At 41.4% G+C, this 136,648-nt stretch overlaps 3 protein-coding genes across 3 annotated transcripts; all 3 read right to left on the bottom strand.

The window, feature by feature from the left end:
• Positions 1–1,745: 1,745 nt before the first annotated feature.
• MUSTN1 (musculoskeletal, embryonic nuclear protein 1) lies at positions 1,746–5,858 on the bottom strand. The gene is made up of 3 exons (XM_054387662.1): positions 5,785–5,858; positions 2,950–3,070; positions 1,746–2,175 (listed from the first exon to the last, which is right to left on the bottom strand). The coding sequence occupies exons 1-3, from the start codon at positions 5,791–5,793 to the stop codon at positions 2,069–2,071; spliced, it is 237 nt and encodes a 78-aa protein (XP_054243637.1). The 5' UTR covers positions 5,794–5,858; the 3' UTR covers positions 1,746–2,068.
• A 6,072-nt stretch (positions 5,859–11,930) lies between these two features.
• Positions 11,931–44,807, bottom strand: STIMATE (STIM activating enhancer). Its single transcript, XM_054387661.1, has 8 exons — positions 44,633–44,807; positions 27,581–27,629; positions 25,757–25,852; positions 21,749–21,870; positions 15,387–15,499; positions 14,382–14,459; positions 13,363–13,512; positions 11,931–12,479 (listed from the first exon to the last, which is right to left on the bottom strand). The coding sequence occupies exons 1-8, from the start codon at positions 44,805–44,807 to the stop codon at positions 12,363–12,365; spliced, it is 900 nt and encodes a 299-aa protein (XP_054243636.1). The 3' UTR covers positions 11,931–12,362.
• A 7,935-nt stretch (positions 44,808–52,742) lies between these two features.
• SFMBT1 (Scm like with four mbt domains 1) lies at positions 52,743–84,585 on the bottom strand. The gene is made up of 20 exons (XM_054387396.1): positions 84,558–84,585; positions 78,215–78,309; positions 72,395–72,635; positions 72,007–72,095; positions 70,863–71,109; positions 69,327–69,424; positions 68,112–68,213; positions 66,965–67,115; positions 65,927–66,009; positions 63,922–64,048; positions 63,125–63,238; positions 62,580–62,622; positions 61,011–61,075; positions 59,435–59,574; positions 57,551–57,660; positions 55,773–55,948; positions 54,854–55,032; positions 54,403–54,648; positions 53,756–53,884; positions 52,743–52,883 (listed from the first exon to the last, which is right to left on the bottom strand). The coding sequence occupies exons 1-20, from the start codon at positions 84,583–84,585 to the stop codon at positions 52,743–52,745; spliced, it is 2,604 nt and encodes an 867-aa protein (XP_054243371.1).
• Positions 84,586–136,648: the final 52,063 nt, after the last annotated feature.

A 136,648-nucleotide genomic window follows, 5' to 3' on the forward strand; every position in this document is an offset into this window, starting at 1 on the left:
TTAGGTTCTGTGGTCAGCTCTGCCCTGCTCCTGGGTGCACAGAGCCCACCAGCACCCAGGGAAGATGTGAAATCCCTCAGTGGGATGTCGGTGGGGGGGGAATTTCAGCTCACACTGACACAACATCCCTTTGTGCCTTGCTGAAGCAGCTACAGGAAAATCCTCATGCTCAGCCTTGTCCAGACTTGAGCACCCTGCCCTGTTTCTGTACAACCCACCACTGACAGTCATCCCCACTGGGCTGGTGGGCACCAATCCTGCACCACCCACGGCTTCTTACCTTGAGGAATGAACATTGCTTTGCAAGTCTGTGGGACACAGATGTTTCTACACTTTGCTAAATCAGCACCAACACCCCCAAATCTGGATCTAAAATAGAGCATCACTACCTGCCCTGCTACCCAGCCTGTCACATTTGCAATATTCAGCCCCTTGTATCACACAAAAGAAAGCAATAATGACATTTTTCCCCACTTGTCCCTCTCTGTTTTTCTAATTACTAAGCAATGTCCTACCAAATTCTCACCACAGATTAATTAAGGAGAGTTTATTGAACCTGATTTGAGGACAACTTCAGTGTTACCAGAGATGAAAACTTTTTTCCTCACTGTGTTTTGTTTTTAATCTTCAAAGTTCTGGATGGGGTCTTTCTCAGAGGAAAATGCTGAGCTGAGTTACCTGTGAGGAGCCTGGGCCTCATGGAGAAATAGTGTCCAGCAGTGAGGGAAGGCAGGGTCTTAGCTGCAAATAAGAATCTTTGAAAGCAAGAAAAACAGGACAGGGTAACACACCAGGGATATATCTTTAATTTTTTAAGGACACCACCACCCCCCCCCCCCCCGCCCCTTAAACACCAGGAGTTTGCAGCTGCTTATGCACACCCCACTCTGCAGCCTCTTTGGGAGCTTCAAGAGATTGGGACACAAAAGGCAAAGGTGATATTCTTCATGGTGCACAGAGACCTTCTATATCACTTTTACCTCTTAATCATGTCTAGCCTATGCAAAATTAAATGAATTATCTAAATAAAGGTGGCACCTACCTTGTCATCCCCGGACACGCTGTCAGAAACTCACGGCGGGAGGGAAGCATGGCAGCTGCCAACAAAGCTTGGGCACAGAGATCCAGCTGGGGGGAAATACTCTCATTTACAACCTCAGGGGAAAACAGGTTTGACATTTAACGAAGCAGAAGCAAGACCTGAGTTACACAAAACAGTTTCCACCCAGCGTGGGTCTGATGTACAGAGACCCTCTGTGGGTCGTTCGTCTCTTCAGTCAGGGGCAACATGGCATCCGTGCTGCCATCAGCCACCCCCTGCTCGCTGCACCCAGCAGAACCTCAAGGGCCTGAGAAAAAGCTGCTGTGGAATGGGCAAGAAAGCCCTCCCTTGGCACTGTGGCACACTGACAGCCTGGCACCCTGCCTCCCAGCTGAGCTGCTTGTGAGTAAACCACAGCCCTGCTGCTCTGAGGGGGCAGCGTGAGGGGGAGAGCTGTGGCAGGGGGAGGCCTGTAAGGGTGGTTAGGAGGGGAAGGCCATGAGGGGAGGGGGCCAGCACCCTGTGCCACTGCCCAGACCTGAGGGGCTTCACCTGTTGCAGCCAGCAATGGTTTGGGTGAAGTCTGCAGGTTTCTGTAGCAGCCTTTTGTCCAGCTTCTCCTCAGTTACCCCTTGGCAGCGTGAAAAGATTGCACTGACATTAAACCTGTGTCACTCAGATGTTTATTCTCGGTGTCTGAGAAACCAGATCACAGCATGTAATGCCCAAGTGTCCACAGGATTAATCTAAGCCTAAACTGAAATTAGTCACCATCATGTGCCAAGCTGTGTCCAACAAACTTTTTTTTTATTAAACCATTATAACAAACACCATTCCAGACTTAGAAAAAAAGCACATAGTAGAAATTAACACAGAAGTTGTACCCTTTGACATGAGTCTATTCCCCACTTAATGACTTACAGTGGAAATTAACTACTTAGGATCTACAGTGACTTTAGTGTAAGGTGCAGAAATTTGGGAAAATACTACAACCACCATCTGGGTGAGACACATCCAGCTGTGCTGTCAGCCAAAGACACTTTTGGCTGGTTCCTCTTTCGGCTTCTCAAAGACTGTTTCATCCCCGGTCCGAGCCCGGCTGAATATGGAGGGTGCTGCAGAGCCCATTTGTTCTTGGGAAAGAAAACCAGGAGAGGCAATCAGTGAAGCAGCATACCAAAGCTGGATTCTAACACTAGTACTGCTAAATATATATATAGACATTTGATAAATATTTCATCCCTCCATCAGCTTCCCAAAACTAAAGCGCAGAGCTCCCATCCCAAGCACGGGACACCCGTAGCTGGTTGCTGCCATTGGCTCTTCCCAAATCCCTCCAGGTGCTTTAGAAACTTGAAAATTACTGAGGTCCAGGACATTCTGCTGAACAGGAGTTAAAATGAATCATTTTTCCTTATACTCTCCCACAGGTGGTAGAAAACCATCACCAAAACAGAGTATCAGGGGTATTCACTTCAAGCAGTCACTCTATCTCACCTTATGCCCTTTAACCCCTCCCTCCCCCTGTCCCCCCAATTTCAGCCTCATCTCAAATGTGAAATTCATCTGAGAAACCAAAAATCCTCTAATCTATGATCAAGTCTCCAATCTTCAATTTGGGCACTAACAGTGGACATGGACTGTGGTCCCAGGGCTTGGATTGAACTCTGGTTCAAAAGGCAAAGTCAAGGCTCTCCCTCCTGCTTTGTCAAAAACAGGGAGAATGATGGCTCCAAGCAGAGTCCTCTTGGTGCTGTTAAAACGATGGATGCAAAGTCCCTGTACAGCCCGGCCGTGGTCAGTGAGCACACTGCTGGCTGCTGTTCCACCCTTTCACTTGAACAGAACCATGAAGTAGCTGTTTTACTTTGTAAGGCTGCTTATTTGTTTCCATCAAGGAGACTTACCACACTGCTTCATTACTTGGTAGGTTTTGGATTTAATTTCCTGGTTTTTGGAAAGGTTTCCTCTGGCTCCTTTGAGGTCTTCTTCCTTCACTGGAGGACGCTTCTTTTTCACAGGGGCTGGCTAAGAAACAGATGCATTGCCCACACATCAACATTTGGTGTTTAGAAGCACAGGGAACAAAGCTGCTTTAAACCAAACATACAGGGTTGCTAACATTCCACCAATTTCAATTTTGAGGCTATACACTAAGCTAAGCTCCAGATCTTTGCACAACCATGACTGCATTGCCCTTCCCAAATGCTGTTGCCACTGTTCCTGTTCTGAAAATGTCTTCTGCTTGCGTAGCTGTTGAAAGAGACAGTGGATTGGTTACTTTTTAAAACATTTATTTAAAAATTTTCTCTGTCCATCCCTGCCCAGTCATTCTGCAGGTACAGACTGGTAATTCAATAATCTGCACTATATGGGAAGGAAATCCACATTCCCTTCCTTCCTAAGTTGTGCTTGTGCCTCAGTTTTACTCAGTACTTCTTTGGGAAATTGGCCAGAGACATTCTGAAGTCTGTCTTGATTTAGTTGAAATAAACTTAACACTTGAGCCATTCTTGATATTAAATTTAGGGACAAAAGTATCTGAGCACTCAACAGGGTTATCCACACACATGAACACATCTGAAACACTGGTCTCAGGTCCCAAAGAAGAAGGAAATCTAATACACTGCAATGTCCAAGGGCTCATCTGTTTGCGGATTGTTTGCTAGAAGAAAATCAGGATAATGCTGGTTCATATCAGCAGTCAGCACCATTAACAGTCCCTTTTCAGCTTACTATTTCAAGGACAGATTGCCCAGGTCCCACCAGGCAGTATGCAGGGGCACAGGAGATACAACTAAAAAGAGTAAAATCCCCCCACACTCCATCTCTAACAGATTTGCACCAAACCATCAGTGAGAAACTTTTCTGATCATTTCTACATGCACAGGACTTCTACTATTTGTGTTATGGCAGCAGTGGAGCTAAAAGTTCTGAAAGCAAACAAATCCGTCAAGGGTTGCAAATGGCTGGAGGAGCAAGTTTGAGGGAGCCTACAGAGACAGAACATGCATGCCTGGCTCTGGTCAGGGGTGGGGTTGGCTGCACTGGAGCCTTCGGCATATTTCCTTCTGGCTGTAAATTCCTGGGAGTGCTCAGAATAGCTTGCTGTCAATCCCATTTGCATGTGTTGTGGGAAACAAAACATTCACTAGATCTCTGGGGAAAACATTCTCGAGTAGCCAAAGCAAGCAAGGGGAATGGCTGACAGCAAACCCTTCAAAATTCACAACAGCTCTTGGTCAGTTAGCTGCTTAACCAGCTGGGTAACCATCCCTACAGCCAGGGGTCATTTGTCTGTAAAGAAAACTGGCATGTGATGGGAAGAGGCCCTCATGCCTATGGCATGGTCCACAGGCAGTCAGTACAGACCCATGCTGGCTCCAGAACAGAAATTGGAAAAAAACCTTCTTGTTTTCTTAAGAGGAATACAAAATCTGCCAAAGTCTTTCACCCCGTGTTGGCAAAAGACAATATACTGCAAGGCTTCTTTCAGGAAGCCAAAAGACCCCTTGGAGAACAGACTAAAGAAAAGAGGTACTTGAGATGCACCGAGACGCAGCCAGGCTGAGCAGAAGTGTTGGGTATCACCCAGTTATTTTAAAATAAAACTTCTCATGCTTTGATTACAGGGGGATTTTCCATCAGGACAGCTGTTATGGATTAGTTGGCCCCCAGCTAAGAAGTGAAGCAGCTACACAGGAAGGTTATTGTGAGCCACAGAGGTGAGCCTTGGACCTGCCAGCACAGGCAGCTCTGCCAGCCTCGCAGCCGCTAATTGCTCCCAATTCAAGTGCATTTGTAAACCGGGTTTGCCAGGAGCCACTCCCCACTGGCACAGCAGTGCAGCCTGCGCTTCACCTCCTCCTGTCCCAGGTCAAAAGGTATTTGCTATCAAGACATGTGACTAGTTTTTAAGTTCCTTTCTTTGGAGTAAAGAAAATGAGCCAAACGGAGTTACTCTTTGTGGTCGAAGGGCGGTGCTCTTCTACCCTTCTCCTGTTCTTCCTCCTCATCGCGCACAGCCCAGAAAACTCACGGTGGGGGGAGGGAGGAGGTGTGTGCAGCCAGGCACGTGTAGCTTGTGTCGAAAACATTACACTCCTGTGACGATCTCAACGTTTCTGAGCTGATTTTAAGATCGCTCTGAAACACTGATTATTGGGGAGCACAGTAAAGGCAAACCATTAGTCACAAAATGAACACAGCAGTGTGCAAGACAAGATTCCAGTCTCAAATATCACATCTTAACAGTAATAATTCAGTCAATGCTCTCTCCTTTCCCGTGTGTTAATGCATTAAGCTTTACACAGCAGCACACTTCAGTATAGCCACAGCCTTTCCAAACGACTGCCAAAATTTCAAATCATTGTCTGAAAAAACAATTTGGGAAAGCAGAAATCACTCCTGTAAAACATCCCAAACCAGAAGACTGAAAATACCCTCTCCTACATAAATAAAAACATTTATGGTAAACCAGAACATTAAGAAAACAAATTAATTAAGCATATGGACAGCAGCTACTTTGCTGCTTCACCAGATAATCCCTCCTAACTTGTTAAAATCATAGAGACAGTGTTTAAATACTTCAGCATAATCAAACAAGAGCAGGAAAGCTGAATTTGCTGGTTAACCACGGTGACTTGCTGAGAAGCTGTTCCGAGCAAACCATCTAAACCAGTAACACATTTGCTGGGCGGCCTGCTCCAAGGGGAGCCAGCCTCGGCCAGCTCTCCCCATACCTGTGACATAACTGCGGTGCTCACTCGGCCAGAATCCCTTCCCGAGGTCGTTTCTCGGCTTTGATTGAACCCAGCCTACGAGCTCTGCGAACGCCTGTTTTTTTCCTCGGCTTATATAGAGCATCTAGCATGAAGTCACTCGCTGGGTCACTTTCCCAAAGCAGAGCCAGGCTGATTCAGGTTGAGAGAGGCTGCTGTTGTGGCATGGTTTATTCTTAGCGATGACTCGGATGTGCAGTATTCACCGCGCCCCGCGCCAGGGGATGGAGGGAGCCGGGGGCTGACAAGAGCAGACAGCTGTGGCAGCCGGGCCGCAGGGGGGAAGCCCGGACCGCTACCAGACAGCTTCCGGGGGGGTCCGATAGGGCTCCGTTTGTAACTTCAAAAGGCAAAACTTTGTTATGGACACAACACTGACTCCGAATGTTCTTGAGAGGCGGGGGGAGGGGGGGAAGCACGTGTGCTACTCAGTGTAGCAAAATACACATTCTCTCCCATTATGGCAACCTAACATCCAGTACAAAACCACCTGCCCCAAGTCTTTAAGAGAGGAGCATTGTGTGTGTCTTGGAGAGTTACTAAAACAGGGTATGGTTTCACCTTCACAGTTCTATGGCTTAAGTTCTCTGCTGCTGGCTCTTCTGCAATTAAGAGTGTAAAATCACTTTCTGCTCACAGCAGTATTAGTAAATAGTTTCACCTGTCAGCCATTTAGGAATGGATTACTCAGACAGGAATAAACTTACTGTTCCTCATTGCATATGCTGACAGGAGTAAACCCAACACAAAACCAAAACAAAATACCCCCCCCCCCCAAAAAAAAAAAAACCAAACCCAAAACTCAAACAAAAAAAATCCAACCTACAACATTCTAAGACTAAATTAAATTTTTAATTACCAGGAGTGGGTTGCATGGTGGTGTGTATATACACCACCACGGTGCGATGTATTTTAACATCAATTCTTTGCATTGTGCAAATAAATAAACTTCTGTGCCTGCACTCAACACTTACGAAGAACCAAGAGTCCGGCCAGGTATGCGAATATGGAAAGACAGAGGTGGCAGTCCTCCAAAAATCTTTTACTAGAAACATCAACCATTGTAGTGGCAGAAACCATCCCTAGTCTTTTCTCACACTCTGCCTGTGTTTTGCTTAGGCTACAGAGAGAAGCTCAGGAGGTCCAATAAAAATGGCATTTTTCATTACAAAACCGTTGCATCAATACCACAGCACCAGTGCCACATGATCAGGACTATGGGATTTGTCAGTTGTGAACTGTCCACAAGGCCCCCAGGTGCCCATTTTGCCTTTAAGCCTGCAAATGCACAGGTCGGACAAGGTGTCATACAGGTAGACCCAAACCATCCTTCTTTTTCTTAATGGGGTTTAAGTTGGTCAGTCTACACAGGTCTTCTTCAGTGTCTGATTCTTCCATCTCATCATCTGCTGAAATAAGGATCTAAAAAGTAATGATGGCTTCTGAGTAACATGAATCCAAGTCACACTCTTACTTTGTACAGTGGGAAAAAATCTGAGAATGAAGAAACTCCTCTCCTCCTCTGCCAAGATGTTTCTATGCCATCCCACAAGGGTCACTATTCTGACACAATTACAATAGCACAGTAACATCCTGCATGTTTAAAGCAAATATTCAGAATTCAAGATACTGAACTATTTTTTTCCTTTCAGCTTTCAAAATGGATTAATTTAATTGGTACTACACATTCCTCACTCAGAAGCAACAGTTATTCTTTAATGGCAATTTAATTTATACAAACAAAATCATCATACAAACAATTAAAACACTTTCAGCTTACATACCATTCAGGGGAGATGAGACATCTACAGGGGTAGGCAGCATATCCTGAAGTTTCTAAGACATCCCCCATAACCTGGACAATTCTGTTCCTTTTGATCATACATTTCCTACACCAATGCTGAAATCGCAGCACAACCATTTCCTCTTACAGATTATGGGCTACATTCCTTCAAAAAACAACCTAAATCTACAGCTACTTACATGTCAGAGTAGAAATCCTGTTCACCTGGGTGAGGTTCTGATCAGTTAAATGGAGCATGAATGACAATGAAACAAGATAGGCTCATTTATTCACTAGTGGCTATCAAAAACACAAGTTAGCCCTCTTTCATCTTTCACTGCAACATGAAGTGTGGAAAACTCCTTGGATGAGGAATGTTTGCAGCTAAAAAGTATGGCGATGACCATGGAGAATTGAGGGAGTGTACACACATCTGATCTCACAGTAGATGCAACTTCTCCTCCAGGAAACTGACAACAGCCCTCAGAAGGCTGACAGGCTTAATAGGTTGAAGGTTCTTCTCTGAATGCCCCTTAAGGATGCTGCAGGTATGGGGCTGTTTGTGGGTAGTAGGTGGGAAGTAGTGCAAGTAACAGGTAAACATGATGGAGGAGTCAGAGGTAGTGGTGGATCAACACTGCAGGTCGTGCCCAGCAGAACACACTGAGCTGCGAAACACTAAGGCATTTACCTTTTCAAACAGAACAAGCATAAAACAAGTGTACAAATCTGTAATAAGTCAAACTTTATTGTAAACCATTATACAAGGTAATTACATCAGATACCCTTATGAGTTTAAGGGAACGCCACTGATTAAACAAGACGGTCCAAACAGAGGGCAGCAGAATACAGCTGTTGGTTTTGCTCACATAGGCTATACTCTGAATTCACTTACAAACAAACCCAACATTCAGGTTGAGACAGATAGCACGCAAGACAAGAACACCTAGAAAAGAGTCCTTTTTTTAAAGATACTGCAGTTTTACTTTGTAAAACCATAGTAGTCATTTTCAGTAACTGAACTGGAAACTTCACCTAAAAAAGTTTGCACGCCTATGCTGTAGATGTAGTCTGACTCAATGTGGTTGTATTGATTCATTTTCATTACTGTTTTCTCCTGTAAAAAGCACAGCAAAGTTGCAAACGTGGGTTAGTCAAGCACAGTGGCAGAAATTCCTTGTGATGCTCAGCTCTCAGCAGAGTGAGAGCCCATACCTCCCTCCCCAGGCACAACTGGGAGTGGAGCAGACACCTGGGAGGGAGTCACTTTGCATTGCTCTAATTTGCAACTCAGTTTCTGAGTTTTCCCTGAAGAAAAGCTATAGTACATTTTAGTTAGCAACATTAACGGACAGCATTTACCTACTTAAAGTAAGAAGACATGGGGACCTGAAGAGATTAAAGCCAGAACTTGAAAACCACATATCAGACAACACCAGTGTTATAAATTTATGCAAATGTGTCACAGGTCAGACACTAGAAACTGCTAATACATTGACCACTTGTGGTACAGTCAATCCACATCCAGACTTTTTCTCTCTCCTGTAAGTTACAACCCTCTTACTCACAACCCTCTCTTACTTTGGCATACACTACATAGCTTACTTTCATCAAACAATCCCATTTTTTTAAAGCACAGCCTGAATCAAACCTTGCTACGAGTTGTCCTGAAGTACATAAATCTGGAGTGCCAATCTGAGGATAACACAAATGTTTTAATATTACCGGATCAACTCTTTATAAAAGGAATTTTCATGATTTCAGACTGTACTGCCAACACATTTCAATGAACAGTAAGACATAGTGAAGCACTAGGCACATACTTACTTCTCAGACCTATGAGTTCTTCACACAAGAGCACTTGTCCTACTTGTACCTACTGCAAGAATTCTAATTTTCATCTTGCAAAGAGGAAAACTGTCCATTTTATATTCCATCTCTTTCTCATAATAAAAATGTAGAGAAAGAAACCCCAGTTTTTGTTGTCTGGCTAAAGTCATGAACAGAATTTCTATCTTAGTAGAGAAAGAGCTGGTTTTCCCCTCTGAAGATAGGCTCCTCTGCCTACTGTGCTATTTAAAATACTCCTGTCTCTTTGGCTCATAGTGCTTTACTACATCACCTTGCTAGGCATTATGAAATCTCACACTAAGTGACATTTAAGCACTTAAGACAGGAAAAATTAGGCATTCATATCCCTTTGTTACAGCCACCTTCAAGAAACTGCTCCATAGTGCTTTGCGCTGTTTTGTACTTGGTCAGCAAGTTTGAGGTCTGCTCAAAAGAAATGTTTTACATGATTAAGGCCATAATTTTTTACTGACACTTCACAGACTGAACATGAGACTAGAACTAGAAATAATAATTTTGATAATTAACTGGAGAAAAGGAGGGAAAAGGAAGATAAAAACGAAAGCTCATTCAGTTCAATTTGTGTGCGCTGCTGGGTTACCTGTGATGGCTGAGGAGGACAGCAGTGGCTATGCAGTGGTATGAAGCACATTGACCAGCTTCACTATCTGAAATACAATAAATCCTACCCTAAAAAAAAAAAAATGCTGACATATGCAACCTGGTCTAGTTGAGTATACTCCTCCTGACTGCAGGAGGGGTTGGACTAGATGACTTTCGGAGGTCCCTTCCAACCAAGATCATTCTACGATTCTATAAGAGCCAGTCCTAGCTCTTAAATCCCTTTAGAAAAGTGGACTGTGAGACTACTTTGCCAATGAAAATGAATTCCTTGGAGTACTGTGCTTTAGGAGACATGCGCTCACCCAGTGGAAACAGTCCAGAGAAGATGCAAGTCACACAATCAATGAAAAAACTCCAGAAAACCCTAAAACAGAGGCAACACTGATTAGGGACATTTCCCCATCCTCCCACCCCCATTTCAGAATAACTCAATTAAGCTTCTGTTGTCGTTAGTTTCTAGATTTGGTCTAAAAGAAACACTAGTATTAAACTTATTGCAGTTATTACATTTCAGTGCACAGTAACAGAGGTCAGTGGCTCACCTAAACTTGCCAACATTAGGTTTGGTAAAATGTCCCTTCTAGCAGCTGGACACGCTGAGGTGTACCTGAAGTCTTAAGAACATTGTGTTCACCTCGGCGGCCAAGCGGTGAAAAAGGAATGCTCGGAACGGTGAAAACGAGGACGGGAGCGCACAGTTCAGTAGTTACTAAGGCCTAAGAACCCCTTTGCAGTGGCCTAGATAATAAATCACGGCAAGACCTAGTAAATCTATAAAAAATGTAAAAAATCTTACAAAGTTCTGAGCAGTTTTCCAACAAAACTGTTTGGTTTAAGGCTTAGGACATTTCTGATGTCCAGATACTACAACAGATCTGCGATTAAGGTATGTTGTCACCTCTTTGACACATGGCCTTGTCCTGCACTAGGTTTCACTACGCAGGGAAAGCTGTCAGAAACAATCACTTTGAAAACACACAGAGCCAAAGGATGTCACTGAAAAGATGTCTGCTGGGTTTCAGATCAGCACTTGTTGTCAATTATCAGAGGACAGACACTGAGAACCACAACAATTCTGTAGTAACTACTGGATTATACCTGTGGGGTTTTGGTGTTTCATTTTTTCAATGCTAAAGGATAAGCAAACTTCATGGAAATGAAACAGGAAATTAAAGCACATTAAATAGCAGATTGCTTTTCCAACAAAAACCAAGGGATAGCATGATTTGCAATTGCAGCACAACTGCTTCCATTGGATCATGGCCCCGTAGAAGGAAGACTATAAGAAATGTTCTCTCTTTTAGGTCATTTGAGAGGTATGCACAAGAGACTTGCAGAAACAGAAATAATTTGAGACATCCATAGATACTCATTTCACAAAGTAGCAACTTATCACAACAGATTTTTGTTATACGCTAAAGTGCATGTTTGTCAAATATGCGAACACAACCTCCTAATTAAAGAAAGGTATTTCCAAATTCTGGGGTCAAAAGCACACTTAGGACTGTATTTGGAGTGATATTTGGTGACTTGAGCAGTGACAGAGAGCTTTTCCCTTACAATCCCTTTGTCTCAAACCAGGGCACAAGATGAATAAGATTTTTCACTACAAATCTTTTGACCTGTTCTGCACAAAAAAAGGAACTTTCACCCTTTTCTCTGACAAAGAGAGTCTTTAAATACAACTGTATGAAAATATAACTTAAATATAAAATAGTCAAATAGATTTGAGGAGACTTGGGGAAAAAAAAAAGAAAGAAAAAAAATCTTTGTTCCACCTATTAATTCCATAGGTACCTGGTAGCAAGTAAACATTTGTACTTAAAAAAATAACATTAAGTTACAGCTTGTAACCATAAACTGTTCTGCTCTAGGAATTATGCTGCAAAAGCCAGTTTTAGTAAGAAAACACACTCCTTTAATTTAGCTGACTCTGGTGCCTTTGTGAGAACATCTTAATCTGCATCACCAGTAACCACAAGCGAAGGATTGCTGTGTCTGTTTCCTCGGATCTTCTCTGAAAGGTCAGATACAAATCCCCTCAGCACCCAGTCCTCAGCCAGGCTGTGGCCTTCCCAGGTGATGACAAGACATTCTTGCATAATTGGTCAGTGTGTCTGTAGTGCAACTGAACTGGAAGTCTTCCAACCCTTTGCATTCTGTTGGTAGACCTTGATTTTAAGTCAGTTTGTATGAAAAGGGAGATGCAATTGCAACATTAAAACCCACTGACTGAAGTTTTTTGCCATGAAACCTGCAAATGCACAGGTCAGGGAATGTGTCATACAGGCAGACCAAAGCGGTGCTTCTTTTTCTTAATGGGCTTTAAGTTGGTCAGTCTACGCAGGTCGTCTTCAGCATCTGATTCCTCCATCTCATCATCTGCTGAAATAAGGATCTAAAAAGAAATCACAGCTTCTGAGTGACATGGATCAAAGTCACATCCTTTCTTCACTCTACTTCTAAGATTTTACTTTATTAATGTTTGCAAAGCACCTTATCATTTGCTCAAGGAAGAGCTTACAGAACTGAATTCAGATTTACTGCCAGTACCATCAAAAACCATTCCCTATCCTATATGGAACCCCCAGTAAACTGGGAAGCAGGATGCATGTGTATTAATCTCTACTGCAGCCCCTGACTCTAAACCCAAAGAGCTGATCCTAGCACCTCCAGAACTGTGGGAGCAGCCTGCTGTTAAAATTAAAAAGCACAAGGAAGCTGCCTACCACACTGGTAATATGGCAGCTGTTTTATTGCAGAATCCTCCACAGCAATAGTATTGACTAATGCAGAGCAGTTACATGGACCAACCAAAGCTAAACCACCTTACCTTCAAAGACATCACCCATGCTTCAGGTGAACTGATAACTGCCCACTTATATAATTTAGAATAAAATTATGCTGAGGCAAGGATGTAAATAATTCTTGAAAATCAGTTGCCTCCACCAGCTTCCTCTCACCTTAAGGTGTGTTAGCTTCACTTTCAATTAGAACTGGCTGTTAGTTTTGTATTGTGTGAGTTATTTTTTTCAGAAGCATTTGCAACAGCTCACCTGTGATATTTAAGTATATTATTATCTCTTCCTGCCCATCTGGATAGAAATCAACTACCATGAGTGGTGCAACAGTTTATCTTAACTGGTTTTCAGCTGCAAATGCTAGGAACTGCTGTTGGAGGTGTATGCAAAGAAAATCAACACTACGTTGACAGTATTACAATGAAGTCAATGGCACAAGGGATGTAGTGGATTGATGTTGCATTAATTAACTCTACATACTTCTGACTCTGACTCCTCATGCGATGCTGCTCTCCTGTATCGGACTTTGCTTCCGTTTCTTGAATCTTGGCCTGCTTCCTTTTCTTCAAGTTTAGCTTTTGTCTTCCCTTTCTTCATAAGAAAATTATCTACCACCCAGAACATCAATGCCTGTTAAAGAGAAGGGGAAAGTAACAGTTCAGTTTTCCTCAGAGTGGCATATCTTCGTTTGGTCATTTGATTCAGTCACTCTTTGGACAGAACTAGGAAAACTTGGCAGTAATTCTGATCTGGCCAAACAGCTAAATCCTGTATAGCCAAACAGTCATGTGGCTTATCACAGGACACAGCTACTTTAGTCCTTTGTAAAACAGAAGCAAATAAGAAAAGTAGCTGCTACTCAGTGTGATCATGTATTAAACTCTTCACACAGAAATGTGATTGGCTTAGGTAGACATCTTAGTGCAAAAGACTTTTAGTTCTCAAAGAATAAAATCCATGCTTCAACAAATTAAATAAAATAATAATAACAAAAAAAAAAAATCATCAGCAGTTATTAGATGCAAGGACATCCACCATCTCTGGCTCTAGTCCCTAAATGCCAGGTTACTGGAAGGAGTATACTTTGGGAAGGATGATTGCACACTTGCCCTTTTCCTCTGCTCCTTCATAGGCCAGCCACTATTAGCTATGGTCAGACACAGGATACTTCACAGACCAGCTATCCTTGGACCAACTGTTTCCTAAAGCAAATTTCATTGCATTTTACAGCCTCAGTTTCAGTATTACATTGAATCTACTGAAGTCATCAGCCCAAAGAAGTCTATGAGACATTTCTGCACCTCTCCTGAGCCTGGTTACTCGGCTCAACATGGATTTCAGCTTTGTGAAATCAACCTATTCAGACATTTTATCCGTTCCTCTTGAAAAAATTAACTTAAGCACTAAGGTACACTCTGCTTTAAGGACTAAGGTTAATTAATACATGGCAAAAAGATACCCAAGCAAACATCTCACAGAAGCTTGCAGGTTGTACTAACGTTAACAAAGAAGGGCACTATCAGCATGACGATAGCCAGCTCCAGCTGAGGGTTCTCTATAGGATTCAATAAAGCTACCTGTGAAAAGAAAAGGATGAAGGTCAGATGATGGCAGCTTGTGCACACAGCAGTACTGGTAAGTGCAATTGTTGGTGTACTAGCTAATGCTCCAGGAATTGTTTGTATGAACCAAAAAAGGACAGCTTTGTAGAAATGGAAAGTGCTTAGGACAGCTTACAAATTAGCACGGATAAGTAAGTGGGACTGACAGGGAACTTCTTTCTGACAGTTTTGTTTGCTGAAGTCTTGAGAGCTGTTTTAAAATCACCCCTAACATTTTAGAGCTGCGTGATCCCCAGGAACATGCTTTAAGTTCCATCTTTATGAAACTTAGAGCAGAGTTTCACAGACTACACTTGTAAGGAAAAGACCATTCTCAAAGTAGTCCACAGCATACAATAGGGACTAACTGGATTTAATAGGCTATAGTACATGCACCATCACTTTGAATACTATGGTGCAGAGTCTATCAAAATAATCATTTATCCAGTCAGTCATCAGCAATGGCCTCACTAATCCATTGCAGATTTCTAAAATTTTACAGTTTAGCTCTGGCAACAAGATGAAGCAAAGAAAATGCTTTAAAATACTACAAGAAATTACGGAATAGCTGTAAGCAAGGATGAAGGAATAAAGAAAAGGAAGAACCACTTATTAGACTCAAGAACATTCAGACAAGGAGACCATAAAATTTTATATATTGCAGCATCTAAAGGCCTTCAAAATATGATAGGCAAAATATGATATTCCTGGCAATGGATAGCAGAAAGCCTCATTAGCAGTACTCCAAGCAGGCTAGAACAACACACAGCTACCACAGAGCTAAAGAGCATTGACTGCAGACAGTTATGGTGCTTGAGCCATATTAGAGCTATTAGAAGTTTATTGCTTTCCAGCTTTGACCTGAAATTCACTTGCCTGTAAGATGCTAAAAAAAATACAAACCTCTTTCCACTGAGGTATAAGCAGCACTATAATGATGATGGTTTTCTCAAATGTCATGATCATTATGTACAGAGCACATTGGCCCACCCAAGCACTGCACTGCAGTGGGTCACCTGCAAGAAAAGGAAGGTTCAATGGATGCACAGGGTTGATTTGACTTCACAGCAAACGTCTTAAAGAAGCAGTATGAGAAAACGCAGGGCAGCTTGACCCTCTTAAAGTGCCTTCTCCAATTTCCTTAGCACTGCTCCTTCCCCTCCCTCAGCCTCACCCCAGCGTTCAAAAAGTAGCAGTTCGAAACAGTATTACAGGAGGTTTGCCTCATTCAGCAATACCTGGGTAAATGCTCAGTTCTACATAATATGATGAACATGAGACAGGTACTAGTTGCTTTACATTTGGTTTTCATTAAATTGTTTTGAACTTCTTTGAACTACCATGAAGCATTAAGATTCTTAAGCGAAACACAACTGGGAAAAACATACATCCCTTCAGTCTAAGGGATGATTTCTGCTATTCTCCTTGACTTCCTCAAACATGTTCTTCCTCTCTACAAAGTCAGTTACCATAACTAACTAACCAGAATTGAAGCAATAGGTCCAAAAGCTGCTATGAAGAAATTAATTGAACAAAACATTAAGATCAGTTTCAATCTGAACAGATTTAAAATTCTGATGCACCCCATTTGTGGCAGAGTGTAAACCTGGGTGCATTATGTTATTTGCCAGGACAGAATGAAGATCACAAATATGTGAACACAAAAACTTATGTAGACTATTATATGCTATTAACAGAAGTGGGGGGGGGGTGGGGGAGGGGGGGAAGGAATAAAAAGGAAAAAAGCTTTGCAGGTGATCTTAAAGCACCCCTTCACTGGAAAGCCAAAGGAAGCTTTGAAGGGGATGTTAGCTCTTTAGTCTTCACGATAGTCCTCTGCAACATCTTCAAAGGCAGCTTAGAACTTTTAGCCTGGGGATGAATAATGGGCAGTGGAAATCCAGATGCCTTTATGTATTTGTAATGCGTAATAGACAGTTGCTACTTCCTTTTCTGGAGCATTTCTGAAAGGCTTTCTGTATTAATACTTCATTATAGTCTTGAGACTTACTGTTGGCTGCTCAAATGCTACAAAGAGAAGCTGATAAATCAGACTGGAGTCCAAAAGAAAGAAAACTTCCTACTAAACAAGGTTCACAGAGAGAGCTAGTGATCACCACTCAATATGAGAGGAAAATGGTTAAAATGCTCAAGTTTTACAATTATGTACTGCAGTTTAGGGCTTCTGTTGGGAAAACAAAACCAGACCACAGCCACTTTGAAAGGGGAAACATGAATACTTCCAAGTTAAACTGTTCAACTGTGATTCTTCTGAAAGTTTAGAGTTAGATTTGAGAATTAAATTTTAGCAATTAATTTCTATACTCCACATTTTTATTAGCCTTCTCTACTCTTAACTAGCAAATATGGAAAAAAAGTAAATCTAGCCTTAGTTACAGACTTGCCATTGAAACTTTACCAGTTTATTCTAATCTCTCTTCTGATCTGTATTTAATTCCCAACAGCAAAGAGAGCTATAATAATTTTGCCTCTATTCCAGCTCTGTCACATGAGATTTTTGCTTCCAAAACCTGTGAAACTCTGCATTGAGTGCTGTGCACTATTACCAATGATTGTTTTATTCCATGATATTTTTGCAGGGAGGGGTGCTGATTTGGGAGGTTTTTTTTTTTGTTTGTTTGTTTGGGGTTTTTTTTGGTACAAAAGTGAAATTAGAAGTTGTGTATATTAAATTCTAGTTGAAGGTTTTTGTGTGCCTTACTGCATCTACAAAATTATCTCTCAGCTCAAATGATGAGCAAGTAGAACAGTGATGTTGTCCACTTCGAATTTACCATGTCTTTTGATAGTGTCCCAATAGAATTCTTCTAGGAAAGCTGGGGAGTTACAAACTGCATGGGTGGATGAGCAATTCTGACATACAGGAAAGAAGCTTTTACAATGAGTTTAAGTTTACAATGAGTTTAAGCACTGAAGTAGTTTGTTCAAAGGGATTCTTAAATCTCAAATTATGGATAAATTAGAAAGTGGACTGGACCATGACCTGACAACCTGCTTTAGCTTTGAAGTGAATCCTGCTTTCAGAAAAAGGCTAGATTATGAGACCTCTCAAGATCCTTTCCAATCAAATCATCTCCAATTTTAAAAACTATGCAATTCAAGGGGAAAAACAGAAGTTAATAACATCAGCACATCTGGTAAGTGTTCCCAAGAATATCTGGGACATTTGTGTGTACAAAGTTTCAGTATACAAACTCAAACTGGAATTTCCAATCTAGTATTGAAAGCCATAAAACTCTAATCTCATTGCTAAAGACTGTAATAGTCTCTCTTGAATTCTGATTTTACACCTGTCATGTATAAATTACATGTCTAGGATAAACTATCAAATCAGTAGAAATCTTGTTACTGCAAGCAAAGCACATTAAGGCTGGAACTGAAAAACTCTGAATGCTCAGCAGTGACAACTGCAGCAGCATTTTTTGAAAATGCTGGGCAATGAAAAGCTGTCCTGTCCTAGTGTATGCTACTGTTGTCAGCCACTGTGTGGAAGTACATCTATAGACAGCTCTTGAACAGGATACCTGTGATTCCTCTACTGTGTAACTTCTCTCTGTTCTTCAAATCCTGAGAAATTTTCTGAAAATGCCAACTCACAGAACCACTCCAAGGGAAATTTTAAAAGGTTTTAGAGTGCAATCCTACATGGGTATAAGCAAACTGCTCTGCAAGCCACAAATGAAGAGATAGAGGGAGAAGAGGCATCAAATACAATGTTTAAGCTTTGCCACGTGAGAAGCGAAGACAAGCAAAGAGACCACAGCAAGATTTAGCTTCCAACAGAGTTCATTGTCAGCCAGAGGGATTTAGTCACCTGTTTTCTACACACAGCAGTTAAAGTAGCCTCAGACAAGATGGGGAGGAGAACACAGGGAACATTCCCTTCAGTACCGATCATGACTCATTTTCTTCTCTTTATATACTCAAATACATTAACTGATTCTACACTTCTATTAAAATCCAGCTGCTGATATAATGAATCTGAAAATACAAAACTGAAAATATGAAGACATATCTAATGAACTTAAAAGTTCATACAGAAAAAAAAGCCCTTGAGGGAGCATTGTGCTGCTTTGGTTGTAAATCAGCATGCAGTGCTGTTTTGCTGTACAAACAGCAACCATTTACCAATGCTGACATTTTGGTATCCATTCTTTCCTTGAGGCATTTATTTTTAAAAACTACCCTCCATATAAAGAAGAGCCTTTTAAAACCAGCAGGACACTGCTATTTTTGTGACAGCTTCAAGTAATGAATCACCAGGGATCAAGTAATGGAGCTAAGAAGGGAAATGAGCTCACAGTGAGAATTAACTTGAGACAAATGATTATTTAGGCTCTAGAAACACAAACAACATCACTCAATCACAAGACGACGCTTGGGTTGTTTCTTTGGGGGTAGGGGGTGCTTGTTTGTTTACCCGCACTTGCAAACAAACTGAAATCACACTGATCTCCAAGCTGAAGGCTCTACTACTTCAGATAAAATGCCACAAATCTTCAATACCTTTCAAAGAGCAGATACCTCACCACTGATGTATGCTAAACATCCCTACTGAACTTCAAAATACTAACTTTGAACACCCTTGTACCCCACAAGAATGCATTTTAGCCTCCTCTTCCACTCAATTTAATTATTTTAAATAGTCTCATGAAAAATGATTTTTTTGGTGCCAAAGTTAGAAATTTTAAATCAAATGGTAATATGAGGGATTCACTTCAGAAAAAACAGCAGTGCTTAATAGAAGAGGGCAGCAAACAATCCAGTGCAGCTTGTCCTCTTCAGACAGATTTCTTACATAGGGGCCAACCCTACTGCATAGCCTTATTATTAAGAACTTCCCACCTGCTCTCTACTTCTCTCCCACACAGTTAACGGGAACAGAGATTTAGAATATGCTTTTCAATAGCCCTTACAATAGCTTGATTCAAAAACTCAACACAATAAACCCAGGAAAGCAGATTACTGAACATCTAGGAAACAAAGTCACTAACAAAATCCATAGATTCATAGAATGGTTTGGATTGGAAGGGACCTTAAAGACCATCTAGTTCCAATCCACCTGCTATGGGCAGGGACACCTTCCACTAGACCAGGCTGCTCAAGGCCTCATCCAGCCTGGCTGGTACTAAATTATTATGCAATTATCTGGTATTGAAAAGAACAATGATTTATATAATTGCATATGTTGCTTACACAAAAAGAATATATACTTGATACACAAGTTGAGACTTGGAGTCTTAACTCCAAATGACTAATGGATCAGCCACAGACCATCTCTGCAGCAGAACACAAATAACAAGTTCATTTGTTGATTTTTAAGAGCTTCAGTTACTGCAGCCACAGGTGCCTCATAACTGTTTAAAATAAAAACAGGTTCCTTTTGGAAGTTAGTAAGAGATAGAGACAAATTTCAGGAGAGAAAATATATTTCCCACATTGTCCCATCCTGCACAGACCATTTAATGTTAAAAAGACATTAAAATGGGAGAGGAGAACAGCTCACATAAAAAAATCCCCAGAATGCTATTAGGAAGAAATACACTCATGTCAAGTACTGGATTTTAAGTACTACCTATAACTGTAACAGATAAACCAACCAAGTGTTTTTACTCTGAGTGGAAAGGCTGAAAGCTGTTCAAACATCTTTAAATGGCTATAAGCCAAATCAGCCCTTGGAAAAGGGGACTTTGGGCAATGGGTCTCAAAGCTCAGTCAGAAGGTGTAGCCTGGCAATGTCTCAGCTCTTTCCTTGCCTTTTTTCCTTCTCTGGGCATTGGTGCTTACTTAATCCCTTAGAGTCCAAATTCTTGGGACTGATCTGGAGGAATTATTTACTTTTCTACATATAGTGAATTTTCTGGTGTTTGAGCACTCTGAATCAGTTCCCTGAAGAGTCAGATGTGCACCAGTCCAAGGAAAAGAATGGAAATACTGCACCATGGCATGTGAGAAAATCCCCAGATAAACAGAGTTGTGGCAATGCTGATTTATACAGCTTAAATGGTCATAAACTGTACCTTAGAAGATACATGTTAAACCTAATAAAAAATGCCCTAATGGTATAGGCAGTTATTTCTTCTAAGACAGATGCTTGTCATCATCTCTATTTTAAACCTCTGACATTAACACAAATAGCAATTAAAGCTAATTAATGGTAAACTTCCCAAGCTTTTAAAGTACTTCAACTTGGCACAGCCTTTATTTATTTATTCTTACTGTCAGCCACTTAGGAACATTAAAACCAAAGAAACCTATAACTCAAAACACCTACCAATGATAATTATGGAACTGCTATGAAAGCTTTTACTTTCTTAGGCAAACATTATTTTAATTTTGCTTTATTTTGTTGGTTTTTTAACTTGTCCCAAGCCATAGGACTTTTTTTGTGTCTCTGATGAAGAGCCACAGCTCTCTTACAAGGCAACCTTTCCTTTCCTTCCCTTCCCATTTTGAGGAGCTTCAGATTTTTTTTTTTTAAGCATCTATACAGAAAGATCTTCTGTTCTCAATCTCCAGACAAAACAATCTGAAAATAACAGGTTGAACAGAATGAAATGTTGAGTATCTCTGATATCCCACCACATCTGCAAATCCACAATTTCTGCAGATCAGTGCACTTCTGCGGCTAGTGTAATGGAAGTCAAACCCCACAACTTCATGTGAACATGATTTCACTGAGTCTGTGCCTTAGCCTGTACAAAGGGCATGTATTTTTCATCAGTGATACAAGCCCCAAGTACAGGAGTTAGAGTGACCATTACTTGAGGAGAAGCACAGCTCTTCTTGCCATTCCCTTCACTCAAGGCATGTGGTTGTTTACTTTAGAGGGCTGGCAGAACTCTTAACCCATATCTTCAGACAATGGCATGTGGTTCAGTGACAGCTTTAATAGGACATGACCTCCCAGCAATCATTTATTTTAGTGTTTCAAAGTAAAATTATCATGCTGTTATTTTTTCCACGAGATGAGCCAATAACATAATTTGTTCAATCACTCCTCAAGTCCAGATATTCAAGCAGTTGTTCCAAACTCACTAAATGCTTAGAGACTTTCTGAGCTTCCTAAGAGGAGGTGCATGCCAAGACACAGAACTTGAAAGAACCCTTATGACAAGTGAAATATTGAAGTCACCACTATAATCACTGTGCAAAGGTTTTAAAATCAGTTAGCTACTGGCTGAAGTAGTCTGAGACTCTACCCTGAAAAATCATTTCAGTGCAAACCCAGAAACATTTATTACCATATTCTCCAAAGCGAAGGGACTCCCACTGCTGCCATTCCACAATGCTGCTGACTGCGCGAATCCCAATATAGATTAACAGCATTCCTAGTGTGGCATCCAGCAAGAAGTTGATAAGATACCTGAAAGGAAAAACAGGAAAGAAAAGAAGGAGCAAGGGTCCATTTTCTAGAAGTTCAATGTATTTTAATACCATGATTGAGAAAAGATCAGTATGCATGTTGAGAAGCCAGAATCTTAAAAACAATCATTGACCTGCTTCTGTAATTGCATAATTAGTCTAAAATTTAAATAGTTTAGGAAAGTCTCAATATTTAATTTCTGTCCTTAAAGCTAAGCTCCACCCTGGTGTGTGTATATGCATATTCTATAGAGACTCTAATATCCATTCAACTCCTTTAAATTAAAACCCAGATTTCCTTTTTTCCATTGCTCAGTTCACTCAGCATGGAAAATCTGTATTTGAATAAAACCAAAGAAATAAAAAAGAAAAGTTAAGGACACCTCAGGGAACTGGAAAATGAAAAACCCAACCCAACCCACTCACATTCCAAGAAGCACAAACACCCCAACTAGACAGTTTTTCCTGCTAAGGGAGCCCCTCCTGGGCTCAACAAGGAGCAATAAGCAGTGGAATACTATGTCTGGACAGTCCAATCATGACCTAGGCTCAATTTTAGCTTACTTAGTGTTAGGAAGAAAAGTGGTTCCTTGCACTTCACTTCTTGTCCAATTTGAAGTAACCAGTAACAAGCCTTCCCAGAAAAAGCACCAAACCAAAACCAAACCATCCCTTGATGGATGCACAACTGCTGCATTACTAGTTTTATGGTTTCAAGAACTTCTTCTGGGATTTTACCTATGCTTCAAGAAACCAGAGATTACTGCAGGTTTCAAGTTAATTAAGTTTATTAAATGGTGCAGCTGAATTTCAGAGCATTTTGTAAGTCTGTTTATTTACTACCACTAATTTTAGCTGAACAAAACAGCTGCTGAGAAAGAACCAGCTGTAAAACACATAGCAAATCCCTGCTACTGAGATTTTTATTTGGCAATTCCAAATATGTAAGATGAACTCTAGACTCTATAGGAACTTATCTGCAGGGATCACAGGATGTCAGGGGTTGGAAGGGGCCTCTGGAGATCATCAAGTCCAAGCACCCTGCCAGAGCAGGGCCATAGAATCTAGCGCAGGTTGCACAGGCATGCATCCAGATGGGTCTCAAAGTCTCCAGACGAGAAGACTCCACAATATCTCTGGGCAGCCTGTCCCAGTGCTCTGTGACCCTCACAGTGAAGAAGTTCCTCTTCACGTTGAGGTGGAACCTCCTGCGCTGTACTTTACAACTGTTGCCCCTTCTCCTATCACAGGGTAGAACGGAGAAGAGCCTGTTCCCTCCCTCTTGAACCCCAGCCCTCAGATATTTATAAACATTTATTACATCCCCTCTCAGTCTTCTCTTCTCCAGACTAAAAAGCAGAGTGAAATCCACTAGGACGAAATAGTACCAGAAAGTGGAAAGCAAAGACAGAACACATGCATTCAAAACAGTAAAGGAGAAGCTGTTTTGATCCTGAAAAACCCATTCCAGAGCAGCTCAAAACCAAAAATGAAGCAGACAAACCTTGTTTCAGCCAAGACCTACCTATAAACTTTCTTTAAAAAAATCGTTATTTTCTAATAGTTTTGTGTCAAATCAGATTTTGAATGATCTTCATATTAAACAAAGATTAAAATCAAGGTTCGGTGTTTGGCAGTGGAAACAGCAATTCCAAGCCTACACAAGTCATTTGAAGGCCACAAGGGGCTGCTGTAAGCCTGCAGCAGGAAGGCAGCCATCGGAAGCAGGGAGAAGAGCTGTGCCAACACCTATTGCCATCGAATCGCGATTCACAGCGCAGGCCAAGCATGCCTGGCATTCCCATCAGGCTCACTACACGTGGGCAACAAGCTGGCTCGGTGCTGCATTAACCCTGTTCACACGTAACTGCTCCACCAGCACAAACACAAACAAGTTGCCGCCACTACCGGATAAACGCATCTGGCGGAGAGTTCAGCAAGCAAAAGGCTGGGGCTCATACAAACTACCCAGTGTATTGCACAGGGCCAGCTGAGCACCCTCCACTACAAGGGTACTGTTTGCTTTTATTCAAAATTCTTCAAACAACCACCAATCCGTTGAGGTGTTTTAACAGATGTTTTATCAGCTTTGATATGATCACACATCTGTCTGCATTACAGCACCACATTCCCAAGCTAACAAATGGCAACTTCCAATTGTAGTTCCTCCCACACTTCAAACCACAACACTTTCTGAAGCTCCATTTTCTGGCTTTGTTCTGAAAATCATGCACGAGCTATGAAAGAACAGAAAACTCTCCACGGTTGAACTTGCTGAGTAAAATTATTAAAATCACAGACAGAAATGTTGCTTTTAACTCACTAATTTAGACCCTTGCACATGTTTTCCCAGGAAAGGATAAGTGGCTTTGGCTAACACTCCCTGCTATTTCTGCTAACAAGGAGGATCCTTGTCTGAGAAACTATGCAGCTCCACGCTGTAATTTTTGTTATCCTGAGAACACTGAATAGCAGTTCTCTGCCTTGCCCTCTTGCCTTTTTTGTGTCATGCGACACATACCTGAAAGGTATTTGAAAATGAAGTTATGTGGACTACATTACAGCATGTAGAAAAGAGAGCATGCGTTAGTCTCTTGTTTTGAAAACTCAGCTCTCAGGACAAAGTTATTTCTGATTTTAAAATACTGTAATAAACTACTGAACTTTAGGTTTAAACACTAGCAAGTTTAGATATGCTTAGGTTTGCTTACATGAATATACACTTTACTAAATAAAAACAGAATGAAAGTAATTTGAACCTGCCAGTTTTAAAATCTATCAGAAAATTCTTAAATCAGTAAGCAAGGGAATTCCTACAGTGATGTCTGGTATTATTGAAGCTATTGTAATTACAACTTAAACTTTACAGTTAGTGTTAAAGGCATTTTCCCTATTAAAATGCTTCATATTTAGAACTTTTTGAAAAGCAGTGTTTTGCTTGCATATTTATAGCATGTAGGAGCACAAAAGAAATGGAGGGGCCAAGGAAAATAGACCGGGCTTGTGAAACAACACAAGCATATTCCTTGAGCTGTGTAGCTCATCTGTTTACCAAAGGATGACAGTGAGCAGATGCCATTGAAGGAACTGCATTGGTTTTAAAGGGGAAATTACCAGGCTTTTAAAAGTAATTTCACAGCTTCTATTACCAGAAATATGTATAAGCTTCTTTTAGAGTGAGCCCTATCAAGAACAAACCCAAACAATTACCATTTGCTTCAGGAGCTCCTGTAAAGAGCCTGATGGGGTCTTAGTCATAAAATCTTCAGGTTTAATATACTACAGTGACATGCTTATCTACTTAGTCACACTGCTCCAAGCGTGACATTGCAAAATTAATTTTTGTTCTAACTGCCTGGCTACTGAGCAAGATGTCCTGCTTTTAACAGAATGAAAATAATACTGCAGTAGCTAATGCAGTTTTTAGAAGAAAATACAAGCATGAATGATTTTTGTTAAATGTCACTGAAAGCAACCTGAGTTTATATAAAAGCCTTGCTGCAGTGAACAGAGCAACTGGAGGTTGGTGTACACAACTTCCTGTTCCTTTGGTTCCTAGTACCTCCTTCAGTAATGTTATGTTATACCATCCATCTTAAGTCCTTGTTCATTAATTGGAGAGGAAGAAGTAGTAAGAGTCTACCCTCAGTCTAAAATATCTACATACAGCCCAGGAAAAGCTTTCCCAGGTCCTGACAGCTGTGAACTGAAAGAACATTACTATGATCCTTGATTACCTCAGCTTAAACCACAGGTTTTCGGAAGTGATTGATTTTTACCATGAAAATTAGTTTCTTAGCTCTGTCTTGCATTATGATGCACATACACCATCAAACTCAACTCCAAAACTTCCATAAAGACTAATTATTCTGAAATTAGACACTCACAGTGAACAAGGGTCTTCTTCTGTAAGGTCTGATAAATAGACATTTGCAAAGTGGATGAACAACATTCCTATGGCTTGCTTGGAAGTATCTAAAAACCTGTACAGAGGAAAAAACAGTTTTTAAAACAGACAAATTCGTTTACACCACAGTCAGACACTGCAAATTTATTTGAATTAAAACTCCATCTCAATTATTCATTTTTTCTTCAAATGAGAACAGCAGAACGATAAAGGATCATGGTGTTTAGCTTATTGAACAACGCTCCATTTTAAATTCTGCTCCTTTTTTTCCCCCCTTGAATATTGATAACAATAAATCAAATTGTACTAACTTGAAACTACCACTGCAAATTTAAAGTGCAGGGATATCCTCTTGGTATCATATGCGTTATCCAAGAGCTAATCCTCACTAAACCTAGCTAAGTCTTTAACAACCTCCTGGAAACAACGAGTAGTAAACAATGAGTATCCCAGCCTCACCAGACATTTCTGTCCCTTTACCTTCATGCATTTTTAGCAAGTTTACAGCACAGACAAAAATCAAATCCTCCTCATGTGTTGGTTGGTGAACAATCTAATAGCTGCCTAATAAATCCTTTATTTATAGTATTTTGCTAAAAAGCCAACATATTTTTGACCTGAAAGTATGAAGTGGTCTCACTGAATTTTTCTGTAATGACAGCTTAGACCAAGCTGCAAAGGAATGACAACCTTGGAAGCATTATCTCCAAAGCAGGTGACAGAGCTGGAGAGAAAACAGTTTACTTGAGAGGAATATATTTAAAAAAAAAAAAATCACTTAGGCATTGATTCAGTATTGACTCCAGCCCTTGCACAAAATCGAAACTTCCAGTGCATGTACTATTAAATGTTAAATATAGGAATTGTGTCAAAATTAATCTCTAGGCAATTTTGCCTGTGGCTTCCATGTCTAAAAAGATCCAAACACCTCAACAGATCCAAACAACATTATATGCCTGAATTCACCTCCCTTCCCTGACAACTTTGTCTTAAACTTAATTCTCTTGCATTCCGTGCACGACAGAAAAAGAAAAGTGTGGGAGATGATGCAGGAAGCCAGTGAATTACCCATCTAATCTGTACACCACACTATAACAATAAGATCCTTTGCTTAAAAATTAAGGGCTATCACTACTACTTAGAATTTCAGGCTGAGGTAGTCTGTAGCACACAACACTTTGTATTTATTTTTTCAATAAAGGTCAGGATTAGCTTTGAAAAGCAGCATTGTATCAGATGATTTTAAACCACCAAAGTCTTCAACAACTGGAATGACACCTTAGTATCTACATCAGTCTTAAAACCAATACAGGTTATGTTGGCATTGCTGCAATCCAAAAACTTTTAAAAACAAATAACCTTTTATAACTTGTTATTTTTATGGCTATGTATTTGTATGCTTTACCATTCTCCTTTCCATCTTAAATGCAGTAGGATAACCAAAATTCCCTTTTCTGCAGCTATATCCATCTGAAAGCTTCTTGTAACCTTATATAGACTTCACATGTTCATCTGACAGCTGTATGTTTTCATCTTCAGGAGGAAACACAACTTGAAGCCTTGTGTCTAACTGCACATCTTTGTAAGGATTCCTGGAAGTATTTAGTAAGAAAACACTAGCAGAAAAATGCACAGAAAACCTTTTTGTTGACTCATGAATTTTGATAAATTTTTTTGTTCCTCACAATCAGTCACCAATTTCTTGCCATCATGTTTTTAATCATCATATGCAAACAATCATTCCTTCAATTTCTAAACCATGCAAGATAGAAGAAATTTAAGCCTAAAGCATGCAGAAACATACCATATCCTCCAGGGACGTCTTTCATGCTTTGGTTCTCTGAAGCGTTTTACTAAGAAGGAAAACAAAACAAAACAAATGTTGAAAACAATCAGCAACTTCCCAAAGCAAGGAAAATACAGAAAAGTGAAAGCTTGCAGAAACATTACATTTTTTGATAAATTAGTTCTCCCACAAATGCATTTCACTTTATCAATCTCTAAGGATACATTTTTAAAGAAACTGGCTCCATTCTGTCACCTTCAAGTTCCTACAGATCCATCGTCTGACTGCCAATGCACCTCACATGTAAAACTCATCTATTACCTCCCACCATCCCCTGGCCTTAGCTTTTATGACTGCCCATCCAGAAAATTTAATTTCCAATAGGAAAGTAAGTATTAGAGAAAGCTGTTTCCTTTGCTCACTGGAGACCAAAAGCCAAATTGGAATAGAGGGGCAATCTGCAATATTAGAAATAAATCAACTGAAGTAGTTTTTTGAAGCTGGAAGTTTCAAATAGGATGCTGTATGTAAGTTATGCTTACCTAGCTTACAAGCCTTTAAAACTCATATTGGTTTATGAGCCAATCATAACTTTTCCCACAAGTAAGGCAATTTCCCCCATACAATTTCCATTCGCATACAATGCAGCATTAAGAGGGTTATCTGAATGCCTTAAAAGAAATAAATGACAATTCACCTCCAAGGTGGAGGGGCAGCATATGCAGGGAGCACCAAGCAAACTACTTGACATGTAAATATCTGTCATTGCTATGTTTCATTCCCATATAAAAAAAAATTAGAAAGTGACAAGAGGAAAAGAATGCACATTTACACCAAAGATAAAGTGGTGGTAACAACACTGGCCAGCAGATTTCTCTGTGAACAGCATGCTATATATACAAAACTTTTGTTACAATCCAGTAACGGTTAACCAGTCAGCAGTTTATGACAACTCCTCCTCAATCACACTATGGACTACTTTAATTAGTGTTGCTTTTGCACAACTGAAGCTACAAAGCATAAAATAAATTGATTTCTCCTTAGTCAGCAGAAAAGCATCTCACAGAAACTCCACTATAAGTTGAAAATTAATCTGGTAAGGTCTGTGTGCTTCAGAGGAGGCAAAGTTCCAAGCTTAGGCTTTTCTTTATTATTACTATGAAGAAGATGTATAAACCTGCAGATTCATTTCTTTCTCTATTCACAAACAAATCCCAACAACAAAACAACCAACAAATGTTTTTTTGGAAAAGCATATTCAAACCAATTCAGCTAACAGCTGATTGTGTTATTTTGGAAGCGTGTTATTCTGTGAACACCATTTCAAATGTTATCCACACTGAGAACAAGACTTCAGAAGGTCTATGTTTCTCAGGCCAATTCTGAAAGGATTTTGTTGGAGAGAGAGAGTTAACTTTCAAAGCCTCTACAGATGTCTTCTGGGAATATATTAAATGTCTGATCACACCACAAACACCTACCCCCCAAATGAAATGAGACAATCTGTTTAAATGCTTCACGAGCTGCTATCCGTACACTTGAAAGCCCAGCAGACCCATACGAAACAAGGTTGTTTTCTCAGCCTAGCTTATTGCAGCTCCATGTCCGTGGACATCAGGTATTTCTGACATATGCAAATAGGGCCTAATGCAGCACCTAGGTTATGCTGCCTACCCAACACAATATCACATCAGGCTGGTTCAAGTTGGGGGGCAGTTTACCTCCTCCTCCAGCAAAGCAGCATATTTTCTGTGTAGCTGTAGACAGCCAGGGTTTCCCCAGTAAACTGAGTTAAAAACCAATAGGCCACACCAGTGCCATCAAGAGCGTTTGCAATTACATTAATGTTGTTGCCAGAAAACAGTATTTTTCAAATACTGATTCTGTACATTTTCAAAGCATCTATCCAACTGGAGAGGGGCAAGCAATTCTTTCACTTGCCCTCCCCCAAAACATGTCATGATTGTAGATGCTCTCAGCCCCACTCACAGTTTCTCTTGGCAGTCTGCATTGCCTGAGTGTAAACTCCGAGACGTGCACTGGTGTGTGTGTCAGCTGACAGATGGATCTCAATCTGCCAACTTCTCACTGCGAGGAGGTGGTACTGCTCCATATGCTTCCATTCCCAGCGTTATACTTGCACCAGCAAGAATTCACCATATTTAATATTAATTAACTAATAATGTTCAGAATTTCATGCTGAATTACAAATGAAGAAAAGTGCTGCTTGTTTATACAGTCACTGCCAGAATTTTTCAGGGAAGGAAATAAAAGCACTTCTGCCAACAAGCCTGTGAGCTGCCAGATGGACAGATAATAGATAAGCATATTAAGGCAGAGCATTGCTAACGCAAAATTCAAGTTCATTAAATTGTTTCCTGCTTCATTGAAATTCTAGGAATAATTAATGTCAGAATACTGTGGAAGGGTTGCTAAAAGTTACTTTAACGCAGGAGTTTTGCGATCAGTGTTTGAGAAAACGGAACCCATCAGGAAGAATAAAGACCATATATAAGAACAGAGACACGAAACAAAGTAAAACCTCTTCAAGCTGTCAATATGAAAAGCAACACTTGAACCTGCACTTGGAATTCAGTCTTTCCTCCTCTCCCTCCTTCACCTCCTCAGGAAGGCCCATTGGCAATATTTTGCTGATGTAAAGTGACTTCAGTATGGATGCAAGAACTCCCAAGTTTCTGGATAGCATTACAAAACTGGCCCGTCACAAACACCTGAAATGTTTCTACAGCTCATGTGTTACTGTATTTCTTAGACACACATTCTGGGAGCTCACAGTAAGAATCTGATTCCAGTAAAGACCTAAGATTTTTTTAGCTCATTAATTTGAAATAAAATTTAAAAAAAAGAAGGAAAATACGCTAAAGAATATTGAATGCGTTTGATGTCCTCTACAGTTCTACCACAATAACACTGCTCTTCCGAGGAGAGAACTGAGAATTTCACCTGTACTGTTGGTGCTGCTCAAAACTTTTTCAAACATTGGTCCAAGACAAAGCATGTGACTAAATGTTCTGTTTCATAAACCTCCTACACATCTCTGTCACCAGGCCTCAGCAAAGCAGAAGCTGAGTTAGACAAACAGAAGAGGAAAACCAAAAGGAGAGGAGGTTTGCCAGGATAAGATCACATTCGCACATGCACAGCTGCTCATGTGTGCATGCAGTTTCAGCAAGGACAGAACCCGATCCTTGCAGGTGCCCAGGCAGTGGGCACAGCCACAAGCTGCAGACAGGGAAACTCCAGCATGACAGAAGTAAAACATTTCCAATGAGAGCGATCAAACTCCGCAGCAAGTTTCCCAGCGAGGGTGCAGTGCCTCACAGCCCTCGAAAATTCACCTGAATAATATTTTGACCAAGGGGACACAGGCTCTATGCAGGAGCTGGAAGCAGGTGGCATTTAAGGCTCTTTTCGACAAAAATTGGTCCGCAAGTCTAAAAATTCTTTCTGTTGTATGATGCTTGAAAGCTCCAACATTTGAACCAATTACCAAAGGACCAAAATATGTCTAACTACCCCCCCACCACACACACATATATATGCATGCATAGAATTCAACAGTGAGAAATCTGCTAGAGTTTGAGCTTCCCTCCAGTGTCACATTGTGAGTGTGTTGAATCTCCTCCAGCAGGCTGGTTTTGCTGGGCTTCCTGAGAACTGCGCTGCAACCAGACAGACCCTCCAACATAGGTGTCATATACGAGCATGGTGTTAACTTCAGGATTGCTTTGATGTTACTTCACATCATGCCCCACATTCAAATATTGAAGTTTCCAGTAGAATCCTGTTTTGCTAACGATGTATGGAGTAACAGCTGAGGAGTTAAACAGAACATTAGCATTCCAAGTCAGCATAGGATGCAGGATCTCATATGGCTACTCTCAGACAACTGAACTATTTTCAGAACATTTGGTTATCAGGAGAACATATGCATCATAGGTTGGATCCTGTAATTTCTCACCCTGTTAAAAACTTGTGAAATCAACTACATATGCAGGACGGTTTCCAATTTTTTAGAATTCTGTTTAGGAAGAGTGTCAAAAACACTGGCCTGCCTGGTAGTAACAACATTTTTCCCATGACAGTGGGAACCGTGTCTGTTATGAATCAGTCCACGTGCACTAAATTCCTGAACATTCTCACCACTATGGAATGACAACTATTGGTGAATTTTACATTACCTGGGCTCTGTCATATGTTTGAACTTGTCTCCCTTTCCCACTACAACAAAGCTTGTCTTGCAGTTTCACTTTGTCCCCTCTCCCGTTATTTTCTTTGTGACAGCAAGGAGAGAAGAAATTAAAGCTTTCAAATTAACACTGCAAAGAAACAACATGCCTAATGAGAACAAGCTAAAACAATGCCTTAGAAAAATGCATACAAATGTGTAAACCACTGTATCACTTGACTGTCAAAAGCTTTTGTGACACTTTTGAGCTCAGCATCTCCCATGCATTCAGTTTTAAAAAAATATAGGAACATGTGTGTGTGTTTAAAGAGAGGTAATAAATGTGATTATTAAAAAAAGACCCTAAGAATCAGTATTTTTGGCTTGCTGCTCATTTCTCCAGACCAAAACCCCCACTATGTTCTTAGTAATTCAGGTTTTGCCCTACTGAAATTCTTCCTTTGCTTCCTACACCCCCCTAACCACAACAAAAATACTCAAATACAAGATACCCTGAAAGCCTGCTATTTATTGCCCTACATAAGAACCTCAAGATTCTTCATATTTTTGCTTAATGACTAACAGCCTTGGATACCAATTATATTAAAGCAGAAATTATACTAGACTAGAGCAATTGATTTCTGCTTACATCCCGTGATTATAGCTGTTCTGGAGACAGATACCAGGAAGCCATGGGTTCACGAAGAAGATGTTATGGAATAACTTAAAGGGAGATTTTGCTTTAGTGAGTGTTAAAGACTAGCACACTATGAAGTGCATGAGCTCACTGGCTTTGCTGCCCTGCAAAAAGGATTTCTAAAACTTCTGTAAGACAGAAAGAGTATTAGCCCTGTAAGTACCCAACCTCTTTTCTTAATGCCCCTGCGTCCTTGGCCTCACTAGTTCTGTAGAGATCCATGAGTAATTAAGGACTTGTCCATTAAAGACAGTCACCCAGGGAGAAACTTCATAGAAATGCTAGGCACAATAAAGTTTAATGACCCGGCTAGTTAGTTATTCAAGGGCATCATAAGATCAACGATGCAGTGTCTGGACAGCCATGCAGTGCCTGCAGATCTTAGCCCAGTCCCTTCATTCCAATGGCAGCAGTTACAAGAATGTTGCAACTACAGTTTTCAGGCAGCAAACACTTTGGGATAGTGAAAGGGGTACTGGCACTCATTAGAGCAGAGAACAAGGGACTTCATTGTACTGCATAGTTAAATACACAGCTTAGCAGATGCTCTGCACTATCTCATACCAGGACTCTTGCCTCAACACACATGACATATAATGAAAAATGATGTGCCAACACTGTATTTCACAGAATTTATTAAAATGGGCAGCAGTACTTACTGGATAAACATTGGAGAACTACAGTTACTGGAAGCTACTCTGTGAAAATGTTTCCCATCTGCTTCCACACCCAGCTAAAAAAAAAAAAAAAAAAAGAAAACAACAAACAAAACCCACTATCTGTAAATTGTGTCCCTACAAAGACTTTGGGATAGCTAAGGAAATGGTTATCACAAAGCGAAGCTCCCCAACAGAGTGCATGGGAAGAGAGGACAAGTGACTATCAGAAAAGAAAAAACCCACAAAACCAAACAAACCAAACAACAAAACCCCAAACCAAATAAAATACTGCTACTTGAGCTTTGTAACGAAATAATGTTGCTTCTTGAGGAAGGGCAGCCAAACATATTGCATGAGGCTGGTGAGCTTTTTATTCCTGCCATGTATATATTGCAAGCATTTGGAAAATATTTTTTGTTTTAGCTTACAGCTTGTACTGATTGGCTGGAAGAGACACAAGTAAGTCATATTACCTGTCACATGCAATTCAGCCTAAGACAATTTCACCAAGGCTGATCTCATGCATCCTGGTAGCACATGACAATGTGGTTCTGACAGAAGAATTAACTTTGCTGTCGATAGAGAAAAATGTGTTGTAGCAGAGCATGCAGCCCAGACATACCACATCAATAGCCACTGGAATTGAGCTTCCTCCCCTCCTTTTTATTTTTTTTTTAATTAAAGCTTGCATTTAAAGTATCAAAACTAGTGTAGCAGACAAAAAATTAGACACAAGTTCTCACTCTCAATTGCTATCCTACTTGCTGCCTCCCCAGAGAGAACAGCACTTTAGAAGTCAGGAAATGCGTGCAGTATGCACAGTGTAAATAAGTTATTCAGCCCTTTACTTCCTGAAAGACATGCCAGCTCTACAGCAATACTAAAACTAAAGGGTTGTAATTGTTTGCTTTAAGAACTCTAAACAGCATAGGTAGCTCAGGAAACATTTATCCAAATATCAAAGTTTTAAGACAAAAACCTGATCTTGGAGGACAGAAATTTATTATCTTTGCATTTAGCATACATAGCATGGTCAGGTCAAGTTGTGCTCTACGTGAAAGGTCGTAATAAATCACAGTTTCTCAGCACTTTCAGAGACAGAAGCATATGCCAATGTTTCTTCAACAGGTACAAGATAATTGAAACAAAGCACACCTAATCCTCTGGTGCTAAAAGTGCTGGGAAGTTTGGCTTTAGACGTTTAACGCAGAGCCCTCTTGCAAACACCTTTATACTCTGAGCCTGGTGTTAATAAACAGCTACCAAAAAAACCCCAAAAGGCAGGTTGCTAGAGAAACAAACAGCCCATTCCTACCATGCAATACATATACCTGCTGAGATCTGGAAAATACAGTCTGCTGTGTTCAAGTGGAATTTTTTCTTTCCATTAAAAGTAAGAACCATTTGGGACGCATGAATTATTTAGTACAAAATAAACAGAATCAATCCATATTAATGTGCACTAAGCAGCAATTTACGATTCACAACACCGTTTTCATGTACAGCATTCACAAGATCACTCAATAATACATGAAACTTTCCTAAGGTTATTAGTATGACAACAGATATCAATGAACCTTAAGTCATTCAAGCCAGTTGTTTTAAACCAGCTCCTGGGAGCTGACAGAACTGCCAAAGCACAGCCACAAACTCACTCACTCATTCATTAAAATATTAATTAAGCCAGTAACTGTAGCAGCTTTACAAACAGAAAGCCAACTCAAAATACAAGTTCAGATACACACAAAAAGAATGTAAAAGGAGAGCTGTGTTTTCATTTGTAGAAAAAGATAAGCAGCAAATATATTAAATCAAGGAGGTCAAAGGCAGATGTATGCTGTATGTTTAGAGCCTGTTTAAATTCTAAATAGCTTTGCTTACAAGATTCATTCTTCCTGGGCTGCTGAAACTATTGAAGCATTGAACTACAAGTAAGACACATTTCACATAACACCGTTTCACAACACCCAGAAGACACACAACCTCCTCTCATACACACACATACAACCTGCTCTCTTTACACACAATCAAATATCATGACAGGAGAGTTAGCAGTCAATTTCCCAGACTTCTTTGATATAACATACCTGACAACGAGGCATTCACTGCATACATTAAATTCCTGAAATCAAGATGAAAATATGTAATAGTTTCTATGTGCACGATCACTCTTTTAAATGATAAAACTTCATACTTGTTAACATTTCTGTCAGTTTCATAAAAGCTTCACAAGACCAACACCTAATGCCAGCAGTAAAAACATGCAGCTGTCAGAAACCTCAAGTTTTCAAGATCAGATGGAGAGTTAGATCTTCCCCTTCTTTAATTTTAAAGCTCTTTAGACATCTATTTAACCTTCTAATATTACCTTGCAAAGAAAGCACTAAAACCCTAGGCATACAAACTAGGATACACTGCTAGTCACACCATGAGCCTCAAAACAAAAAAGGCATGCTGGAAAATACCACATAGTAGCTTTCCCTGTGCATGTAAGAGCAGTTATTGTATACTAGAATCAAAATTTTAGAGTATAATAATCTGCAAAAATTATTAGAGCCAGAGGATATACATTGTTAGTTATGAAGAGTTGTCTGCGGCTTTAAAGTGAATTTTATTCCGTAGGGAAAAAAATTTAAAACTCTGTATTTTTGGCAAAAGGAAAAAAATGAGTGGAACAACTAAAAGCCAGGAGAAGGTTGTTTCTGTAAGTACTCATTTAAGATAACTTCCTTTCCTGTCCAAAATTGGTAAGATGAACCTTGTAAAACAGTATTTGGCCAAGTTTTGAGCATTCAAGCCCAGAACAATTATTTCTACCAAGTCCTATAAAACTTACTGCTACATCTGAAACTCTTAAACAAGAACTCCTTTCTCCAGTTCACCTCTCACCAACAATTTCTAGCTACTTCCACTTCTTTCAACAGTGTCAGTGAGCACAACAGTGGAGAGTCCTCTCAAACAGAAGTACACAAATTTCTTGTCACCAATCTCCCTGCCCTGAGCACCCCGCAGCTTATAGGCCAGCTGCTTCCCAAAGTCCTCCTGTGAGCTATCTTACACCTGAAGTGATGAATCTGAATCATGTACACGAGCTCTGAGGAATTTGAACTGTGAATCCATTTTAGCATGTTTGCAGCCTCAACATTCATTACATGACAGTATGTGTACAAGCTTGTGACAACAATGTATATGTATGTGTGATTCAGAGTCAGTGGTAGAAAACCAGCTCTTCAGTACCTCAAGCAACAGTGCAAACAAGTTTAATTACTCTTAATTAAATCCTAAAACCTCATCCCTATGCCACACCACCTCATGCAAAGAGGGATTTAACGTGCTCAGTTTTACATAGAATACGTTTTGCTGTGATCAAGAAACCTCTGAGAATGCAAAACATTTCACAGAATCTTAGAATTGTCAGGGTTGGAAGGGACATCAAGGATTATCTAGTTCCAACCCCCCTGCCATGGGCAGGGACACCTCACACTAGATAGGTTGCTCAGAGCCACATCCAGTCTGGCCTTAAAAATTTCCAGGGATGGCGCTTCTACCACCTCCCTGGGCAACCTGTTCCAGTGTCTCACCACCCTCATGGTAAAAAGCATCTTCCTGACATCCATCTTGAATCTACCACTTCTAGTTTTGCTCCATTCCCCCTAGTGCTATCACTACCTGACATACTAAAAAGTCCCTCACCAGCTTTCCTGTAGGCACCCTTCAGATACTGGAAGGCCACAATAAGGTCTCCTTGGAGCCTTCTCCTCTCCAGACTGAATAGCCCCAACTCTCTCAATAGCCCCATCTCTCTCAGCAGGCAGGAGAAAGCAGACCTGATTTTTCATTTCATCAACAAAATCCACACAGATAAGATCTTGTTAAATATGAGTTTAAGAATGCAAACTTCATTAACCATGAAATTAATATCACTGCAGAACACAAAGATGCACACTGTGTGTTTGAACAAATTGGCTCCTTACAAATTTAATTATAAAACACTAGTCAAGAACACATTCATTTTGCAGTTTACAGTTTAACGACAGTCTGACTAACAGTCCAGAAGTTACTTCTAATTAAACACAGCTTCAGAGTAATGGATAATTTATCATTTTAATAGTTTACAAATGTCAACATAACTTACCCTGTTTCCTAAACATTTCATAATGTGAATGACGTGCATAATTACACTTAGAACAATCTTATTATCTGGAGAACCATTACATCCAACAGTCAGCTGAGTAATAAGAAAATGTAATATGTTCTGAGCCAACAAGACAAAGAAGGGCATCAGACAACTATTAATGAAAAGTGCAACTAATTTGCAGATTATTTGTCTAAATTAGTATCCTTGTTGGGTTTTTTGCCTTAACTTTTACTAGCATGGCACATTGAGAGTAGTTGTTGCATTCAGCAACACTAACGTATTTGTGATCTAACACAACCAGGGCATTGAGATACCCAGTAACATGCTATTATAATCCATATACAACAAGGAATTAGACATCTTGCAAGCAGTTTTAATTAAAAAAAAAAAAAAGGAAGCATAGTTAAAGCAGAACTAAACATCATGAAAATGTTTGTCCTATTGTCAGTAAACGCAAAGATATATACCTAACTATGCTACAAAATAAGTTTGGCCTTTTGTTTTCAAAGTAGAATACAGTTCCAAAATTGTTAGTCCTAAATTAATCTCAGGTTATTTGCCTCACTTAAAGGATCAGCTGAGCAGTTCCAAACACTGTTACTACTTGCTGACAATTTTCATGTGGTACAAAAGCAAGATGTGTCTTTCTGGCGAGCTTGCAATGGCCAGAATTTATCCCAACTAGATATTTGATATATTAAAGAGTACTACAATATTAGCATGGTAAAAGAAAGCAATTTACTTTGCTACTTTATTCATGTGATTGTTTTTTTTTTTTCTCCTGTGGCTTGTAATGTATCTCTCATTTTTGTCTCAAGCACAGAGAAATATGTCACAGAGACACCAAAAGGACTGATGATTTATTTAAAGCAAACAAACTGCAGCAATGTAACATAGATACAAGTGATACCTCACCATCTGGGGATAACAAAACACTTGATCATTATAAAGCATAATTTACTTGGCCATGACCGAAGTGCCCTCTCAGGGCTTTTCCAAGTCCTGCACCCACAAGCAGACACTTAACCTGCAGAATAATGGCTGTTCTCTAGCATACTCCACTAAGATATTTGATCATTATCAATTACCATTGATTGGCCCCGAAGGAGCATGAGGACAAAACACCTTCTTTCTTTCTACTACCATCACTCCAGCCAGATGAGAGGGGATTGCATTACCCTATCCTGCCAGCCAAATCTACAGCCTGGCTGTCAAGTACCAATGTTATTTGCTGCACACATGCAGCGCTGACGTAAAGCTCAGTCCCGTACCCCGGGGCAGCTCCCCGAGTACGGGAGGCGGCGGAGGCCAGACTCCAGCTCCAGCCGCCCCTGGCTCCCGGCGGAGCTGTCCAGGGTGCTCCCCGGGGGCTCGGGCCGAAGCCCAGCCACTCGCCTGCCGATGAACAACTCCACGGTCCGGAGTGGTTTTTTCACCTCCTCCTTTTGTAGAACCCGAATTTTGCTTTCTAAGGAGTTCAACAGCATATCTTATTCGTCCTCCTTCACCCTGAGCGGGGTTCACCCCCACTGCTGTGATACCTGAAAGTGGTCCCTTTAAGTCCTTTACCTAGCCCAGTGCTAGGTATCCCCAAACACACACTGGAATCCAACTTCTACATGGAATGCAAGTTCTGCATCTATCTAGCAATTCGCCAGGAACCTGCACTTGAAGGGTTCTAGGAAACACAATAAAGCATGTTCCACTGTGCAAGTACAGCACTTTGTATTTTCATACTGCTGAAACGTGCTGTTCGATTTGACGCTTCAGTACCGAAGAGGCTTTGAAATCAGTCACACAAGGAGATGCTTCTGAGGTGGGTCTCTGCAATTCACATGACTGTGTGTCACTTGGGGTGAATACATTCAAGGATGGGCTATTATCAAGTTGGGATAACATCACCTCTTTTAAAATAATGTACTTATTAATAGACCACCACCTTGCCAGAAGGACACTGTCGTACACCTTAGGAAGCTGCTATGTAGAATAAACCTGTTATTGTTATTCAGAAGCCTGTATTTCACTGCTGGTATTATGGGCTATCAAAGTCAACTCCCTGCCATTTTCTCATCTTTTAAATCCACTCAAGCAGAAAGAAAATTGCTATGGAAAACAACTGAAAATCATATGCTTTAGTTCTTATGTATCTAACAGCTTTCCTTAAGCTTGCTTGATTTTTTTTTTGGGGTTGTGCTGGTTTTGTTTTTTTGACTTAATTTCTTCAAGTTCCTGCAGCGGAGAACATTATTCCCCATAATAAAGCTCCCTTACCTTGAAAAAATATGAAACTGTTCCTCTGAAAAGCATATTTTCCCCAAACCTTTGGTTTTCTATGAAACTTCCTGCTGTGATAGCTTATTATACAAAGAAACATTCATTTTCCTTGCATGGCTTATCAGGTGGGTACATCTTGCTATAAAATAAATTAAGTCTGCAGTTTTTAAGGTACTTCCTTTACAATACTGTTCACAGAGGACCTTAAAAACTAGAAAATTCTTATAAAAGATGCTGTATTTTTTTTTTTTAAGCAGTGACCCTCAGTGGCAAGCCTACCTACTCACCCACTGCACCTGCACCCAAGTAATTTCACTTTTGCTAGCAGAGAAGCTTTTGTCCTTCTCAGTGTGAGTACAGACCGCAATAACGCCATAAAAAAGTAACAGTCCCACATGTATACACACACACACACATACATATATATATATACACACACGTGTGTGTGTGTATTTTCCAGAGATGGGCATGAACCTTCTACCTGAAGGGGATCAAACAACTCTTCTATTTCAATAGATCATCAACACAACTCACATCTAACTTCTTAGCTGTTCCTCAGTATCCCAAACCAAACATGGCCATGCTCTGATAAGGTATCAGTCTTCTGACAAACAAGCTTAGTAAATAAACTCCATATTCAAGGTAAAGTACTTCTAGGAGTTTGTGTCAGACAGGATAAAGGGATTGGCAATTGGTTTTCCCCTCATTTTTCTGCAGGTTTGTCTAATACAAGTTGTATTATTTACAACTATGTCTGCATTGTACATGTGGGAATACCAGCTACCACCATTCTCTAACCATTCATTACCAATAACAGCCTAACCAGAAAATGCTCAGCAGGTGCTTGAGATGACTGACAAAACACATTACACTACACACACAAAAAATATTTCAGACCAGTATTGTGGAATCAGTAATAAAAAACATAACTACTGCATTGAAAAAAACCCCAGACATCTAAGAAGCAAACCCATCATTTTAAATCAAGATTCCCAGGAAATAAGATACAAGCATTAGAATGGGAACATTTGAGAAAACATATAGTCATGAGGTTTAGGGTGACAGGTTGGACTCAATGATCTTTGAGGTCTCTTCCAACCTTCTTGATTCTATGGTTCTATGATTACTTTTGGCTTCCTGACCTGCAGTGAAAACACACATGTTTTCCATGAAGGGGAAACCCACTAAGATTTCCTGTTATGAAGTGGCTTAGCTTAAATAAACTAGGGTGGAAAATAATGTGTACTTAAGCAGGGAGAACAAGAGCAAAATTAAGCAACAGACTTCAAGAAGATCAGGCTAACAGACTTTAGAATTAGCATTCAGAATCCAATGGGGCTGCCAGTCCAAGCAGACTTCCCCAAAAGAGGTAGACTATAATCAGTAATTCCCTTTGATAGTGAGTTAGAGCCTGTGGTTAGCAGAGAAACAACAGAAGTCATCTAGCCCACTGTCCTTAGGACTTCTGATGTACTTAAAATGTCTGTAGTGCCTGGGTGAAACTGTTTCAATGTGCCTCTGGGTAGTAGAGAGCTGAACTCAGAGCAGTAAAGACTAATTCACAGTGATTCAAGACAGCACACTGGTGGGCTCCAGTAGCACTAAGTATGTTCACTACTGATTCAGACAACAGAAGGGAACCTAACTGCTCTAACCTGTGGCAACACTTTACAGAGAGACCAGAAAGATAGCATCTGAGGAACCTTGAACAACTTATGGTAATAAAACGCAGTGCAAATGCAAATCTCTGCTCTTTGGTCAGGGAGTCTCTTGTATAAGCCCAGGATAGATGACAACTAGCAAAACTATCTTCTATGAGAAAAAGATTAGGGGTTTACAACAGGTTTTATATTTGAATCTGAAAATAATGAAAAAAAAAATCTAAAAAGCTACTGAGAGATAAGACAGGAAGTTAAACCAATCTTCATTCCCTGTGCAGCAGAATAAAGGGCTTGAGCTGCAAAGAAATAAAACTTCAGATTTAATTTCAAATGATCATTTGGTCAAAGTAAGAAATTCTCTGTCAGTTCTTGGTTGTGTAAATTTAGAGGGGCCACAAAAACTACACTGAAAATGTGCCTGGGGGGAAAAAAAAAAAACCTTTCTTTGAGGTACAGGAATATATTAGAAAATGTATGAAGTACTAGAAAATAGTTGCAGGAATCGGTGACTCTCTGTTGGAGAGTCACCACAACTTTGACAAATTACAAACCTGATATTTAATCACATTTTAGCACTTAAAAGATGAAGTTCAAGAGATGTCATTGGCAGGTCAGTTGATAATGTAACTTTACAGCAATTGGATAGCTGCACACACAAGGGCAGCAAACGGCAGTGTCAGGTCTTAAACTATTTTGCTTTAACAATACTCCTTCAGTCATTTGTAGATGAACATCTACTAATGAGGCACAGTAAGGTCTCCCTCTTCTTGCAGTTGGTTACTATGATCAGAAAAAAAGAAATTTCTTTGTTCCACTGAACACAAGCATGGTAAGATTTATCTAGAAAAGGGCAAGTCTGGGTCAGTCTTTGATTTAGCCACTTACCAAAAATTCTTATTCTTTACATGTCAAATCAAGTATTTTTCAAAGGAAAATAGCCTCTGTGCATAAAGACCAATTGTACAATCTACCTCTGTTGCTGTTACTTTCTTTCTCTACTGAAAAAGTGGTTCTACACCATTAAGCACAGCAACTCCTCCGAGGGTTTTAAGAAAAATACCAAAATAACCAAAAGACAAATGACTTGTCCTTTGTAAGTTAAATGTAAGTATCAGCCAGTCATGTGTCTTCAGTCCTTTGACTTTCAATGGAGGAGAGTTGGAGAAGTGGCCCAGTCCAGAGAGAATTAAGGCTGTTCAAAAGGGAGGCCCACATCTGACTTCACAGTGCCAGGTTCTCCCTCAGCACCATTCCCTGATGTGCCACACAGCTGCAGGACCAGAGAAAGGAAATACACCAGCTTCAAAATAACCTCATCTCTCTCTTTATTGTTCTGGCTGTACTGTCTCAGTGGTCCAACTCCAGAAGTTGTGCAGAGGTCATGCTATCCCTCTTGTTCTCAGCCACAAGTTCCTGCTTCTCTGTCATACCAGATCTGTCACATTGACTACAAAGTCCTACTTGTTGAAGCAACACACTAGATATTTTGCATATGATATCAAAAGGACAAAAACACACAGAAAAAGTAGCAGACAGAACCCTATCATCTCTTCTAGCATAAGGCAACATGAAGCAAGACAACTGCTCTTTAACCAGTATCACTGGTCCATAGAGTCTGGTCAGGTTCCCCTCCTGCTAATGGAGAGGCCCAAAATTAAGTGGAAGAGAATGTGGCTGTCAAAACTGGGACAAACATACCTACTCTTCTCTTTTTAAACCTAAGCACTAGCAAGCATAACAAGTCGCAACTTTTTTCCCCCCTCTATTGTCCTTTGGAAACAGATTCCTTTTCTCACCAGTACCACTGTGAGGACTGGCTGCCTTCCTTTCATTCCCTTCTTCTACAACTGAAAGCACTTCATTGATATTTTTCTTTTAACAGCTCATAGTTTAAAAATACCTAACCAGCCTGCAGTTTGGGACTGCAGCTAACAACCAGGCTTTCATTTGCCTAGTACATACTTTTTCTATTTGCCTTTTCTTAACTTCACTGAGCATTCCAGCATTACTATAAATGCATAAAGTGATATCATTCCCAGATAAAAGACACTATCCTGGCAAATGACACCTGCAGCTCTTTATCCTTTGATACACAATCCACAGGACTTATCTATTTTTATCTCTTAACGATGTGTACGCATTGTTGGCTTTGGAATTAAGAGTACTCTTGCTTGGCAAGTGCTAAAACTCCTAATTACAAGGATTCTCTGATTGACCAAATGTGACACAAGTGACTAGTGTTGTGATGCAGTACAATAATGATGACTGCTATGTGCATAGCTTTTGTAAGAGCAATGCAACTATTAACGTCACTGGAAGACTGAAGCATGCAAATACAGCGTTAGAAAATTTTTGACTTAACCACAGGTATGACACAAGCACAGTAGGTCACCAGTTCGATTCTAATGTAAACAGGATCTTGATATTTAGATCAAACTGCAAAAACACTTGTAGCTGATGTTCTCTCTTCACTCCCCTGCATTTTGTTAACAGCAACTTCATAGCCAGCCACTGGGCTTGTTTTTCACTCAGCTGAAATGCAGCTAACTACACTGTATTCGATAGAGGGGGAAAAAAAAAATCTGCAAGTACTGTTCCATGTTCTTATTCCCTCAGAGCAAGGCAACGCTGGAGTCGCTGCAGCCTCTAGCCTTTCTCACCTTTCCTACCAAACTCCAACGAGTAACGTAACAAGTTAATGCTCATCAGCTGAGCTGCTGACAACAGCCGCATGAGCTCACCGGCAGCACACACTCTAAGCAGCGTGGTGTGATTTAAACAAGTGTCTCTTACTTTGCCGTTGGTGACATGACACGGTACGCTTGCAGCAAAGTTGATAGAACCTAACTAAATCCAGTGACTCCGCACACACCACATCTCGCCGGTCCTATTCAAAGCCGAATACACACCCACCCCCGTATCAGCACAGGTGCAAATATTAGCAGAACAAATTTCATAAAGTGCGTTTTCTTGAAGTACTTAAAATGCAGCCTGTCAGAAACAAGGCTGTCCGTCCTGAACACCTGCCTCCGAAACCCGTCAGCCGTTCCCTCAGGCAGCACGGCGGTGCCGTGCTAACGCCACACGCCTACCCTCCTGGGGCACAGACCCCACCAGGCAAGCAAGGAAGAGCGGCGAGGTCTCCCTAGGCTGCCCGAGCCGTGTCCTGCAGCCTTCTCTCACGGCTCCGCTCCAGCTTACCTGGCACAACACTTGTCCGAGGCCGCCGCGGCCCTCCACGGCCCGGCCCGGCCGGGATACCGGACAGCACGACACACCCCCCGGGACGGCCAGAGGGCAACGCAGCGAGGTTGCGGCACCATGAACCAAGCCCGGGACAAAGAGGCCCGTCCCGGCCGCGGCACACCCCCGTCCGCTCATCCCCCGGCGCTGCCAGGCCGCATCAAGCCGGCGAGGCCCAGAGGCCGCGGCCCGCCCCCGCCGCTACTCACGCATGAGGGTGCTGAAGGCCACGACGCCCAGGAGCCCCTGCAGGAAGATGCCGAAGCTGTCCATGAGAGCCCCATTCTCACAGCCACGGTCTCCCGGCCCCGCCGCCGCTCCCCCGCCCGGCTGCGGAGGGCTGTCGGTGAGGCCGAGGCTGCCGTTAGGCGGCGGCGCCCCCATGACGAGGCCCGGCCAGCGCCCGCCTCAGCGGCGCATGGCGGCGGTAGCGGCGACGTCGTAACCGGCGACCGAGGCCCCGGCCCCGGGGCCGCTTCCTGCGCCCCGCCGCCCGCCCCGCCACGTCACCGGCGGCGCCGCTCCCCCATTGGCCGAGCCCCGGTCCGGCGGAACCCTGCGCTCCGCCCCCTACCTCTCAACGCTGCCGCTTCTGCCGGCGCCGGAGGAGCGGAGTGGCAGCGGGATGAGGGGCAGGAGGCTGGCAGTGCCTGCGGAAGGACAGGAGCTGTCCGACCTCTGCCCTTCTAGGGAAAACCAACACAGGCCCCAAACCAAATACACCGGCTGGCAACACCGTCGGAAGAGAGGCCCTTATCCGCGGGCACCTCTGCGGGAGAGGGGAGAAGGGAACGACAGGGGCGGACGGGGAGGACGCAGAAGAGCTGTAGCGGGCTCCATTCCGAACAGTGGCCTCCGCCGCATCCCCACCTCCAAGCATTCTCGTTGCTGTTGGACAAGGGCCGGCAGCTCGCTAGACAACTCCACTCACCGGAGCCCAACCCTTCCAGCAGCCACAAACACCATCTGGCTCCAGCACCCAGGCGGGTTTCTAACACCCTGAAGTCTGCCTCAGAACCGCAGCCGCCCACATCTGACAGCTACAGCTCACACCCACAGGTCAGGCCAGTTTGACAGCAGCCTGGAAAGGAAAAAAAAAAAAGATACCTGGATTCTTTAGCAAAAATGCTCTTTCTAAAAGGCAACCAAGGGCACAATGGCTATAACGTAGCACATCAGCACTTCACTTCTGGGAATGTACCTGTTGAGCAGTGAGTCTGACCCACCCCATCATGCCCTACTCTTGATTTACAGCACAAGGGAGAACTGCACTCAAGTTTAGGTTCTTAATTATAGTGCAGGATCAGCCCAACTCACAGCACACTGGAGTTTCATCTTACACTGGTTTTTTAAGTAATTAAAATCCCATCTAAATACGATTTTTTTAAAGCATGACCCAGAAACTACAGTAAGTCTATCAGAAAACTAAGCAGAACATATGAAGCAGTAGTTGCTCAAATAATGAGATTTGTTGCCTCTGTTTTATAAACCCACCTACATGACTGTCCTTCCTGGCAGGCAATACTGAACAGTGCTGGCATGCAGCAGTGATTTCTCTGATATTTAGACTGTGCCATAAATGTTTGGAAGTTGCAGCTACAAAGAGAAATGCTCTCAATTCTCTGACTTAGAAAGCACACAGCCAAAGTGCACTGTTCAGTGCCTCTGGACCCCAAGTCAAAGGTCCTCTGCTTTGAGCTGCATCAAAGGCAAAAGTGTTCAGGAATGCAAATACCATCTAAAACAAAAGGCAAAGACCAAAGTAGACTGCTTGTTCTCTCCCTTGCACTCAGGCATCACTGCCATCAAGCACTGCAGATGTGGACTTGACCTATTTATTTGTGGCCCAGGAGTAGTTTTTAAGCTTCCACAAGGGCTTCTGAGGATGAGACTTTCACACATCCCTGACCTGAACACTTACACTGGTTAAAGATTCACCCAATGCTTTTTACACATAAAATTTGTTTCAGACACGAATCTGCAAACATGCCTTGCAGAGCTTATGATTCATGTTACTCTATATTCTATTCTTTAAAATAGACCATTCCCCAAAAATACCCCTTCAAGCATTTTCAGTTTCAAGCCCTTCTGAAAACTGTGGCAGACAAGACACAGCCTCCTGATATGCGCTATTCACAAACCTTCAGGTTTTCCTAGAGCAGACAGTTCTCTCTGAGGGCAAGTAAAAGACTTACCTTAAGTTCTACATATTTATAGGTATTTAAAGTTGGTGTTAAGCAAATCAGTTTCATCCCACTCCTATGCATATTCTGCACTCAGTATAAAATCAGTCTGAGAGAACTGAAGTGCAGCCAAGAAACAAGTGCTGAGGAACACACAAGTACAATCTGCTGGAATGCCAAGCAAGGAAACAAGAACTTTGCAAGGCTGACCTACTTCTGAAACATCCTGTGAACCATGATGATATTCAGAGAAACTGAAGCCAGATCTCTTTAACATTTCAACTTGGTGGGCCAGTGTAAACCTTTACAAAACTATGCAGCAAGAGCAGCAGCACCTGCAAGGTTTGCTTCCTTATGTCACAGAAAGTAGTAAACCAAAATTACCTGGATTGTAGGTTCTGTCCTCAGCTCCTGTATGTTAGCTCTGGGCATTGTGTGAGACAAAATCTGTTACCACAGAAGAAGGCTTTAGATAAATGGGAGCTCTGCTTTTGGAGGAACTGTATCCAACCCAATCAAGCTTTACCATGAAGCCCATGCAAGCAGTATGTACATGGTCTGTGCAAGCAATGGAACACATTATGCACCCTTCTCCACTTTTATAAGAAGGAGAACTGCTCATGGTAAGCAGCAGTATTTATCCTTAAAGTAAGACCAAAGCCATCAGTAACATTTTTTTTTTTTTAATTTTCTTACAACCACTTAAAACTGTCATATACCACAAACTTATGTACATTATTTACAGACAAAACAAGCAAAATATCCATCCAAAATATTTTTTAAAAAATCCTCTGATTAAATTGTTACACCTGCTCAAACAATGGTGGGACTTAATAGGCATATTTTCTTGTGCATGTTTCTCTTCCATGTAGTACTTCATGTCTCACTGCATATATATATATATATATATTTTTAAAAGCTAAAGAAAGGTAAAACAACAAGCAGAAGGAACACAACACAATATGCATTTAAATCTTTGTTTAAGAACAAGCAGCTAATTAAAAAAGGCAAAATACAGGAAAAGTGCATCAGTTCCAATGAGTTAGTATAAGAAAGAGGCCCACAGGTGGTGAGCAGGCACCCTTTAGGGCAGAGTCTCCTAGAAGACCTCTGATTGTCTACAAATATTATTTAAAATTTATTTCAAATAGAAATAATAATGAAAAAAAAAAAAAGAAATAAGAGCAGAAACATGACACCTCCTGGTTAGTGTTTTTTTCTTTTTTCCGCACCCCCCCCCACGAGGTTTCTTGGAAACTGGTGCTCAACAACTTCCAGAGTTGGCAAGAATTCATTTGTGCCTGGACTTCATTGTTCATTCGTGCAACTTGAGTGAGCTGTCCCCGCATCTCAAGCAGAAGGCCTGTTCCTCTTCAAATGTGCAAGGCTAGAGGACTCCCACAAGCTCTGTGCCCAAGTTTGTGCTAAGTCAGCCAGACCTACTGCCTCTGAATTTTGACAGTGCAAGACCTGCTCACTTTCATGGCTTAAAGCTGAGCCAAACACTGCTGGCTTTGCACCTAACAGAGTAATTTTGTCTTCTCATCAGAAAGTCCATTGATGTGTCTGGTGTGTTTCCAAACAGCAGCTGTGATATTGAGGAAACTAGACATGACTGTGGCGACAAAAAGTGTCATGAACCTTAACTCATTTTTGCAATATGGATTATTATATTTTTTTCTCTTCAGAAAAAACACATACCAATAAAAGAGACTTGTTGTTTCTGGCATTCCCAAGATATCCTTCACCCAAAAGGCTGCCTTTGAAAACAAGGCTACATGTGTGTTTGGGGAAGGTTGGTGGCACTCTGAAATGGGGGTTCAGCACACGATCCCTTTAAAGTAGAGCCTTCAGCAAACATCTGAAGTCTCTTGACAGAGCCTAGGTCTTTGTGCTTAGTTCCTTTTAGGTAATTTGAGCTCACAGTAGGCAGTAACCAGTTTGCCACTATGTGACAGGACTGTTTAAAGAGTAGCTTTGTAAAAGATCATCATATTTTTGGCTTTCTGGTAAGGCTACTTCATACAAGTATATTCTCCTCTAACAACAGATTTGGTCCAAAGGTATCCAGTCTCAAATTTGAGCTTTATAGTTTTGAAGCCTATTCTGTTACATTCAAAAATCTCACAAGCCACTTTGCCTTTGCTAATAACGTATCAAGTCTTTTTACTTTACACAGAAGAGCGGAGTGCTCAGTCCAATCAACTGTAAATATATTTACACTTCCGTGGACCTAGCAGCTAAATACTCCTTCCCTCCTTTAAAGCATCATTTGAATCAAGAAAAAACACTAGCAAATCCTAAAGCAACAACAAAATACTGCTGAAAGTCGTGACGAGAAAGTAATCTCAACAACCACTTCCAAACTCTGCATGTCTGTTTCCATTAATCCCAGGACAGACTGCAAACACTCCTGGAGTTCTACACAACACACAATTCTGCCTTTTGTTTCATTCCTCAAAGAGCAACTTTCAGAAACATTCAGCATAAGAAACCAGTAGTCTGCATTCACCAGATCAGTGCTGTACCTCTCCTCTTGTGGAAGGATTGCTTTCAGTTTAGGATGGACTGCAAGCTGCTCATGCTTTGGGGCGTAACTCTACCACATCAACCTTCTGTGACATTTTTGGAGGTCAAATACTTCTGTTATGGAATCCTCGTGTTGGTGCAGAAGGCATGCTATAGTAGCTCAACAAAATCTTTCTGCCTTAACAAGGCTAATCTTAGCACAGGATGATTGCCATATGGAGGCACTGCCAGGGTTCTAAAGCTATGATGTGCAAAACCAAGACTGTGTAATGTATGTGAAAATAAGACAGGCAAGAACACAAACCCTCAAAAGGCCAGCCAAGGGTAATTTTCTTTTAACTTCCACACAAACAGCACACGAGGGCCCAGTGGTGGGCTCATTTTCTTGAACTTGGGACATTTGCAAGGCATCACTGCCTTTCTCCTGAACTCCACCTTTGTTACATCTTATGGTGAATAGTGTGATAGAGGACAGCACAGATCTCTGAAATCTAAACTACTGCAGTCCCAGCAACAACTGCTGGTGAAACATTGGTACTACCCAAAGCCAAGATTCAGCCATCAGCTACCCAACATCCAGTTTCAAATAAACAGAGCAACTAGAACAGCTGATTTTAAGCTGTGTTGGAGTAAGATGAAGAAATGTAAGTGCAGTTGTGTCATCTGCCACACATAGAGAAAGAGGAACTTGAAACAGAGTCAAGTAGAAACACCATCCATCAAGATAAAGCCCTAATTATCCCTTTTAAATCCAGCAATAAAATAGAGTGCATTTTTTCCCCAGGAAACAGAGTGTACAGTACCCGTGTGCAGCATAAAAACATTTCACAAATAATGAAAACATCTCTTTTGAAAATCTCAACAAAAATAGATCCCATTGGGACCAGACTGTCAGTGCCTCCCAAAACAAGGCAGAAAAATCCAGCCTATAAAACATGCCAAAGGTGACCAGTAAGTATCCCACTAACCTCTGAAACTGCTGACTGCATTATTTACTGAGGAAAAGAAGTATGACATTTGTATTTAAAACCCTAGACACCATGTTAACAGGTTCACTAAATTACCTTTTAAGCTCTGTCCTCTCCTGACAACTACTCAGAAAGACACCTATCTGTCCACAGGGAAAGATGGAAGGGACGTTTCTTGGCTCTGCAGGTCAATTCTGCTGGGCATCAGTGTAACAGAATTCTGCAAACCCCGAAGAATGAGAAATATGATTCAAAAACACCCTCTTCCAGTGCAGAAGTTCTCTGCTGGTTTAATTTCTCAAGACAAGAAACTGACAACAAAGCAGCAGTGTTTCTTTCTTTTTTTTTCCAGGCCTAATGGCTTATCACTGAGCTTGTCCTGAGGGAATGGAGTACAGCCGGATTACCTAAGCACAGTATGAAGAGCCAAAACATCCATTTATTGGCCAAGTATCTGGTGTGAGGAAAAAAAAGGGACACTTTAATTTCAAGTTAATTATTTTTTCAGACTCTGCTTACAACCTGGGAGAAAATAAAATTATCCTAGCTACACACTGTCCTCCCTCCCTCAAGCATACTCAACTAGTAAACAGTCTGTCTGAAATTTCCATTTTGATTCTGGAATGGAAAAAAAAAAAATCAAATTTTAGCACTTCTGTAAATAGTTCTGCCTTGACTAGGCAGTTATTTGAAGGAGCAAAAGAAAAAAAACCCAGTTCTTCAGCTCTGCTTATTTCAGTTTTCATTGGAGACAGCTCCCCCTCAACACCTATGTGGCAGATACACACACAGACTGTGCAAACTCAGCTCGTAGTTTAGAAACTACCTCCTCACTGAATCCTACAGCTCACAGAATAATGGATCACATTAGCCTAAGAGATGCTTGAACCAATCCATCTGACCAGAGTAATGAGTGTTTATCATAAACCAGCAAATGTGTCTTTCCTAAAATGCTGGCAACGAGCCCCTTCCCATTTCTAACACCTCAGTGTGCCAGGGCAGTTTGCTATTCTGAAAAAATGTACTTGAATAGGAAAGAAATGACCAGGGCTGCAAACATCAACTTCCTGCTTGGGCTCCTCCAAATACTCTGAGACAGGCAGAGTAAATGAATGCAAGCCATCTGAAACCTAATACTTATTTGATGCAGGTCTTGAGCTTGATGCAAGTTTCCTTACACCTTTAATGGAAAGTAATGTAAGCCCTCTTGCTCAGCGTAAAGCAAGTGGCTGATAGGGTTCTATTACCCTGGAAAATTAAAATCAGCACTTCATCCTACTGTGGGCCTACTGATGAAACTAGTTGTCCCTCTGTCCCTTTTTCTTTTCTCTAATGAAAAACAAACAAACCCCAAACCAAAACAAACAAAACCCCAAACCTGAAGAACACAACTCCCATCCCACCCAGTCTCGTTTTCATCTAGTCTTGACCTTGAGCAGCTGTAAATAGTTAAAAATACAGAGTTATGTTCATAAGATGGTTTCCACTGTGCAAACACTGACACAACTAAGTTGCAGTCCTCTACGGACGGCAGTTTCCTCAGTATGTTCAGGTAGCGGAGCAAAAATCTGCTGACAGGCTCTGTGTACATGGCCCAGTTGTTTGCTATAAAAAAAAATAGAAGTAACTTCATACAATTAATAAAAAAAAGAAAGAAAAAGAAAGAAAGTCATTGTCTGACAACCAAAATATAGAAAATGAAAAGCCACTTTCTCTTTCCTTGTTTTCCTACAGCCCATCTGTAAGAGAAGTGCAAAATAATTAAGTTTTCTGGCATCTGAAAAAATGGTAACATCCAGGTTAAGCCTACATAGGTTCCAGCTAAAGCTTTGGAAGAGAAGTTCTGTGTGCTGATACTGGTTTGTACTCCTGATGTACCTACAGAAGAGAGACTGCTGTGCCGTGGCAGCGACAGATGATTAGCCCAGAAAGAGTAGTTCCTTCCCTTTTTAGTTCATCACTGCTATTATTCAGGCTACAGAGGTAGTAAAACCAAACCAAAACAAAATCCCAACAACAATGAAACAAAACCCAAAATAAACAAATGAAACTCCAAATGGAACCACACTCTTGCTATACTGTACATTCAGAACCCTGTGGCCACATTGTTGTCCTAACAATGAACAAATTCATTAAAAAACTCAACATTAACGCACGAATGTGCAGAAAGCACATTCCAAAGCCAGTGCTGTGGTAAGAGCAAGTGTTCATCCACAGGGAGGGAAGGAGATTCTGTGAATCACCAGGAACAGAGAAAGGTTATTTCTGGCAGCCTACATGCTAACGTAAACAGGATCTGTTTCTCCTTTTAAAGTTCTGTGCCAACAGAACTATTGAAATGTCATTTCCCACCAGAGGAGACTTTTCTGTAATCAGTAAAAAATACATTAAAAAAGGGGAACCATAGAGCAAGAGACTATTGTGTTCCCGAGCTGGCAGCTGGTAGAGTAGCCCCTCTGTTTGCATTGGCATTTTGCTCCAGATGTCGTCTTCCTCTTGTCAAAGTGAAAAGCTGAGGCTGACAGATGCTCTTAGGTCACCAGGGCCTCAGTTTAACTTTATTTGGCTTTTCTTGCTAGAGAGAAAGGAGCATATTTCTGTCGTTGTGCTTCAAAGGTCCACATCAACTTGGCTGCTCCTCAGTTAGCAAACTGCTGGTAAAAGGCAAGTTTGACCCTCTCAATGTGATGGCAAAGCTTAATAGCTGGCCCAAGCTTCAAGTCCATACACTCCTGAACAGTGGGCAGGGTCAGCAGCAGCAGTGCCTGGCCATCGATTTCCTGTCAGAAGACAAAAACTCCACAGTGACTTTGCATTTTCATTTTCCCTGCTCCTACAGCTTTGACTTGCTGTAAATTCAGATACATGACCACTTGTGCGTTAGAAGTTTCTTTCACGCTATTCCAGGAAGCCTGAAAACTCTCACACAACAAATTAACTCCTTTCATAAAATGTCAGCTCCAATTGACAGGCTAAGGGACAGAATCTCATGGGATGCTATTGTGAAAAAAAAAACAACCTAACAACAGAAACCAAGGAAATTTCATGCAGAAAGTCTTTTTACCTAACCTCTGCATCTTTCTATAGAAAAAGAGGTTCTAGAAGGAAAAGTCCATCTTCTAGAACGTCTACCACAAACCATACTCATCATTAGTTGTAACACAACAGATCTGATAGACAATGCTTTTATGTTCACTTGTGGTGCAGCTGTACAATACTGTGATTGCTGCAGCTACTCTGCAAAACAGCAAATGGTATTTATCATTTGGAAAAGTCAACACAAGTGGCAAAACTCCACCTTCTAGAAAAGAGGCTCCTGCCTTCAAGGTGCATAGTTTTAGGCGTCCTCTGTAGTTTTGGGACTGAGATGCCCCACAAACCAAAACATCCTCCACTGTACTAAGAAACCTGAAAAATTCTGAATGTTCCCTTAACAATCCCCTCCCAAAGTGCAGATGGTTGTGCCTGTTTGTTTCCTTAAAACTCTCCCCGGGTTGGACCCGATGATCTCCTGAGTTCCCTTTCAGCCTCTGATATACTGTGACACTGTGAAAACCCTAGGACAAAATTTAAGCTAGCTTATTTTTGTGTTTTGGTAGAGAATTAGAAGCAAAGTGACAGACTCAACATTTTAGCAGATAGAAAACGATACCTGATCAAGGAAAATTCTTGCCAGAGGTGCACAGTCAGTGGATTTGAGGAATCGTACAACATCAGCCACGCTCCAGTCCAGAGGGTTACTGTCCAACTGCAGCTTTTCAGCAACTTCCATCTTTATGTCCTAGACAAGCCACCCGGCACAGGAAGAATTCCCAAAATATTACATATGCAATGGATCAACACTCCCCTCTACTCCTCCACACTCAAACACTGAGCTGCCGACTAAAGCTTTAATGAGATCTCAAACTGTACAGGTTCCTTAGTTAGCAGAAAAGTACACAACAACTTTCTGCTGAGGTGGGGGCTGTAACACCATTAGAAGAGCAGGTCAGCAGGGACTGGAGCCCAGGGTTTGGTCAACACCACACCACTGCTCTGGTTGAACCAAGAGGGCTAGCAGCTGGGAAATGGAAAGCTCACCATTCTGCCTACAGTTTTCTGTTCAGTCTTTATTACAGTCCTGTCATATCAGTGTAATAAAAATCACAATTTTTAATGATTCTGTAGTGTCTCCACAATGCCTTTTATGAGGTAACAGAATATTCTATGGGCACGCATGTACAATGGTTAATATTCCAAAGATATTCGTGTTTGCCCAACAGCAGGCAAGCTAGAACAGAAATCTACATTCGAAGTTACCTTTGGTGAAGGAGGTTTATTCTCATCATCAGAAAAGGAAAAGGTCCTGAGCTTCCTCTTCCGCTTGTCTCGGTCCTGAGCCAGGGAATGAGACAGTTCACTCTGTGTAGGAGAGGACGACACTGATTTCTTCTCTGACACTTCTGATTCCTCAAGCAATTCATCTGGGTGCTCTGAGGTACTATCCTCCGTCAGAGACTCTTCGTCTACCTCGTCCTGGTCATCCTCCTCTTCTGCCCCACTACCCTGAAGGGTCAGGAGAAAAGAAAGGAAAAAAAAAAAGGGAAAAGAAATTAAATAGGAAAAATAGGAAGCTTAGGACAAAAGATAAAATTGCCACCCATTTGTCAGCTGTAACCTGAGGTTACAAGGAACTAGCAGTTTGTTGTTTCAAATGAAGCTGGTCAAAGGTCACATATGGTATCTATTAAAGGTGCTGGCAGTCTCATACCTGGGGAGATCCTGCTGGAGTGTTATCCACTGAAGTAGAAGAACGTTTTTTCTTATGAACAAAAAAATTTTTTCGCCTCTTCCGTCTTTTATTTGGTTTCTTCATGGCTACTTCCAGGTTGCTGTGGCCACCCGGAGGCCTACCTATCCGCTTGTTTTTCCGCTTTCCATAATAGTGTGCTACCAGGACAGAAGAAAGGAGCATCATGTTGAAATGCACCTTCAATGTCACTAGTTATGTTTGTCCATCATCAGGACTGGAAAAATCAGTAGGACATTTCCCCAGCAGAAATCCCAATTCTTCAAACATTCAGAATGAGTATGTCTCTATTTTCCTTTTCAGTTAGGTTTGAAGAAGAAGAGTTACTAATCAGTTCTATTTGCCCTATAAAGATTTATTTTCTCTACCTCTGAGAAGCCCACAAATGTTAGGCTTTATACAAAAAAATCATCAGCCACAGACTGGTCCAATTTACTGGCACTTTTTGTAGTTTTTAAATAGAACCTCAAAGCACTGTTCTCACAGTGTCAAATGGTTGGACTCTAAAAACCTAAAAAAAAATCTAAATTCTAAGAAAAAAAGTTTGAGGGTGGTTTAATTTTGTTCCACAGGAAATTAATAAAAGCATTTACAATGCCACTTAAATTACAATATTTGAGTCAGCTACTGTCACAAAAGTTGTCTTGAGAAGATAAAAGATTTGTGCACACACCAGAAGGTCAAGCCTTAATATAGAATTAACTCTTCTCCACTGCACACTAACAAATGGGTATTTTGTAGGTCTGTGCATGCAGCACTTGAGATGCTCCTTGTGTAAGCAAAGCAAATTATTTTGGATCGCTCTGGAGTCAAAGCCAGAAGAACCCAAAATATAGCACACCAAAGCCCCACCTCAGTTTGAAATCAGTGACCTACTCACTGTATTTAGTCTTTGTCAGGACAGAGCAGTTCTCTGAACACTTATCCAGCACCATCTGTGGGCCAAAGAGGTTCGGACAACATTCCAACTTGATGCATGTTTTCCTACAGAAATCTGCCACTCGATCTGCTGTTCTCACAACTTCCACAGTTGCACGGTAGCTCTTTCCTTTGTACCTAGCATTGAAAGTATGGTCATCATTAAGGAATTCTCTTATTACCAGCATAAAAACATTTCATTGAGAGGTATACATGAATATCATTTTAGATCAAGCCGAGGGAAAACCTAAGCAATGAGGAACATTATGGACTGAAAAGTCCAGGAGACAGGTAGTCCTCTCTCTTATGACAGATCCTGAAGCAAAGAACAAAAGCCATCAGCAGAAAGGTGCCTGCAGTATTAAACACAGCAACACTGCCCTGCCAGCGACTGTCATATACCAACTGAGAGGACTACCCAGTTTAGATGTTTTATTTTCTTTGTTCACAGATGGTTTGTTCTTTGTGTTTATGGGACTGCAGAAGTGTCCGCTGTGATGCGGACAGCTGGTCCCTAAAAATCAAGCGGGAGTGCACCAGTCCAGATAGCCATTCCATGCACATACTATGGCAAGCAAATGAACTACTGCCACATTTCCAATCAGCTTCCATCTAACACTGAACAATTCATCAGGTCAGTCACTTGCCATGACTCCACATATTGCTCCTGTTTGATTTAAATTAAGAAAAGATTTCTTTTTGTTCAGCAGTCTTGCCATGACACTGACAGAGCCGCACTGTGAAATATCTGCCAGAGTCATTCATCATTTCTGCTTTGTTCTCTCAGCACAGCTAGTGGCACATGCTGATAGCTATTAGGGATGTCTCAGGCCTGCAACTATCTAGTTAATGCATTGAAAAAAAAAAAGCTATGTCATCATAGTGCCTGGTGTCACTGCTGTGACAAAAGAAAGCACGTAGCAACTTCAGTGAAACCAAACATTTTTTTTCTCTATTCTTCAGCTACATCTTCTATGTACATGAACCTTTCATATGATCTTCCTACTGTCCAAAGCTAGAAGCTGATCCACCAGAAGAATTACTGACATGATCAAAACAAGATAGGAAAGTATGCTATGGCACATCTGATCTCTAGTATGCAAACACAGTGGTCCAATTACAAGACCATCACTAGACTATAGAGGAGTATCTGGATTTATCAAATATATGTAAATATTATCACTAGATTGTTTGTTTTTCCTAGCCACAAAATAATCTTGCAAAGAAGCTCCAGCCCAAAAGCTCTGCAGGAACACCAGGGAGTGCTTTAGGGTAGGCTCTGTAGAAAGACTTCTGTGCTAGGCCATTTCAGAGAATTGCTAGAGCTTAATTTCAGGGGAATCTTTGACCACTGAGAAATCTATGAGGAAATGCCATGAAAGCCTGAGAAGCTTCCTAAGTAGTATGTGTTTGTGCTTTAAAGTACTGACATTTATCTTCAGGTGAATTAAATGATTTTAAACCTTACCTGCAGGTCTGCCAGCGTATATGCTATGTTGTACATCATTCTTACCTGACCACTAGCTGCCAGTAGCAGAGCACAGCTGGCACATTAAGGAGCATTAAAATCAGATGCACTTCACCAGACATTCATAAACAAGTATCTACAGATTTGGAAGTTTAATAGCTGTCAGTATCTTGATATGCTATAAGCATTTCTCCTCTGAAATGTGAGAAGTTCAAGTGTAGACTGCAGAGAACATTGCTATTAACTAAGTGGGGAACAGGACAAAAATTTACTTGGCTTTTAGGGTCTCTCCATGCCCATGCCATGCAGCCTCTTCATCCAACTGCAGCTCTCGCAGAACACGGCTTGGTTTGTAAGCTGCGTTGATCAATAAAGTGAGAACCTACAGCGCGGGAGGGAAGAGGAGAAAATACATTTAAGTTATTTGTACAATAAATCTGTTTTGAAGTGCAGGATAGAATAGGAAATTACTTCTATTCATCCAAATTATCTAGCATCAAAGCACTCATTCACAGCAGGATTACAGATACCTCCTGATACTGCCAAAATGAAAGCTGGGAGCAGCCGACACTCTGGGCCTTGCCAAACCTTCAGAATTTGTCTGCAGAGTCACGAGCGTATCTAGCATTTCCGAGTCACTGCCCTTGAATTACACATCACTAAACTAAACCCTGGGCCTGAATACTATAAAACTTGCATAACCTTGGGTAAATCCAAGTGATTATCTTAGAGGTTGCTTGACATGAGAAGATGTGCCAAAAAACACTGCAGAATTTTGCTGTCTGCCAACCCACTACTTGCTACAAAATCATACTGCAGAATTCTAAGCTCTCCTCTGGTTTGCTTTCATGAACCATGATAATGTCTGCAGTGTAACAAAATGTGAATTTCTCCAGTGCTGTAAAGTAACTCAAAGTTGTGAATAACCTTAAGTCAGTGCACTCAAATTACATTTCTTATTTTCAGGGTGTGCTTATTCCAAATCATTGCCAAATTGGGTACGTCAGAACCTTGACATGAAAAACTTGCAGCTTCATTCCTACTACTAATGCAGCAGAAGCCCACAGTTCAAAATATAATGCAAGCACCAACTTGCTCTGGGATTCATACATTGAGCAGGAGTCACAATTGAAATGAATACAACCAAGCATATCAGTTGAACTTTTAGCAACTCAGCATCTGTAGATCAGCAGGACTTGTGCCTACGTTATGCTTTCAGGCAGTGAAACAGGTTAAACCTTCAAGGTTAAATGCAGCTGCTACAGAATGCTCTTTTGGAGTGCTTACATCAGAGTACTGAAACTTGCAGAAAGGATGGGGTACTTCTCTGTATGCAGAAATCGAACTTCAATAATCAGCTTGACTCACACACTGGACTCTAGTTGTTCTACACCATGTCTGTCAGAAAGTCTCTTAGCTCTCTCCCAGTTATGATACATGGTAGGGAATTAAAAATTCCAGAGCTGTTGAGCCAGTTCCTCCATTTAAAGCAACTGTTTCATCAGAGCTCAAGTATGCACATATAGTTATGCCTTGGGAAGCTTTCAGCCTCTCAGGTGAGATAATAACCACCCTATGACATTTTGGGGGCTTTTAGAAAAATAATTACTGCATTAAAGTATCTGTAAATTTGCTGTGAAACACCTAGGGGAGAAGAGGCTCTCTTACATTAAAGAATGGCCTCTTCTTCCCTCTTCCCTTCCCTCAGTTAGAAAGTAAATCACATCCAACTTCTAAAACACTGAGGATTCTGTTAATTTTCCAATTACCAAAAATAGCTTGCTATTTCTACTAAGAAATCTGCATTTCCTCTGTTTTAACATCAACAGTGCAAACTGTAAAGGAATTTTGGGATTACATGAAGCTAAATTCTGTTAATTAAAACTGAAGCATTTATTACAACTATAAAAAGATACTAACTCCTTTGATTGTGGTAATTACAGGTTACTGTGTTTTAACCTAAAATAAAGTTTAACAGTAGAAGCTTGGCTGTAACTCATACAAATGAGAGGCTTTTATTCTTTCCAGCCATTCATAAAGCAGTTCTTCTCTCATTGTCAGCTTAAGTTTATAAATTACCTATCTCTAATTAGAGAGACCCTCTAGCATTTATGATACACTGCTCTATGCAGGTCTGCCATGTCCAACCACCTTACCTCTTTCAGAACAAGAACACAGTTGCCAGGTCCCACAGACTGAGGAAGCTCTGCAATCCTGCCTTTGTTAAGGTAAGGCCCTGAGAAGCACCGGTGGTTGAAGTAGATCTTTGGGCAGCAGTACTTCCCATTAATTACCACTGAGAAAGGAGAAAGCAAAGACTGAAATCACACACTGCGACCTCCCTAGCAAAGAATGACTTCTTATGATATGCAGTATCTTGTCTGCTGTAAAAAGAGGAGAAAAAGCCTTGACCGACATGCACGTGGGGTAGTTTCATTGTCACAGTTGCCATGACAGCATTAGTTATTTGATGTTGCCAAAATATTCTTCAAACATCACATGCATGCTTGCAAACTGTCAAACTACAGGAAACAAAATTGGTCATTTATCAGGAAAAAAAAATAATTTTTCCTGTGTAATCTCACATTTCATGGTGTTACACCAGTGAGAATAGGCAAGAAGATGACAACTGCAACTTTTTAGTAGCAGAAGTGCTTCCTACACAGCAATTATGGATAAATTTTCCAGTTAAGTAATTATCTCTAACTTCTGCCACCAGAGAAGCTGGCAAAGTCATTCTCTGCTGTTGATCCTAAACTGCATTTTTAGACTCTTTTCCCTCAATCAGCAGCCAAAAGACACAGCAACTGATGAACTGACCTTTGATGACGTGGCATCCGCTCCTCTAAATCTATTAAACGGTTCAATGCTGCTCAGAATTAAAGTTGTGTAGCACAAGTATTGCAGGATACTTAAGTATAAATGCAAAATTGTTGCATCCTAGCAGTGCTGTAGTTTTTCCTGATTGAGCAACATCATCATTTAAAGATCTTAAATTCAGTAGCTGATAACTGGCAGATAAATAAATGAAGCCAAATTTACATTGTGACTCTATTAAAAGGCAATTAAAATGCTAAGCAAGCACAGATCATTTCTATAAAGCTTCAGATGTGCATTTCACTGTACAGAAAACAGCAGAAGAGGCATTTTGTTGCCAAACAGTTAGATCTGTATGACTGTTTCACTAGCAGATGTACTTATTCATCATATTCATTCTTGCAACAGTTTAGAAAATTATTAAATTTTGCCATCTGGCACACAAAGCAGTATACTGTTTGAATTGCTTTTGTTTATCATGATGATGAAGTTATCATAAAAAACAGACAAACCTGCTTCCCCAAGCTAGAATCTAACAACTCAAGAGCACAGACACAGCAAGCCTGCTAAGTTTCTCACAACATTATTAAACATAACAAGTGACAATACAAAAATCATCTGCACAGGTCACAGTACACATGGCTCCACGTATCCTCTGCTGGGTGTGTGTGTGGGGTTGTTCTGGTGTAAAAATTTAATTTCCAGCTTTAATGAACATATCAACTGCAGGATAAAAGTAACTGTATGTTTTCATTTCTTTCATTCTTTTTTGAAGTTCAACATATCATCAAGATGTGAAAATCTTCAAACCCTTTCACTTTTCTTCCACTCCCAACAGAAGAGTGCTGAACAGCTGAACAATAAGGCAGCTAAACTGCTACAGGACTTTGTTAGCTTGCCCTCTCTGATCAATACCTGAGTCAGAAGAGTTCAGTTCCTGGTTCTTTAGTCCATCATGAACTGTTCTTGAAGATAAAATTCTGAAATGAAAAGAAGGTTGAGAAAATGGACAGATGGTAAGCATAGTCACCCCTCAGTTACTAAACCCCACCATTATACATTTTTTTCCCCTCCAGGTCTAGCCTTATTAATCTGCCTGTTCTGTTTCCTGTTTCACAATAATAATACACAAAGACTATCAAATTCCACTTGAAAAGGACTACTCTACTGGCACAGCTAGCAGCAACCTTTTTTTGCTTGAAGTATTTGGGCTCCCATGCTGATAAATACACCACACAAAGCTACCAACAATAGCTTACATTTTCTGCCTGCTTTTATCTTCATTTGACATTTCATGGCACAAGGCAGTATACAGTCTTACCTTATGCATTCTGAAAAAGATGGATTTGAAACAAAGTATAACCAAAAATGACCCAAGTCCTCTGGTAAGGATCCCAGTTACAAAACATGGAAGAACAGTCTGCTCAGTATTTTAGGGGCAATGAAAACATTGGCAGGACTACTGACAGATTTGGTGTTTGTAAAGCTGTAAGAGTCAATAAGACCAACTGTCAGGCATTCTACTGAACATCTTTGAGCAGGCTCACACAAAAGAGTGTCATGTGCATGACACAGAGTTTATGGATAAATTGCAGATATTAGTACAACTCTCCTTTTTGGCTAGTCATTTTTGATGTGCTAAATTTAATTTGGGAAGGAACTGTAAGGTCTCAAGTTGTACCTGGGGGAAGTTTAGGTTGGATAGTAGAAAACATTTCTTCACTAAAAGGGTTCTGAAGTATTGCAACAGTCTGTGCTGGGAAGCAGTGGAGTAGCCATCCCAGGAGGTATTTAAAAGATGTGTAGATGTGGCTCTTAGGGACATGGTTTAGTGGTGGATTTGGTAGTGCTGGGTTAATGGTTTGACTCGATGATCTTAAAGGTGTTTTCCAACCTAAACAATTCTATGATCCTCTTAGAAGTTCACCTTCTACATGACAGCATTCACACTGAAGCCAAAATTTCTGATCAGCTGTGACGTATTTTCTAACCATGTTTACATTACAGAAATTGTGTGATTTGAGACAGGAACACAATCAAAAGAGAACCCAGTAATTTTCTATTAATCATCATTTTAAAAAGGCTCAAACAAAAACTTGTAAAGAGAGTCTTAAGATCAGGCTAGTTTTTCTTAAATGCACTCCAGATAACGCAATCTTTAAAAAATGCAAGATCAACAACTTCAGCCCTTGTACTTCAATAATTTGATCCATTCAATAATTCAGCTGAGCTGCACTAGCACTGTACACAAACTCCATGCCTTCTATCTTCTGCTACAGCAAAGAGGTCTTTTTCAACACCAACAGGAACTACCAGCATGAAGATAAATGGATTGTGGAATCTCTCAACCCTCAGTATGGCACTTCTGTAAAGCTAAACATCCCCTAAGACAACATGATTTACCAATTAGAAAAGGAAAATAACAAACCAGCAAACAACCCCAAACCTCAACAAAAATGAAAAGCCAAACCCCCTGTTACTTACTGTTTCTCTGGTTGAACTACTGCAATTTTTTTCTGCTTGTTTACTGAAAAGAAGAAGAAAATAAAAAAAGCTAAGTATAGCGGGAGGCAAACAAATGAACTCTCTAGTGCAATATATATGTAGCAGTCTCATTTCCTCCAAGTTATATGCCAAAATGAATTATGTTCAAAGTCATTGTGATGTTAGGTAGCTGACCTATCTGCACTAGAGGCATCTGCACACAAGGTTCAGACAGAAGTATACGGCCAGCACGGGCATGTGTGCATACATAGAGATGTGACTGCTTCACTGTCACTAATGGATTGTTTGCACACACTTGTACTGCTGGAAGCATCTCAAGCCAGCACAGCCTGGTTTGGAGCTGTTTTATGGATTGCAACTGGGACTATCAGCCAGGGGAACAGTTGCACAAGGCATAGACTCTGTATACGGTGACTGTTTCCAAAGTCAGTGATGGCAGTAATAATTCTGCAGTAGCCTGCTCTTGAAGGTCTTGGCATCTTTATCACCCCAGCTAGCAGCTGCAAGTAGAACAGAACTGATACCTATTGCTTTGCGAGGAGGCCTCAGCTGATATCCATTCGTCTCACACCAACCCACTGGAAAGATATTCATTGATTCCACACTCACTATACAGTCAGGGACGGGCTTCTTGGAGCCTGTTCAGTTTAGAGAAGCAAAAGTTGAAACAACTCATAAACATAAAACCCCTTATTTGCTTGCTATATGTTTGCCAGTGAAGCTGCTTTTGCTTACAGTGTTATCTGGAACACATTAATTGTTTATTCACCCCCTTTTTGCTAAGCAGATTCTTTTCTGACCTCATTTGCTTCCTTCTAAAGGCTGGAGATGGGAATTTGCCATCCACAGTTTAGCAGAGATGCACAGTGCATAGTAAGTGAATGCTGACGTACTTCCAATCAAGAAATGGGATTATAATGGGAATGGCTGACATAGGCCTATTCTATCTTAAAAGAATCTCTCTAGAAGTTTTCTTCCTAGGTCTGGTTGAAGTTTGCTCAGAATACAAGCCATTAATTCATAAAAGTATTACAAGGCCCTTGCATTCTAAAAGCCACTGAGCAGCACTGTGCACAGTGCACTAGCCTGGCAATGCTGACAGGCTGCAAAGCACAAAGATATTTTGCCTGGCTTAAATAAGCACTACCATGCAAGGCTAACTAGGGAACAGACAATGCACATGGGGGTTTTGCTGTGCTTTCATTAAGGAAACAGCAACTTGCTGCCCATACTCTGTGTGCAGGGAATTTTCTTCAGGTTTGATGATGGTACTACAGAAGAACCCATGCAAATGCTACTCCTCTCTCCCCATGAGGCTTACCCTCCAGCTGAAGCCAGAGGTAGGAATCTTTCAACTTGGTGACTGTAGCAATGCAAACTTCTTCTGGATCAACTGGGTTCACAGCCTCAAGTTTCATATTCTCTTTAAATCCATGGTCAGAAGTTAACTAGGAAAAAGAATACTTCAGTAAAATATCATCTGTATATCCAGTGCATGCTATGAATACCTATGAACAGGAGCAACACATAAAAGCCTCAGTGCTTGACTAACATAGAAAGATATGCAAGCAGTCAGAGAAGGTTTCAGATTAGCACACTGAATGCAATTAAGATATATCACAAACTACAAAAAAAACCCAAACTTACAAAAGGCTCTACAGACAGACCTAGAAAAGAACAATGTTTGTACTCAGAAATAAGGATGCTGAGACTCACTGAAAGGACTGAGTGCATTCTAAGCAAGCAGGAATTCTCCTGCTTGCTCCCTAAGTGATAAGCATGACACAGCCTGACCAGGCTCTCTATTCTATTGTGCTAGCTGGGAAATCCACTTTATGCATGCAAATAACATTTGTGCCCCATCTGAATGAGTTCTGGCAGACAGCAAAGGAAGCTTTTTTTCATATTTTTTGGATAATCAATTTATCCCACATTTATTAAAAAAAAAAAATCTAAAATATAAGAATGGATATTTATCCAGCTCTGAAGCTCCTGAATTAAAGATAAGAAGTAACAGCCAGACAGAGGACTTCTCCTCCTAGAGCCACTCTAGGAGGCTGAAGCATAATTACAGGATCAATACATTACAAATTCTGGAACTAGCCTACAGTCATCAACTCTTCTCAGAAAAGGGGTAATAAATTCAGTGACCTGTTCTATGATGCCACAGCTTACAAGACAGAACAAGGGCAACAAGAATTCATAGCCAGAAACACCCTCTTCAAAAAATGGTAATTTTTCATTTTAATTTCTTCCCCTAAGCACTGCAATAGCCCAAATATTGTAAATGGAATTGGCTGGCAGGTGTTAATAGTACCCTTTTCTGCTTGACAAGGTATTGTGCTTTGGGAGTCAGCAATGCTGTCACTGAACCAACAAAAGCTCAAAATCTAGCAAGTACTTCAGGCACTGATTAATGTAAAATGATTATTTGGTACTAATTTAAGATGACTGGATATTGATTAATACAATGGAATGAATTTTTCAAGCTGAAAGGAAGATTGAAAGAGTTCCACTAAGTAAATGAAAATAAGGTCTATTAAAAAGCCCTGTTTCCACAACTACAGGAGTGCCAAGGATTGATGCTGTTTTATGACTATTCCATGGAGTCTTACACATCTCATTTTCATAAAATAACCATTTATTTTTTATCTGCTTTATCATAAATGAAGCATTTGGTTCACTATCTTTATCTAAGAAACTGGCATGTACCTACTTCAGTTCACATTTGTACTCTCTTAGCTCTTCTGCCTCCTCAGTGATCACAGGTAAGGTGTTAAGGTACTCAAATGTATCCAGAGGAGGGCAACAAAGCTAGGAAAAGGGCTGGAAGAAATATCCTCCAAGGAGCAACCAAGATCTTTGGGTTTGTCTAGTTTGGAGAAAGGGAGGCTGAGGGATTACTTCATTGCTCTCTACAGCTTCCAGAGTGGGATAGGTGGAGAGGGAGGTGCTGATCTCTTCCACTGACAGGACACATGGGAATGGATCAAAGATGTTCCAGGGGAGGTTCAGATTTAACATCAGGAAGCCCTTCTTTACCAAAGGGGTGGTCAAACACTTGTACAGGCTTCCTGGAGAGGTGGTCAATATCTGTCAGTATTTAAGAGCCATTTGGACAATGCCCTTAATACTGTGCTTCAACTTGGTCAGCCCTCAAGAGTTCAGGCAGTTGGACTAGATGATCATTGTAGGCCCTTCCAACTGAACTACTCTATTCTATTTAGAAAGGTAATTTAAGTAAAAAATATGCAAGATGTTCTTCTCCCTGGAGTCTTGAGTGTCACTCACGTAACAAAAGAGATTTTTCTGCAAAAGAATCTTACCGAAGGGAAGCAGCTCTGGGGAGCTGCCTCAGCACCACATTGTTTGAGGTAGTCTGCCCAATCAAAGTCCTGACCAGGGTAACCTAGGTGAAAAAAACAAAGCAAAGGGCTTCATTTAACAGTATGAGACACATTTCAAACTGAGAAGAACAGATCCAAATCTGGATCACTCAATTTTGTCAGCTGACGAGGGCTTGGGCTTCACCAAACCATCTGAAACCAGCCCACACCAGGATTCTCACATATTTGAGATATCCTCCTTGTTTTCATTCCACTTTTTTTGCACCCTACCCAAGGAAAGGTAAGAGACAAGTATCTTATGGTCTTTGCTTCTCTGATGTCAAGAGCAGCTAAACCAAAACATTAAAAATTCTGTAGTGGTGAGCAGGAGTACTGAGCCCCTGACTTTATGATACCATGGCCATTTCCATTTTGAGAAAATTGATAAATATTCCAAGTAGATGAGGACCAGTCCCCTATTCCCTTATGTCCTGAAGCAACATTTCAGCAATTGTCTGTATCTTGCCTGGTAGATGCTTGGGAAAAAACATACTTCATTAACTTGTAAGAATTCTATAAAAGGTTGGACAACAATGTTCCATTCTTATTAGAAGCAAAAATACTATGTCCTAGGCTGGACTGTCACAAATAAAACCACTATGCACTCGAAGTAACTAGGAGCAGGAAAGGAAATATCCAGAAAAGTCAATGATTTTGTTTCTAAAACCACGATAATTAATGCTGGATAGGCTTCTGACATCATGTTAAAGAATGCTGGAACCGACACATGCTCCATTCATTCAAGTGGTCAGGTTTTTATGCACAACCAGCACCCCCAACCACTGTCATCTTCACAAACCCAGACATGGACCCAGGAAACTTCAGTTTCACCAAGTCAAATATGCTGTTTCTCAGAATTTGATCTTGTTCTTTACTTGTGCTGCTCCACGTAACTGTTTCTCAAAAGCCTTGTCCCAAAGATAGTGGTCTGGGGATTGGCAACCTGCCTCCTTCAAAGAGGAGTGAGCACAGACATACCTGGTGGGGGACTGAGATGCAGGCCATTCTTCAGGCTCCACTGCACAGGGAAAATGCCAGCACTGTTGACATGACAAATGTAAGACTGGCTGGTTGTACGGTCTGGTCTCAAGTCATCAATTTCTATCATGAAGTATTTTTCATTGTATACCTGTAGTTAGCCAAAAAAGAACCATGTAGTCTTCTAAGCAGCTGACCCTGATCTACTGCTCCCTCTCCCCCATTTTGATAATGTTACTAAACAGCCACACTGTATGATGGAAACCCTTAACCTTGAAATACTCTGAGGGTTTAAAAAAAATTTTGAAAATCTAAAGAGAATCTATGGGATTTACAAATCAGCAAACTCCTCCACATTATTTTGGAAATTTAACATGAAGAATAATATTAAAAGGTAATATATGAGCACTTCAAAACCAAGGTGATCCAGTGCTATACAAAATTTCCTTATGAAAAATGCACAGAAATTAGTTTGTGGCCTTACTACCATCCTCTAATAACAAACTGCTTCTTTCTTTTACCAAAAAGTAAAATACGTCCTAAAGGAAAAGCAACAGCTCATGGAACACACAAAAAAAAATGTCTGTATTTTGTAAAGTTTGTCCTGGTTTTATGTTGTACAGCAAGATTTTGGTTTATTACATCAAAACCTTTCATCTGCTTATTAACACAGAGCAACAGAAGTGGCTCAAAATCTGATCATGTTGGGCAATTTTAATCTTCAACTTTTAAACCTATGTGTGGGCTCTTGTTTGAAATTAGGCCACCTAATTGTCAGAGCTTTTACATAGTAACAAAAGAACTTCTGCAAAACCAAAGCCCCAGAATCTATCTTTAACTGCATAGTCAGATGATGAGGGACTGTATCTAATTTTAAAAACCTAGGTTTGACAATTTTAGCCATTTGATCTTTTGAGCTTGTATCTTTACGGAATTTTTCTCCTCCGCTCTTGATGGCTTTACCATCAGCAGCTAAGATTGTTTTTTCACAGCAACCTGTCCCCTAAGGGAGACAGGCAAAATATTTCATTTGAAAACTAGTTTAAGATTTTAAGAAAAATCAGTTAATGAGAGTTTCCTGAGCATTTAAGAATAGAAGTATCAATAAAATTGAACCTTAAGAGGCCAAGTTAAAGAACCCTGGTACCTTGAGAACTGTAGCTGGAGAGATTACAAAAGGAGCCATTGGGTCCACAGCTTCTAACTTCATGCCTTCAGAGAAAGAATGCACTCCAATCACAGGTTTATCCTGAAAAATGATGCATCAGTGTGATCACCTGCCCTTCTCCATCAAAAAAGATGTACCTTATATAATCCAGCTGAAGAGGATAGACTGAGTTTTTACTAGTTCATTCTGAGAAACCAACATATCAGAATACCAGGAGCCTTCATTAATGAAGAGAAAATGCCAGACATGTTCTCTGAGAAGAACAGTTTCCTGTGAGTTTTAGGAAGATTTCTTAAGTCCCCAAGATTTCCTTCTCTGATATTCTCCACACAGAAGCAAGATTTCACAATACAGGTGGTCTGGTAAGTCAATGGAAATGTTTTGGTTTGGTTTTCACCCCCCCCCCAAAACCTTTAGCACTCATCATGAGCTACCTTAATAGAGAACAGTAAAAGTCTCTCTCTTCAGCCCAACAAAAGCCTGCAAAACAGGGTTCCTGCTCCAAAATGATATCCTGCTCTGTGCACGGCTCACGTGCATTCAAGAGCAACAGCACCTCCTCTCTACTTACAGTACCTCCTCTTCTGTTCTGCTTGTATGTCTGAATGAAGCTGAGAAAAATGAACTAAGAACTTACATTCCTTCTCAATATGTGTCAAGATTATTATTTTTTATTTCAAGTGATATCTGTATTTAAATTCAGACTCATTAGTAACTTTCACTAACACTCAAGGACATAACAGGACACCTTAGACACTACATGGACACTGTTTACAAATTAGAAATTACACACATTACACATTTCAATGTCCTCACATGATCAGAGACACTGTAGTAAACCTGCACTCCTCTAGAAGGACAGTAACCCATAAGATCAGCAACTGAACAAGCAGATGTGCAATTATAAAGGATCAGAACTAGGGATTTTTCCCCGTATGTCAACTCATGGCTCACATACTTGTGACAGGTGTATAACAGTATAATCATTTTCTATTATTCTTACTGTTTTAAACAACAGAGAAAAAGGAACATCTGGAAAAACAAACAAACAAACAAAACCCAAAACAAAACACCCAAACAGAACAGGTAAGGTATTTTGGGTAACGGTGACTGCCTTCCCTGAATTGCTTCCTAAGAACCTGGCATTTTTACGACATCATTCATAGCATTAAACTACACGTAATGTGTCTTTACCTTAAAGAGATCTGTAGGAATTGATGACTCCTCTTCCTCCTCTTTCACCTTCTTCAGGATCTCTTGCCAATCTGCTTCACTTTTCAGGGACCTAATGGCTTGAGGCAGAAAAAAAAAAAAAAAGAGAAAGCAGTGGACAAAGTCATCTTCCTTCTTCTTTTCCTTCAGAATACATCAATAAAGCCAAAAGTTGGATTGTTCTGTTAAATTCATGCCTGTGCAAATATCTTCCTTCTTTAAAACTTGTTTTCTTTAGATGTGTTACGAAAAGGGACTGAAGTCAAGCAACGCTTGACTCACTTATATGCTGCCCAGTCTAGTTGTTCTAAGAAAAGAGACCACATGAACACCAAGGACAACTTCTGGGGAAATGTATGACCAGAAAACAAATCCCTAGCTGGCTAACACTAGCTTATTTTGCACTTAAGCAAGCAGAAAGTTCCAAAAATGTTCCACAAGTCTGTCCCAGCTACCTGTTACTCTTTCAGAATCTGTACCTGTAGATCACACACCTCACTGATATGAGGGGAACTCCTTCTACCAGTACCATCAAGCACAAAGCATCTCTTTGAGTATATCAAAGCTCTCATGTGACATAAAAAGGAAACAAATCCAGCAGCTAATATTTTTAAAAGGCATTATTCACTTAAATAGCACTGCAGAATCCACCCATCCACTTTCTGCCAGCAATCTGGTGTCCCTCTGTTCACAATCTTGCTTTCAACCAAGATATTCCAGCACTAGAAAAGGCAGTATGCTCAGTCGCTTCAATGGAAATTGGTTTCCTCTTGTCATAAAATCCCCAACCAATCCACAACAAGAACAACTCTTCTCAACAACCTGGACTTCCTAAGCTAATAGAACAGACTGTGCCAGAACTTTAGATATAGACCTGCCTTTGCAGAAAGGCTTTAGGGTCAATGCTCAACATTTTCCAGTTTTAGCAAGGTTTCTCCTAATCAGGAAACAAATTACATCACTGCTTGGCTCATAATCAATCCATTTGTGTTTAAGCTATTTTATACCCGACCTCTTTAATGACCTCACCCTGACACGCATATAACCTGGAAAACATGATCATCTGTCCTACCCTCTGCCTCTGCTTCCATGCACTTATTCCTTGGGCACTCATTCTAAAGGACTTTTTTCATATTCAGGTAACATCTCTTTAGACAGTGCCTTAATTAGCTTGGGCTTGGAGCAACAACTGCAAAAGCTCCTGCTGAGCAGTACTTCCTAACCAGATGACTTTTCCTCCAGGAATACAGACCTACAAAAATTAACTCTGAAGGAAATCCCTTCCTCAGTTCCTCCCATTCCACAAACAGGTAGTTCTGACAGGCAAAAGCATTTAACACCTTTTGGATGAGTGGGTGAAAAGCCTTGTAGGACTATTTACTGGTGCTGTCACATTTTATTAGGTGCAGTATTTGTCAGATCACACACTGATTGTGTGACCATCATTTAGAGCACTAAAGCAGCAGCAGTATTCTCTAGCCTTTGATCACCATATAAAAGATACATATTTTGAAGTACCTGAAGGTGGTTGCAGGCTGTATTCATGTTGAGATGCCCACCCCACTTGGTGAAGGAAAGGGTCCAAGTAGAACAGCCATTGGTCAAATTTGTCAGAATCCTCCAGCCCTTCATAGCGCAGTTTAAGTCTCCCGCCAACATTTTCTACCACGTTGACTATCCAGGCTTCCAGGGAATCCCGCATGTTTTGGAGTTCTAGTCGGGAACCAGGTGCAATGAGATCCAAAGGATTTTTTCCTCTGTGAAGCTACAAGAACACAAATTATTCTCTACAACAGAACAAAAAAAAAAATTCCCCTTCTTCCACTTCTTTATACGCTTTTTTTTTTTGGCATAAATGTGTGAATAAAGCAGTAAAGAAATACAGTTCCCTTACTAACATAAGACAACAGAAATGGCAATGTTTAGCATCACTGGTCCTTCTATCAAAGCTTCAGCACTGCCTGTAGATAGTCACACGATTCACTGAAGTTCTCATCATTATTTTCTGAAGCATTATCACTTATGTAGTCAAGGTTTGAAGGAAACGTGAATAATCTCTTTCCAAAACTGAGTCACCTAGCATACAAAGATGACTAGGCAGAAAACATGGAAGATTAAAATGTTAGCTGTAAAGATGGTGTCAACAGCATTTAAAAAAAACAATCTGGTTTTGTACTTTACAGTCAGACACTGAGACAAGGTGCAAATATTGTCTTAAGTGCGCAGAAGAAGACAGAAATTCAGCTCTTCACTAGCAAAGATACAAGATTTAAGTGAAACAATACCCTGCCCATTGGGAAAAAAAAAAAAGTCAAAGGAAAGGTGTCAACTGAAAAAGGGCACAACATGAAGCTAGATAAATAATGGATTATTTCATTACAGCTGTATGAAGGAGGAGCAGAATAGGAAGAGGTCTGAAACCTGAAAGCTAGAGAGTTTGAAAAAGGTATTTCTTCTGACAGAATCAATGAACACCTCTAGTGACAGACGTGTTTCAGGACACCACTATCAAAATTAAATACCGTAAATGGAAAACAGCAGAAAGTTGAACTTTAAGATCAGCAGCATATTACAGTGCTGCCTTAAAAGAGGAGTTGAACTGACAATCTTCCTTTAATGCCAAAGTGCTAAAAATCAAGAGGAAGTACATCACAGCACTTACCCCCTCCAGCAGGTTAGCAGGAGCACTGCATGCTCCTTTCAGCACCCGCTGAAGGAATTCCTCCTGGTCAGGTATCTTGTCCTTGATACCTAAGTGAAAAAAAGGAAGACTGTGATTCTTCCTGCCAGTTAAAGATTATTCAGTCAACAAGACACTACCACACTCATGCACTGCCTAATTCACAAGAATATAGCACACACTCATCACTAACACTTTAAAAGAAGGAAAAAAACCCAACAAACAACAAAAACTTTAAAGGAAATGATAAAATGGTGGAATTTGGTGGGCGATGATTAAGATAACCACAAGCCTCTGTAGAACTAAGCCCAGTTCTGAAATTAAGCATACTTTTGTGTGTATTCTCTGCTTCCGCACAAAGAGCCAATACCTTCAGGCACTTTGAGAATCTTTTTGTTCTGCTCACACCAGCCGATGGGGTGTAAATCAGCTGTCATGATATCACACCAGAAGTCAGCCTTGCGGTCTTCCCCATAACCATCGTAGCGCAACAGGAGCAGCTGCCCACAGGTAGTAATGATGGTGGCTACCCAGTAGGTGTTTTGGTCAGACTTGACAGCAACTTCCAACTTCATACCAGGGGCAAAACCATTCTGCAAACTTGTATCCACCTGAAGAGGAAGAAGATCATCACATTCAAGCACCTCCCAGAAACTTTATGGAACATGGGGAACGATTCAGACATGTTTGTTAGCAAAACACTTGAAGCCAAATGCCACCAGCCTCTTCAGACAAACAACTTCATTACATTATGTGACCCAAACTGGAATGCACACAGGGTCATCATTAGTAAAATCTCCTTTGCATTTTGAAGTATCTTTTCAACCTTAAATCAGTACCTTGTGCAATTCATCTTCCTGCCCTGGACAATGCCTCACCCATCACTGAAAGGCTTGCAGCTGGGTTTTCAAGTTGGGCTGAACTAAAGGTCAAACTCAGGAACACGATTTTGACTTTTTGCGTTGAGCTATGTCTTTCAACTTCTTCAGGCCAAGAGCCTGTCTGAAGTACACAGGTATACTTTAGATAATCAAGAATCAAGAATCAAGAAGGTTGGAAGAGACCTCAAGGATCATTGAGTCCAACCTGTCACCCTACACCTCATGCCTATCTAAACCATGGCACCAAGTGCCACGTCCAATCCCCTCTTGAACACCTCCAGGGATGGTGACTCCACCACCTCCCTGGGCAGCACATTCCAATGGCCAACCACTCTCTCTGTGAAGAACTTTCTCCTCGCCTCCAGCCTAAACCTCCCCTGGCGCAGCTTGAGACTGTGTCCTCTTGTTCTGGTGCTGGTTGCCTGGGAGAAGAGACCAAACCCCTCCTGGCTACAACCTCCCTTCAGGTAGTTGTAGACAGCAATGAGGTCTCCCCTGAGCCTTCTCTTCTCCAGGCTAAACAGTCCCAGCTCCCTCAGCCTCTCCTCATAGGGCTTGTGCTCAAGGCCTCTCCCCAGCCTCGTTGCCCTTCTCTGGACATGCTCCAGCAATTCAACATCTTTCCTAAACTGAGGGGCCCAGAACTGGACACAGTACTCAAGGTGTGGCCTAACCAGTGCTGTGTACAGGGGTACAATGACCTCCCTGCTCCTGCTGGCCACACTATGCCTGATGCAGGCCAGGATGCCATTGGCTCTCTTGGCCACCTGGGCACACTGCTGGCTCATGTTCAGGCGCCTGTCAACCAGTACCCCCAGGTCCCTTTCCACCTGGCTGCTCTCCAGCCACTCTGACCCCAGCCTGTAGCTCTGCATGGGGTTGTTGTGGCCGAAGTGCAGCACCCGGCACTTGGATTTGTTGAATGCCATCCTGTTGGACTCTGCCCATCTGTCCAGACTGTCAAGGTCCCTCTGCAGAGCCCTTCTACCTTCTAACAGATCAACACCTGCTCCCAGCTTGGTGTCATAATGGTACCACTGTCTCTTTTACTACCTTCATTTAAGAAGCCAGGAATCTGCACAAATTGCAGAATAAGGACTTTTTATATCTCTATCCAAAACCCTAAATAATTCTGGATGTAGCATCGTTATATAAATTGCATGGAACATAACCAGTACGTGATCTTCAATGAAGTCATGCCTTGACAACAATAAAGCACAACACATTGTCTGTCTGGTTTGTCTGTGTTGTGTGCAGGTGAGGAATTTGACAGTACAGTACTGGAGATGCTGAAATGTGAACTCAAAAAGAGAAGGCAAAACACTAAGATTCTCATACCCCCAACAGTTCCTAGCTCATGCACTCCTGAAAGAGCAGAAGGATCCTGTTCTGCTCTTACTACAGTAGAGTTTCTGACCTATGCTTAAGTCCATGGTCTCAGGGTTAATTAAATATCTAACACACCGATCTTCTGCTCTCAGCTAAATGTAACTAGTGTTTGCTTTCTTAAGTGCTCCCAAGTTCCATTTCCTCTTTGAATCAACTGCAAGAGAGGCCTTTGGCATGATGCAGATGCAGTAGCTATTTTCTGGGTTATTTATTACCAGTCCTGCGCTGACAGTTCAGTAACTGCCACAGCTATTATAGTCTCATCAGCCAGCACAGACTGGTTTGCTAAAAATAAAACAAAGAGAACCACACCAGAAAGCAAAGCATATGCCTTTGTTAACTGTTCACATCCTTTAGGTTAATACCCTTTGCGTAGAGAAACCCCTTAAGAACAAAATCAGCAGGACCCAACACTTGCAGGTGTTTTGAAGTGCTATTACAGAGGTGATCTCTTCAAAAGGACAGCTGCTGAAGAGACATTAGTAAAGACTCCCATCTCTGATTCCCAAGAGCAAAGCCACGAGCTTGACACAAAGTCAGAGGAACTGGGAAATCTGTGCAGCTCACTGTACCCAAACTTTCAGCACAGCCTCATGGCAGAGCTGAGTTCAGTAAAACCAACAGCAACAGATGGAGCTTGCCCTGAAGTCAGGTGCGTTTTTCTGATAGTCATTGATGTTCCCCGGTGGATACAGCAGAGACCAAGAAGTTAGCACCCTCTCCTGGCAGCTGGGCAAGACGACACCACCAACCAGTTTAAAGCACAAGACTTGGTTCCTTCGGGCTGGCTCACAGTGCAGACTGGCTAGCGCGAGACGCTGCGGAAGCTCTCCGAGCATTTTCTCTGGAGCAGTGAGTCTGAGAGTGGCAGCTTCCAGCTGCATACACAGCAAGCTAAGATGGCCAGGAATGGTTAGTGACAATTCTGCTTAGGCTGCTCTGACCCCAAATCCTCCTTCCCACCGAGCACAACCCCCTGCTTTGTGCCATGTCACTGGTCAGACTTGAGGATCCAATTCAGCTCAGATGGAGGGAATGATAAAAAATGGACAGCAAGTACTAAGAACAAGCAAGAACATAGAGCAAACACCCATGCTCAGATGATGCTGAACAGCAACTCATTTTTAATATATGTTTGCATGCACATATAACTTGCAGTAAGGCATTAAAAAAGAGCATTCAACAATTCAGAACAAGTGCATTTAGTGGGGGACTTAGTGAGGGATTAAACACTGGCACCCAGTGCAACTCTGGGTTTTTGGTAAGCTCTTTTCCTAGCTAGACTGTAGGCAAAACAGTCACTTTGATCTCAATATAGTTTAATTTTTAAAAAGCAACAAATTAAACATTAAAGCATGCTTAATTTGAGAAAGTAGCTTGTATTTTCTAATGTAAGTATAGTATGTCTCACGAAGTACTGTCTTACTCACAGCGGGAGTACAATTTGGAGCATTAATACAGGCATACAAAGAAGTCCTCTCTCCCATCAGCAAGTCTAGTTCTTTGCTAACACAGGCTGTGGAATCATGGATTCCATTATCTTTACCTGACCATGTATTCTCCTGCAACGTGTTTTATGTATTTCTTCCCCACCATTCATAATGGGAGACTCCAATATTTAAAAACTACCAAACAAAACCCGGAAGCTTCCATCTTTTATTTAATTTCTTTATATTAATTTATTTATGCATGCCCATCTGCTCTTGTGCCAGTATCATTCTTCACCTTAGTTTTTCCATCAGCGCCTCTTAGCTCTCCACTGAAAACTTCTCCCATGATGTATCCCAGAATCACAGTAACATTTTTTTTGGGCTTTGTCACAAAGACACTATCCTCTGGGAGGCACTGAGGTGCTCCTCCTCTACCTTTTCCAAACCATTGCCTACTCAGGGAGAGCAGAAATCCTGAGCATGTGACCTTCTACTACTGAACTTCTACTAGCAGCAAGATCTCAGTGATGTGACACTTGCTGTAAATATGCTCCTCTCTCTGTCTGTCACTTCAGTGTCAGCATTAACTTTCCAAATGCTTGTGCCAAGCTTATTACAGAGAACATTGAAACTGGCCTCCAGACAAATTCTAAGAGGACTGTACTAGCAAATGCCTGGCACCTTGAGACCGTGAGCATGCAGGCATCTCTCACCACACTCCTTCACAACCCCTGGGCAGTGTTCCTTGCACCGTGAGACCCAGGCCAGCTCCCTGTTCCAAGCTTACCAAGTGTGCACACCAAAGCACTCTCCACAACGTTATTGGCACCAGCACAACAGCACCATGTTCTACACACACAGGGAATAGTAACAGTAAAAAGGTGGATTTTTTCTTTTTAAACCTAATTGTATTTTTATGGATCATGGCCGCAGCAGCCAGACCTTTTGTTTGGCAGCTGAGCTGGCAAAGAGTGTGGTGCAGGAGTAGCAAAGTCATTCAAATTGTGTCTCCTGATGATTAACAAAATATATCTGCAATGTCAATTCCGTCGTCCACCACTGTAAAACTGGCATTACACAGAGTGATAGGGGTTGGAAGGGACCTCTGGAGATCATCTAGTCCAACCCCCTGTCAGAACAGGTTCACCTACAGTATGCTGCACAGGATGGCATCTAGGCAAGTTGAGAATGACACCAGAGATGGAGACTCTGCCACCTCTCTGGGCAGCCTGTTCCAGTGGTCCAGCACCCTCAAAGTAAGTTACAATTCTTCTGTATAATGTCTGAGCAATGACAGCAAGATTCTTTAACAGGAACCATGTAAGGTCAACCACATCAGAGGAGCAGACAGACTGCTCCTTTCATTACTGCAACATGGCATTACTATGATTCCACACTTCTCCCCCAGTGTGGGCTGTATGGACACCACAACTGCATAAGCTCGCTATTGCTGGAGTCTTTGCACACTAAAGATAGCAAGCTCAGGCCTCTCCTCCTTGGAAATGAGATATCTGAAGGTTCATTTCAAAGAAAAACCTTACAATTGCATCCCAGTATATGGCAAAGGCTCAGTTTGCTTTCCAGATGATTTAAATCTTCTCTACTGAAAATGGTGATATTGGACACAAAAGCCTGGGCACCTCCAAGCAGTGTGCCATGCACAAGTCACTATCCTCACTGCCATAGTAAAAGACCCAGAGTCAGTCTTTTAGAGACTATTAAATAGTAACTTTAATAGAGCTGGATAAGGATACAGGCTGGAAGTCTAGAAGGCATTTCAATTGTTGGAAGAGATCCAAGAAGTTTGGAAACCAGCTCTTATAAACCTCACTTTCACTGATGATCCAGTACAAGAAGGCAGACTTCACATTTAGATCTAACCCAATGGCATCATGCACTCCAAGATTTTACCAAGAAACCTTTAATTAAAGATATCCAAGGGAAAAGACAAAGGCTTATCAAGACTTCATGCTATCCATTAAGTCTGTGATCGACAATTAATCCTAATCAGTTTGCTAACTACCAGAGTCAAGTGTTTGGCAGAGCTATTATTTCCTCGTTGGCCTCCTTGAAAGCCCTCATTAAAATCTTTTTCTGAGAGCACATTTTAACTCTGCTGCTGAAGAACTATGCCACCAGCTTTGTAAAGCTACTCTTCCATAACAGTTGTCCAGTAGCAATCATCAAAAGGTGAAAGAGATTGGCCAGTCCTTGAGAAAAATCAAGCTTATCTTCTGGGGCAGAAAAAACTAGGAGACCCTCATCTTTCAGCACCTGTGGATGGGATTACCCCATGCTATATACAGAGAGGAAGATGAGAAACAATAATAAAAATGCAAAATTCTTCATTTTTCTTTAAGAAACACGATTCTAGTTAAGTTTTCCAGATTTGAGACAATACACTCATTAAAAAAACCCAACAATTAAATATTCAGTGTATCAATAAAACAATGTAGGAGATGGTTGATAAATACACACTCCCTTACTCACATGTTTAAAAGATCCATGGGGGGCTGCGGTTGCTCCTGTGTCCTCTAGATACTCATCCCAGTTGAATTCCATTTCTTCTGTACTGGAACCAGCATCTGGAAGAGGAGCCAAACACCTATTTTGCAACCTGTTGGATTAAGTCTTAGAACTCAAGAACTACAGCAAAACATGCTTCAGTCCCAAATGAGTGAGTACACAAGCACATAGTCAACTTCAGTTATACAATTCACAGAGACAATACTATTTAGACTTTCTTTTTATGTAGAAGGCATTTTAAGATTGATCTGAAGAACAGTGAGATCCTGAACATTTTGGTTAAGCACAAATTGTTTACAGTCTGTGAGAGGAGATCAGACAGAACAGATCTGTGTTTCTAACAAGAAATATAAGAGATTCAAAACTTCAGGCACACTGGATCAGGGGACTACATTAAAAACAACCCAGGAAGTAGCCATACCATTACTAAGCTTGAGAAGAACAAAAAAATACACACACAAAAAGTAAAAATAATTGAAATACTACTTCTCTTTTTTTTTTAAATTAGGTGGCATTTATTTAGATGCTATAAAGCACCAAAGGCATGGAGAAGGATTCAGAGTAGTTCTAAGGAAAACAGGTCAAGACAAAACTGAAATCAAGAACACTCAAATTAGTCCCTGAGAAAAACAAAAAACAGCTCATAAAGTGACAAGGAAACCTCATTTTAAGATGCATTTAAAACAAAAATGTGCTAAAACCACTCAAGCCACAGTTCAAAACTCACATAGGCTGTAGTGAGCCACACTACAAATCAATCAGATTTTCTGTCATTGTCAAGCTTGTTCCTCAGCCCAGGTCTCTGCTTCAGTTCTTGGCTCACTTCCTCACCCCCCTCCCATTCCCATTTTTTCCAGTGTGTAACCCGCTCTGCTGAAAAGACACTACAACCAACACAGGTTGGATTTCAGGTCCCCTGTTTAGTTCAGCAGAGCTACATTATCTTTCCTCCCTGTGGGCACATGTGGGATGACCAAGGGGTGCCACCTCATGTAAGAGGCATTTTTACCACCAGCACTCGAACTGTAACTTCAGGTTCAGCAGCAAAAGGGGACAGCAGTGACATGACACGAAAGTAACGCTTTTCATTTCCACTTTTAGACCAGTCTAACTATCTGCACCATAGCTGTCTCTGTGAATGGCCAGGAAACCTGATACCTTGTTTACCTTTGAAAACAGAGAAATCTCTGTGTATGACATACATGGGGAGAGCTCAGCAAAAGTTATAGGACACTGACATTGCCTACACACTCAGCCTTTCTCAGGACAGGTGGTAACTGATCTTTCAAGGAGTAGCAGCTTGAGTAGGAAACATTACATGTCCAATGAAATACTACAACATGCCCTTATCAGAGCTGTGAACATGCTGACAACCTGCCAAGAATGCTCCACAGCGGTTCCTAGGCAGAGAGGGGCAAATATTTGCCCAGAAGCCTGAGCTACTTTAAATGATCTAAAAAACTTACAAGTCCTGAGGGTAAATTAGGCTCATTTTCTCTTCCAATTGACTGTTAGACTCATCTTTAACTTTCTGCTGTAATTCTAGGAATCCTTTCCCCATATTTAAAAATGTATATTCACTTAGCTTTTGTTTGCTGATGGCAGCACCTGTTTTAAAGGCAGCTCTTGTCTCTCCCAACCCAAATTTCATTTCGCTGTTTTTGAACAACCACCGTCGGTTATATTTGCCTTTCAGAAGCCTCAGAGCTCAAAAAATTCAGAGCATGAATATCACCATCACTTTTAGGGGATATTTTTTAGTTCACCAAAAAGATAACCCAGAAAACAGGAGTACTTTTTTTTTTTTTTTTTTTTTTAAAGGAGCAAAGAGATTAAGGCTCAGATCAAAGCTGTCTGCAAATTAGGGTGGAGCTGATAGAAGTTTTTATTGCAAGTTATTGTAAGAAAAATATAATATTTCATTGCAAAATGTTGTTAAAACAGATTAAGATTTCTTAATTCATTAAAAGAACATTTTACTTTAAAAATGCTTAAGTTCAAAGCTGTGAACCAAAGTGGGAAGAAACAGCTCAAACCCAACATTCATGGTCATTCAAAGCTGAGAGCAAACTTTGGTTCTTCTCCTGCCTAGGGAAAGCCAGCTCACCCTTTCCCAGCTGGAAAGGCATCCAGCTGCTCAACAGCAGCAACATCCCCACTTTCATCTAACTCCACAAAGCACTTTTTATGTAAAAAGCACTGCTTGTAATGTCTAAGGCATTCCTGTTTGAAGAGAAACAAAGCAACATGACTGCTCTGTGTTTTTTAACAAGTCTGAAAGCCAAGCAGCCCGACCTGGGAATTCTACACGGACCTTGAGGCTTTCCAGCCGCACTCTTTACGAAGCTGCTTGCAGCACAGAGTCTTCAATAATGTCTTATCATCAGATAACTAGCTAAGGGGCAGTTAAGCTCCTTAAATGAGGCACAGGTCACTTAACACACTGAAAGGGTCAATTAGTAACTTATGTTGCCACTTAATTGCTACAAGGAGCTCCTAAGAAAGCCAGTTTGCATGCTGCTCCAGCTACCCTTTTGCCTCTTAACTACAGTTAAAACCCATTCCCAACTGGATCAGAGTTATCACGAGTCTTTTGTCACTCCACTCAGCCACGGTCTCTGCAGCCTGTATGTTTTCATATCCAAAAGAGCTGTTTCCTTTCAGGTCTGTGCTGTGGTGAGACAGGCTTGGAATGCTTTGTACTGTACAGTGCCCAAATCTCACCAGCACACCCAGAAGCTCTCTTGCGAATTGCTTCTCATAGAGGATAAAATACATATAGTAAAAGAAAAAAGAAATCACAAATTCCTGTCCAACGCTCATTGCAAATTTCATACTCTTCACGCTTTATTTTGGGGAGTTCCATGGAGTTAAAAGGATTTTTTTTCCCAACTTTTAAAAAAACACCCAGAATGTTTGCTGTTCTGCTCATTCCTGAGAGTTCAGCTCGGCTTGTGTTTTCACTCTACCAGGGGTTTACAATTAAATGGGACCAGGCGATGAGCTTCATACTTCAACCCCTGGGCAGGCAGCACCGGCGAGGTTCAGGTGCTCTCCATCTATCGTCTGCTGCTCACACTCAGCATCCCAGGTTATTTAGCACAGCACTTACTGAATCAATGTGGAACATGAAAAGCTCATTGAATAAAGCTCCAAGCAGAAGTGCTGCCTGAGGTTTCATAGTGAGAGCAGTAAATTAGTTTAATTTGCAGCACGTGGTAGGAATACATAAACCATGAAAAATCTCAAAAATCAAGTATTTATTTTTTGACATCTCATTGCAGAAACACTCCGAGTGTGACGACGGACCATCTCCTTGCTAAGGCTCACACTGGCTGGGAATCTTTGAGAGTCAGAATCCAATCGCTTTTCTGGTTTTATTGGCAGGACAGTTGCAGCAGAGCAAGCCCTGTTTTAAATCAAGCCTTTGATCTAGTCCATTGGTATTTTTTCCAAGACCCTACTGCACAGCGTTGGCCTTGTGGGTCTGCAGATCCAGGGATACACAGAGGATCAGCTTAATGAAGCTACATTCCTGAGTGGCCATGTCTGCATTAAACATCCTGATCAGTCTGAGTTCAAGCTGTTCAATAAAACCTCAGAAATTTGTATCAGAAACTCTAACTTGCAAATTAATATGACAGATGATGCAAGCAAACCCTTATTTAATCCATTTAATCCTAAAGCACAATTTATTAGTCTAATTCTGCATGGGTGTACATATATGTATGATATACCTCTCCATATGCATAATGACTACAATGCATTCAGCATTCTACTACAGAGACCTATTTTCCTGTATTAGACATGATGACTGAGACACATACTAGCTCAGTGGTGAAGCTCAACTTTGGCAAAGGTAGGGAAAGAAACCAGATGCAATTCTCATCTCTGTGGACTTGTCATAGAACTAGTTTTTATCAGGAAAGCTTTCAAATCCAGCTAACATTTTATCAAGTAACACCTGTGAAGCATCCTACAGAGGTTTCATAAGGAAGACCTGTCTACACCAGATGTGAGAAAATTGTCTGTAAGCATGTTAGAAGTTTCCTAAGCAAGTATATCACTTCTCATTTGTCATTATTTTTACTGGTATTACTGTGAACACTAACTCTTCTGAATTTTACCATGAACTATGTTTTGTTGCTCTCTGATACATACAGGAAAGAAATACTAAACTGTACCATTTGAACACAAAAAGGTACTAAAGCATTAAGGAAAATAGCCCTTAAAAATACCTGCAATAGAAATTAAGTCTACACCAGATTATTCTGATCTTTGGATTCAAGTTAAATTCTCACTGCAAATAATGTTGATGCATCTTTAATGTGATTTAGTTGAAAACTGTCATATTGGACATTGAAGTACATCACACTGAAGTGTGCAAGACCTTCAATTAAGCCTAACCTAAAGGTCTCTCACCCTGAATTTTAGATATATTTCAATCTCATTTTAATAACAGTTAATCTTTTCCATCTATACCAGCTGCAAGGCCATGAATAAATAAAGACAGGTTGGAATTTCAGCAGCTGAGAAAGTCTGTGACAAGAATGAAAGTTGTCTTTTTCCCTTATAATGCAGGAGTGCATCACAACCAACAACCCTGACCACTCTCTGGGTTCTTGTAGGCAGAGAGTCTGTCTGTAGAAACCAAAGAGACACAGGAGAATCTCCAAAAACTGCTGAAAGTCAGCAAAAAAATGACACCTAAGAATATGAAAGGTATGATCCAGTAGTGGTTGGGACTGATCTAACTCAAAGCACTTTGGGAAGCAATACTAGAAGGCACAAAATTGATACGCTTGCTTGCACTAACATAGGTGGCACTTGCTGGAAACGATCTTTGAATCAAGCAAGCAAAGCTCTCTTCAGTTACTGTTTGCTTTTCACAGCCACCTGTACTCAAATCAGGCACAAAATGGATGCTCTGTTGAGTAATTTTCAAGACAGTATCAAACCCTCCCTAGCTATTCCAAAAGCACAGAGAGGTGTGACCTCTCTGTGATCTCTGGTACTTTTTAAGGAAGACAGAAAAATGGCAGTAAAGGTTTTCACACAGAGGGATATGGTATCAGCCCATGAACACCCTGTTGCTGACCATATAGATATCTTCCTGTTCTCCTTTCAGCTTCTCAAAGTCTCTTCTCTTTCTGACACTACATGTCAGAAGTTAGCAGTTTCCAACAGCAGAGGAAATTGTTGGCATGTACCTGGAGAAAATCTGCGTATTTGTACATGATGCTTTTTCTCGATTATCTAAGAGTATAATGTTGACAAAAGCTGGACTGATTTGCTGTAATAAATAATCAAAAAGCATATTTCAGCATTTAAAGGAGATGATAGCATTCTGCTAAAAGCACTGTAGACTAAAATAATGTTTAACATTTCCTCAGTACCACTGACAGCAATTAGACTTCCATACAGTAAAGGTACAAAAACTACTAACAGTGAAGAGATGCTTGATGGACAAGCACCAAACAAAGTAGTACTCAGGTAAAATCCTAATCCAATCATTTACATTGGTAACTACAAATTAAAATTTACTTTATACTAACCATACCAACACTATAGTTAGGGACCTCCTCAAAGAAAGGACAAACCATTGCAGGCAAATCAGAAAAATGGGTTGTCCCTACCCGTGTAAGAGTACACAATCCCCAAAGTATCCTCAGCCACCCCAGATCAACACTCCTCCCAGGCTAGACTGGTGTTTCAAGGTGAACCAACACCTGAGCTAATTTATCACAATATACCACTCTGCCTCAGGTTAGGAATTGATGTCCCAAGCCTATGAAGCAGGCACACCAAAGCATATCAGAAAACCAGAATAGATTACAATAGCAGCAAACAACTTCAGTTATCTGTCTTTTAAAACCAGCAGCACAACCTTGTCAAAATATTAAGCACAAGATAAACACAAGGACAGAACAAGATAATATTAAGCACTCTGACAGACAAATGCCTTAAAATAGTAGTTTAAAGCCACTGAGCTTTCCATAAGCCCATCTCATAGTGGTACCACAAAGTAGAAAGACACAGCTTCTTAAAGATGCAATTACTAAGGTGGGTCAGGTTTTGTTCTCCTTTAAGCCAATGATACACTCTGCTTTTGAAATAGAGCAATAGCAAACATAAGCTGCAGAGCCAGAATCTAAGCCACAGGCACTGAGATTTGAGTTTCTCTTTGTATACAGCACACAGCATCAGACACCGGCACTGCAAAACATTCATTGTGCTCATCTTCGTTCCATCTCACTTGCCAAGGTTTTTGGGAGTCGTTAGCCAAGGAGCTCAGCCAGACTATTACCTGCATCATACTGCTGTTCTCCATTCATCTCCACAGTAGCCCAGTGGTTATTTCAAGCAGCCAAGAAGCAGGGGAATCTGAGCTGTCACGGTTTGGTGGTCATGAGCTGCCTCCCACCCTTGGTTCTACTGGTAACCAGAACATTCAAGAAGGGATCCTGAAAAAAAACCTGAAAGGAACAACTGATAAGAACACCTCCATTGGATTTTAACTACTTTTAATCATGTGAAAAACGTTACTCCAGCAGTAAGTCAAAAGCCTTAAAGCAAACAAAGACATCTCACTGCATTTATGTATAACAATTCCATGCCCCTCATCTGCAGACCAATGTGATTCTAGAAAAAAAACATGGTTTATGTATGTCGATTATAAAGCTGACTTTTGACATCTCTTCGCCCCCACAAGAAATCCATCCTTCTCCAAAGCTCCTTCAACCCTGCACAAAGCTAAAGAAGCAGGGAACCAATCAAGTCATGGTTCAGGAACAAGACAAAACAAGAATCCAGCTCCTTTGTTACCTGGACCAACGGAACTGTCTAAAGTCAAAAACCAAAGCTGGTATCGGCAAAGGAAGAGCACGATCTGGCTTACAAATGTCTGCTCAGGCTGTTAAGCTTCTAATATTTCAGCTATTTGCTTTCCACAAGCCTTCAGGCCACTTGCAGCTCTGGTTTTGTATGGCTGTAAGACAAGTTTAAATATATGTATACGTTTTAAACTTCCTAGATCCTTAACAGTTCAACCAAAGAACCATCGCTTCATCACTTTAATAGGACTTGAAGACACCAGTGAGTCTGTTCCACTATGACATAGTAGCTTATTTATTATCAAAATGCTCTTTCTTATACAAAGTGGAAACCCCCAATATTCTACATGTGAAGACAAGAATCAAGATATGAACTGTATTTCAGTTTCATTTCATAGTACACTTTACCAGTCTTAAAGTTTTCTTTGGTTTTTATGGCAGTTCGTTTTACTGTATATTAGCTGGTAAAATATATTTTAAGATATGCAATACAGTCATTGGTCATTCTGTATATTTAAAAGATGCTTGGTATTGACTTCATCCATGCCAATGGTTCTCCAAAGAGAAGCAGTCTTCTACAACAGTGGAGGACTGCTCCTAACTACACTACATCAAAATTATGAACTTGTGGTACAATCCAAGCAAGTAATAAAACTCCAGTCCATATCACAGAGTCCTTCCACTCACCAAGCATCTTGAACATCACCTTTATCACCAAGGGACGCAGCCCCTCTCTGCTCTCTTTATACCCATTTCTGCCAACAGAGTTCCAACTTGTTTTGAAGACAGCACAGCAGGAAAATTTTGCAATCAGCTTTGACAGACCTACCCCACCAACACAGACACTGTGCAAATCTAGATGGCTGAACTCTTTAACATCTTATTCTGTTACTCTAAACCCGAAAGCACTGCCTTGCAGAACATCTGAGAATGGCACGTCAAAAAATGCCCAGAGTATTTTATAGTTAAGCTGAGGGTGTTCCCACTCCAGTGTCCATCAGGGCAAAATAACCCTAGACATTTTGTGATGTGAAGCCACAACTTCCAAACCTATTCCCATGAGCAATTTAATAATTTTCTCATTGTTAATGGTAGAAACCAAGAAGGGACCAGTCTAAAGCAAGCCCTCTAGTTCACTTCACTGGCGATGCACTGTGATTATTTTTCCTTTAAAAAATTCTCCACTAAAGCAAAGCTGCACAGTAAATAAAAGGCTGGGTTACATGCCTCTTAATATCACACTTTGATTGACAATTTTACATAAGCGAATGAGATGGGGCATGAGGGGGCCCCAGACCTAAGATTATTGCCTTAAAAATTCTTGTAACAAAAATATAGTCTTCAAATTCCCTTAGCCTCTTACAGAATGTCTGGCAAGTACCTCTTTTAAGATACCAGAAACAATGTAGAGGACCAAAAACCTGGGTTTTTAAAACAAAGCCTGCATTTCTCACTTAAACACTTGGTTTAAAAAAGGGAAGTCCTGCACATTTGAAAAGCCTTAAATTGTTTAGAGTTCTGGATGCCTGTGGTGTCTATGGAGACTACCTGATAATCCTTAAGAGAGGTTTTGTGATTTTTTTTTTTTTTTAAATAAGGTTACAGAAACTAACCTATTTAAGCGTGGTTGGTTTTTTTTCTACTACAGCATGGACAATGGTGTAAGAAGTGTAAATTGCCTAGCAGATGTAAACAAAAAAATCTCACTTCAAAATGACTGTCAGAAATGAGACATTTTTCCAATCCAATACTGATTCTCAAGGTGCAACCACACCTTCACTTCTGAAGCTGTAGCTGCACTGGACCCTCGGTAACTACAAATGACTAAGATACTATCCAGCCCTCCTCCCCTAAAGAGCATCTTCCATCCCCCCACGAGTGCAGGCAGACCATAGGCAGCTTTAGGCAGACTTCAGTTCAATTTGTATTGTCATTCAAATAAGCAGCTTGTGAGCTACAGCTGGTCTGAAAACCTCTCAATGAAATGTGTTATTTTCCTTTGAAAATCTGTCTCTTTGTTAAAGATCGAAGCATTTTGAAGAGGTAGTTCTACTACAGGGAAGTTTAGGTGAGAATATGACTGCTTGTCAGCTTGCCTGCCCAGTTCCTCAGGGGTGTCTGAGAGCGATCAGAGAAGACAGCAGCTTTGGTAATCCCAGTCACAGTGGCTGGGACTGGAAAGGGCAATGCTACTGTCCCTGCTGATAGCAGTATCTTAAGCTCCCATGGTTCCCATGCAAAGCGAATTATCAAGACATGCCTCCACCACAAAAACAGAGAGAACTTGGAAAGGAAGAAAATAAATGGAAACCCCCCACAAACCCAAAATTTCCCAACATGCTGCAATTCCATTTTGTGGAGGGTTTCCATGGCTGCATTGTAAAATGCTGGGTATCAGGCTGCAAATGTCCTGAGCATGTCTGTGGAACATCCAGGCTTGCTAGCTGGCAATATCATACAAGCCAAACTAAACTCAAGTTACACTTCAAGTCTAAGTGAGATGCCAAAGCTGCACTGTAGACTGAGCTACAGGTTTTGGCATGAATTTTGGGGAACTACAGTGCAGAGCACTGAAAAGCCTGGCTGAAATTTCTTGTACGCAACGCTGGTAGCTTTATTCACACACAAAAAAAAACAACAAACTTGAAGAGAACTACAGAAAAACCCACCAACAGTGCTCAGTGGATCAGGGAGTTCTCAAGTACAATTAAAAACACAGCCAATTTTAAACATTTTCATTACACATCAGAACTAAATTTTTAAGAGTAGCAAGAGGTATTATTAAGAGCTACTATTGAACGGTAGCCACAAAAATCTACTGTGTAGAAGATATTAATGCTGTTTTATTCATTACAGCCTCAGGAAGGTGCCTGGAAGGGAACTAAGCTGTCAAATTCTGCAATTCTTTCTAAACTACTCCTATCCTGCTCAAAAAGACTGTGCTCAGCATCTACCTGCGAGGTCACAAGTTAACTCCCAATTCAGCTCTAAGAGAGAGTCACTGAGGAATCAAGCACAGGTACCAATCCCTAACAATTTCCACTGGCTCCTTAGGTGCTTCTTCAATGCTGCCAGGACAAAGCAAAACAGAATAAGCTACTGCAACCATATGTGCCCAGCCTATCCTTTCTGAAGGCCTTCCTCCTGTAGACACTGTCCGAGCTTCCATTTATTCCACGCTTTATTAGGTAGTGCTGGAAGATGAAGTCACTGGCAACCTGTATGATGCTTGGCACGGTGTGGAGCTAACCAACACAATACTTTTTAATCATTAACGAAAATATTTCTTGGTAATGGCCTATCGCAAGTCTATCAGCTGTCACACTGCTAAGCCAACACAAAGGCAATGCTGTGAAAAGCACTGAGCAAAGCGTGTAGCCCAGCAAATCTGGGGATATGCCACTGTTTTCTAGTAGCAAAGCCCTGGCAAAGTACCATCAGAGTTTAATTGCAATTAAAATATTTTCAGTTTATGGGATCCAGCTCTCAATTAACTTCTGTAACTAAACTAAGTGATGCAAAACTAACTTCATCTTTTGTTGCAACATAAAAATAATTTAAGACACCCCTCTCCCCCCCAAAACCAACCAAACCCAAACATCGAAGAGGCTGTTTATTTAAAAGATGCCAAACACTGGCAGCTCCTGGTGAAGTTGATTGATATTCTGCCCAAGTCAAGTTGGGTAGTTATTCAGGATTTCATAAGCAGCTCTGGTGTTTTATGTACACAAAATTGAGTGTACTCCTAATTAGCACCCGCCATGGATGATGCTTACAGTCTGGCACCCCAAAGATTATCTTTTGATAAATCTCAAGGGGAGGGGAATGCAACTGCTGCTGGAACAGAGCTGATTTGGAAACATTTTGGACTCTTCAGTCTCACTTCTGCATTTCAAACCTGCTTTCAGCACATGAAATATTCAGATGTTAGCAACTGGAGGCAGCATTAAAAACTGTTACAGTTCATTAAAGCCAGATGGCTCACTTGAATATGAAAAGAAATCAAACATAAGTTGGATGTTGAATTAAAGTAAATCAGCTGGTGTCTGAGGCTTAATATTATTTTAAAACAAAGGCACATGAGACAATGGGGACAGGAGACACCCCTATGGCCTGGGGAAGAAGCTACAGAAAGGATTAAGTTTCAGCATATTCCTTCTTGTTAAGGCATCCAGTAAAATCTCAATCTTTTGCCTACCATGCAGAGCCTTGCTCTGCTCAGGCAGGCAGAAAACCTGTTGCAGAGGTTTGTCAGAGCAGGGAAGGAGCTCTTTAATGTTGGGAACCTACAACTCTGCCACTGAACACAAGGTAAATCTGCTAGTAGCAGTACTGATTACTCTTGGACCATAACCTTCAGGCAGGAGGAGAGAGAGTAAATGTTCTCCTGGTCCCTGGCTCATTCCCACACATATCTGCACTTTCACTTCAAGGAAATAATTAATTATGAGTTCCCTATGAGGGGAGATGGAGCATGAACTTCATCTAAAGATTTTTTTGTAACTAATTCTTCAGTGTAGGACTCACAGCTGTGGCACAAACAGTGCCCTGTTCAGCACATCTACTCAGGTCCAGTGTTTGCAGTGGAGATTCTTGTTGGCGAGTCAGAAAGAAACAGTATTCGGGATAAAAGCAGCCCTCTACTACAAAATTCTGTCTGAAAAACATTCAGAAGGACAAGGTGAAGTACAAACCAGGTGCAGATGAGTGCCCAGCAGCAGAAACCCTTTCCTAGTGTGCAGCTATAAATAGGAAACAACTGGTCACTCCTGTGCCTCCTCATCCATTTTAACTCCACAACACTTTCAGTCAATACTCCCAATTCATCTTAGTAATTCTCATGTTTATCATAAAAGCTCTTCTGTAGTTAAGATCTAGAAATCTTGTGGCAAAATTATCTAGAAGGAAAGACTTCCCCTTCTCTGGCAGATGACGCTGCACCAACACTACAGGCCAGTGGACAAAGTCCTGCTGCTGCAGTGGATGAGCTTTGAAAGAGGCACAGACCCTCACAAGCCTCACACCTGACGGCGCCACACACAACTCCAGTTACAACCTGTAGCCATCTCCAGATGCTTACTTGCCCTCTGCTCTTTTATTACTGCAAAAATAAACAATTTCCACAGCCTGCAAACACAACTTCAAGCTTTATTTTAACTTTTTCCTTGTCTAACACCACTAAAGTCAGTTGTGAGTATGAGCATCAGCTGCCCCTTCTGCCACAAAATGAGACAGTGACTCCACGGAAGAAGGGGAGACATGTTCAAATGAAGATTTGCATTCAACTGGGTACTGGCAGGTCATGCACCTTGTCAACATATAAGCAGATCCGAGTGAGCCAAAATGCAGTTGTGCAGGGTCCTTTACCTTAGCACATAGGCCAGGTCAAGAACATTAGGCCTTTGTAAACACATTTACACCTTCTCCAAGCACAAGACTCCACTCATCCTGATGGGTCTCTGCCAACCTTTCACTGACAGAACAAAGACAAAAAATGGAAATGACCATCTAGGCGAACAACTTAAGTTGCAGTGTTTTAAATTCCAGTAGAATTTAGTAAATATAAGGAATATAATAATCTATAGCTCAAACAGAACCCAACATAATAAACTATTTGGATAGGAGCAAATTTTATTTTAGGTCCATTTACAATGTGTAGTACTTGATTCCATGTGAACATCTTTATGAAATACTATACTGGTGAGCTTTGTATCACAGTAGGTTGGAGTACCCTTAGTATTTTCAGCACACACACACACAAAACTTAAGATACTTAGTAAGCAAATTCCTCAATCAGAACCAAAATCAACACCACCGGAGAAAATTAACTTTCAAGCTACTCAGTGCAAGTTTCATTCTCTCTTTTGTAGCAATGCACTCCCAGTACAGAAATACCCAACCCAAGCCTTGTTAGGGTCAGTACATTTCCTTAAAACAGCCACATCTTTTTTGGGGGAAAATGTTGGAGACTGGCTAGACACTGCTGCCAGCTCAGTGGAAGAATACAGCTGATTACCTGCCATAGCAAATCAGCAACCATCTCCATCAGGGCCTGATGGCAGATATTTGCCTCCTTTGAAAAAAATCCAACTCTTGAGATGAGGACTGAGAGAGGCAAAAGCAAACAACTATTCCAACAGTATTCAGTATAAGAAATCATTAATATCTGTGATGGTAAGGAACTGTTTAAAATTCACAGATCAGCAAATGTCTGCATGATCACTTCTGCTACACTCAGATAAGCAAAGCACCAAAGCCCACAAAGCCTCTCTGCCACAGCAGTGTGCCAGCCGCCATGCTTTGCTTGCTCTCCCCTCCCCAGCATTTTTTAACTCCATTCACACTGTGCAAGAGCAGGGTGGGCACAAAACCAGCATCTGCCTCACCTGCCACACAGAGCAGGATTCTCACTTCTGTTTTGTGATTCAACCACGTCTACACTTCTCTAATTGCCCATTAACTGTTCTTCCATACCCACAGTAGAAGGAGGACAGTACACAGCTCTCAGACAGGACACTCCAATTATTTTTTGGGAGAACCAAAGTATTATATATACCCACTTTTATACCCTTCCCTCCTGCCCCATCACCCTGCGACTCTACCTGCTGAAGCCCTCAGCAGGGGTCCTACCCCTCCAAGAAAGCATCTCTAGAGTTCCAACTTTTATGAGCCTTTTAGAGTCAAAAGAGGGTTTAAGACCTATCTTGTACTTCAGTGTTTTCCTGTTTAGTCACTAACAGTTTGTAGCCTGGACAATGCTTAAGGCATATTTTAACTCTCAGCTGCACAAACAAAGCAAGTATTTCACACACACATGCCTTCCCACTACCCACAAACAAAAGACAAAGTGGAAGACTTCTCACAATCTCCAGTTTATGCTGCAATTCCAATTTTTCAAGCCATTTTAATTGCTATTCTGTGATGAGCAAAAAATCAATTTCAGTTGCTTCTGTGAGAAAGGAAACTACCTCCACAGAGGGCTTGGCTCAGCACTGTTAGCACACTCCAAATCTTTCCAAGACAGCCCTGCAAGGCTTTGAAAGTAGACGACAGATAGGCAAAATAAAGTTTGATGCTTCTATAAAAAAGTAATAAAAACACTACAGATTTCATTAAAATCACAGCTGCCAAAGGAATTACCCTGTCCAATGTGGAAAACAGAAAACTGCGGCTGCCTTGCAGTTCTTTAAACCATTGTTTTTTACACACACATAAGAAACAGTGGGTCTGTAAACAGGAGCTTGTTTGCCTGTTTCTGTAAGAATTTAGCAAAGACAAACAGATCACTGAATTACCCACGGACATTTTCTTTAGGCCATCTTGATAGCTCTTCAAAACTAAAGCAAAACCTTCCTATATTATTCCTAAATTAAAAAAAAAATAAATAACAGGAGCAAGTACGTTTTCACATTTTCTGCAGTTGCTAGACCAACTGCAACCAAAATCTAGTCTGAGTTTACCACCACCTGCTGTCGACTCCCTAAAGTATCTTACAGTCAGACTGTGTCATTTTGTTGCTTTGTAACAGGCCACTGGAGTACTGTCCTGGTGACCAAACTCTTCTTCAACAGCCCTGGCTGCAGAGTTGCTCTTTCATAGTCATGTTCTGTCCAAGGACCACAGTAGTAACCAACTACCAACTGTCCTTCAGGAGAGATTTTTTTCATCAAAAGCAATCAACATTTCTGAAGTTTCAACCATTCTAATCTCCCTCCACTGAGTTTCTACTCTTATCACTTATTTGGGCTTTGTCCTTGCAAGGACAAAACTTGTGGATGTCCTAACAGTTGACTCCTGCTCCTTGCAAAGGAAGCTTTCCTGGAGACAGGGCATAGCATTCCTGCTATCCCTTTCATCTTTTTGCCTGCCAAGAACACACTCATGTGATCTTACGTGAATAGCTTCCCTATCTACTCTGAGAAGAAACCCCACTGAACATGAAGATTATATATGTATATAAATGCAAATAGGAACTACAGTCACTGGAGTTTGATGAATTATTAAAACTTACTATATTTCTCTACCACACCTGCATGGCCACCTCTGCTCACAGTCCAGCACTCATAACAGGTCCACTCTTCCATTTCCCTACTATTTCCATTAAATCTGTTTTAGCAAAACTCCAGGTTGTACGTCTCTCTCATTCCAACAGCAACACTGAGACTCATCAAGAGAACTGCATTTAAAGAACATGGCTTAAGATCTCACATTTTCAAAGAAATTGTTAGAAAATATACAAGTGGGTAAAGATATGAACAAAAAACATCAACAGCGACCATGGCTTACACGAAGTTACATGGTTCTGGAACATACTCCACACCTTCCAAATGGAAGTAACCACAGGACTGGAAGCACCTCTGCAGGGAAGGCCTGCCTGCACCATTGTGGTCCCTTGCAATTAATCATCTCTTTTTATTTCAAGGGTTTATTGAAAACAAATTCTGTTTCTGACAGCTCCCAGGGTTTCCCAGTGCCCGCCAACGGAGCAGGCAGAACATCAGCACAGACACACTGCTCCGCTCACGCTCACCCCGCAAAGCCTGAAGTCATTTACAGGATGAAGTTATGGCTGCTTCATGCACAGACACCCTTGGGACGTAGACAACACTTGGTACAACACACTTCCACAAAAGCACCACAGTCACACTCCCTGTCCCTCCAGCAGAGCCCTCACCCTGCATTTGCAGCACTGCAGATGGGGGTGGCTGGGTCACCACGGCCAGCCGCAGGACACAGGGCGCTTCATGAGCGAACTGCTGTCAGACACAGCCCCTCAATGAGGGGTAAAATCAGCAAGTTGCTGGCATTACACAGACAAATAAACAAAAACCTCGCAGCACGTTAGAAGGTCACAGCCTGGCAATCCTCTCTGTCTTGAGAAGTGGAAATGTTGCTGTGAATGTGCATTTTTATTAGCATTAAAATATTTACCAGAGGAAAGGTGAATGTCTTTGGCCACAAAACGGGACCAATGCTTGGATCTTTAACTCAACCTGTCATTACAGCTACTTGTACATCACAGGAAAAACAACAAACAATGATCTACAGAACACACTTCTGCTGATACAATATGAGGTGTTTCTCTCCTTTCATTTAGGTTATGACAATTCATGCCAGTTTACCAATCCCAACCTCTGCCTCAAAGTCCAGTTGCTTCCAGGATTTGACTTACTGCCCAGATATGCCTGACTATAGCCATAACGCACTTCAAACTGGAAAGCCTGGTTAATAAATGTTGAAATAGTCAGGTCCAGCTCAACAAATTACGAGATCTGTCTTTATAACCTGCGCTGTGTTACCCACCTAGTAAAGCAATTTCCATGAGACTACACATTAAGTCCTGGTGAGAACGTAAAAGTCCCAGCTCCATTCCCAGCTGATTCAGATGCCATCAGACAGCCAGAGAATTCAATTGACAGAGGAACAATACACAATATGGTATCCCAAAAAGTTCCTTTGCATTCATAACTGGTTGCAAATAGAAGAAGCTATTAAGAACTCTGATTCTTTAAAATTAAGGTAGTGTGGGTTTTGCCAAGTCATTCAGGTTTGGTTTTGTTTTTTTCAAATGTACACCCCCCCCCAGCGTTATTCTGCTTTCTCTACTTTCTACAGCACACAGAATAGAAGGATATTGCAGGTTATCAGCCCAATGAAGAAACCAGGCAGAACAAAAGTGCTTTCACATTGACTTTTTCTTGGATATCCTATAGCATGAATACAATTACTTGAAGTTGTAAGTTGGATAAGCAGATGAAAGAAGAATGTGAAGTTCCTGATGGTCCCAAGGTCCAGACAGAAGCGTGGAAACTTCTTATCCTCTTATAAAGACAGACAGCATGAATGAGTAAATAATCTGCCAGTAACATGTAGTGTAACTCACGGTGAGATAAAATAGAGCACTCAAAGGGAAAGAAAATTACTCCTACTTTCACTTCTGAATCCCTAGCACTTTTAAATATGGAGTCCCATGACATAATGACATGATACAGATGACTGTCCCATGGAAAGTGATTCACAAGAGTTAAACTGCCAGCACCAATGCAACAGCCATCAGATTAAGGGACCCTTTAAAGTTAGTTTGAGCAGCCTTTAGGTAAAACTTATAACGCCACAAGCAGGACAATAAAGTATCTGGTTTCTCAGCTTCCCCACAGTAACTACATCACATCAATAAGTACAATATCCTGGTTTAGATTTTTTAAGTGAAATGAGTGAACTTTTTGTCAGAGTCACCACGGATCTCATTCTCTGGCTTGAAATAAAAAAGCATAGAACTTGTTTGAATGCTGTTCAAGAGACAACTCTGAGCCAAGCCAAGATTTGAGATGTGGAGTATAGAGCCCTTGTGAGCAACCTGTGGAGAGCTATGGGCGGCAAAGCAGCCTGCATAAGCACTTAACAACTTTTAGCTGCAGAAAAAAAAAACCCAAAAACAAACAGAAAATCACACCCACTCCATGCTCTCAAGCTATCCACTATGTGAAAGAAAGTGTTTCAACCCAAGAAGTACACTCATAGCACATATATTTTAGGCAATTAACAAAGATAGAAATTCATCTGTAAGTGCCTGAAACATGAAAATTACTGAAGAAATCTGCAAAAATTCATGTTAGAACACCAGATTTGGAAACTAATTTCAATGCATGAAGGATGTCAGTCCTGCAGATAAGGTATGAAGGTCAGTGCAGTCTTAATGAAGTTACAATAAAAAGCTCCCCAATACTGCTATGAAGCTCGATTTATTCCAACAAGTCCTCTTTGTCAACTCATATTCACTGCATACATTATATGAAAGCTTTTGATAAAAATCTGAGTGGGACACTCAACTTGGCTCAGTACTCCTCATCTGAGTAGAAAAAACCCCTGCACTATCTTCCAAGAAATTGTTTTAAATTCAACTACTATTCCAGAGAACCACCTAATGGATGTCACCACTGTAGAGAATACAACAATTAAAGTAGAAGATGTGGAGGGGGAAGGAAGGTGCTTTGCAAATAAGACGCTTTAATAAAAACCAATCATGCTTTTAATATATAAAAGCACACTCCTACTTCTTTCCTTCATCATGCCATTGAAATAGTACACAACAGAGAAAAAGATAATATTACTGCACCCTTTTCTCAGAAGGATTCCTAGACAAGCTACATGCAGAAAGGGTAACTCTCCCTTGAATGCCAACACAATCACGAGACAGACACCATCAGCCACTGAAGACTCACATCAGCTCCAGGCATCTGAGATCCACAATAAAGCCATTTCACATGGAGGAAATTTATTCCCAACAAGGACACTCTCCACCTCATCACTACAGAATTTTAAAGGTTAGGACCTAAACTATTTACCGTCACATTGACTTCTACTTAGATATCCCATTTTCCTGCAGATCAGGCAGGAATACCACCACATCTCCAGCTCAGCTGGTGCTGTTTGGTGCACATCACTTGTGCAGTATAGCCAGTCTCCTAGATCTGAGTTTAAAAATAGACTTGCTGGTCTAGCAAGGTTCCTATTTTTAAAACACTGGCATTTGTATTAGGAGACAACAAAGGGAGTGGCATTTCATTCATACTTCTTTACAGACATGGAGTGTCAAATTTTCTTCCCTTGTTAGTCAATGGCGGTCTAGAATGAAAATTAAGATGAAAAATACCTGGTTTCAAAGTTTGTAGTTTTGTCATAATTTCATTTAAATAATTCAAGTTTAAACAATTTCAATTAAAAAACCAAACAAAACCAAATGAAGAATCTTTATTTGTCTTCATGCATGTAGTGGTACTTGGAACATATATATATTCTACATAGATTGATGCAGCCATGAATCAAATGGCTGTCCAATAGACAGAAAACTCATTTTAACAAGCAGTGGCACTAAAAATCCCCCCATGATTGCAAATGAAAGCCACAGAAGCAAACAGGCCACAGTTTTAATCAAAAGCACTCAGCACAACACATTTAACTGAATCAAAACAGACTTGGAACTCATAAATTTCCTTACGAGGAAATTAACTTACTCCTGAGTAACCAGCACAGATCACGGGACAGGGAAATAAAGTGGGAAAAGCCTGTGGCTGCTGAAGTTGTCTTTGGCAAGGGTAACAGAGTATCACTTTTCTTAGCAAGGACTGTGCGCTACCTACTACCAAGAAGTAAGCCTCAGCCCACCAAATAAATTCAAGTGCCCAAGTTAATACATTTGATAAACAGAAGGAAGATTTTAAAAAGTGACAGCCACACTCAACACATTTTACACACCCTACAAATCCACCTCATTATCCAGACCATCAGAGCTCAGGCTTTGCTTTAATAAATGCTGATAAGCAGTTTTTTCATTTCAGATGAAACACTCTCTCTGCAGACAGTAAATGGGACTACAAACTTTCAAGAGTCCACGCCCATTGTACCATTTTCTCCACAAAACCACATTTCAGAGTGCAGCATTGCTTTCCGGACTTCTGTGCCTCAGGTTTTTATTTTCATAGCTCCATCTCAATGTTTCATTACCATGAAGAGCAATGTCTCATTACCACAGAAGTACTGGAACCCTACCAAACAGCACTGCAGAGGGCAGGTGTTGGCACTATCACAGCATCTGCACACCCCTCTCCTCATCCCCTCCTCAGAGCCAGCAGCATGCACGTACTCCCTGTTCTGCAGCACAGGACAGGCTCTTAGGAGGGGTGTACCTCCACTCCTTCCAGCCACTATTGCTCATCCCTGGGCTCAGCAAAGCGTGTGCTGCCTCATGTGCAGCATCACTGATTTCATGATGGTACTACACAAGGAGAAAAAGGATGAACAATATAGGGTGGAGCAGACATTGGTAGCAGTTGAATATGGAAGGTATCATCTTCCCCTCCTCACAGTTCACAGCACAGAGAGCTCTCAATGCCCTGCCCTAAGTCATCTTGGGAGCAGTGAAGAAAACTCCTTCCTCCACTGCTTCTGCAACCTGTGACAACCCACTCCTTACAAAATCCACTACTAGCACAGTGCAGAAACACCAGTAGCACGTACAATTAAATAGCAGGTTTCACTTCTGTAAGGACATGTTCTCTTCTCCTTCCTCCAGCACACCAGCTCAAGCATCAATTCAAAGCATACTACCTGTATACCACCCCAATGTTAGACCCTGGTAGGGCCATTGTGATTTCCTACTCACAGGCATTCCACAATTTCAAAGTGAAGCACCATCTTAGAGGGGAAGCCAAACCCACAATTCTCCCATGCACAGGAGGCAATGGGGAATTTATCTCAAAGTCTATGTCCCTCTGTTCACATCTTCAAATGCAAACATAAGAATTTCTAATTCAATTTTTATTAAAATACACTCGCCCTCCTTCTCAGCTATTTGAGTAACAATTGACAGCTCAAGTCAGAAATCCCAGACAAGGCAGATTTCAGCTTCTGAGAAGGTATATTATACAAAAAAAAAAATCATCCCAGTTTCCACCAACTGTTCAATAAAAGCCCTCTGCACTTAAGAGTTTGGCAGTCAGATCTGTACTGTGACACCCAACCTGCTTCATAGGTTTCCTTTGCACTTTTAAACAACTACAGCACTGTTACTGTGAGATGCATCCTGACCCAACCTGCTCCTATCTTCCAGTGTCACCAATGAAATGTCAATGGTCCCTGAAGAACTAGGATGTCTTGGGTATAATCACCTTGAACTAATCTAATCTAATCTAATCTAAATTACCTAAAAATAGATTCAACAAGGTTCACCATCCCAGTGCAGGATCTCTCTCTCCCACATGAGAAATGCTAAAACTACAGAAGCGGTTACTTGATTTCCTTGCAGGTGCGAGGTGGAAGCAGGATCAGAAGCAGCTCAGCAGTCTGATGTGTGGCTGTATGAGCTGCTGAAGTGGTGTATCTGTCAGATACTGGTGCTTACAACTGTAACAGCAAAAGTAAGTCTATTTTCCCCAGTGGTGACAAACATGAGCTTACTGACGCTGCTCAAACGCTAACAGCAAAGCCAGTGATACCCAGTAACTAGACATAAATATGTGAATTATTTAGCAGACAGAAGCACCAAACAACCCAAAGCATGATCTGCCCAAGAAAAGAATAAGGGCAAAAAAATCCTAACGGCTATTAGTTTTCCATTGAAGAGAATAAACAGCTGACTGCAGGATTAAGACAGCAGCCATGGCACAGAGAAGGGTGCAACTGCATGGCTGCTGCTTTTTGAGAGCCAACTACTACACTGACTGAGCTGCAACATGAGACAACATCCAGAGACTTTTTTGGTTTTTTCTTTTGGACAGTCTTTCTGAACACTACTCAAAACCCCACAGCACTCTTCAGGGAAGAAGGGGAATGGAAAATGCACATTCAGCCACTCCTTTTAATAATCCTGTAGAGCAAATCCTGACCAACTGATCACAGTTAACATTTCTTCAAAGGGAACATTTCTTCCTCATTTAACTTACAAAACTCTGTCTCCTGCAAATGACATTTTATTTATAGCAGTGGTATTTGCTGTGTAACTGATTGGGGAAGGCAGTAAATGAGCATCATTGCATATATATGGAAAACAATGATAAAGCAGTCATCAAAAAGCTACAGAAGATTTAAATATTCAAATAAGGCAATCTGCATAACCCCCACCTGAATTTCAATTTTGCAGAACTTTATTTCATAGCTTTGTGCTGCAGATGATCTGTGCAAACTATTTCTTTTCCAGAGAGAAATGGCATCTTGCACTTTAAGAAGTGTCCACCAATTCCCCAATTCCTAGAGTCCTATTAATTTTGATTCTTGGTGCGAAGGTAAAGGAGGCTTTGCTGTAGTAGAAGAGGTTATTTTTTCAAAGTCTAAGAGTCAAGGTAGGAAGGGAAAGGTGAAGACACTGATGAGCCACAGTAAGGTTACTGTGGCAGTGAACCACATCAAGGCTCCTCACCTGCCAAGCAAAACAAGATTTTAACTTGTAGCTCTCTAAAATGCAAGCTATCAAAATGGGAAGAAGAAAACAGTGCTGTGGAGGTTAGGGAGAGAAGACATCACAGCTAAGCCTTTATACTGGAGCAAAGGAGAAAAAGGACTAAATCATGGTGGCCCCACAAATAATGGGCTTGCATCAATCAGGTCAAAAAAATACATTCACAATCTGGAAGGCTAAATTAACATCTGTGAGCCTGCCCATATGGCAGCTTTGGACTTGGTATTATTAAGAAAGCATTTTAGTTAAAAAAATTAATGTTAAAGCATCCCAACAAATCTCCTGCAGCATTGCAGAGCAATGTGGTACCAAAGACCAGAACACACAAAACTGTACACTTGAACTTCATATGCTGCAGTGGGTAGGGGAGCTGAAGAGCTCTTCTTGTTCAAACCTTACTTTTCTTTTCAGACCATGGGATTTTAAACATTATCTTCTGCATGCGCTCACTCAGTGGTAATAGTAACTTCACCATTTTTGATCTTGGAGATTGACTATTGCTTTGGAAACAGCACTGTTTCATCCCAAGTGGTGCTTGGAATCAGAAGAGGGAACAGCAGAATATTCCTCAAAACACAAGAAAAAAAAAATAATTTTTAGCACTCAATTTCCTGACCACAGAAGCATTATATCATACATATTTAAAGAAGTATCATGCCTGAAAAGCTTAAGTTTGGTAAGAAAATCTTCAAGAAGAGTTTTAGGCTCTTTCCCATGGTACACACAAAATTGGAGAGAGGGCAAGCCAGAGAAGGAAAAGAGAAAACAGGAGGTCAGTAAAAGCAATCACCGAGGGCAAGAGAAACATAAAGTGAAATAAAAAGTAAACACCTAGAAAATATTCAGTTGCCTCAGAACCCAAAATTCTCTTACAAACATGAGCTAACTGGTCCAGAGATTTGCATGAAGTTAGGGATCAAGCAAATCAAATGCTGTAGCAGAAGACTTGCTCATTTATTTCACTGACCTACAACACACTGTCGTAGTAAATCTCTTCTAAACTTCCTGCCCTACAAGGCCACTTCCTGGGCCTTCAGGGAGAAAGTGAGCAGTTCCTACATCTAAAGAACGTAGGGAAGAAATCAAATCAAATTAAAAAAAAAAAAAAAAGTCAAGTCAAGTTGCCTATGCAGGTCTCATTCTGTCAAACTCTTCACCAAAATGCAGTAAACAAACCCACCTGCTCTTCCCCACATAATAGTCACCCCAGGTCCACATACCCAGTTTCTTTCAGGATGAAGCTCTTCTTCACTTCAGCTAACACACCCATCACATCTCTGATGTGAGCAAAGGCTCTGAGACCAATATCTCAAAAAGCTTATCCATTTCTTGCATCCATGAACTCCACTGCATTCATTAGTACAACAAACATCGTAAATGTTTCCAACAGCCTCCTCAATTTTAAGCTTTCAATGATTTTTACTATTTTATTGTTAACTTTCCACACCATCTTCACCCCACACATGCTGCTACCAAGATTACTGCATTATTTAAATAGCTGAGTTAAATTTTCACTGATGTTAATTACAAGTTGGTTGATCAGTATTGTCAGTTACTGTGAGAAAATTCAGTTACTGCAAATGACAAAAAAAGAAAATCCACTGTCTGTTTCTGGTCCAAATTGGTTATACGCATCATGGCTTTATGCTGGCTTAGGGCAACACACAAGGCTGGGGACGTGCTTGGTACAATTCATGCTTTCAGCTCTCGAGCACCAGCACTCAAAAAGGATGGTTTCTGATGAGAAAAAGGAAAAGCGCAGGATAGGGAGCTTGCCTCTTAGAAATCAGCATAAGGGAGAAAACTGGAAAAAAATGTAAATTTCTCAGAGCTGTCCTTTTCCTCTCTGAAATTCTATTTCAGTCTCACACTTTCAGATGAAGATGAAATGAAGAATTTAGATTTTCATTGTGTGAAGGGAAGCGAGAACTCTAGGCTGCCTCAAGCTTCTGATTCAAATTACTCTGACACAAAAAGGGGGACTCATGTAATTACTTTGTTCACCTCCACACTTGGATTCAGTGAAGAAACAGTTGACACCATGTGGACCCTGGGTCTGCACCACAAAAACTCTTGTACCATGCCTCCACAAACAAGTGAGCAACAATGAAGAGAGCAAAAATTGAAGTGCTAACAGCTATGTCCAAACAAGTTCTTGCCGCAACATGTGCTAGGAGAACCTTTGATGTTACAGAAAGAGGAATCTGGAAGAAAAGGTCAGGCTTTCCTTGAGAATGGCAGCTTCTCAGAGCTCAGCCTCAACATGGTACAAGGAAATGTATCTCAAACAGATGCTTGCTTCTAGACTGCACCCCTTACCTGCTTTTAAAAGACCTGAGAGCATTCTTTACAACTTGGCCACATTTCCACACCTAATTAAACAAAAGAAGGCTGCACTACTCCAAAAAGGCAGCTCCACACTCACTCATTCATCCCTATCTTGTACTAAACTTTCCATTGGAGAAAAATCAAGCAGGAGACTCTGTCCAGGTTAAAACTCCTCCTGTTTATAAAACTTTTAAGAACTACTCCCTTCATCTTCCTAAGCAGGTACAGCACTCAAGTCTTGCAGCAAAGAGGAATAAAGTTTCCTAACTTATTTCTAAATCTGTTATTTCTAAATCTGTTAGTGTCACATCATCCTGGCCATTGTACAATGTGCATTGATTCTGCAGTCTCTTGGGGCAGCAACACTCATTTTGCCTGGTACAGTACGATGGAGCAAAAGGCTCCATTCCGATGGAATCATAAGAATATTTAAGAACATATCAGAAACTACAGAGCTTGGAGAAACAAAATGTTTACTTTCTTCACTGACATGAAATACAAAAACTTCTCAAGCAGGAATTAAGTTGCAACACCAGCACATGAAGCAGCACGGCACATGGCTCAGTGATCCTCTTTTTACTCAGATAGGATGTGCAGCAGAGGCTTACACACAAGCTTGTTCTGCAGCCACTGAGCAGAATTTCAGGTGGTTGCCACTGGGCAGACAGGTAGAGCATTCTGTAGCATTTTGTAAATCTCCCCTTAAAGCTGCTTCTGATGAGAGAATCATTCTGCCCAGATTATATGAAATAAGCACAGTCATGCAGGGGTTTACATTTATCAGCTAAGTTGTATCATTTGGATCATGTGCTAATTTAGTATTACATAAACTGTCCTTGATAATCTAAAAAATAAAGTTTTATCAATGAGGAAAAGATTCACAGAAAATACAAGTGGTCATACAGTGACACGTGAAAAAAAAAAGTAAGTGAAGTTCTATATAGACGATTGTTACCTTTGCTTCCCTGATGACAGCGGCACTGGCAAGCACTTGCAGCAGTCATGTCTATCAGCATTCACTAGCACTTGATTAATTGCTCCTGACCAGTTTCTCATTCAGTGCTGCACACAAGATGACCTGCTGGTACTGAAAGCACATGCAACTGTACTCAGTCTTCAAGCATGTTATATAAACTAACTCAACCAGCATTCATAACATGGCTTGTACATCATTAAGTGTTTCCATACTACAATCAGAGGAAGGAACCCCTCTAGCCATTCCTTTGGGTGACCAGAAGATGCTTGATTTAAGCTCCAGCAGTACTCTGTGTGCCTCCTTTATCCAGTCATGGAAGGCCAGGCGTGTGGGTGTACTTCACTGTCTGTGTCTGCTGAGAGAGCTGGCAGGCAGACTAACAGTTAATAACATAAGCATCTATTATTACACTCACACTGAACTTGTATACTTTAAAGAAGACTGAAGCTATTTTACTGGATAGCAGCTGTGTTTACACTACAGCACAGTCTGCTACCTCTGAAACTCAAGTGAACTTCTATCTGACAATAATTATGCTGGTTCCAAGGGCAAAAAAAAAAAGCCTAACCTGTTAAGATGAGAAGCATACTTCAGCTTCTTGTGCTAACTGAAAATCTTTACTTCACCTGCTTTTAAAGGTACCACAACTTCATTTACCATGGACCAGGAACACAAACTGAAACCAAGATATATTGAAAACAGTACAGCTGTTTCACTCATACAATAGTGTCATACAAAAATTCATCTCTGCTCAGCAAATCAAACTTTTCCCTTCTTCTTCTGTAAAGTACACAAATACAACTGAATCAATGAGACCCAATTTACAGTTTAGACTCTGAGCTGCATCCATCAGTCACTGTCAGTAACAGAGAGCCTGTCTCTAAAGCTTCCTTCAGATTAAAACCCCAAAATGTCCATTGCAAAACAATTCAGTGTTACTTTTTATTGATTTAAGCTTGATGTATATATTCCTTTTCCTCTTAGCACTTGCTCAACAGAATGGGGAAGAACAATTTATCTAGAACTATCAAAAGCTTCAGACATCTATTCTGCATGACACAGTCAGCTGGACCAGATCTGTGGAGCTGATTACTCAGAAAAATCTACTTGCTTTGACCTGAAAATGATACACATTATACTGAAGAAGTCAGATCCATCACAACAGCACTACCACAGCAGTCAGCCCCCAGCTGGGGAATGTCATCAGCCTTTAAAGCGTCATCTGTGAGCCTTCTGCTCTGGGTAAGCAGAAAAACCATTTGATAAACCACAGCACTGGCAGGGACACAGCAATCAGTACTCTGCTGCCTCCTGGCAGACACAGCACCAGTTGTTCACCCTGAGAAACTCAACTGTACTTCAGCCCGGCCATTTCACTCACTGCTCAGGATACCAAAAGTTGTTTCATGGGTTTTACTTCATGTTTCTTCTTGAGCAACCATTCTTTTATTTTAATTGAAGCTCACTACATTTGTCTTTGGTTTACTGTGCTAAATCTGGATTGGATGGGCGAACACTGACAATTTCTCCTCAGCTCAGAGTAACCCAGGTATAAAAGATCTAAAGAGTAGTAAAGTACGAGTTCAAAGGCACACTATTGCCCAGTGTATCAAAATAGACGGCCGCCTCTAGAGAGCAGCAAGACGATGGCTGGCTGCTAGCTGCAGCCAAGCTCTAGATATGGGAGTGTGATAGTCCATCTTCCCTGCAGCATGCTGCTTGCCTAGCACTATACTCCTCTAAAAGCAAGGAAATTAAACCACAGTGTATCAGCCAGTTTGTCTCCTTTGTCTTGGCTTCCTTCTTACACAGTAGAAAAGACAAAAATAATAGAAATTAGAACTGTCTGAGAGAAAAGGGTGGTATCTAAGTACAGAGAGATAGACAATCCTCCCTCCCAAGCAGGGGACAACACAGTGAGAAAAATGAGGAAATTTCACTCACTTTTTTCTCAGGCTAGCTGTTTTCAGGTAGTTTCACTGCCTGCAGATATATACTCTGACCAGAAAAGCTTTCCCAAAAGGCCACTGCTTTCCTAGGAGGCAGCTAGGGATCAAAGAAGATACAGCCAAACGTTGCTTAGGACTTTAAGTTAAAATTCAGAGCTGCTCTTAAATTGCCTGACCTCCCTGCTCCACATTCACTATTGCTACCACAAGCACAAATAAAACCAAGAAAGCAGTGGCAATTGCACACATCTAATGCCATCGATGCCTGAGTAATGTGTGTACAGCCAGCTTTCATCTAACTGATGAGCAATCCAGGGTGTGGTAAGAGCAGTCAGGTGGTTACATCCAGCACTGTCACAGAACTGCTCAGCAGACACAAAATATTCTCATTTTAATCCACATTACTGAAAGTGTAATGAGTTCTGGTTTTAGTTGTCACTGAACACAGACAATTTAGATTAGCTTAGCAATACCGCATGACATTGGGCATGCTCTTGATTGGAGCAAACCACGCACTGGCTGCCTGCCTCTGCTCTCAATGTTTCCTTATAACGCAAAAAAACCCAAGTTAAGTTTTTCATAGCTGGTGCATTTACAGTCAGTTAAAACAGAGAGATCACATCATAAATATCTATTACAAAGAATTCATAATTACTCAACAGGCAAATAAATGACAGTGTATTTTAGAAACATCCTCTTGATCTTAAATAGATGTCTACCAAAAAACCCCAACCCAACCAACCAAAGAAACAAAAAAAACCCCAACCAAACAAAAAAAGCCAACCCCCCCCTCAAAACTAGCCCAAGCCTGTTACAGTGATTTTTAGTCATCACTGTAGCACAGACTGTGCAGTACTTCGCTATCATGAGATTGTGGGCAGAGGATACACAAAATTAGTTTCCACAATTTATAGCAGCACTGACGATAAAGACAATAAATGCAATAGGAATAAATAAAGTAGGAGTTAAATTAAATGTCATGATGGCTTATTAATTTATAACTAAATTAATCCACTATCAGTATCTAAAGAAAAACTACTGAAATCAAATGCTCTTGGGGAGTTGTTAAGATGAAATAAGAAATTTGGTTTACTCCTTGCTACCATTTCAGTGTTTTAGCAATATGGGGTTCCAGGCCCCCACTCCAGATCTTCTGTTCTAAATAGTAAAGCTGAAAATAACCTCCTACTTTAACAGCATGTACTTTTTCTTCTCTGATGCACCAGGCTAAAGACTTAATATGGGAGCGTTGTCTGCAGACAGCAAAACAACATCTGGCAGTGTTCCGAGCATCCCATTTGAAGTGACACTTTACACTGCTTACTGGCAAACTGTGAAAGAATTCCAATAGTCTGGTGGCAGACTTGGGTAATGCCCCAGGTACAATCAGACTTCACATCCAATCTCTACTTACTGGAGACTCAGACTATTATTGTAAATTGCTGAACAACTGTGTCAGACGTCCCAAGAGAGGACAGGTGCCTACCACTGATTTGTATTGTGCTTGTACCTCACAGCAGCCTTCTCGTTCCAACACAAAGAGAAAGCGGAGAATTCAGCTCAGGTATGCAAAGCCACGTGGGACTTCTGTGATAATACCTGAAGTGATGCTGCTGTACAAACATTGGAATTCACAGCATCAATTTTTTACTAAAAATGGTATTCTTAAAAAGAGGCAATAATAAGGTTCATTTTTAAAAAGGGAAAGCTCAAAAGAGTTTTAATTAAATCTGAAACCATCTCCATCTGCAATGCAGACTTCATGGGCAAAGCTAATCCATACAGGCCACTTCTGCCACAGAGTGAATGAGACCTTGCAAGAAAAGTCCAGCAGCATGACACCATGATAATGTAGTATTATATAGGAAATAATAATGTAATGAAAACTTGGAGGAACTGCAAATCTTGGCTGGGTCAAAACAATCAGATTTCAGTGCAGCTTAAAGCACAAGGAACATGTTAGCATTCTTAGAAATCCCACCATAGTAATCAGACCACACCTTCCTTACTCAAAATTTCTACCCAGTTTTCTACATGACCTCCAGGGAGCACTTACTCCAACACTAAGTTCTGATTGCCATCTCAGTTATTCAAATGTATTCAAGAATAAATCTTAAAATGTTTATTAAGTTATTGAAACATATCTATCAACAGCTTTGCCTCAGATATCAGATTAAACAAGACCTAATATCTGGCTTTTTAACTGCTCAGTGAATTATCTTTCAGCTTTTTATATATATAATGATAACATCAGAGAAAGAGATTATCTAAGTTCAGGAGGAGAGTAAAACAGTCAGAAAAACAGGAAATCTCATGGTTAGGGAGAAACTGTAATTAAGTAAAGGGAAAATAGGAATTCTGTACATCATACAAGTTCCTGCACACTAATAATCAGTCACGGTCAAGTAGCTGAAAAGGCCACCTGACGTTTATGTCAAGAAAGTTGCATGGCTCAAGGGATTTGCAAGACATTAAAGCTCACCTAGGAACTGGTCCACAGTTTGATCAGCATAAGTATCTTGCATGTACACTTAATGCAGCCTAAGAATACCCCCTGCTGTTGTAGCTGAGCTGCACTGTGAGGAAGGGAGAGCAGAGATAAGGTGTAAGAGGAAGCCTGTTACTAAACCAGTTTTGACAGAAAGAGAAATCCTTGCGTGTGAAGGAACTCCAGGCTGCCAGCATGACGGCAGCACAAGCTGGAAGGTCAAAACCCATTGATGTGGTATCTGTAAAATAGCCTAACACAAAGTAAGGCAGGTACAATGAGGCAGTAGCAACAGCCTGCATGTGTTCTTTGCATTCTTCATATTGGCCAGAAACCAGGCTTAGCTGGCATGAATAAAAATTAGATATGCTTCCTTTCTGCCTTAACTAGAAGAGGCAAATAAGTTCGCTGCAATTACATACATATAACAATGTCTGAAAAGCTGCAACAGCCAAAACCAAGGATTTTTCTTAACATTTTTAGTTTTTTGTTCTCACAAGGGAAAAATTGCTATAGAAGGTCTTCAAGCAACAAAGAGCTGGATCATTACATGTTGTGCATTATGTGCACATTAAGCCACAGCCACTCCATTCTAGGTCTTCTCATTCTGGCTTGGTGTTATTTCTGGAAGGCAAGGCTCTTCAGCATAAACCTGTAAAGTGCAGGTGCAGCCAAGGTCCTTCCATGCACTAGAACCTCCCCTTTCACTCATCAACATTCAGAACCTTCCTTCCAGCCCCTGTATTCACTGTAACCCTACAGCTCTTGCCCAAATGCACACCAATAGCATGAATCAGTGAACATGAACTCTCCTAATGTTCCTCATGTCAGTTGGTACAATTTTAAGGGGTTCTTATATTCAGGTAGATACAATCTTGTTTCTGTTCTAACACAACATTCTATTTCAGTTTTTAAAACCCACAGAACCCCACATGGCACATTACACCTCTTATCTGCTGCAACTCTGAACCAATGTTATCCAAACTCAGGGTTATTTTCATGACAAGACCAAAGGTTTCAGCCTTTATTTTATTTATATAAAGTCTGCATAGGCTTTCCCATTTTGCAAAGAAGAGAGAGGTAAGAGGTTGGAGAGGTAAGAGCAGCAATGACTTGGTTTTCTAATGTTAGATTGTATCTATCTAGTAAGATTCCAGTGTCTACCTTGACCAGGACAGTTTTAGCCTAAGCTCCCTCTACTTCTCAAATAAAAGTTAACCAATACCTAATGAAGTATTATTGAGAGAATGTTAGTTATCACTTCAGCTTCCTGGAGAGGATTGTCAAAACTGTCTTTTCAGGCTTAAAACAATTTATATGACTGTATTATTTGATAAGATCAAGTTAAATAACAGCAAACTTGAAGCATTACTGACTGATGTAAAGGAATAACGATACAGAGAAGTCCAAGTCAAAATTATCTCAGTAAAAGTTATTGGCCTACAGTTGATTGGTTTTTGAAGGGAACAGGATTGCAAGTCTTAAGGATCATCTCTGCACTGGCATATTAGCAGCAGATTTAAGAAAATGTCTTCACAGGTTCTAATTTTTTTAAACATGTTCCAAATCACAGGCTGCCCTTCTGTAAGTTTTCCAGGTGGATGAACTAAAAATAGGCTCAGTTTCCATTAAATAACTTCCACTTGCTTCTCTGAAGAAAACTTCAAGACAGCAGATGAAGAAAAAATCCATGCACATTTGGGGACCCTGAGTAACTTCTTGTATGTAGTGTTTGAAATAATTCAGCCCATTGGCAGAGAAAATATTTTATAACCAAGTCAATCAAGGGAGCCATGTCAAATGTCCATCTGCAGCATCCAAACACATACAGACGTGGCTCTTTATGGAACAACTTTGAATGGTTAAGAAAACAAAATACAACAACTGCAGAAAGCAAGAAGTATATCCCCACAAATGTAATAGCAATTGTAATTAGGTTTCAGAATTAGCAGTCCACCGTCACAAGCAGTCCACCGGCACAGAAGATAAGACAGAGTGTTGGTGCCCAAGGCTTTTTATAAAAATACCTCACTCTTCTAGGACTGGCTATGGTAAAAATGGCAAATTTCTGTTATGGGGGAGCTGGGAGTCAGCTGTGAGCTCTACACTTCCTCAGAACATGGAAACTGTTGAGCCCGTTAACTTTTTGTACGAGGAAGCATCAGAAAGATCTCGAATACATTTGTGCAACACAACAGTGCACTACAGTGATATCCTGAGATATTATCATGATACCCAAAGCATTTCCAGAGTCAGCATTACACACAAGACTTGCTAAAAGCTCAGGGAAAGCTTGTTCTACCTTCCCCTTGCTGTGATTCTCTGCCAATACTCAAATTTCTCCCTAAATTATTTAATGAAATAATAATGGTGGTTGGATTAGATAATTTTTAAAGGTCCCTTCCAACCCTAACCACTCTATGACTCTATGAAATACATGAAAGCCACTCTTAAGAGTCTTCAAGACCCAAATATTTGCACTGCATTTCCACCATTAATTCTATCACAAAATTTGGTTTAGCCACCAAGAAAACTTTCCCTCCAACCCCAGCTCTATTTTTCAGCAACGCCATCACACTGCCAAGAGGTAATTACCAAACCCATTGTAGATGAAGTTCCTCAAAGGTCTACAGTCATTTAAAAACTGCTCTGAGACTTTCAATGCAAGAAATACTTTTGAGAAACACCAATTTCAAACTGAAGCCCAGGCTTCTCTATCTGACATGAGCCACCAGAAAATATATCCTCAGGGAAGGACCTCAACCACATACGAGTGTTTCAATTCATGACTGTTACTATTCACATGATTAGGTTCCTCCCCTTTTATTTCCTATCAGATGGGGAGAAAACAAGCAAACTCATCTCTTGCAGAAACAGTTTTTTTCAGTGACTGTTTCTGAAAAAGATTGTGCCTTTTGTCTAGATGCAAAATGCAAATGCACTGATTGCAACCTGATTCCAGGAACCTGTTCATCTGAACAGTGTGATTACACACTTGCCTTCTCCAGCTGAAAAGCAAAGCTGCTTTTAGTTTCTAATTGCATGGTTTTTAATTGTTAGTTTTATCAAATGAAATAAACTGACAGTACAAGCTACTTTTAAAGCGGCAGACAAACAGGGCATAGGGTATACCAGGTAAAAGATTAAATGAGGGAAGAACATTTTTTGACTATGAAAACCCATTACAAAATTTGCACTGCCCTTTTTTCTTTTTTTTAATACTAACTCCATATAAGCAGCAATTTTCCTGTTAACTTGCACATGATATTTGAGCACAAACCTAGATATTTGCATCAACTACTACAAGACATTCACACTCCTTCTTTGCAGTAATTCAAAATGTCCTTCACAGATTTTTTTTGCACAAAAAATAACTCATGAAATAACGGTACTAATATTTTATCAAGCTATCAATCTAAAGTATTAAACAGCCCAAAGAAATTGTAATACTTAAATCTAGAGTATTGGGAAAGAGCCGAGTTTTTTAATGGTATTCAGAGCATAAGAGAAAAGCATTCAAAAGACATTCTGAAACCTCTTGACTGTGAAGTTCATGTTCTATCCTGATCTCTACATTCATCTTCATTTTTCTTTTGCCAGCTCCCTCCCACCTTTTCCCACAGCTTCTTTCTCTCCATCAAATCAGACATCATTCATGTTTGTGAAATCAAACCAGCTGCAGCTCCTGAAGGAATGAGATCCAGAAGAGGGACAGCCTGTCAACTTCAATTACTTGCATACACCTACAGGTACTCATTTCCGACACAGGGCAGCCTGCATACATACAACTTCCCCTCCCTTGATGGAATCAGAGTATTTTTATCACAAAAGCCAGTCCTGATAATTAAATGCACCTAGCTGTAGCCAGCGAATGCTGCACTAGCAAGAAGATAGGTGCTCTAACCTAACTCCTGACATTTAGAATAAGACTAAGCAGCTAATCAGCAGAGAAACAGTCAGGCAGAGCAGATGTGTGTTTACCACAACACAGCATTAGCATTTATCACAAACTCTAAAGAGACTTTTAAAATTCCCAGATTCATGTGGACCTCAGGCTATTTGTCCTGACAGAGATTTTAGGCACACTTCAATGGGAGTTGGGACTCCAAACTTAACCAGGGTCCAGACTACTGAACTTTGGGCAACAGCCACTGGTGTGGATGTAACAGGAGAGAGCAAGCTCACCCCGTGCTGCCTTTGGTTTCTCCTGCTGTCTGAAGCACTCATCCGCTGTCCGACAGGACAACTGCTGTTAGCGTGCGAAAAAAAGCAGAAGCACCACTTCACGTTCTGCTCTTTTTTTTTTTGCCTCTTAAAGATTAACAAGCTGTAAAGGAAAACTCTCCACCAAGCTGCCCCTAAGTACAATGCTTGCGTGAAATCACGCTGCCAGTTACACCAACAGACGTCATCCTTTTTGCATCCTCTCAAAAAGTGTTTCCCATAGGACACTAAATCAATAATCTTAAGCAATAGCAACTGCATACGCAAAGCAAACTGCTTTAAGTATAACATGAAAAAGTGCTGTTCTTGTTGGTTTGGGGATTATGTGTTTTAATTACACCCCTTCACCCTCCTTCTTGCTTTGTAATCGAATTTTCTTTTATCTCTAGAAGGCTAACTTTATTCATAAAAGGCTGTGGATGGCAGAGTTCAATCCTTTCACTGCAGATTCCTGAGGTCTCCCACTGTTTCCCAAGATTTCATTCGCATTTTGTTTTAAAAGGGTTCCAGCTCAGATTAGCAAATATGTTTTTAATGGAAATAAATACATATCTAAAGGAGGGACATTGAAATGATAACGACTCAAAAAATAAAATCCTTTTGTATCTGAAGGGATCCAAGAAATATCAATGTTGCAAGTTCCAACACAAGGGCTTAGAAAAAATCTGTTAAACCAGTAGTTATTTATAGGGGACACTTACAGCCTGTTTGAAATTACATACTTGGATCCCGTAATACCTTCTTCATTCTACTTTTAAGATCCAACAAATCTCACAAAGGCAAGCTGGCTCCAATACACTGACACTGTGTCACTAATACACTTTCCTGACTGATGCCCTGACACTTAACTTTTCATATGTGAAGAGGAAACCCTTTTCCTGCTATCATTACTTACAGTGCAGAACTTGGCCAATACTTCAGTTTCACTTCCAGCACATCTTTTAACATTATGTCCAAGCAGCAATACTAAGAGGCTAAAACCACACAGATAGAGTTACTTCTAACCTTGCAGACTGGATTACTTAGTACATTTCAGGAGTTAAAACAGCACCCTAGCCCTTCCTGTGAAGTCTGTAAGTTCAGTTTGCTAACAGGCTGAGAAAACATTTTGGAGCAACAAGGCTTTAAATGTAGCATTTGAAATCCAGAAAACTGAGAATAACATACACACTGTGCTGGCTATAAAGCCAGTATAGGTCTTAGTGGACTGATTAATTCTGAGAGACTTCAGGTGTCAACATAAATAATTTTCAAAAGTCCCCATGTTTGATTTTGGAACATCTTCAACCAACCATGATTTTCAAACCTTCTGACAGGAAGTCAAACAGCCACCTATTTTCACTGTAGCTTGTGAACTGTTTCTGCATTATCCAGTGAAATGCTGTTTTAACTTGCTAAAGCTCCATTTGAGTCACTACTAAGATTCTACCAACCTTTGCACATACAAACTGCGATGGCAAAATAGTTCCCTGCCACTCTCTTTTCCTCCTAAATGAAATGACAGTGCTAGGAGTTGTGCTAAATGATGGGATTCTCTCTCTACGCAATGTTACAAAAATACGGCCTTGCCTTTTGTTACTGCTCATTAACTGCCACGCTTCCTTCCCACTCCTCCCGTTAAAAAGCTAGAAAGCTAGAAGACGAAGAAGAAGACGAAGACAAAGACGACGACAAAGGCGACGACAAAGAAGACAAAAGACAAAAGTAGGGAAAGAGAAAGAGAAGGAGAAAGAGAAGGAGAAAGAGAAGGAGAAAGAGAAGGAGAAAGAGAAGGAGAAAGAGAAGGAGAAAGAGAAGGAGAAAGAGAAGGAGAAAGAGAAGGAGAAAGAGAAAGAGAAAGAGAAAGAGAAAGAGAAGGAGAAAGAGAAGGAGAAAGAGAAGGAGAAAGAGAAGGAGAAAGAGAAGGAGAAAGAGAAGGAGAAAGAGAAGGAGAAAGAGAAGGAGAAAGAGAAGGAGAAAGAGAAGGAGAAAGAGAAGGAGAAAGAGAAGGAGAAAGAAGGAGAACAGCTTTCAACCATACAAGTTTCAAATCACAATATTAACAGGTCTAAAGGCCTAAGAATAGTGACAGCACTGGGTTTTAGTGAAGAGCTCACAGTATGTGATGATGCTCTTATTACAGCAATATCAGGAGTGGTAAAATTACATGAAATCTGTTCTCATTTTAAGATTTTTTTTTTTTGCACTTCTGTTCATTCAGAGAGAAAAACAAGACTCGAGCCTAAAGGCTCAAAAGACAGAGTGCAACTGAAAAAGATTCCTCTGTTTTTAGGAGCATAATTTCAAAGCTTGATCCTGACAACACTGGAATATTTACACTGTCATAAAGGGTGTTTTCAAATTCATACATTTTTTAAAATGGAATTATTTTTGTGGCCCCATCCCTGCACAGTTCAGGCAACACTCTGCTGGCATATGCAGCTTTATTTCTGTTGTTAACATACAAATACAAAAGAGAGATAAAACTCTTCAAGTTCCACTTCGACTTTTGAAACAGTAGTTGTGATTATTAAATCAGAATTTTAATTTTACAGCAGGATGCAAGATAACCAGTCCCTCATAAAAATCAAAGGATACCCTCATCCTGAAAACACTACCTTAAAATATCCTTTTTTTGGAAGTTTTCTAGATTTTCTTCCCCTCTATCAGTATTCTGCATCTGACAGTAGGCTCACCAAAGTTAAGTGCTAAAACCACTAGAAATAACTGTATATATATTATAATTATACACTCTTGATTAAGTGGAAAAGACGACTATTTGTCTGGTTGTGTTTAAGAAACATCTCTGCTGACAGCCCAAGCCTGTTTTGATTTGCTCAGTACGGATATGGAGTTGCTAGCAAAACATTAAGCGGAAAGTGCAGCACTGGATGTAAATTACACCATCTCGCACTTAAGTGCTGCCCTCAGCTGCAACCAGAAATTGCGCAGACAAGCACTGCCATGATCACTTCTAGGAGCAACAAGAACATGAAAAAAAAAAGAATTATCAGATCTCTATGTAAAGCAAGCATGTAAACTGAGTGAAGAACTGGCCGAGAAAAAAATGTTCCCTAAAAGCTTTCCAAAGCTGAGGTCAACACCTCTGCAGTACCTGAACCTTAATTTTTGTAAGGTACTTTGTTAGCCCTTATGGTTACGAAAATAGTCTTCTAAAAACACAACATTAAAAGCTTGTTCATCTACACCAGAGCTGGGCACGCTCAGAAGTGAATGGCCACAAGATGAACAGAAAATTGCTGAGGTAGAGAGTAATAATGAATGGATTTTTTAAAAGGGCCGACAGAAAAACACTCATTTACAGCAAAATGAAATCACTTTCCTGGCTTCTCAATTCAACCATCCCCAAAATACTTACTACCTTATAGAGAAGTAATTCATGTCGAATATAAATCCTTTGGATCGGGGCTTAGTCCCGCTAAATGCAAAATGCACTTGTGTGTCAGACAGAGAGCACTACAGGGCACCCTACAAGGAGACTGTTCTGATCTCTCCTCTAGACTAGGGATGTTCATTTTGCCATTTTCCAAATGGAAGTAACCAGTGATCTGTTCACACCATAGCATGTGGGCTTGGTGGCTCTACGGAAACCTGGAACACAGCATTTTAAAAACTTCACAACCCAAGAAGTTCAGAATCAGACTTTTTTAAAAGTCCATACCACACACTGCTCAGCAGATCCAGTCAAAGGAAACTTCATTTAATGAGGTTCCATCATTTAATTAAGTTTATGCAACCGATAACTTATCAAGAAGAGTTTTACTAAGGATATGACACAACCTGAACATTAATACCAAACCAAGTTTAATGGTCACCTCAGGTGAAAGGGTGGTCAAAACATAACAGGAACACCTAAGAAGTACTATCACCATTTCTTGTTCATACATCCTGCACCACACCACCACAATGAAAGATTTCCTACGTTAGAATTGTGCATTTTAAGTGCTACATGCCAGTTTAAGAGTCTTTTGCCTATGGAAGTATTATTTTTCAGTATTAATGTTGCTGTAAGAATGCAATTTATCTTTACCCAACATAATTCCTTCTCCCCTCCCCTGCAAAACACCTGCATGAATGCCCAAAAGACCAACAACAGAAGCTGTGGTCACGTCAACCCAAAAGCTAGTTCCCCCATGCACATCTCCCCTGAGCTCCTGGAGTACTGCTGCCCATGCCCTTATCTACCTGAAACAGAAAAAAGAAAATCCATGGGACCAGCACACACTGTCCACGTTTCAACTGCGGGAAGCTCTGAACAACATTAATTCTGCAAGCCTGATGTCCACAGACAAGGTATCATATTTCCAGAACCTACCATTGTCCACAGACACTTGGAACATTTTCAGGAAGATCATCTCATACTTTAAAGGCCAATTATAAAGACAGGAAGCAATGACAGAAGTCATTTTTTTCACAATACAAGGAGGACTAAGGAGTCTGTATGGAATCCTGCTTTTCAAAAGAAGCACACAAAAATGAAGTGCAAAGTTTTGAGACAATAGACTACTAGTTAAGTGATAAAAAATAAATGTAGTTTGCTAAGAACTGGTAAAGGATAACAGAAGATGAAATTAAAGTTAGAATGAGAGAAAAAAATAACCTCACCTATACAATGAGATCTAAATTAGCTACTGCAACTCAGGATTTTGAAATTGTTACGACTAATCCTCTTGGAGTATCAATTCCATAGACGTTAAGAGCCCCAAGGAATGGAGACGAAAATAGAAAACACCGTGCTACAATTCTAGAAACTCACAGCACCTTGAGGCATCACGTAGTGCTGGTGTCAAACTGCCACGGCAAGACTAGAAGATGCACAAAAAATATCAAAGTAGATCAGAGACTTGAAATACATCTCTCTCTGTTAGCATAGAAGTATAATTCAGTTTTGCAGGAAAGAAATATCCACAGCCAGAAAGAACAGTCCAGCACTGTGTACACACACAAGCTGTGAACAGGCTTCAGCATCTTCTGACAATAAAAATGGTTCCTTCTTTAAGTTAACAGTGCAACTATGAAAGAGTACAATAGAATATGTGTAAAATCAAAACTAGAATAAGAAAGAAGAATAAGGAAAGGTTATTCACCATTCCTCCTACCACAAGAACCAGAAACACAAACTGAAGCACCTTTTCATGTTGCACGTAATTAAACTGCAGATTCATAACCACAGGAAGTTGTGGATTCAGAAAAGATTAGACAAACTGACAGTGAAGGGGTGAAATCACTGGTTCCTACGCAGCCTGCACAGCCGCCTCACCAACTGCGGGAAAGATCCTGCTCTACTTCACTGCTGTTATCATCATTTCAAAAGGCTTTTGAGGTGAGACACAGGACTAAGTGTCCTACTGATCTGACACACTACAGTAATTTTTATGCTCGTCACAACTAGACTTGAGGCTGCTCTTCTTCCAGCAACAGCGAAACTTCTCAGTAACCTCCAACAGCTATTACGCTGGTGGGTTTCTTTCCAATCCCACTGCTAAAGCAGGCTCTCCAAAGGGTTAGTCTTACACACTGAAGGGGATTTTGCCATGCTGTTTATCAGAAATCAAGTTTTTGCATTGTGGCAAGATAGATTTCTCCCTTTCGTGCAGATAATAAAGAAATCTTTGCAATCCAAAACACACTATTTGTTTCAGAGACTCTTCCAGCCCAGCCACTGTAATGACCATAACCCAGCCTTCTGAAGCAGCTCCTTAGAAACACCAGTGCTGCAGTTTACCTATAGAGGTGCCTCTGCTGGTTGATAGGCAGTTGCTAGATTGTTTTGGAATACTATCTTTCACTCACATTTGCATGTAAGAGTGATCAAGTTTGAGGAAGTGTATTTTGATGTCATTAACTATGTAAGCACAAATAAAATGCTTTAATAAAAGCGTACTGAACTATGTAATTAAGTTCTCAAGAACTTAAAAATAATTCCAAGTAAGATTCAGCCACTGCTAGGGAAAAAAAATGTAAATGCAGAAGATTTAATGTTTATGGGGTTCTGAGCAACCTGATCTAGTGTGAGGTATGCCTGCCCTCACAGAACTGAATGATCTTTGAGGTCTCTTCCAACCCTGACAATTCTGTGATTAATATTTAAATTAAAAGCTTAGCTTTACTATAAAAAGGTATTTTCTGGGTTTTTATACTGGTTAATCATAAGAATTATAATTCATGTCAAGTTGCCTTTAGACAGAAATTGGACTCCAATAAAAAATACAACCTGCATTTTCAATTACCTAGCTAAGTAATATTCTTGCCTTAAAAGCGTACAGAGAGCAGATACAAAGAAAACAATACCTTAGTTTTCAATTTAATAAGTACATAGAGTTAAACTAAGAAATATTAACTGCAATTAAGAAAGTGGCATTTTTTTCTTCTTACCTTGTCCTTCCAGCTGTTATTGTCCTGTCTATATTTGTACCAAGATTAGGAGAAGTAGTAATCTTCCCTGATTTTTTCAGTTTCCAGTCATTATCTCTTACTTACATAAGCTAAACTGGTTAAAAAAAATCAAAATTAAACAAACCAACTGTTAGACACACTCCATCTACAACTGCAGCAAGGGCAGAACTATCTGGAACTGGCTTATTATCACAATAAACTCTGGATTCACATACTTAGCCAAGCCATTTCCTTAAATATTCTGGTTTCCATTAAGAGGAATGACAAAATACATGCTTAAATGTACTAGAACCTAAGTTTCAACAATTAAGATTCAGCCATGACAGCAATGGGAACTCAAAATCCAGTTCCTCCCCTATCCTTCAAATCTATTTAATAAGTTTAACAAATAACTTAAGCCATAAAATAATCTCCTTAAAAAGCAGACTTTTACTCTTGGTCACTGGAGTAAAAAGCCTTGCTGTTAACTTCATTAACTCTTGTTTTGCAAATAAAGGAGCAAAAACTTCCCTGAAAGCAGGGATGATTTTCTTATGCCTGTGCCCACGGTCACATTCCTTTAAAAGGAATTGATTAGTTCGGTTCAATTGGCCAATTAGTGCTATATGTGTAACACTTCTGACTGATCCTGCACTTTCATTATTTCTTAGAGTCATTAGTTTAACCCTCATGGTAACGCTTTAAAGAGCAATGAGCAGAGTTAATTCTGGAAGGAAAGACTGCTGCTTTCAGTAATTTCTCTTTCAGGATGTGGATTACATGAGTTCTGCTGGTCCCATAGCAAGGCAGTATCCCATGTTTCCCCTCTGCCTGTCTGCTAAGCATTTCCTACCTGGACATTTAAGAATTTTCTTGTACAGGTCTTTTAATTTACATTAAAACACCACTCCAACAGTTAAGTGCTAAACACATGAATGGGGGCACATCTGGAACTTTACATTAGGAAAAAATAAATATTTACATATATATATAGAGAGAGAAAGCCTGTGTATATATAGAATACATACACCTGTCAGGCTTCAACAGCATTTTTCAGTACTACTTAGAAACACCACAGCTTTTTCAGCACCACATCCTCATTCTCAGAGCAGAGTTGATGGGCACTCAGGCCAACGGGGTGGCCTCCTTTCAAGAGGAGATAGTCTGATGAGAGACAGATACCTATAAAAAGACTCACTCTCGTTTCAGACAAGGCTTTACAGTATCATGGAGTTCTACAGTCCTTAGATTTAAAACACTTTTTATGTTTTATGATTATGAAACAGGTAACTTTCTTTTTTTAAACCAGAGGCCACGGCATGCTTGAGCTGCAAACAGGCATGTTACTGCAATTCCTGACGAGCTAGGGTATTCCTGAATGTACTTACTTCAGTAAAAAAAAAGAGAGAGAAAAAATCCCAACTAAAAAAGTAAATCTTACTTTTACATACATTTTTACAGACCACGAGACTAAGAAAAAGGCAAGAAATGCCAAAGCATCACTTCCTCCAGTATGGAGAGGGGAGAAACCCACACAATTTAGAAAGCCATTTGTAATAAACGTGCACCCAGCATCAGAGGGGAAGTGCCTCCACTTCCTGACTTGATCAGTTTCTTCTGGAAACAATGACAAATCTGAAGGTGCTATTTATAGCTTTCTCTCAACCATCCCCACAAGGAATAGAGACTACAGTCTTGAAATACATCAAGATGGGAGTTCATCTTGTCCAGTCCACTTGATACCTACTTCAGTATTGCTGCCCCAGTCCCTTACACCCTTGAAAAAGATTAAGTGACAAACAGGAAAACCTTGCAGGGTTCCCCCCCAACACCATTACTTCCAACCAGTGACCCAATTCTGCAAGACAGAATCTCTTGAGATATGCTGAGAGTCCTTGACTCCAATCAGCCAAAATGGGAGAGGAGGTCACTCAGCCCTACACAGTTTACTCTCAGAGGAAAAAAACATCCACGATCCATCTCTTTTCTCTCTCTCATCAGTACTCCCAGAGAATCTCAAAGATGGTTTAATAGCTTCAGCATTTTTAGATAACATCAAATTCCACTAGTCTCCTTCCCAGCTCCTCTGTTTGAACAAAGAGATCATTTCTGTAGTGAACAGGAGTGTCCTCAAGTGTAACTGCAAATAAACCAGTGTAAATGAAGTGCCACAGCAATATAAACAACAACCTTGAAAAGCAGCAAACTACTAAGGGTGACTCTAGGGATAATAATCACATTTTAGATGTCCATATAACCTGAACAAATTGTTAAGATTACTTCTGTAACTAGCAACTCACCTGAACTGTAGGCAAGCCCACCTGCCAAATCCAAATGGGTGAAAAAAGCCAAATCAAAGCACACATGGCTCCCACCTACTTTAAGTGAAGGGAAAATTCCTATTTGAGCACTGTTTACATGAAATAATCTGTGCAGCAAAAAGCTACTGCCATGTAAAGCTGCTCTTATTAAAAAAAAGACAGCTTGAAAGAGAAGAAATCTTAGTACCAGACATTTACAGAATAGATGCTATTCTGCTATTGATGAAGTCCTCTTACCTCAAGTTTTAACATTACTGTTTACCTACTGTTTAATTAACTTTTTAGGAAACAAGCTTCAGATGATCAGATTGAAATGCCTGCAGGTACAGTTTTCTGCCCATTCTCACATGACTCTTCAAACCCAGTCAACAAAACGCCATGGAGGGGTAGGGGTCTCAATGCTATTAAGATCCTACGAGTGTTGTACTAAGATGCTTATTTTCACAAGGAAAAGAAATCTAAACATCTCTGTGTCCATTGAAAGAAAGATTAGTATTGATATTGCAGAGAATCCTGAAGAGGTAAGGCAGGAAAAAAAAAAGGAGGGGAGAGATAAGAAGAAAGAGGCCTTGGGACCAAGGCTTCCTCAGTCCTGTGGCTCCCAGGCCTTGTTTATTTGCACAGTTCCTAGCGAAACGCTCCTCACTGGTGTCTGTGGGTGATAATCCAATACTACTAAAACAAACAAAGCAGAAAGCTGCCCCTAAGACTTACAGCTTTCCATCTTCAGAGTGTTTTAAAAACATTCATCTAGGACTCTGTAACTACTATGCAGTTTTGCATTAGTTAAAATACACTAATTGCCCAGAGACATGGAGATTTACCTGGAGAGTCCCAACTAATATGCAGAATATCTTGTTGCAGCCTAAGCTCACACTCTACTTTCTCACAGGGGAACATTTAAAATATTCAAACAAGTGATTCCCCTAAGACATGCCCTATTAAGAACGCAGAGTAGAATTCTTGCTGTAATACTTCAATTCTACAGACTAGGCTTTGCTAAGAACACTTAAAAAATACAATCTCACGCATAAAAGAGGAGCATAATAACAACAATTCTGCCATGATCACCACCAATCCACAAAGGTTGTCAGTAAAGTCTAGGAAAAGCAAGGAAAAATCAACATGGATACAGAGCAAATACAAAAGTTTATGTCTTATGTACACTAAGTCTTATTTTTTTAAAGAAAACATATCCTGTACTCTTAGAATCAAAATAATTTAAAAATCAAATGAGAAATAAGTAATATCTTGATACTTCTTTTACAGGCTTTATAAATAAAACTGAGCAGTGGAAAGGATTATGGATTAAAGTTAGAAAAAACATATAATTACACTTAAAATACCATTACACTGATGACATGGGTTTTAAAATACGAAGGTATGAATATATAATTAACATCAAAATTACTCCCATTTTTAACTTTTGCTAAACTTGGAGGACTTGGCTTTAGCAAACTGCTAAATCTCCCTTTCTCCATCTTGCATGCTAACACAACATTTGCCTTCAGGACAATTTCAACAAAACAAAAAAATCAACTCCTACCCCTTTATCCTCTGACTTATCAAGTAAGAAAGTAATCTTGAGAGGGAAAAGAAAAAACAACTAAATGCTTTAAACGTCACCCACTTGAAGTTTAAACCTATGACCTAAACACTGATAGCCATTTCCCAAAAGCAGAAGGAAATGGGCACAAAGTCAAGTTCACTACCAGCAGCAACACTGATGCTCAAAATCTACCAAAACAAAATCTGCTAATCATCAAGCAAGATGAGTCAGATGGCCAGCACAAAAGACATTCCAGTTCCAGAAAACTTACACAGGCTACACAGTTCTAAGTCAATGATCAGTCTACAAGACACAGAAATGCACACTTAAAAGGTCAGGAAACCAAATCCAAAAACTATTCTGTAATGCTGAAATTGCTGGATTAATATCGGAACAACGGATGTTAACACAAGCCCTGTGTTTTTAGGTATCAAAAACTCCCTCCCCAAAATGCCCCTTACTAACCACCTCCCAGGTTTCAATTTCTCATGCACTTAAACGACACTTCAGTGAATTTAGCATGAGTCATTTCACTGTCAACCTGTTCACATAATTAAGTTGCTGTGTGTCTAAAGTGCATCACTTGCAGGACAATTACTTAAGTCAAGAGAAAAGAAAGTGACTGTATTGATATCTGCATCACCGCATGATGATCATGCCATGGCCAAACATCACAAGGGGAAGCACAGTAATGATGTTAAAGTGTTCACCAACAACAGAGTAGATTCCAAAAGTAAGTACGACAAAAAGGCTAAGGTCTAAACTTGTCACTGGTCTGCCATGAAACAACAATATAAAAACCCCTGTAACATACTACCAAAACATATCATGACAAAAATATTTTTGCAAAACTCTTTAATATCTTCCCCACAAGACTGTGAAAGGGTTCCCAGAATACAAAGATGACACCATGCAAACTATACCAGTCATCAACATGTTCATCTTACACTTAACCCAGCTTTCTCCTCCATACGGCAATTGCTTAGATTTGACAGGTTTAAGAATCAGATAATTCAATACCAGGAAATTAATAGCCGAGGGGAAAGGAACTGCAAAGGAAAAGCCCATATGGATCAATAATTACCAAGATCTGCCACTGTTTCTCAGCTATCTATCTTGCACGGCTGTCTCTTGTGGTGAACACACGTCAGTTTTAAGAGGATACTTCAGCCTTCCCATGTAACAGCCCAGCAGAGCTACACATCTAACATGAGCAAAGCCATTCTCCCCACATTTCCATGCTAACTCTTATGTATGAGTCATAAAAATGAGTAGAGCTCTATCAGCTCTCTTTTGTTGTCTGTCTTGTCCAGAAACATCTTCTCATTTTTTCCACTAATATGGTTCTAAGAAAAACTAGGTTTCATTCTCATCCTTCTCATCCTTCAGTCACAGCATCAATTCACAAACCCAAAGAGGAAATGGCTGGATTGGAGGCAAGATGCCCACAAAGTCTTGACCTTTTAGACAAACATGCTTTTTAAAATTTTTTTTCAATTGTAAAATCCACATCAGTAGTAGTACCTACCACACAGGAAACATATTTTCAGTTAAATCACGTATTTTCATCTTGACAATGATTTACTTTGCCCAAAGAGCTGTCTATTTTGGAACTGCCATCACAGACCTCAGCCAGATCAGGAACCCATCCTGCCAGATGCTGTGGACTCTACGTGTAACAGCCCCGGCTCTAAGAAGGATAATGCTATTTTCCATTAGCAACTTTTACTGTTACAAACCAGATACTTCTGAGTTCACACTCAGTAAGTCGCAAAACAAAGGTAATTCTGAAGTTACAAGTGGGGTTATCATTTTCTCCAGCATGACTTTTGCACGGTGCACTTCTGCACAGTGTTCCATACAGTAACCTCCTGGGCTACTGACAGCAGCCAAACTCGCATGAAGAAAGGAACAGCAAAGAAACAGCAAGGTAGGCCTTTCCTTTTGCTGTAAAACCTCTCCCACCAGAATTCTCCTGTCAGAGCATGTAAAACTGTCGGACATAAAGGTTACCACGTAAAAACATTTTATAATTTCAACAAGTTTCTCCCAAGTAAATGTAATTGTTCTGCTAAGGCACACATGTGACTGTGAAACAGGCGTCACTGGCCTATTTCTAAATAAATAAGGGCCTTGTGGAACTGCAATAGCGAATGCAGTTTAAAATTCACACTTAACTGCCTGTGTTGTTTTTCATCTCCTTTCATGACTTCCACTGTGGAAGGGGGGGAAGGGGAGGGACCCTGGTAGCAAGTTTCAAAAGCCACAGACGGAAAACTTGCACAGTCCTTCCTATACGGGCATACCGCCCTCCCGCTCTCACCGGGCGCTGCCCGGGCAGGAGCCCTCCCGCAGCCGCTACCCCAGCGCCAATTCCTACCCAGCCCGAAGTTGGCGTCCCGGGGCATCCCCGGCACCTCAGCGGCCTCCCCGGCAGTGTCACCAGCGGCGGATTTACGACTTCAGGTGCAGAAGCAGCGGGCAGCGTAGACCAACTCCCCGAGAGACAAAGGCTCTCGCTCGCCCGAGCGCCGCCGGGCGCGGAGACGCCGAAAGGTGCGGAGCGGCGGCGGCGGGCGCGGCGCGCACACAATGCCCGGCCCCGCAGCAGCGCAGGCCCCGCAGCGCGGATCGGCGGCGCTGCGGGAGAGCCGGCGGCGCGGCCGCGGAGGCGGTGCCCGCCCCTATACCCCCCCGCTTCATACCCACCCACCCAGAACGGGAGGCGAAGAGCCGCCCGCTGACGGGCCACTTGACGGGGAGCGACGCCAACCGCTGCCCCGGGCGGGACGCGCGCCGCGCCGAACGGAGCACGGCCGCGCCCGGCGGGGGTGCGGAGTGGGGTTTAAAGGTCCCCTTCCACCGCCATATTGAGGGGGAGGGGGGCGAGCGAGAGGCGCTCGGTGGGCTCGCTTCCCCCCTTCCCTCCCCCCCCGCGGGCGTGGGCACGGACGGGCCGCGGCGGGGCGGAGGCACGGCACGCACAAAGTTCCCGCGGGGGCCGGGCCGGGCCAGGCGGCGAGGGCCGGGCGCGTCCCCCAGGGGCGCGGGGCCGGCCAGGAGGGCAACTTCGGCACGAGCGCGCCGCGGGACGCCGCGGGCCGGGGCCCCTAGCGGGTGCGCGCAGAGTTGCGCGCGGGCAGTTGCGCGGCGGCGGGCAGGCAGCCCCCGTGCATCGCTCCTCAGCGCGGGCCAAGGCGCGCTCCCCCCGCGCTGCCGCGCCTCCCCGCCGCGCTCCGCCTGCCTCTTCCCCCCTCCTCCTCCTCCCTCGCCGCCTTTTTCCCGCATCTAAACTTCAGGAGCCCGGAAAAACCCGCCGGGCCCCGCTCCCCGCCGGCAAAACGCTCCCAACAGCTTCGCCCGAGGCCGCTCCGCCCGCGCACGGGCGCCGCCGCCGCCCGCCTCACCTGCGGGGAGTTTTTCCAGCCCTGCGCCGCTGCCGGGGCTCCGGCTCCCCGGCGCTCCGCTCACTGCCTCATTCCAATATGGCACGGCCCGCCAGAGCGCATGCGCCCGCCGCCCGCCCGCCTGCCTCCCCCCCTCCCGCCCCTCCGCCCTCCCCTCCCCTCGCGGCTTTTCGGGCGCTCCGGCTCCCTCCTGGCGCGGGCGCGCCGAGTCCAATGCCGCGCCGCTGGCTTCACCCCTTACCGGGCTATTCGGCCGCCCGGCCCCGCGGGGCCAGCCGCCGGCCCCGCCCCCGCCGCTCTGCCCCGGGCTCCTGCCCCGGACACCTGCTCCCGCCGTGCTGGGGGCAGCGCGGGCTCGGCCGCCGGTAACGGGACGCGCCGTAGCCGCGACTCTGCTGGGCCGAGGCGAGGCAAGGCGGGCGTTCCCGCCCCGCCCCGGGCGCCTTCGCTCCACCGCCGTGGGCAGGGGCACAGCCCGCCAGGCGCCCAGTGCTTCCCGCGGGATGCGCAGCCCCATCTCCATTTCCTCCGTGCCTCGGCGGGGATTAAACGCCTTTACCCCTCAGAGATAAGTCGGCCCTGTCGGTCAGGGCGTGGGGCCCGGTGGTGGCCCCCGCGCGTGGTCGAGACGGTGACCCTTCGCGCGGGGCGGCGCAGCCAGCGGGCCGCGCCGGCGCCGCAGTTTACAGGGAGTGGGCGGGCGGCACCGGTCCCGTGTCCCCGCTCTCGGAGGGGACCAGCGCCCCGTGCACTCGCCGCCACTGCCCGCGGCTCAGCGAAGCGAAAGAAAAAGGAAGCGGGTTGTGCAACATCGCGCTCCTCCTGCCCGTGCAACGGAGACGGAGGGGTGGAAAGGGAGCGGCCCTCCGCCCCGGTCCGCGCTGGCGGTCCAGACCAAGGCGGTTGCCAGCCACAAGCTCACCGTTCAGCGTGGCAAGCGGCGGGAGAAGACAACGAGAGCTGAGCGCGGAAAGCCGTTGCGCTCCCCAGTAGCGCATCCGTCCGCCCGCCCGCTGCGGCGGTGGCGGCGGGCCGAGACGGCGGCGGGAGCACTGCAGCCGCGCTCCGCTCCGCTCGCCGGGAGGGACGCAGCCTCCGGCGGCGGACGCTTAGCCGGCCGCCGGCTCTCTCAATCTGGCAAGCATCCGCCTTACCGTTGTCTGAATATTTACGGCGGGGCTTGTTGGTGCGTACGTGCTCCTGGCGTTGTGGCGGACACTAGTTGCTGTCAACTAGCACTAAGTGTTGGGAGGGGAAGAGCAGGCGGGACGGAATACGCTGTAACCGCGTGTCTCTGAAGTAGAGAAGTGCCGAGGAATAAAGAGCTAACAGCAGGCAGGAAGAACGAGTGTAACCATGAACTTGCTAATTACGCATCCCGCGGGCAAATGACATCCACTGGTCTGTATGCGGTGGCACCGCGGAGACACGCCGAGCCCAAGTTACTCCCGAGCGGCGCACTGCGATACCAAGCAGGATGTGCACGGCCACGCACCCTCACGGCAGAGATTTCGCTCTCCACGAGAATGAGAAGCTGCCGTTTCCCACTTGCTTGAGGCAAAAAGCGGAGTGGTTTCCCCTCGCTCTCGAAAGGGAGCCCAGCGTGCCCGGGACAGCAGGGCCCGCGCCCGGTCAGGAAGCCGTCCCCGGGCTCGGCAGCCCCCGAAGCGCTGCCCGCAGCAGGGCCCCCTCGGGCTGCTTCCCCGAGGTTCCGTTTCCCGGTAAGGCTAGCGCGGCCCGGCGGCGGCCCGCCCGCTCCCCTTCCCGCCGAGCCCGGGCCATCCGCTAGAGGGGGGTCTCGCCATGCCGATCCGGATAGCCCCGCCGAGCGCCGGGTGAGCCCCGATCGGCCTCGGGCTGGCAGACTGCAATTAACTCTTCAAATTAAACTACTTTTGCACCGCCTAATTGAGTCCCAGCAGACACCAATGGATCATCGAGTGAGCTCCTGGCAGCCCTGGGGCGCCCCGGCCAGACATCCAGGCTCCGTGCGTCCCGAAGAACATATCCACGTCCAGCGGGACTCACAGAAGCTACCCCCTTCCCAAGGCGCAGCCTCTAAGAAATTTGAGGCGTTTTTCTGCAAAAGCCCCAAGCTACAGCGTGCAACAGAGAGAACACCACACAAGTCAGAACTACCACAAAGTTCTCAGGCCGGCAGGAGCGAGAAACATGCCCTTTCAAAGCGCAGGGGTGGTCCTGGGAACTGGCCTTTGGTACGTATGCAAAGAGTGCAGAAAAAACATGATGCTCACCAGTCTGATTCGTGCAACACCTAGGAGGTCTCTTTTTTCACTGCACACCGGCTTCTGTGTACTGTGAACTGTCAGCTGCAGAAGGGTAGCTATTTGCAAAGTCTTCAACAAGACAACATCGTGCTAACTTATAATACTTCGTGATGTGCAGAAGGTTAAGGAAAGTTGAATCTTCCTTTCTGGACCTTCTAGTGCAAACGTCCTGACATGTGGGGACTGACACACCTCAAATACACATTTAACTGAATGGGGATTAGATCTCTTTATACCCCTTTTGTGGGAATAGCAACACAAGGGACACCCAACACACTTTTATTGTCCAGTTTGGAGGATGAACTGCATAACTGCTCTGTCATACAGGTGTCCTGCCTTCAGACAGCCTGGATGCCTTGCTTTTGTCTTCAAGATTTTTCTAGCATTCAGTCCTCTGAAACAGTCTCATTTCCAGTCTAAATGTAATCACTCCCAATTTGTAACCAGTTTTCTTTAGTATTGTTACCCTTCAAATTAAATATTTTTGCCTCTCTGCTATTTGCTTGAAATATCTCAATAAATAGCAATTAGATCATCACCTATCAGTCTTTCTGCCATGCGTTTCACCTCTGTATATAGGCTTTTCATTCTTCTAGTGTCCTCTATGCTTTCTGCCCTGCATGTGCTGTTCTAAACAAAGTCTTAACAACTGCCTTGTATAACGGTATTAATACCTTGCCACCTACTGAAAATGCCTCACTGGATGCATCCCAGAATACATTAGCATGTTTAAGACCACATTACAGTGGTGGTGTAGCTACCCCACAACCAACAGCATACCTGGATTCTTCTCCTCCTAATCTCACATTTGATAAACCTCTGAGTTTACTTGCAGTAACTCTAATTAATCTTTAAGTGCACAACTTCTTGCTATTACATTCCAGCCCATTTCTGGTACTCCAGGCAATAGATCATCTTTAGCATTCATGCTGGTGCAGTTTATGAAGATACTGTGCCTTAAAAGATGTGCCTTGTCCTATTTCTAAGATTATTTACCATCTAGCCTGCTCAGAGGTTTCCAGTCTCCCACAGCAACTCACTCTCTGTGCAAACCATCCGCACCTTTGGCCGTGTCAGAAAGCTGGCAAACACACTGTTCCTGTACTCTGCTCCTCAGCTTCTGTCAAACTTTCCAGCTACCCACAGATTTCTCTGTATGCTCCATTTCTTCGACCAAAGCTACTGCTGGCAACATGCTAATCTCCAAGAACTGTGATGGTTCACCTCTTTCCCCACAGCCTCTTACTGTGTTCTGGCACTTGCTTTTGTTTTGGTGCAGACTGTGGTAGGCCATTTCTTCTACAAAATTAAACCTGATTGTTTCATGCAAAATAAACCACATGTCTTCTGGGATGGCAAGCCTCCTAATCATTAAACCTTTTCCTTTTTTTTGCATCAAGTGATCAAAGAGGGATTATAATTTTTTTCTAAATGCTCAGCAGCTGAATTACTAAATTGCATCTGCTGTTAACATCACACCACCTTTTCCTTCTGCCATTCCCTCATATTAAGGAAAACCTGCTTTGAAGGTAAGTTTTCAATCTGTGTGAACAGCACTAGGTAATCAGTACCCAGGCTTAAGTGTCAGCCAGTTGTTCCCTAAGCAGGATTTTCTGCTCCTTTCAGTGAATGTTCAGGTTGGCTTTATTTTGCTACATTAATAAGGACCGCACTCCTGTAGACTGCAAGTGCCAAGAAGTGCCTCTGCCAGCACAGGCAGCAGGCTCAAGCCATACCTCCTTGTGCTGACAAGAGGACTGGGGCAGGTCTGCAGTCCTGTGCTTGTACTCAAACATAACTAATGGCACAGAGCGTTGCCCTTCAGTGGAGTGGGCATAATTAAGTTATAGGGACATCACAACTGTCTGTGGGAGTGAAACACATAGGTGATTGCTTTATGTTATGGATATATTAATTAAAAATTGGTACAAGTTGGTTAAAACTTTTTGTTCCGACTTCTAGAGTAGAAGATTTGCTTCAGTAAAGCTTGTGAAATTGGACATAACAGACATATGACTGCCATATACTGGTCTTACTGGAATTACTATTTGTATCTTATGTGGAGAATCTAAGAGGGCTTCTGAAATCCTGGGACTCCTCACAACCCTCATCTGCAACCCAGCCCCTTAATGGGGCAGAAGTAGGTGTCTGTGAAAACAGAGGCATCACAGGAGCTACACAGCAAACCAGTGTGGCCAAAGGGAAGCTGAGACAAAGCTGAGTTAGTCTTACTCTGCTCCCGAGGGAGTTCAACACAGTGGTTTGAACTCATTAAATGTTTTCCCTAACTACAGGGACTTTCTCAGCAAATGCTGTAGATGTTTAGCTGTTAGCTTAGAACTGCCTGTCTTGTTCCAAAATATACAGTATTTTACTACAGTGCCGAAGAACAGAAATTGGCAAAGACTTTTTCACATTCAGTGCTCCCCACTGTTCCCATGGGCATCAATGTACAGCCTGTACTTTTGCGATAATAACCAGAGACATATGTTGGTGCATTTGCAGTTGCCATTTCTGTGGTCAATGAATCAGACTAACTCTACGCCAGAAGATGAACTCCTGTGGATGCCTGAGGGACATCCCTGGACTTCTGCTTTGCTGTTCCTGTTTTCAAACTTTGTTTAGTCTGAAAATTATGTTAGTTTTGAAGTTGGTGAAAGGCTCAGCTGACAGACCTGTGAAAGACAATCTGTTCATCCCCAAAGGAACAGACACAGAGGAAGAGCCATTCAGTCGTCTCTTTGCTGTTGTAGAACATGCTGATGACACACAAGGTAAGCGCAATTCAGACCATCCATCTCCTTCAGTGGCCTTGTTAAAGATGCTCCTGCTGTTAGCAGCAGGTGCCAAATGTGCCAGTAGCTTGTGGTGTGGACAGTGGGGATGTTAATAGTTATTGAGGCAACACTTTCCTTTGTTTCAGATATTCAAGACAGCTCTCTTAAAAGGCATTTTGTTTGTGTGCAGATATGCTTAATAAGGTTAAGCTGTAGGATAGAAGGAAGAAACTAAGATCCAAGTGGTTTTCTCCATACCTTCCCTTCCCCATCTGCCTGCTTTCTGGTTTCAAGACTCCGGATTTGGCACAGGAAGCTTCAGGGCCTGTGTAGGTCCCTTGTCAGTCATTTGAAGTAAGTGACAAAAAAAGGCTACAGGGCCTTTAGTTAGACACTCAGGTGGCAGTAGCAGAATAAAGAATCTGTAAACTAGTCCCTGCAGCATGGGACACCCACTTTCCACCTTCTCTTCAGGTCGGCTTCTAGGCATGCTCTTTTATTATTGACTGCTTTTTCCACCTGCATTTTTGCTTCTTTCTCATTTCACCTGACTGGTGTACACCTAATTTTTCTAAATTTCCTATTAGTATCTATTCTACATCCCTTGGGTTGTTTGGTTTGTTTTACACTACAGCTTAATTCCCAACATTGTAAGAACAAGTTCATGAGAGAAACCTAGTTTTTATCAGTCATGATGCTGTTCGCTTTACTTGTGTACTTTTCCTCTGCCCTTTTTAAATTTATCTAGAGTTAGCTTTTCAGAGAAGATTTGATTTAATCTGTACCTGTGCAACAGGTCCCCATATATGAGATTCAGCGTTAGCTGAGTTCCCAGGGTTTGTACAACAATGATTAACGGAGAAAACTGACATAAAGTAGACTCCTTCACACTTTTTGTGACTAGTAGCAGACAGTTGAACCCTTCACATGGAAAGGAAACGAGTCACTGATGAAGTGATACAAGCCTAAAGCTGAGCCTTGCAAAGTCCAGTATTTCAGATCTGGAATCCTGCCTTATTCTAAGTCCCCTTGCACACAGGTAGAGATGAAAGCACACAATCTCTCACAGAGCTTAAATGCTATTCTGCAGAGGGGCATATATAAATATTTTCTCCCTCCAGGCTACCATCAGAAAAAGGCACTTTGAAGTTATCTTTGGAAGATATTATATCTTTTATTATAATGTTGCCCCTTTTACTGGCCACAGAAAGCAGTGCCATGCCATCCTACACCTTCCCCAGGGCAGTCTCTCCTCATCCTTCCTATGACTGGATGTTAGGATATTTGCCAGCTTTTCATAGTTAAATTGTTGAAGACATTGCATGTGTAAGGCACATTATATAGGTCACAACAGAGTGGAAAACACTCCTCAGGCTAAAGCCTGGGAGAGAAACTGTGAGTAACCCTGCAGTTTTCCTGGGTTACTTACAGGAAAAGGTGGCTGATGCCCAAATAGGAAATCACTGATGATTCTGCAGATCTGTGATACCTGGTAAAATACAGGAAGATACAGCAAGCTTTGTTCCTCTACTCTAGTTTATTCTAGGTGGGGTTTTTTTGGTGTTTGGTGGTTTTGGTTTTTTGTTTTTTTTTTTTTGGTTTTGGTTTTGGTTTTTTTTGGGGTGAGGAGGGGTGCATGGAAAGGGGGACATGTAATCTCCAGAATCTTACCAGGCCTCCTTCCACACTCTGTTGCCTTTGGAAACTCTCTGAGGTGGTGCAAGTGAAACACTTCATCACTTAGAAACTGTGAAGCAGTCTCAAAGAGATCTTGACAATAACAACGAAAAGCCATCCCCCAGCTCTGAAGATAAAGCTGGATTGGGAGCATTTCCTTTAGTACTTAAGTGCTGTGCTACCACAGGTCTGCCAACAAAACAGGCAAGAGAAGATCCTATTGTTTACATTTCTTTTTTTGTATCATCAAGATGAGAACATTCCAGATGAGAAGAAAGAATTTCCTATCTGTCACCTTCTCACAGTACAACTTTTGTAGTAGACACCCTTATGAATATGACAGGGGACTGAAATGTTGTTTGTGCTTGTGTCTGCACACGAACATTGGGACACCACTTGCTTCTTCATGTGCCCCATGACTCTTACATTACTGCAGTGCAGGCTGTAACAGAACCAGTATCTGACTTCAGACCAAATAAGATTCAGGGCCAGTAAACTCAGAATGAAGAAAAACCAAAAACCAAAACAAACAACAATAGAAGGAAAGCAAATATGGTCACAAAAGAGAAAAATGTTGGCTATATAAATATACTATTTCAAAGATACTGTAAGAAATAGAATATTCATCTCTGTAGAAAACAAAGCCCCTCTATTTATATAATATTAAATTTGTTCTTTTATGGGTCTCCTCTTAATATCCTACCCACTTTCTAGCTTCTCAAACAAAATTCAGCTCAACATCTGTACAAGACAGTTACCATCAATGCCAAATACTGAAGTATCTTTGGCTTCATTAAGATTAACTTTCAAATACTTGCCAGTATTGTCAGTATTTTGCTCTATTTGACCAAGATCTTGCCAATATTGATTAAAAAGTATTGACAGAAAGAGATACAGGGAATGTTTGAGGGTTTTTTTTAAGCGATACAGAAGGAAAAGAGAGCCAGGCAACATGCTTTTTAATGATACAGTTTAGATACCACAATGAAATAGTGCAAAAACAATATTGGAATTTACCTAAGAAAATATACAATTTATTCATTTCAATTTATGTCGATTTTTTTCCCCCCAGATTAGAAATGTTTCTTTAGTTTTGGAAACTCCTGATCAGACCAAGCACAGAAAACCAGATTAGGACAACAGATTATGAAAAGCAGTAAAGTAGCCCATCTTGTTTCATTATGCAAGCCGAATGAAACACAGAAATGAGACTAAGAGCGGGAAAGCAACTAAGACTTAAAACTGTGTTGGGAATACTCCAAAGACTCATTAACAGATGAAAAAGTATGATTATCTTATTAGGAGTACTACCACCCATACAGAAGCTCTGATCAAAACAATAATTAAACCACCAATAACAATCTCCCTGCATCATTAAATACTTTTGTACAAATAAATTAACTCTGCCAGCCAGAAACATCAAATGGAGATAATTTACCGCAACCAACCAAAAAGTCCAAATACTCAGAAGGCCTCTCACATTCTTACCTGCGAATGTGATACCATCTTTCTTAAAAAAAAAATCTTTAAAATAAATGATCTTGACAGCATCCCTATAAATTTCTGTATTTACACCACCACTGATAAATCAACGAACCATGTGCCCTGAGATAACAACCTGTCCCTTTGCCAGTGGTGAAAACAGATTCTCTTCCAACTAACACATGCAGCTGGGCAGTAATATTTATTTCTGAGCAAAGTAAATGGACGTTCAAGTGCAATTGTGGATATGCAGAATCTGGCAACAAATCAATATTGACTTTAAATAGCCAATTCATGCCATTATTTTTTTCACACCTATGAATCTTGTTAAAATCCCATAGCATGCCATCCTGAAGCAGCAAAGCCTGCTTAATTTCTTTTGGTTTGTGGCTTTATTGAATTTGAGGCTTTAAGAACCCTGTTATTGGCCACTGTCAGTTTCCAGCTTTTCTCTTTTATTGGCTTCCTTTGAAATATCTCCTGAGCTCTTATATCTTCACTTCAATTTGATTTTTTCTCCCCTGTATCTGAGAAGGGTGCAGATCTGGAGTTGGCCTCTTTGTATTACAGTCTTGACTCTACAGAGGCAACCGGTACCCATATTATCTGGGTTTCAGGGGCATGGATTAAAGCAGATATACTGAGCCTTTACTTGAGTTCCTTTAGGCACTCTAAACAAGTGTAAGTATATTAGAAAATTTGCTAGATCATGTGAAACTGCCCTCTGGAGCTACATAAATAGCAGTGCTCATGTTTATATCATCTTGTAGCTTAGTTATCAAAAATCTAAGATCAGGATTAAGAAAAATGCCTGTGGTCAAAATCAAAATATAGACACGGAATATGATGCACAGGAGCTGAAATTCCTATATAAAGCAAAACCTCACCTTTACAGATGCACCTCCAAAAGGGGTCTGGGCTGAGGTACATAGGCAAATCAGCACTTACAGGCAGCTTCATCCACTGCAGCTCATACTGTGCCTGTTGAGGGGAAAGAAGAGTAATACAGTCTTAGAGGTGTGTTACTCTGGAAGCTTTTACTACCAGAAAGCTTAAAAGAGTGAAAATAAATCTGATCTGAAATAGGTGAGAACTGAGGAGCCTTATATTAGCATGATAGCTTAATATGCATTTTTAGGAGCACCTCTCACAAGACGAGTTCAACCTGTTCATGGAAGTGAGGAGACAGGAAAAGCCATTGGATGACCTGGGGAGAAAGAGAGCTTTGTTTTTTAGTGTGCTAGACTCTAACACTTTCGTTGACTAGCTACTGCTTTCGCCTTGAATATGTTCAGTAATTGAACAGGTTTACATGTTTATTCATTTTCTCGCTTAATTCAACAGGAAGTTGTACAACAAATCTAACTGTACTGCTGTGGGGAAAAATACAGGCTGTGACCCACAATAGATACAGTGATCAGCACAGTCACGAGCATCTGCATATGTGAGTCCCTTAAGAAATGCCACCTAATTTTTAGAGCACTTGCAGTGTGCAAGTGCTCTAAATATACAGCGAGAATCAGATCTCGCACTTACTGGTGTAACACAATTATTGCTACACTGTCAGAAAGCAGACCAGACCCTTGAAGTGTCACTGAACAGTTAACTGTTTTGGGGCTTATTTTGTCTTCTTTTGTGTCATCCATTAGAAACCATCTCTGGAGAGAAGATAGTAAACCAGGAGGACCACTCTGATCCATTCTAACAAACCAAATATTCTTAAATCATGCTTTTCAGTTTCCCAAATTAACTTACCTCATGGTTTCCCCTTTGTGCCTAGAAAGATTTATTGTTTTTATTCAACCTGAAAATCTGCTGGCATTAGATATATTAGGATACCCACAGGTGGTTCTTTTGTCATCCTATCACTGCAGTGGGAAGATAGCAAAATAAATCAATAAAAGCAATGTCTTGGTTGATGCTTGGGGAAACCAATCTGTGGTTGAATATATAGCTCAGCAACAGACTGCCCTGTATGCAGACTGCACCAGGTACCATGGCTTCCACTCACTGGAGATCTCAAATAAGGATTCTGGTTTTTATTTAGATTTTTCCCACCATTCACAATTCTATCTAAGTCTGTGTTCTTTTTAAAATAAAAGGTTTTTTTGTTATTCTTGTTGTTTGTTTGGGGTTTTGGGGATACATGCTAGAGTGAGGGTTATTTTTCCACAAGGTCATGTTTTCTTTCTTTGACTTGAACACAACATTTGCAGCAATGATCTTCAGTTGCCATTAGGGTTTGTTTGTTTTCAAAGACTATATGCAAATCATGCCAGTGCTGGCTCTGCACTTCCTCCATTTTATTTTCTATTGAGACTGAATGTGAAGAGCTGCAGTCTGTTTAGAAGATCACAGTTGTTGCAGCAGAAAACCAAAGGTTATTTCCAAAAGTGAAATTTCTTAGAATCTGCACACTTTCTTCTGCTTATAAGAGAAATGAGAATGAGCATTCTGAGTCTTTAGCTACCTAAAGGAGAAGAAGGGTGGGTATGCAAAAAAAAGCAGTTATTAGTAAATCCATGTATTTATGCTCTGTTTAAGTGAAACGAGTGACAATTTATCCTATAACTGACTTCTCCAAATTATTTTTCCATAGGAACATGGTGGACATGAGGAGGCACAGTCAGCCAGCTCCTGCAGAGAACAGCCTTCAGTTGAACTTGGTGCCCTGAGAATCATGCAGTTCCAGGGCACACAGGGCAAGCTGTTGCTGCCCTCCTGGTTGTGTAGGGGGAAGTATTCCCCATTGCATGCAAAGAAGCATGCAA

This window comes from Indicator indicator, chromosome 15, assembly GCF_027791375.1.
Source record: "Indicator indicator isolate 239-I01 chromosome 15, UM_Iind_1.1, whole genome shotgun sequence".
NCBI lineage: Eukaryota > Metazoa > Chordata > Aves > Piciformes > Indicatoridae > Indicator > Indicator indicator.

Excerpts from the sequence above, each read along its gene's own strand:
- MUSTN1 (XM_054387662.1), bottom strand. Across the intron at positions 2,176-2,949 it reads CCAAGTAATGAAGCAGTGTG|AACAAATGGGCTCTGCAGCA; the intron begins GTAAGTCTCCTT and ends TTCTTTCCCAAG.
- STIMATE (XM_054387661.1), bottom strand. The coding sequence starts at position 44,807 with ATGGGGGCGCCGCCGCCTAACGGCAGCCTCGGCCTCACCGACAGCCCT. Across the intron at positions 25,853-27,580 it reads AGACGTCCCTGGAGGATATG|GTTTTTAGATACTTCCAAGC; the intron begins GTATGTTTCTGC and ends TCCTCTGTACAG. Across the intron at positions 15,500-21,748 it reads CCTTCGCTTTGGAGAATATG|GTGACCCACTGCAGTGCAGT; the intron begins GTAATAAATGTT and ends CTTTTCTTGCAG.
- SFMBT1 (XM_054387396.1), bottom strand. The coding sequence starts at position 84,585 with ATGAATGGAGAACAGCAGTATGATGCAG. Across the intron at positions 69,425-70,862 it reads CAGCCTGCAACCACCTTCAG|CCATTAGGTCCCTGAAAAGT; the intron begins GTACTTCAAAAT and ends TTCTGCCTCAAG. Across the intron at positions 55,949-57,550 it reads GGAGAGACCCTAAAAGCCAA|GTACAAAGGAAAGAGCTACC; the intron begins GTAAATTTTTGT and ends TTTCAATGCTAG.